Here is a 116017-nt window from a genome sequence, read left to right on the forward strand (position 1 = left end):
TTTGATAAAGTCTTAAAAAACCCGATTCTATAAAATGATGTGAGAACGTATTCATCGTCGCCTATTTATCAACATAATGCAAATTTGGATATGACTTTTATTGGATTCCGGTAAAAAAAACCAGATATTTGTTTCCTACATGTGGCAGGTAAGCGATAGAAGTTATATATATATAGGGAGATGTGTTGTATTTGGCTATGCATCACCTTCTCACAACTGAAAAACGTACAAAACAATACAGAAATGTAGGTCCCCGTGCAGCCTTTCTATCACTAGTTAACCAATTGTGACCTGTAACGCTCATTTAGATCTGACCAATTAATAATTAGGTATCTAGTACTGATCAGACAATTCGCTTGCAGTCAATTACGATCTGTTCAGTTTATGTTCAGACTGTTTAGTAGTAGTTTTACTTTACCTGTATTCATCCACAACATACTAAAATGTCTTAAGAAGCAACTAAACAGTACTTAATTTACTGCAAGCGAATTTCATAAACAGTACCAAATTAACCGCAGTGGCTGGGTCTAATTGACGGAAAAACTGACCATGACTTAATGATAAATTATTCAGGCTTTTAATACTAAAATTCATTTACTGGGTTACCGATATTCTATTACCGATGACAATATTTAACAGCCAATTAATTAATAGCAAAGTAATATAATTCAACAGGGACGACTATCGGCTAATATGAGTAAACAACAGTTACAAAACAGTTACGACAACTAACGAATACCACTAGTTAAGACAGATAATTATATGTGGTAACAATGTGCGTGGAACTGCACATGGTCATGTTTTTCTCTGACTGTTAAGACATCTTTACACTAAATCTATTGGATGTAGACTGATTGATATTTTAGTCTTAGATAAATGATTTTTTTATTAGTTGTTATTGGCTTTGAATTAGCTGTTAGTAACTGCGAGTACTCTCAGATTTGCACTTGTGTCTTTTTTGTTGTGGGGATGTATAAATACCCTGCCATGTCCGGACTGAGTTTTTGCTAGATGTTTTTCAGCTTTGTATCGATCTGATTAGTTAAGCCCTTTTCAACTGATTTTTATAGTTTGTTCTTATGTTGTGCTATAACATTACCAGGTTAGGGGAGGGTTGAGCGCTCACAAACATGTTTAAGTCCGCCACATTCTACACGTGCCTGTCTCAAGTCAGGAGCCTGTAGTTCATTGGTTGTCGTTGGTTCGTGTCTGTCATGTTTGTTTTTCGTAAATTGCTTTGTTATGAATAGGCCGTTTGTTTATTCAGTTGAATTGTTTAATATTTTTCATGACGGGGCCTTTTATAGCCGAACATACGGTATGGCTGTTTCTTACTGTTGAAGGCCGTACGGTTGCATATAATTTCTGACATCCACTTCTTTTGAACTTTGGTGAATAGTTGTCTCATTGGCAATCATACAACATCTCCTTATTTTTATAAACATATGCAAATAACCAAATAAAAAAATTAAACAAAGCACCGATCTAGAATTACTTTCATATACTGAAGAAAATAACTCATCTTACATACAAGCCTCATAATTTTGCACGCCAGATAAATGTTTCGCCATTAAAAGATTCAACAATAATGCTCGGATCTCAATGTTGAGTTCGAAGACCAAATTCGTTGAAGAGCATGGAAAACAAATTTCCAAAGAAAATTGTGCTATTTCAAACAAATATAGGGCTACAAACGTTCGTATTTCGAATGATTTAACAATGTTATGAACATTAAATTTTCCAAAAGACGTATAAATGATATGACATGTCAACACATGAGTGCAGACTTCTTGGTTGGTTATAAACAAGTAGAAGAAACGTCCACTTGTAGTGGTGTCGACCCGGTGATTGTGGAAAAACTCATCATAGATGATGAGGGCTGATAATGTTTACAACGCGCGTTCGTTTACACAAGAATCTTCAACATGCCCGACATGACACAATGTTAAACGAACTAAACGAGAAAAACCCATGGACATATTCGATTAAATTTTTAATGGGGGACAGGGTGGGGTTCTTTTTTTTCAGTTGTATTTGTTGTTTCTGTTGTTGTTGTTGTTGTTTAACATTGAGTAAATAGTGTTTTCGTAACTGTTTTTCTTAACTGGCATCAATAATCATTTGTTGTTCGATTTATCGGGATTACAAACAGTAGAAATGAAAAAGCTAGTTGATCGTATCAACATTAACAATCAGTTAATTAAGTAACCAAGATGAAATCAGGTGTTTTGGAACAAAATTGGGCTGATAGTGATCATGACAAAAGATGTAAATTTACAGATCAGACGACTTTTCTCATGTCTCTGATAGTACAAACATGTCTCTTGATAATTGAGATGGGATGTATGAGATTCAAGAACCAATAAGAACGCTAAAATTCATTATTTGTAGAAAAAAAAAGAATGGTTTAATTAATAGATGTTGTCGATCTTTCAAATGATCACGTAAAAATAGCAGTGTAAAGTGTAGAAAATCAATATTTTTAGATATTACTACAAAACTGTAATGCTTAAGATTAAAGATTTTTGAGCAAAATTACCACTTGATCAAACCAAATACTTTGTTAGAAACAACAACAAATTGCATAACACAAACTCACAACATTTTACATAAAACAAAATCGAATTACCTATAAAAAATTGGGAGTGGATTAATTAATGCCTTCCAGAAGAGTAAGCATTTCCTAGTCCACGAGTAATTAAATCTTTAGAGAAGTGCGCAAAGCAAATTCAATAAGGTAATTGCACAGGTCTGCGTTTTAACTACGTACTAGATATTACTTCAAACCTTAAGATTTCTCTAGCTGGCATAGCAAGAGATTATTAAATGTTTTGTATTTGACGAAACAATGCAATCAACATTATGTAGAATAACTAATATCAACACAAATGCGATGTCCGTCCCCTCCAAAAAAGAAGAAATTCATGACTTTAAAAAACATTTACAATAAAAAATGAATAATAAAATATGCCTAACCGTCAAAATTCTGCTCCATCATCATTAATCGCAATTTTTCTAGACTTGATTCAAATGAGTGTCCCACATAACACTGTATTGGTGCGCTTTCCAATCTAACTAGAAACAGAAAAAGACGTGATTGAGTCAAATCTGAAGTTGTACAATCAACATTTTTTCCTACACTATTCTAAGACAAAACATGTCGTATGAAATACAAATATAAATATAAATAAAATATATTCCATACATGAATAATTATCAGAAACTAACACACATTTCTATTTCTTAACCCGTCTTAAATATAAACACCCTAGATGATAAAGTTTAGTTAGTTTTTGACAGGTTATACGAATAGCACACAATTTACGAATTAACGTATATTTAAAGCACGAAAAGCATAGGGATTGATGACAACATTTTCTTTGATGTTTACCATGTTGTCCGCTGTCAAAGCAGTAGGGCGTATAATTTAAGAAGAGGGGGAATTAAATGACTGAACATCTAGTGGAAGCTATTTTTGAAATATTTATTCTAACACGATAGAAGCAGGTACCCAATAAAAAAAGTCTGGACGGATACCAGTTTCTTTTTTAAATATACCGGGCGTCGGGAAAGTGAAAGAAAATAAGGACATGGTCTCCCTTAAACATTAATTTCTAATACATTGATGATAGAAGTAAACAGTCATCATTTGTCTCGAATCGTATGACCCCGCAGTAAATGGTGCACGTTTAAATATACAAACATGTTCGTTTCCTTTTGCATATAAATGTTGTACTTTCAAATTTATTAAATGGTTTGATGACGCAAGTGCTTTGTGCGCGAATTCTGGTTGCTTATTATTAGCAACGTTGCGAAAACAAATCACTTTATTTGGGTGCATTATTATCAGCACTTGCTACTGTATCGTACACCCTTAATACCTAATTTACGTCACGATATGAATGCATAGTGATTAACGAAAAAGCTACGAAACGAAGAAAAACATGCTCGTGTGACATGCTTGTACATTTATGTTGTATATAAACACACTTGTTTCGGAGTGAAAATCTTTTGGTTGATATAGCCGTAGTTACCCAAGAGAACCACCGATCTTCGTCCGGATATTTGGTACCCTTTTAAATGAAAATTGGAGACAAACGCAACCCGCAATAGTCGACATAAGATTCTAACCCACAACCTCAGTGTTGACAGGCTAGTGATAACTGCGGGTAAACCTCGTAGACAACTCTGTCACCGAGGTTACTTTTTGGTTTGTAAGTTTTTATTTCAATCAATAGTTTTATATTAAAAATGTATTCTTTGTCGTGCCAATTATGCACCACTTGTATTGTAAAGTATTGGAAAACAGGAAGAAGGTGCCCAATAGCTCTCATAATAATAAATATGTGATCACTGTCAAGCTTCTGACCAAGTATGAAGTCATTCTGTTAAGCAGTTTTTTTTAAAAAGGATGACGAAAATATATTGTTTTTATTAAGCAACCTTAAAAGTACAAAGGATAACCCCAAAAGAGATTGATTACCCACAGACCAAAAGAGTATCCACGAGTTACAACTCATTATTATCAAGTTAAATACCAAATACAAAGTCGTTCTATTCTATTGTACTGTAGAAACGTGGGTCTAAATTTTTTAAGTTTATTTAACCTATTGAAATATTGAAAGTATCTACAAACAGGCAGTAGATGTCTGACTGACCCAAATATTTAGCATACTTTTCAACTCATCAATGCTAAGTTGTTGACTAATACAAGGCCGTTCTAATTATTGGTTTCTAAGAATAGTGTGACAAAATTATTTGTTCGATTAACGGATGACAAGGTGATTCCAATGAAGCAACCCTTTTTAGAGTTGGGTATACTACATCTTTCTCTGGTTGCTATTTATAGTTGGATAATGTTGCATCTGGACATATAAGCCAGCTCGAGATTCTTTTAAAACTGAGTTTTACTTGCGAATCGCTATGTGTGTGTTTGTTCTACATTAGCTAGAGGTATAAGGGGAGGGTTGAGATATCACAAAACATGTTTAACCCCGCAGCATTTTTCGCCTGTCCCAAGTCAGAAACATCTGGCCTTTGTTAGCCTTGTATGTTATTTTTTAGATTTTTGTTCGTCTATATGTTTCGGAATTTAGTGTGATGTCCATTTTCTCTGAACAAGTACACATTTTTGTTAAAGGGGCCAGCTGAAGCCCTACTCCGGGTGCGGGAGTTTCTCGCTGTTTTGAAGACCCTTTGGTGGCCTTGGGCTGTTTTCTGCTCTTTAGTCGAGTTGTTTTCTCTTTGACACATTACCCGTTTTAATTTTATTATGGCTGTTGTAGGTGGTTTTAGTAGAAGGGAAATTCACACAATTATTTACCCTCTAGTTTCATGTAAAACATCAATATTTTTTAGAAGTCGTACTCATTCTTATAAGTATACTGTATACCTGACGATGGACAAGTTATATAGTCACTATTTTCAGAAAATTCTTCATCTGTTAATTCTTCTGAAATTTAATAACATAAAAGCATAAGACAAATAGCGAGAGTTATTTAATCTTGATTTAATGCACGTTTATTGTAAATTTAACTACTTCATAAGAAGTGGACATTCATTGACATAGGTGTTTCCCGTTTTATATAGATTAGACGAATTGTTTTACACTAGTCATGTTGGGGCCCTTTATAGCATGCTGTTCGGTGTGAGCCAAGGCTCCGTATTGAAAGCCGTACTTTGACCTACATTTGTTAACATTTTGTACATTGTGACTTAGATGGAGAGTTGTCTCATTGGCACTCATACCACATCTTCTTATTTATATTCAGAAGTGATTACGTTTTCAGAGTGATTTACTTCTTACTCCAATTATTCAATTAACTAAGACTAAGAACAACAGGAACATTTGTTCTTATGCACAAATGTAACCAAAAGTGACTTATACAAACTGGAGGTAGTCGTATTGAATTTGTGTCAAATAAAAGTACTTACCAACCTTATGTTTCAGACTCCGTATAGAATTAGGTTACATAATATGTGTTGACATGAAACTATGTATAGACAGCATTAGTCGTCTTTGACACAAATTTACGGAAATTTTGTTTCCAACCCTTTTCAATTAATATTTTATTTGAAATTTATACTGTTTTTATACGAGCTCCGCTGATGAGTCTTTAACAGACTAAATCATGTAAGAGTTGTCTTTTTGACACTGTTCCTACATCTTATTTAATACGACCTGTAACGTCTATGTTATATAGGCATCTACGTTTTAATATTGTATTTATATTGTATCATAGATCAAACTTATTCGTTCAGTGTATATTTACTTGTTTTTGTTTAATGTCTTTTTGATCGAGTTAAGCCATTTCAATTGATATTTTATAGTGGGTCTTTTTATGTTGTAATGTTACACTACTGTCTCATGTTAGGTTGAAGGTTGGCGCCTGTTAAAACATTGAAACCCGTTGAATTTTTATGCACCTGTCAGGGGCCTGTTGTTCAGTGGTTGTTGTTTGTTGATATGGTTCATAGGTGTTTCTCGTTTCTTATATAGATCAGATAGTTGGTTTTCCTGTTTGTATTGTTTTACACTAGTCATTTTGGGGCCCATTATAGCTTGCTGTTCGGTGTGAGCCATGGCTCCGTGTGGAAGGCCGTATTTGAGCTATGATTGTGATTTTTTTATACATTGTGACTTAGATGGAGAGTTGTCTCATTGGCACTCATACCACATCTTCTTATTTATATAAACGTGCGTCTGTAGTACCAAACTGAATGTCATGTTTCTTTGATAAACTTTAACACATTGTAGGTCATTGTTATATCATTTACAATAGAATCATACAAGCATTTTAAACTTTGACAAAAACTTAATCCAATTCAAACATTGGTGTAAGGTCATAATTATTATTTTGCATATGTTCTATAAGGACTGTAATACACCGTTACTATGTTTTCATCAAGTGCCAGTCTTTGTAAGAATCAGGCAATTTAGAAAAATTTCAAAACATGGCCGAAAAAAACCCACCGACCAATCTATCCTATTTTGAAGTTACCCTCATCCTGAGTTAGAAATGGTAGGTCTTTTGTTTCTGCTGTTCCGGTAATTCGAGAAATCTCTAGATAACTTTTGGTTAGAATGATAGCAAATTACAGAGTTATCTCCCTTTAATTGTGAATTTCTAGTGCATTTCAACCAAATTATATCTTGAATTACCAGAACAGGACAAGGAAACGAATGTTATATTCATGCACCATGATACAATTTGAACATAAATTAATGTCAACTTGAGTGGTTTTTTTTGGTCATGTTTTCACCACTGCCTGATTCTTAGGCAGATTGTCACTTAAAACTAACGGATAATTATTATATATAATAATGATAATGTGTCATACTTCCTCATATAAAGAATTTTCTTATTTCATATATTAATTAATTATATGTTTACTTGTGTAGGTGTATCTACGGGCATTTGTTTTTTGCATCCTCCATACTTTATGAAATAAATAACCCCAATACATCTGGAGTTCATTTTAATTTTTGTCGTCTTCTTGGAGTAAAAGTGTCAAATGAAACGTTTTAAGAATTTTCAAATGTTCAATTTTCGGTTTCATGATCAATATTAGATGATGAACATACTGTATTGCTTTATATACTGGTTGTGACAGCAGTTTATAAGATGGAAAACAACAGGTTTTTTTTTAACTCTGCGAAATTGTAGCATCAGTGGAGAATAGTCGATTGTAAACACACCATTATTCTATAGATATAAATATTTTCATTTTATATCTGAGTATTTACCTATTTCTATACCTGATGAGTAATCAGACGTGTAGTCAATGGCTTCGTCAGCGATTTCTTCCACTGTTCATAATGAAAATAAAAGATTACAACTTGCATAGTTTGTTCAACTTGTTTTGCTTTTGATATTTCATTTCTGTTTGACAGTTAAGAAGTAGTACCAGGCCTTTCTAGCTTAAGAAAGTAGACAGAATAGACCAAACTAGCTAGTTCACATGAAAAAATGTTTTATAAAGCGGGATTGACTAAATATTTCCCTTCTTTTAAGTGAAAGTATATTCTTTGGAATCAATGTTAAGTGAAAACTGGAAGTGATTTTATATATACAGGAAGTACCGCAACTGCTTTTCGCTTCAAAATATGAAACAGCAGCAAGCTTAATACGTTTGAATTCATCGACGACAATCTATCTTCCGACATCGGAAGAACATTCTAAATAAGCTGAATCAGTTTGCTGGTGCCGCATGTGGAGCAGGACATGCTTACCCTGCAACTGCAACTAAGATCACCCCCAGTTGTTTTTTTTTGTGAAGTTTGAGTTTCTCAGTCGTATGTTTTCTATGTTGTGTGTTTCAGACTTCGTCTTCAACTTATGATTTTGATGGTCCCTTTGGTATCTTACGCTGCTCCTTTCCCGCTGTGCAAATGTCATAAATTCGTTTAATCCAAGAATGCTACTTATTACCTTTATTGTCTTACCAACAAATGCAAATGAATTCTTTAAACAGATGGTTTTAAAACTTGTCTTTTGGAGAGAGAGGAAAATTAAACATCCTACTTCATCCAAATAAATAGGATAGCTTGTAATAAAAGGAAACATACAAGTAGCGTTGTAAGACTTTGCTCCCAGCAGAGTTATAGAAAAACAATACAATAACGGGTATTACACAGACACTTTTTATGAAGTTACACGGACAATTTTTATGAATAGAGTCACTCGTGCATACAATGAGTTCATAGGCACTTAATCGTACACTTTGTGACCTAATTACCTTGTTTTATAGATATGATTTATATGAAAAGTGTTCATAAAATATAATTATATTTGTATGTTTACTCTTTCTTATTTCATTTGCATACGTAGTTGAATTTTTAAATGTCTTAAATCTGTTATTCATATTTTTGTTGTTTATTTATTTGCTTTTTTGTCACTTTCAAAATGTGGCAGGGAGGATGATAAACATATTTCTTTGTTCGGCTGTCTTTGTTTTTACGTATGTATGCTTTTTTCCTGTTGTGGAGGGATATATATATATATATAAATGTAGGAGCAGGGAAAGGGTATTACAAAATTGCAGAGGTGATGGGCAAAACAATTAAGATCCCCCTTTGGCAATTTATTTGGTTATAAGAATATGAAGTGGCTACGAAAGAGGACATTAACTTAGTTTTAGACTATTAGACTACTTTGATAGAAATATAGATTAAAGGTCTTTTTTTTCCCTGTCACTTTTCAATCTACTCATACTTCACTGATATGTATCAAAAGAATAAGAAATGATTTACTCGCACCCAGCTGATAGAATTAAGAAGACCTAGTGTTATCGCAAAATTCCTTGTGTATCAAAGACTAAATATCCCCAAACATCGCGGTACATAAACCGATATGCACTTTTTTTTGTGTTCCATCTTTTTGATTATGCAATCATCTTAAATGCAAAATGTATTACTTTCTAATTAAAAACGTCGTACAAGTCAGATACAAAACAAAAGTAACAAAATAAACGGGATGTTAACAACCAGTCGTATAGTTTTTCTGCACTTGTAGTTGGTCTTTGACTTGACCTGACTACTCGTGCAGAAAAACTATACGACAACGGTTGTTACAGCCTGATTGTTTTTGTTACCTTTGTTCTGTATCTTATACTTCATCTTGAACAATTTTGCGTATTCATGTAGACTGATAGCTTCACAAATCGAAGACACATGAATGTAGAATGTATATTAGTAAATGAACAACATTATTACTTTTCACTTCAAAAAGTCCCACATTCCGGGACTGAATTACCACTGACTTTTCACAAGCATTCTTTAATGACACTTAATGATTCTTCAATGAAATATACATACGATCTGGTTGAGACAGAAATCGTTTTATTGTCCATTTATGCTCCTTAATCTTGTTGTTAATCTTCTCTAACTTTCTTATCTGCATGTCCTTCTGATCGCAACTACTACAATCGCCTTTTTCTTCTTTATCATTGTCAGTTGATGTCCCTGTTGTAGCAAAAATACAAACATGTATATTAAGAATCATACACTGGTTTCTGAAGTGATTTGAAAACAGTAGATATACCAATTTTATTGCAATAGATGTGCATCTAGACACTTAACTGATCTTCAGTTATACTCGAGTAAAAAACATAATAAAAACGTTGAAGAGCTTAAAAGGCCCAACTTGATTGATACTGGACTGATTTGGTCATGACTTTTTCTCATGCCTTTCTTTTTATTTCTTTGTACAATATGCAACCCTTTTTAAAAATATATCATTGATCGATTTGTCGCGGTATGGAAATTATTAAAATTAAAAAATTCACACCTTTGCCTACATCACAAGAGATGTTTGAGATTTTTGAAGATTTGAAAAATTAGTTTTTAACGTATATATTCTTTTGTCCTATCTTTGCTAATATTGAAATTTTGTCAGCCCATTGTAAGCTCTTTTTTCATTTGTTTTTCGCTTATATACAACACATATCCATGTTACAACACGTCGAGTTTTATTGTCCATTTATGCTCAATAAATATTGAACGTTCCTGATGAAGGTAAATATTGAGCGTTCCTGATGAAGGTAAATTTAGAATAGCGCTTCAAACACATGAAATGTATAACATGTTGTTTTCAATTTTTTTTTGTATTATCATGCATATGTTTCTTCTGAGATATCGCCACACTTGGCATAGCGTATCATATTTGAAAAACACTGTTCATTACACAAACAGCTGTCCCCAATATTTGAAAGCCAAGGATGTATAAGGACCGAAAACGTTGAAGAGCTATAAACCTAAAAGGACCTAAAAAATAGCAAAATCCATCTAAAGGCTACGTCTCCAATTATGAACATGAGTTATGTGAACTAGGATTGTATTGTTTAGTGAATGGGAAGAAAGGAGGAATATTTGTTTATATTCTATTCAACATGTTCAAGCTCCAAAAAGTTGCTCCCTTCGTTTAATATCTGCCCCTTTATGAATGGTCACTTTTGAATACAAAAATGATGTCATTGATTTAAATGACCTTTAAGAAATATTGAAATAAAACATTAATTTGTACAATATCTAACTATTAACTATTATGTTGATTTGAATAGGAAACATTTCCTTAAAACCTTCTGCCGCCACCGTGGTGTCATAAGCAAAATTCTCATTGACAAAAAATATAGTTTTCCATTTATTTGTTTTATCTTTTTCACACTTAGCTCGTATCAATTAATGAAATAGATAGCTTACCTACCATATGTTTCTTTTCGTCATCAATAACTATATAAAAAACAAGCAAGTATCAATTCATATATACATTTGCTCTAAACTATTCGAATGAGGCCGTATTCTAAATTAAAGTTGTTCCTCTGTCCCAGAAAATAAAAATCAGCACAATAATGTTAAATCTGCGCAAATTTTGTTCTTCCCTCCCCGGTATTCGGACTCATGTGTGATCTTGAGCGCTGGACACAGTGCAGGCGGCGTTGTCTCGATATTCCAATACAATGAGTACGAATACCGGCGAGGGAAGAACAAACATTTGCTTCCGCAGATTTGCAGATTAAACATTGTTGTGCTGAAATTTAGAGTTATTATGAATATAATATGTGTTTTCAGCCGTGTATCACCTTCACTGGTGATCTAATGGACGGATCTCTAGTAGAGTTATCACTTATTGAGACGTATACTTATCAAATAATCATTTCTGTGACAGCATCTAACGATCCTTTACGATAGAATTTGTCAGAGACATAGATAAACTGTCTTTATCTGATAACACGTGATTATACAGGGCTAAGACCATAATAAATATATACAAATCGTATCAAATTAAGCCCAACAATGTTAGATCTGCAAATTTGCATTAGGAGATGTTTGTTCTTCCCTCAGTGTCTGTTACATCGTGGCAACACCGTCTGTACCGTTTCCAGCGCCCTAGCCCACTCGAACTCCTAGGCTACATAAAAATATAGCTTTTCGGTGCTTATGATGTTAGCCCTGTATAACAACGTGCTATCTAATGGAGAAGACTTGTCATAAATTTGTCACATGTTTATACCTGTATATATACGACAGTTTATAACACTTCATGATCCTCTTAAAATTGTCTTATTATAAGACTGCTTATCATAATTTTAGATTCCAGTTATTAAACAAGTTTTCCTGCTACACTTTCCTTTTTATTGTAAGTTTCAATCTTGAAATCTATGGTAATCACTGTGCAAAAAAAACCACATCAACATTGTCCACAATTAAGGTTGTTTGCTCTTGTTTTTGACCTTTTCAAAAAAATAAATCGGAATCCTTTTGTTTTGTCCATGAAGTATCATTACAAATTTTGCCCGCTTACCCCTAATTTTCATTTCATAATCAAATACGTTTACTATTTTTGAAAATCTTATAAAATCCTTTTAATATTTTCAAAATTTGAAAGAAAAAGGTGCCAATGTTAAATATATGAAAAAAAAACAAGAAAGAATCATTTCTTGTCAAACTTTAAATTATTTATATCTCATAAACAAGGACACAGACCTTTCATTAATTCTTTTTAATTCCCGTTATTCATAAACTATTAATATATGACAGTCTTTTAAAAAGCTTGTTATTTTGAAAAAGAGGATCAAACCTCTCTTACATAGCAAAACGTTCCAAATATCTTCAATACTTTTACTACCTGCTTCGAAAAACACCTTCAATTGTTTATCAACATGTGCTCTTGTTGCCGTTCCCTCTCTGGCAATAGCTTCCTTCACTTGAATTTCAGCTTGATCAACTCTATTCTCTGTACCTACATAAAAAGGAAATGTAAATTTGCTGAGGCATTCAAATCACTTTTCTTGAGAAAATTTAATTGACACAATTTACCCTATAATAGTTTAAAGTTTACATAGATTTAATAAGCGTATCAACCTCTTTCTTCTTAGCATCAAGCCAGAAATAAAACTTTTGATTTGTTCACCTTTGTTTTTAGTTTTACTCATTTTAAACTTTTAAAAAGCTTAACAAGATATTGTTATAACAATAAATAAATTTAGAGTGAAATGTTACGATTTTATCTTATAAAATTATCCAAGGTAGATTATATCTTACTGCATTACTGAAATGGACAAAAATTAGTATGCTTTTATGAACTTCTTATTTTCTAAGTAAACAAAGAATACAACGCTGCAATAATTTTGCATGTTCTGACTTACTTTCTAAAAGTTCAGCATGAACTTTTTGTTGATCTGCCATTTTTTGAAGCTTTTCATCAACATGAGCTTTTATTTCAATCGTCACGTCTTGCAGGTTTTTTATTTCTTCCATATTTGTAGCTGCCATCTATAGATTAAAAAAGACACATACAAAATTAATCATATCGACGTTCTGTGTTCCAAATGATTAAAAGCAATGATGCTTTTGTCATTAATGTCATTCTGGTTTCATCTTTTTTTAATTTATTTTCTGTATATTTTTGCGAAATATCAGGAGATAAAGATAGACAAAATGATAAGCATTCAATCTTTTAAATTTGTAAAAAAAATTGAATGCTTATCATTTGAACATCTGGACATATCTATAAGAATTTCAACATATACACAATGCAAAATAATGTTATTGTTAAGACACTTGAAACCTATGCATGTAACAAGTAAATGTAAAAAAAATGATCAAGTAACAATTGTGAAAGTAGCACAACCATTGTTTTTCTTGAAGGCTCCACGCCATGTGGAGCATTTTTCATTTTACATTCATATTAAAAAAGGAAAAATGATCCAAAGTGGATAATTTGTTTTCATTTTAAAATGAAATATAAAAGAATGCTCCATCTGTCCATCTATCTACCTATCTTCCTTTTTTTCTTTAAATTTTCGGATTTAAATCTCCAGGTCTCTAATAAGTTAGTTAAATACATTGTAATAATTACAGAACTTGTAGACGAAAGTGATACCCAACATTATATAAATAAAGGAAAACGCTTGTAATGTGCATTTTCACATGATAAGCAATTTTATAAACTGTTGTAAATACTAGTACTCGCAAATCTATCGGATTTCTTACCTGGTAATACCGTTTTTGAACGAAGTTTTGAAAATTATATAATGTTAAAACATTGAATGGTTTATATACAGTATATTTGAAAGTGTACGTAATATCTTTTTCGCATATATCTAGAAATTGTTTTCTCAGTAAAATTTTAGCACATAAAGTATAAACAATTGATACTTACAATTTTTACTTCTTCCACTTTTTTCATAAGTACTAAAGCCGTTTTCTCATCTATTTCACATGTTTTTATTAGTTCAAGCTGTTCTTTAATCATATCTTTTACACTCGGGTCAAGATGATCAGCAAGTTTTAAGACTTCTGTTTCAACTGTGGTCCACAGATCCATATATCCCTGATGAGTCAAAGATGTTGTCGTAGGAACGTGGCATATTTTATTGCGAACATCACAAAGAGCGGCAACATGAGGATTCGAATTTCCCGTCTCCTGCAGGATTTTATTCAAAAGTCGAAATGTCCAAATTTTGAAGGGTAACATGTGCAAGAACGCGCACATTACAGGAACAATATCGGATTGTTTTTTTCACACCGTGCACCCGTACAGTTTTTGGTCCTCTGTGAGTCTTACAATAAGCTCCTTCCGTAAATTCATATAGTTGAAAAAAAGTAAACTGAAATAACTTTTTTTGCTTCGGAAATGGTTGGATCTCACATGCAGGGAAGCAACAGGGAACTTGATTCTGGTATTTATGATATAAATTATGTATCACGTCATCTAGAAAATCCGCAAACGTTTTGCCATTAGGTATTACCTTTGATGTTATAAAGTTACGAACTGCATATGATGAAGTATTAAATGAAGCTTTTATCAATCGCAAAAACTCTGTATTTTCTTTGCTGCTCATTTTGATCTAAAACACAAAACATTTTCAATTTAAAAAGTAAAATCAATCATATTTCTTGTTATAGGCCATGGTTTTTTATTGTCTTTCTCTATCTAAGCTTTTTCTAAATATTCACCTTTATCTCATGTCCGATTAACTTAATATGATTTAAACGTTAATGCTGTTAAAAGTAACATCAAACCCAGTACAATCCTGAGCTATATCAAGTGCTCCGGGAGGATGAGCAAATTCTTTTTTTTATTGTTACACCCGTAATCGGTTATAGAGAAGATGATAAGCGGTAAATGATAATACTCCGCAACGGTAAAATAAGCTCACATGAACTTCATAACAAATTGCCGGAAGCTCTAATAAGGACGGAATGGCACGTGAACGCGTATACTTAAAAAATTTTACCCTATTTTTTTGAAACAGGGGTTTCATTACCATAACCACATCTTAATAGTAAAAACACTTATCAGTGTACAAATAATATACAGTTAGGATTTTTGGTTGATCAAAATTTGATTTGATTTAAATAAAACAACAATCAATTTCAATAAACTATAATAAATAAAATATGGAGATGTGTGATTGACAACGTTCGAATGAGGTTGGTGTAGGGATATTTAAGTGACCTTGAGCAAAAACATTACATAGGATTAGACATACAGGCTTTAAAATGTGAATCAATTGAAATGATATATGTCAAAACCATGATTAAAAACGAATATGACAATTAGCAACAATAAACAACATTTGAAATACACGGTCTCGACTAGGAACACGCACATGAAGACTTTGTCGGGGTTAAAGATATTTCTGAACACTCAACCTTATTCCTAAGACAAGACAGTGGTGTAAAATAACACAAAATTATTAACTGTTATACCAGTTGAAAATGGCTTGACTAATCAGATTGGCACGAGAAACACAAAAAAAAAAAAAAAACAAAAAAAAAAAAACCCAGCATACAGACAAAAGACATATACATTGTATTCTTAATGAAATGATTTTCGCAATAGCAGAAAGCTACACAACAAATTGCTCAGAATCTGAAATGACCATATTTTGTGCTCGACCAGTAAGGTCGAGCACAGATTTTACTTAATGAGCCTCGACATAATCTCGACAGTACTTAACTGTACTCGACTTTGGTCACGACTTAACTTAATAAACTTAATAAGTCTGATTCAGTACTTGATTATCTTGGTATAGTCTGAAATGGTCTCGACAGATGCTCGACCAGTTTCGACTCAGTCTCGACCTGTCTTGACCAGTCTTGACTCAGTCTCGACCAGTCTCGACTCATTTTCGACTAGTCTCGACCTGTCTCGACTAGACTCGACCTGTCTCGACTAGTCTCGACCAGTCTTGACTTTTAAATATAGTCCTGACTAGTCTGAATCAGCCCATCTAACTCAATTATATGTTGATCTTACAAAATTTCCAGTTATTTGGTAGTTTGGTTCATTGCTGTCAAATTAAAAGATTTAATTAATAGGTAAAAAGCTAGAATTTTCAGTTTTGATTAAATTCAGATAGTCACCTTTAATTATTTCTTCAAATCAACTTGCATTTTCATAAAACTCTACAGCTATCTCAATTATATATTGATCTTACAAAATGCCAGGTTGTTTGGTAGTTTGGTTTATTGCTGTCAAATTAAAGGATTTAATTATTAGGTAAAAAAGCTAAAATTTTCAGTTCGGACTGAATTCAGATAGTCACCTTTAAAATTGTTTATTATTTTTTCAAATTAAATTTGATTTTCATAAAACTATACGGCTATCTCATTTATATATTGATCTAACAGAATTTCCGGTTCTTTGGTAGTTTGGTGTATTGCTGACAAATTTAAGGATTTAATTAATAGGTAAAAAAATCTAGAATTTTCAGTTCGGACAAAATAGAGATAGTCACCTTTAAATTTTTTAATAACTATTCCAAATCAACTTGGATTTTCAGAAAAACTATAGAGCTATCTCAGTTATATATTGATCTTACAGAATGCTAGGTTGTTTGGTATTTTGGTTTATTTCTTTTAAATACTATGATTTAATCATGTTAATTTGGAGGTAAAAAAATCTTGAATTTTCAGTTTGGACTAAATTCAGATCGACACCTTGCAAAATTTCTAGATTTTTTTAAAAACAACTTGGATTTTCATCAAAATCTACAGATTTCTCAATTATATATTGATCTTACAAAATACCAGGTTATTTGGTAATTTGATTTATTGCTGTCAAATTTTAAAAATATTTAGTTTTTTTTTGCCTATTAATTAAATCCTTAAATTTGACAGCAATACACTAAACTACCAAACAACTTGGCATTCTGTAAGATCAATATATAACCGAGATAGCTGTATAGTTTTATGAAAATCCAAGTTGATTTGAAAACGTTATAGAATTAATCAAAGGTGACTATCCGAATTTAATCATAACTGAAAATTCTAGCTTTTTCACCTATTAATTAAATCTTTTAATTTGACAACAATGAACCAATCTACCAAATAAGCTGGAATTTTGTAAGATCAATATAAAGTTGAGTTAGATGGGCTGATTCAGACCAGTAGAGACTAAATTTAAAGGTCAAAACTGAGACTAGACAGGTCGAGAATGGTCAAGACAGGTCGAGGCTGGTCGAAACTGAGCCGAGACTGGTCGAGACTAAGTCAAGACTGGTCGAGACAGGTCAAGATTGGTGGAGACTGAGTCGGGACTGGTTGAGCATTTGTCGAGACCATTTCAGACTATACCAAGGTTATCAAGTACTGAATCAGACTTATAAAGTTAAGTCGAGACCAGAGTCGAGTACAGTTAAGTACAGTTAAGTATGGTCGAGATTATGTCGAGTCTTGTCAAGTAAAATATGGTCTGTTCAGACTCTGAGTAGTTTGTAGTGCTAGTTCAAAGCAATTACAACTAATAGTTTAATCATTTTATCTGAGAGGGATGTTTCAAGAAGTAGACATCCAAGTTATTGTTAAGGCGTGAGCAACAGTCTAAGAAGAGGATGCCAAAGTGCATTGCAGAATATAAGTACATACTAGAGACAGAAATACATGTATCAAAACTGTGTATATAGATGCACATTAAGTTTATTCTAATCTATCTAACAATGTTAATACCAGTAGAAACAATTTTCAATGATCTTTTTACAGTGTTAAACTGATAACTGTAAAGATTAACTTCATTCAAATGATCAGTGGGATAATATGGGTCTTTATCTAAAATGTAGATCCAGTAACACCAATAAATGGCACCGTAAAGATTTTGTTTTTTAAATTAATTGTTTGAGTAAATCTTATTAAGTATGTGTTGCTGAATGTTTTATTTTTGAATATATAATAAGGGTTATAATAATACTTCTTCTTGTTTATCAATATATTTAGAAAAATAAATAGAAAAAATCTGATTTAGTACGTTTTTCTAGAAATGTGTCACCTTTTTTTCCCTATATTGTCATGATTTCATATGTGGCAGTCGCACCACCGGCTCTGCTACTGTCCCATAACACAATAAAGGTTAACAAGTAAAGAATATGATGTAAAAGAAGATATTGGCAATAATAATAGGGGCGGGGACACTGTTAATTTTTCAGAAAACTGTGAATTTTGCCAAATTATGCAATCAATCAGGTTTAAAGGAAACTCAACTACATTTAAGACATCTCAAATACAACTCTTATGACGCAATTGTTAAAATTTTTTTCAAATGAAAGAATTTGACATTTTAACATATGTTTTCATAATATTATTGCAGGTTAAAAATCAGGATTCACAAGTCCAAACATATGACAATGTATGAGTTGATGAACAAACTCCTTGATGGCCTTTGTGGCTCTATGAAAACATTTACGTAAAATTTAGAATGTGATATCCTGTTGATTATAAGAGCACTACAGGTACACCCAAACATCCAAATAAAAGGTTTGCATCAAGAAAGAAGATCATTCAAGCAATTGGTGGTACCGATAATTCTGTTACGGTTTGCCTTTGGATTTCATTGCTTTGTTTTGTGGAATGTTGTTTGTCTTTCCTTTAGTTCCCGTTTTTGCCTCGCCGCTGTGAGCTTGTCTTCAACCTATGATTTTGAATATACTTTTGATATTTTCCATCTATCGCTTTTTTTTTATCAGTATAACACTAATCAATGGTACCAGGTTTATAATTTACTACACCAGAAGAGCTTTTCATCTCAGAAAGATTCATTAGTGCCGCTCGATTCAAAACAGATGGAGTCCAAATCAACTACGATGTTGAACAGCATTAAATACACAAAAATTCCGACAAGCTGTGCCACATACGACTAAAGCTTTCTATGCATATGTAGAACATGTAGAACGAACCTTACTTATGATGTTCATTGGAATCTAAATCGTCGCTACAGCCACGAGCAAGGTGGGAAACAATCACATCATAAGAAGGGACAAAAGGAATATTCCATCTTAAAGAACGAAATAAACCATCGGTAACGAAAATGAAGCAATTTTTATAATTTTCTTAATTAAATTTAAAGGGGCATCAGCTACGAGATATAAAAAAGATAATACGATTTTTTTTTGTTCAGTCATAAATGAAAGTGAAAAAGTGAAATAATTAATCGCTTTTAACAGCTGATTTGGATTAATTTTGTTAAAATAAGGAACACAGCTGATGAATTATTCACTTGCAAGTAAATAACGTTCCACATATATTCAGAATCCATCTATCTTTCTGAAATAGAAAACAACATTTACTCTATGAAAATGTCAAAATTGCACGGCAAGGAAATCAAGTATCTTTATGCATGACATTTAGATAATGACTTGTAGTTGGGATGTTGTCTTTTTGATAATTATTACCATTTTCTTTTTAACGTGCATTATTCAAGTTATGGGCTTCAATGAAAATTAACACTTTACAGTCACTAGTTCAATGTACTGACACACCGCTGACAGAACTTTTGTCCTCAGTGCTGAATGTTAAACAGAAAAAGAAAATCATGATATAATAATATGTAACTTGAGTCACTGGTATTACTGTTGTTTTTCAAAGGTCAAAAATGAGTCCAATACAGAAAGAACATCTATCAAATGTAAAAATCTAATACAACAGATAACATACTTATGTATCAGAATATTGATTTTTAGTATCAGAAGCTAAAATGAATTTCAGTAGTCTCTACAAATTAAGTACACATTGCACAGTTTATATGAATGTAAAATTTCATACTGCAAATATCATAGGTTTGATACTTTTTTTAGATTAGAAAGTTTTTTTTTCTTCTAATTAATCTTAAGTCACTATAAGAATAACCTGAGATGTGTTGCCTAGGATCCGCTAACTTATCTATATATTTTGTGTTATTATATTCCCGATTAGTTTATATCCTTCCGGAGTTAAATCTGGACATCACTGTACTGGATTGGTACTAGTATAAAAGTCAGCACCTGATTCTTTATCTCTTCTTAAACCCAATCACCTGGTTTAAACTGACTGGTCATGCAAGCACAGTAAATAAGATACAACTTGCCTGTTGTGTATCACAGAATACTCCACCTTGCGGCAGTGACAACGCCTACGACTAGACGTCGGCTGTCCATTCCCGACACAGTAAATTGACAATAACTTGTCTACACATATCCTGACCAGGAAAACAACAAAGCATCGTTCGTAGCTGTTACCTTGACACTACGCAAACCAGATTGTGTGTTGGCAACAAACCAACAACGTTGAGTAATCATGGATCCCAGTCACGCGGAACAACAGGACGAAGTTCAGCCTTCAGAGGGAGATGTATCTGAAGAACTACTAGAAAATCCGTCTTAAACCACACATTTGGATAAAAATCCCGAGACTAGGCGAGTGCGTGAGCTCACTGATAAAGTACACGAAGCATTCACAGAGAAACGTGACAAGTTCTGTCAGGAGTTAGATACCCTTTAGTCAGGTTTGGAATTCCAGTTATTGGAAGTGACTACTCCTCCGAACGAGCTCCAGCAACTGCTAACAGCACAGGACAAGCCTGTAATTATTATCACAAGCGCCTAGATGAGTACCTGAACTTTCTGAAGAAGACAAGAACGTTGGAAAGTCTTAAGAACATAGACTCATGTAATTTTACATCAGACATTAGACTGTCTAAAGTGGACCTGACTATGGAATCCCTTCACGAGCATCGCCTCGCTCTGACAAAGGCTAAATCCACCAAAACAAAAACATCTAAGGGTAAGAAAACCTCACACAGCGAAAGCTCTAACGTGTCTGACATGTCAAGCCTAGCACGGAGGAAGCGTGCCAAAGCAGAGGCTGCTAAGTCAAAATAGCCTTTGTCGAACAACATGCACTGATCATTCAACAGGAGGAACAAGCTCTGTTCAAACAAACTGAAATGGAACTGGAGGCGATCTTCTTGTTGAGGCTGAAGATCCTCCTCAACGTGTGCAAGATAAACATCTTGACACAACTGCCGTACAAGAAAATTCCGGGTCAAGATGAAAGCTAAACCATGCCGCAACAGAGTGCTAGCCATCCGTGGCATTGAACTTGCCACCAGAAACACCTGCTATCTTGCCTGACAATGCACCGGAAGTTACTTTATTCCCAGTACTGGGAACAGCATCGAACACACAAAATCAAGGCGTTTCAGAGGAAATCCCTGCTGCACACCAGCAATTTATCAACCCAACATCTGAGATTTCTCTTACGTAAGGACCTGCTCTTCTCCGGTTAACAAGCTTTAACGACCGGGCAGAAACCTTCCATACATGGAAATCGAGCATCATGAACGTCATAAACGAATTACATGTTTCAGACTCAGAACAGATAGACCTACTGATTAAGTGTCGAATGCCAACAACCCAACAACAGCCCTACAGAGATTGTGGGAGACACTGGACGAGAGATATGGTGCTCCAGAAATGTTGGAGGCGTCTGTCGTTAACAAACTTGTCAACTTTCCAACATTGACGAACAAGGACAACTCACATTTTTACGATTTGTCAGATATTATCTCAGAAATAGAATATCACAAAGAAAATCCCAAGCTGGGATGTTTGCTAGCTGATTTCGACTCTTCGTCCCGGAAATTGTGGAAAAACTGCCATACGGACTCCAAGAAAAGTGGATCACAAGGGCTTTAAGATAAATCTAAATACGAAGTTTCCTTTCCGCCTTTCACAGAATTTTCTGCCTTCATCAGGGAAATTAGCAAAATTAAGAACGATCCTGGGTTCATCTTTGGTCAAAAGTCACACCGAATACAAAAGGTACTGCGCCAAGGTTCACACCTCAGACGTTTTCTAAAGTCAACGTCCTTAAGACGTCAGTTGAAAAGCAACTTGGAGACAGCAGTCAACAACAAAGTATTTGCATTTTGCATAATACAAAGCATTCTTTAAACGAATGCCGAGCGTTCCGAGCCAAATCAATCGAGAGACGCAAGGAACTGTTAAGACAGAACAATGTTTGCTACAAATATGGTGAGTCAACCACACACAGAAGTCGTGATTGCAACGCGGTCACCAGTTGTAACGAGTGTGGAAGTCAACGACACACCACCGCACTACAAATAACTAGGGTGCAACCACAAACCATTTCTCAAGATAATTCGCCTAGAACAATCTACGGCGGAGAGCAGACAGAGTCAGCTGAAACAAAGTTAACCTCTGTGAGTTCGACCTGCACAGAGATCTACAAGTATCATAAGAAGGAGAGATCTTGTGCCAAGATATTACCTGTGGATGTGTACCACAAAGACAAGACCGACAAAATTTTCCGGATGTACGCCATCATTGTCTACCAAAGCAACCGGTCTCTTGCCTCGCCTGAATTCTTCAGTCTGTTTGACGTACGAGACAAACCGGAAAACTATTCTCTATCAACATGCTAGCTGCTCCGGCAGAGTAGCTACTTTCGGGAAAAGTGGAAGAGATTTCGTCATAAAATCTGTACATGGTGACGTACAATTTGATTTGCCTACATTAATTGAATGTGATAATATTCCAAATAATATGGACGAAATTCCTACTCCTGAAGTCACAACGCATTATCCTCATTTAAAAGAACTCAGAGGAAGACATTGCACAAATAGAGGAACATTGCCAAATTCTACTCTTAATTGGAAGAGATCTTATAGAGGCACACATCGTCCTTGAACAACGCCCATGAGTATCCAGAACTCCATTTGCCCAAACAGTTGAAACTTGGTTGGGTCATAATTTGAAATACATACATTGACAAGCAAACTGTTCAACTTGACGTCAACACGAAGATAACTAACGTTTCAATCACGGTACCAAAACAACTTCTTGCCTCAAGACCGGAAATACCCTTCGAGGACGCGAACCCAAGGATAATGACCAAAACTTAATTCGAATGTCAAGGTTGCAAAAACGCATTCCATACAATTCCTTGAGTGTACTGGACCTAGTACCAAGTCTTTCAGATTCATGAATTTCTCTAAAGGGACAGCACTTGTGTCACCAAAGGCAAAATCTATGACTTCTATAGAATATTCTATGGATAACGGAAATTTCATTCTGGAATCAGCAAGACCTGAAATTCACGGAGAAGAAATAATTTGCATTCACAAACAAAAACCTATTCTGAAACAAGGACCAATTGCCAATATCAATCTGCCTTTGAAGAGCGGAAGCAAGGACTACTCCAAGTAGGAGGCAGTATCGTCAAGTATTACTCGAATCTTCGTGAAAAGGAACCAGTGATCTTATCTGGCATCATCACATAGTAATGCCTTTTGTCAGACATTACTACGACAAAATCAATTATCGAGATCGTCATATTACAGACAGAGCAACTGGATCCACAGGATTAAACGTTAAGGCGAAACGATTAAATTTGTCCGATACTCCCAAATATGTTACATTCCACAAACTCATAAGTAGACCAAGTATTTACTCTCGTCTGACTTACCAGAGATCTATCTTCAACCGTCATCGAAGTCTATCAGCGTTGAAAAAAATAGTTCCTACCGTCGTAAAAGCAGTAAAGGACAATTCCATGGATCACAGAGATCGCGTCGGAGACATCCTTCTTCTAAAGGACAAGAAACTGTGTCCACACTAGTTACCTGTGGAAAACATTTATCTAAGCAATTTGGAAGTGAAAAGTCGCGTAAATTGTGTACCGACATTTCTCACACGACCAATAGTGGAGATGATTCCTGTACACATTCAATTATTTTAGGATTTATTTATTTATCTTATATTCATATGCGAATTATTTATGGAATAGTGATATCAGACTGATACCAGACGGGGAGTGTGTTGCCTTGGATCCGCTAACTTATCTATATATTTTGTGTAATTATATTCACGATTAGTTTATATTCTTCCGGAGTTAAATCTGTACATCACCGTACAACATTTTATTCTATTGTTACTGTAGCCTTGCATCCGAAACTGTTTACTCGCGTAGTTGTATTAACCATATGTGGATTCTAAAAAATTCTAAAGAACTTCTGGATAATTTTAAATTTCGATCTTTTTCTGAAATTAGTACTATCAAAACTTTTGATTTTTCAACCTTGTATACCACCATTCCCCATGTGAAATTGAAGAATCGTCTAAAAGAAATAATCCACTATGCTTTTCAATATAAAAATAGTAGCATACGCTATAAATTTATTACTTTGGGATACCAAACGGCGTATTTTGTTAATAGTGAACAAAAAGGTAAAACATGCTACACATAGGAACAAGTGATCAGTACACTGGAGTTTCTTATTAACAACATATTTGTTGAATTTAGAGGTAGACTTTTTCAACAAGTTGTCGGTATTCCTATGGGAACGAACTGTGCGTCTCTCCTTGCCGACCTCTTTTTTTTCCATATAAATCGGAGTTCCTTCAGACACTTGTTAAAAACAAGAAGATCATACAAGCCAGGTTATTTAATTTCACATTCAGATATATTGATGATGTTCTTTCCATTAAAAGTCCAAACTTTTCTGATGGGGTTCCATTAATATATCCCCCAGAACTAGAAATTAAAGAAACAACAGACACGGCTTCCTCCGTCTCATTTTTAGACCTATACCTCGAATTTAAATAAGAGGTCATCTCAGTACCAGAATCTATGACAAACGAGAGATTTTAATTTGAAATTATCAATTTCCCCCACCTTAGTAGCAATATACCAACTTCACCTGCATATGGGATATACATTTTCCAACTTATTCGGTATTCAAGAGCATGCAGCAAATCCTCAGACTTTGTTAAGCGAGCAGAAAGTTGATGAACCAAGGGTATGTCAAAGAACGTCTCGTCCTTTTTCTAAAAAAGGTCATCAGAAATTACAAAGACCTTGTTGATAAATATTCCATATCAACTTCACAAATAATACACGATGGTCTTCAAGTATGGATTTTGGGTACTGACGTTGTTTATCATCTTAATAACGTGTTATATTATTATCCCTGTCTTTATGAATATAACTTTTACTGTTAAGTCTGTTTTTTGTGGTATCCATTTGACGTGGCTCTGTACTTATACATCCCGTCATTGTGTTATTGTTCTATGATAATTTTTGTATTCTTGTCTTTCATTATTGCCAATATGCTTTGTATATATGCCTTTTTGTTTTTCTTTGTTACATATGACGTGGCTCTGTACTTATACATCCCGTCATTGTGTTATTGTTCTATGATAATTTCTGTATTCTTGTCTTGAATTTTTGCTAACAGGCTTTGTCAATATGTCTTTTTGTGTTTCTTTCTTACATATGACGAGGCTCTGTACTTATACATCCCGTCATTGTATTATTGTGCCATGGTAAATGTTTGTTAATATATTTGTTTGTTTTTATAGGGATTTAGATGATAACATAATGTTGACTGCTGTGCCCCTATTTTTGACATTTTTACCTATTATGTCTGTTTGTTTTGTTCACACATCGTTGTCAATATAATGGAATTTTATGCGACTGTCATACGAGTGAGAGGTTTAGCTAGCTTTAAAACCAGGTTTAATCCACCATTTTCTACATAAAAAAATGCCTGTACCATTCGTTTGATGTGATTGAACTTTTGATTTTGCCATTTAATTAGGGACTTTCCGTTTTTGAATTGTCCTTAGAGGTCATTTTTTTAGTGATTTTACTTTTTGCTTTTACAAATCAACCTTGCCACGTCATATCACTGTACAAAGGACTGTCGCAGGATTAATTCTTGATCAAAATTTTTGGCTAACTACAGATTATTTACCACTTTTGGATTGGTACTAGAATTAAAGTCAGCACCTTATTCTTTATCTCTTCTTTAACCCAATCACCTGGTTTAAACTGACTGGTCGAGTCAGCACATGAGACATTTTTTTTTCTGACAGTCTTTTAAGAAGAGTTGGTTCTCATAAATCTGAAAATGTTAAAATGTCCAATTGTTTTGGTTCAAACATATTTTAACCAATTGCTTCATAAGTAACATAATTCTGATGTCACAATGAAGGGGAATTTGGTAAAAATTCTTTTTTTGTAGAATTCTGCAAAAATTACCAGTGGAGCCACTTTTCGCCAACAAAATTTTTTGCTGAAATATTCTTTAAATACCATATTCCTCACTTTTCAATTAAATTGTCAACGGGCGAGGGTTGACGCCACATACAAAATCATAAAAAAAGTGGAAAAATTGACAAATTTCTAGAAGAAGGGACGAAAATTAAATCTATTCCTATTTCAGGCTAATATATTTATAAATACAAAGCATATATACAATTTTCGTTTTATGCTTATAAATATCATACAGTAGCAACGCATACCATTAGATTTACATAAATGATTGACGTTACAAAACTCCCTTCCAGAGCCGTTTTTTGGGGTTCTTGGTTCTACTCCTTTAGAAAAAATATACAAATTAATCTATCCTTCACTAAAAATTTGTTTTTTCAATAAAAAACAATCAATAATGTTTCCAAGTTTAATATAACCAATATGCAAACAAATATCAACATGATCAACAATATTGTAATCTGTTAATATTTTTGTGGATTTAAAATTCAGCTGTCTGGCATAGCTCTTTTAAAAATAGTTGACTGAACCAAATTTCGAACTTGTCTGAGACATTGCTGATGTAAAAACCTTCAATATAATTTTCATAATGTTCTGGTAAGAATTGTACATATGCATGCAATGAGAGCGCCTAAATTGCAATTTTCCCTATAATTAATGTTTCAGAGGCGCATAAATATTGAAAAATTATCTGATCGACACTGAATATCGAACTTGTCCGAGACATTGCTGATATAAACAGTGATATGCATTTTATAAATCAGGCAAGACCAAATGACTGACTGACAGACAGACACCGTGTATTTCTATGACCTGAATGAATCTCGCTGTGAACAACACTTGCTCTTAAGTTGTAAACTAAATCAAAGTTCAAACAGTATTTGTTGAATGTCGATAGTTTATCAGTGTATTTTAATTATAACAGAATAAACTGCAATAAAAGTAAACAGCTCCTTTTGTATGCATATTGGTTTTAAGTCCCATAAATAGATAACGACAATCAGAAAATTATCAAAATTAAAAGGGGACTTGCTTTTTTCAATCACTACAACATTGTAAACATTCAAGTAAATAGATACAAACATGCTTGAGTTAAGGTGCAAGATATGAAAACTGTCCTTAGGGCATACGATAGCTTTGATCCCACCGTAATTTGTTGACAAATGGTGCATAAAAGCCAATTTTCACTCGGTATGTTTAGATATTTAATAAAACAAATACCTGCATGTGCTACTTTTAAATATAAATGGGGTTGAAATTTTAGACATATAAACATATTTTAGTTTCTTGGAAATTTTATTTATACGGATCGACATACCAAACTTTTCTGTTTCAAAAAATGATCAAAAGAGGATTGTTGTACAAACATTTAAAACAACTTATTTACAGAAATATGCTATAAATTTGTGCAACGATTCTCTGGAAATAATTAATTTTTAAATACATTTCAATATTTTGGAAAAAAGTCCATAACTTCTTGCTGTATATGTATTGAAAATGTTGAATGTAAATTTATCAGTCATTTGTTCATAAATATTAGAACAAATAATCTTCTTGCATAATCAAGCCAAATGTCATGTTTAAATCTTTTGCCTCTCTTTTCAAAAGAGGGGTACATGCTTTTTCTTTCGAGCTAATGATTAAAATCATTCGATAAAAAGGTATCTGTTTCCGATATGTCGCAGTTAGACATTTATCGTTAGCGACGTCATTACCTCCCCTGTATTTGCATTGTTTGCCCTTAAACATATTGAAAGAGAATTATCCCTAGGACCAGTTTCGGCTTACAAAAAAAAGTATTACAAAGCATGGTGATTTTAGCTTAAAAATGATTGTCAAATATGAGCTATGTTTGAAGTGTAATATCATTGAAATATCAGAGATTTTATAGTCTCAAGATAGCAAAATTCAAATTGTTTACGCAACAGAATAGAATTACGTTTTCACACATATTTATTATAAAGATATATTGAGTGCGTGCAAATGCTACAAAGATATTTATACGAATGATGTTGTTCATATATACAAACAATCATTGTGGCAAATTATTTAGTTGGTATTTGCATTCACTCTATATTACGGGTCCAAAACGGTGCAAACATGACCAAAATTTATACATTTTTCATTCAATCATGTAGAATGACATTTATTGTGGCCTCATGTGTATCATTTCCTGGTTTTTTAATCTACCACATCTCCACTTTAGAACAGACATACATTGAAATATTAAATTAGATATTTCATTTCAGTAAAAATAAGGTCAAAAAGGCCCTTATCACATCCTGTCCTTTAACAATTAAAGTCCATTTATCCTATCCTCTACATACTAGTATATCTGATATATCTGAAATCTTATGTCATGAAAAATTGTCTTGTTTTGCAAGGATAAAAATACGGGGTTGTTCTGCATTTTGCAATGCCTTTATTTTCTTAAAGTTTTGGTAGGTACACAGATTAAGCACCTCGTACATGTGACATCCCTACCTGTATCAAATATAGTTGCACCTATGAGTTATTTTCTAATATGTTAATCTGATATAAATTTAAAAGTTATCAGGTTTACAAAGATATCTTCTTCATTTGAGCTCTTTATAAGTCTAACTTAATTCATTAAAGTTTTTAACATTTTTGAAGTATTTTGTTCAAGTCAAAAGAGCATTAAAAAGTATAAAATGTTGTGTTTTTGTTGTGTCGTTGTTCTCCTCTTATATTTGATGCGTTTCCATCAGTTTTAGTTTGTAACCCGGAGTTGTTTTTATCTCTATCGATTTATGAGTTTCGAACAGCGGTATACTACTGTTGCCTTTATTTACATGTTGTATTCAAACTAAGTTACTCCAATGCTAACTATACTGTACACATTTGCACTTTTCAGAGGAAAGACATGAGAAAATTTGAGAATTTCACAAAAATGCATGATTCAGAAAAGTTGAAAATATGCATTTTTTGGTAAATTTTTGAAAAGAAATCTACAAATTTGGTTGAACTGAAATCTTAACTAAAGTGAAGCTTAAACCAAGTTATATCAATGAAATTTCTGAAAAAAGTTTGTTTCTATTCATAATCAGACTCTGAATTGTAGTGATTTAGCTGATTTTTGAAAGATTTAACCACGCTTAACTACCAAAAATTAGAGTGTCCGTTACCATGGCAACCACTCATATTTTCTCACTTAAATTTTATTTTTAAGCGGTATTCAATTATTGAAAAAATCTGAAACCCTCATATATCGTACTCTGCTGGTTCTTATGAAGAGCTGTACTTAAATAGTAAATAATCATGTGACAATCACAGCTCAGCTTAAGCTCTCCACTGAACAATTGAAAATCCCCATTATTTATTGGTTATCTAAAGTAAATAAAAATAGTAAAATATCGTTTCCTCTCAGCCACTAATGAGTGTTCTACCACTAATCGTTCAGTGCTTTTAACTAGTTCCTCAACTACTATCAACAAACTTATCTTTTGTAAGAAAACATATGAATTCACTATTTTTGAAGTATTTAAATTCTATGGATGTTTTAGATAAATTACTTGCTGTTGATGGTCTTTTGAATCAGTTGACATTTTTTACTCTTCCGCTCTTTATACTACACTTCCACATAATCTTATACAGATCTTTCTTTTCTCTAATAAAAGGTTAATATGCTAGATATACTTACTGTGTGTGTGATTAGGTGATTATAGCTGTAAATTTTCTCCTTGATAACATTTAACTACGGTTTGGCAATAAAGTTTGTCGACATGTTGTAGGTATTCCTATTGGAACCAATTGTGCCCATTACATAGCAGACCTGTTCCTGAACTGTTATGAATCACAGTGTGGTAAACTCAGTAAAAACCGTCTTAATTCTATTTAATCGGTAATCCAACAACACGTACCGTTATCTTAATAATTTTTTATAGTTAAACTATCATGAATCCTCTAAATATACTGCCGAAATTTAGCCAAAGGGCCTTACTTCAAATAAATCAAATAATACTAACAGAAAAACTGTCCTTTCCTAGATTTAGATATTATAATATTAAAGGAGAAAACACTTAACAAACATTTACCACAAAGGGACAATTTTTCTTTTCCTATTGTTAATTTTTACCTGTTTTGGGCTGTGATTTTCATTTGGCCCGTCTTACGATGTTTATGTATCCCAACTCGTTCGCTATGCAAGTGTCTGTAGTGACGTTTTAAATAAATGAGCGTTATCCAAGTAGTACTAATACATTATTAAATCAGGATTTCTTTACCAAAAGTTACTTAAAACCTTTAATTGACATATTGGCAGCTGTTTTCTATTTGTTTGATGTGTTGGAGGTTTTGAATATTCCATTTGATAAGGGATTTTCCGTTTGAATTTGCTTTTAAGTTCGGTATTATTGTTATTTTACTTTTTGCGGTGTAAATTCACTTGACAACGAGGCGTTATTTTATATGTATGTTAACATACTTCTCGAGCGTTGTTAACTTGTCCCTGAACGTCTTCGTGTTTTTTTAACATGTTGACCAGAAATAGGGACTATACAATCGTGTAATTACTTTTATGATAGAGCGTTGTAAAAAGAGTATGACAGTTTATTTGAAATCCGACTTTTCCAGGATAAGTTGATTTGTACAATTTAGAAACATTAAGTTGAATTCATGTTTATTCCGCACACACAATGCATAAATTATCATAAAATCAACATTTACACATTACTATTATTATTTACAATAACAATACGTTAGTTTCACTTGTTTTTCTTTTTATTAAACAAAATTACATTATATTTTAGAGCGACCCCTTCAGTAACAATGGCTCAGAGTGTTCTAAGAAATGTTCATGTATGTATATGTTCTGTTTAAATCTCACGCCAAATGATCTTGTATTTCGTGTTAACATATTTAACCTATATTTAAACAAGGAAGCTTTGATAACAAAGGTCATATTGATAAAGTTGAAGTCGTCCATCATATGATTTTTACAGATAACCAGTAGTTATCTGTTATGTTCAAGAGTTTTTGTTCGATAAAAGTTAAGCCGCACACAAACAATTTAATCAATAAAATGTTAGTCTAAATATTTTGCCAGCTAAGGAAGAGAATGGTGGTTTGGCTACTTTAATAATACTTGTTTATAAGACAAGTTTTTAAATCAAAAATAAGTAAACGGACGTTTGGTTATATATACTATATATCATAAGGTTCAAACACTTCGGTAAAGTTGACCACAGATTAATAATTTGATTATTCTGTTTATGTTCCTTTTGGTAGTACTGCCCCTAACGTGACAGAGTATGTAAATATCCCCCTAACGTGACATAGTATGTAAATATCCTTTCGAAATATTCGATTTATGCGTTCCTTGGTAAGCTAAATCCAGAAAAAGACATCTCAGATATCGACGTTCTGTTAAAAATAAAAATTTGGATCTATACACGAGTTTTTAACTGAGCCTGCCGGTGAAACCTCTGTAGGTGCGATAATTATTTCGAAGACATCAAAAAAGTCGGATACGTCAATAAAACGTTTATTTCATATGTTTCATCACTGGATTGTGCTATACCTGACCCTTCAATGGCCCCTTCCTCTTCCCTCTAGTAAAACAAAAAAATCGTACTTTTTAATCCATATCCAACTGCTTGCATCTAATAGGAAAAAGTAAGATCTAATGCTGCCGGAATCATGAAATTATACGATATATGTAGTACGGTGCGTAGCTAAGAATAATGCATATTTAATACAATTTATTTGTTTGGTATAAATTTGCCCATAATAGCGTTACTATTTTTCAAGGATAAGCGCAATTCCAACTTAGCAAATTGCGGAATAGTAGTACAACACACGAGCTGTTTATGATATGTTAATAGATAACAACAGAAGTTCATGACTGGACTTCTGATATCTACCGTGCCCAATTGACTATTCAATTTCTTTTTTTTTTCGTCACCACCGACTTTATAGGTTTTCACTTGGTCTGTCTGTCCATTCGTCCTCCGTATTACTTCAGTTTCAGTTTGGAAATGCTTTAACCAAATGTTTCTATTTTTGGTTTGTAAGCTTATGATTACAAGTGACATTTCAAGTTTGAGTTTCTTGCTGATGGGATTAAATTTGTGAGAGTTATTTACCTAGGAAATTTAGAATTTTTGCCAAAATTTCTTAATTTATTACAACTGGCCATGGTAAAGGACATTTTAATGCCAGAGCAATACTTTCAATAATTATATGGACCTTGCCTAAAGCTGGAATGGGCTATTGCAATCCCCATGAAGTTCATCATCTGTTAGTAACTTTTCATGAATTGATTATCAGATTGACAACTCTAAACAACACCTGACCAAACGTTGTAGCAATTTTCCTTATAAGGATCTATGAAAGATTTAAAAAAAAAATACCCCCCCTCCTCAATGCCTTATTGTATATGTTCAATTTTGTTGAACCTTCTCAAAAGCACAGACAGGACTGTGAGTGAAACAAAGCAAAGCAGGAAGTTATATTCCCAGTTAAAAATTCAATATCATTTACATATGTATTTTTTTACATAAAATTCCATTTATATATCTTTTGAATGGATGTTGTTATGGGTGATATTTGTTTCCATGGTAATTGTTGTTAACAATACTTAACGATGGTAACTTAGAGTTAGAGTATATATGCTTCTATGCATTTTTTGAAAAGTTTGGAAACAAATAAGGACATTTAAGTCCTTATACTGCAGAATTTTACAAATACAAATACAAGGAAACAATAGGTTGCCATGGTGATAAAATTAAAGAGAATCCCACGCATTTATCTATTTATTTTGGTAAAGTACATGTAGTATTCAAACTAAGTTACTACAATGCTAACTATGGTGTACACATTTCCACAGAAAAAAACATGAGAAAATTTGATAATTTTACAAAAATCCACGATTCAGAAAACTTGAAAATATGCATTTTTTGGTAAATTTAAAAAAAAAATCTACAAATTTGGTTGAACTGAAATCTTAACTCAAGTGAAGCTTAAACCAAGTTTTATCAATATTATATATGAAAATTTCTGAAAAAAGTTTGTTTCTATTCATAATCAGACTCTGAATTGTAGTGGTTTAGCTGATTTTTGAAAGATTTTACCACGCTTAACTACCAAAAATAAGAGTGTCCATTACCATGGCAACCACTCATATTTTCCCACTTAAATTTTATTTTTGAGCGGTATTCAATTACTGCTTCTACCAGGCAATTTATTGAAAAAATCTGAAACCCTCATATATCGTACTCTGCCTGGTTTTTATGAAGAGCTGTACTTAAATAGTTAATAATCATGTCACAACCACAGCTCAGTTTGAGCTCTCCACTGAACTTTTGAAGGTCCCAATTATTTATTGGTTATCTAAAATAAATAAAAAACAGTAAAATATCGTTTTCTCACAGCCACTAATGAGTGTTCTACCACTAATCGTTCAGTGCTTTTAACTAGTTCCTCAACTACTATCAACAAACTTGTCTTTTGCAAGAAAACATATGAAAATAGTGGAATTCACTATTTTTGAAGTATTTTTAAATTCTATGGATGTTTTAGATAAATTACGTGCTTTTGATGGTCTTTTGAATCAGTTGACATTTTTTACTCTTCCGCTCTTTATACTACACTTCCACATAATCTTATATAAAGCTTTTCTTCTCTAATAAAAGGTTAATATGCTAGATATACTTACTGTGTGTGTGATTAGGTGATTATAGCTGTAAATTTTCTCCTTGATAACATTTAACTACGGTTTGGCAATTAAGTTTATCGACATTTGGTAGGTATTCCTATGGGAACCAATTGTGCCCATTACATAGCATACCTGTTCCTGAACTGTTATGAATCACAGTGTGGTAAACTCAGTAAAAACCGTCTTAATTCTATTTAATCGGTAATCCAACAACACGTACCGTTATCTTAATAATTTTTTATCGTTAAACTATCATGAATTCTCTAAATATACTGCCGAAATTTAGCCAAAGGGCCTTACGTCAAATAAATCAAATAATAATAATAACAGAAAAAACTGTCCTTTCCTAGATTTAGATATTATAATATTAAAGGAGAAAACACTTAACAAACATTTATCACAAAGGGACAATTTTTCATTTCCTATTGTTAATTTTTATCTGTTTTGGGCTGTGATTTTCATTTGGCCCGTCTTACGATGTTTATGTATCCAACTCGTTCGCTATGCAAGTGTCTGTAGTGACGTTTTAAATAAATGAGCGTTATCTAAGTATTACTAATACATTATTAAATCAGGATTTCTTTACCAAAAGTTACTTAAGGTGGTACCTAACACTACAGGGAGATAACTCTGTAAAAATCAGCTAAACGTTTTAATTACGTTGTATTGTTAAGGAAATATCAAGCTTCTCAATGTTCAAAATTAGTGTTTGTCAAACTGCTATATAACCAATGAAATTTTTCTGATAAAGTGGTTGAATCAAATTTTTTGAAATTTTTATATTTTTGTCAAAGGGTCAAAGTAAACATTTTGTCAAAATTTTATGAAAATTAAACGAGCCAAATTAATATTAGTCAAGGTGTTGGGTACCACCTTAAAACCTTTAATTGACATATTAAAGGCAATTTTAAAAGTTTGCATTTGCATTAAACTTGTTATGTACATGGAACATTAAGACAACTCATATCGAGAGACTGCTATTTCAACTATATATATATCATTTCCTAACAGAGTGTAATTGCAGATAGTTAACTAATGCTAAAAACAATTGTATATTACAATTATTTTAGACATTCTTCATCAGAGAATACTGAGACTAATTTCATATTGAAATATTCAACCAAGTTGAGAATATTGAGAATATGTCGAGACTAATTCAGACAAATTTGTCAATGTCGAGAATTTGTCGAGACTTATTCAGATAACATAATAATATCGTTAATTTGTTGAGAAATTTTCATGAAGAATTAAATAAATTCAGCATGTCGAGTAATATTTCAATCAAATTCAGACAAAAATTGGTAAATTCAGACCTTTAGCATTTTGTACAGATGTTAGCGTCTTTTATTTTTAGGATGAACACTTGTTCCTATTTTCCATTTTTTATTTCCATATTTTTCGTACAAATAAATATTTATGTCCCATTGCAATTATGTCAGCCATTGCTATTTAGAGACTGCGTGGTTTAGCTAGCTATAAAACCAGGTTAAATCCACCTTTTCAGTTCTACATAAGGAAATGCCTGTACCAAGTCAGAATATGGCAGCTGTTTTCTATTTGTTTGATGTGTTGGAGGTTTTGATTATGCCATTTGATAAGGAATTTTCCGTTTTAATTTGCTTTTAAGTTCGGTATTTTTGTTATTTTACTTTTTGCGGTGTAAATTCACTTGACAACGAGACGTTATTTTATATGTATGTTAACATACTTCTCGAGCATTGTTAACTTGTCCCTTAACGTCTTCGTGTTTTTTTAACATGTTGACCAGAAATAGGGACTATACAATCGTGTAATTACTTTTATGATAGAGCGTTGTGAAAAGAGTATGACAGTTTAATTTGAAATCCGACTTTTCCAGGATAAGTTGATTTGTACAATTTAGAAGCATTTAGTTGAATTCATGTTTATTTCGCACACACAATGCATAATTTATTATAAAATCAACATTTACACATTACTATTATTATTTTCAATAACAATACGTTAGTTTCACTTGTTATTCTTTTTATTAAACAAACTTACATTATATTTCAGAGCGACCCCTTCAGTAACAATGGCTCAGAGTGTTCTAAGAAATGTTCATATATGTATATGTTCTGTTTAAATCTCACGCCAAATGATCTTGTATTTCGTGTTAACATATTTAACCTATATCTAAACAAGGAAGCTTTGATAGAAAAGGTCATATTGATAAAGTTGAAGTCGTCCATCATATGATTTTTGCAGATAACCAGTAGTTATCTGTTATGTTCAAGAGTTTTTGTTCGATAAAAGTTAAGCCGCACACAAACAATTTAATCAATAAAATGTTTGTCTAAATATTTTGCCAGCTAAGGAAGAGAATGGTGGTTGGCTACTTTCCCAACGATTTTATCAACACAAAAACACACAAAAAACCACAAAATACTTGTTTATAAGACAAGTTTTTATATCAAAAATAAGTAAACGGACGTTTGGTAATATATATACTATAGATCAGAAGGTTCAAACACTTCGGTAAAGTTGACCACAGATTAATAATTTGATTATTCTGTTTATGTTCCTTTTGGTAGTACTGCCCCTAACGTGACAGAGTATGTAAATATCCCTTTCGAAATATTCGATTTATGCGTTCCTTGTTAAGCTAAATCCAGAAAAAGACATCTCAGATATCGACGTTCTGTTAAAAATAAAAATTTGGATCTATACACGAGTTTTTATCTGAGTCTGCGGGTGAAACCTCTGTAGGTGCGATAGTTATTTCGAAGACATCAAAAAAGTCGGATACGTCAATGAAACGTTTATTTCATATGTTTCATCACTGGATTGTGCTATACCTGACCCTTCAATGGCCCCTTCCTCTTCCCTCTAGTAAAACAAAAAAATCGTACTTTTTAATCCATATCCAACTGCTTGCATCTTATAGGAAAACGTAAAATCTAATCCTGCCGGAATCATGAAATTATACGATATATGTAGTACGGTGCGTAGCTAAGAATAATGCATATTTAATACAATTTATTTGTTTGGTATAAATTTGCCCATAATAGCGTTACTATTTTTCAAGGATAAGCGCAATTCCAACTTAGCAAATTGCGGAATAGTAGTACAACACACGAGCTGTTTATGATATGTTAATAGATAACAACAGAAGTTCATGACTGGACTTCTGATATCTACCGTGCCCAATTGACTATTCAATTTCTTTTTTTTTTCGTCACCACCGACTTTATAGGTTTTCACTTGGTCTGTCTGTCCATTCGTCCTCCGTATTACTTCAGTTTCAGTTTGGAAATGCTTTAACCAAATGTTTCTATTTTTGGTTTGTAAGCTTATGATTACAAGTGACATTTCAAGTTTGAGTTTCTTGCTGATGGGATTAAATTTGTGAGAGTTATTGACCTAGGAAATTTAGAATTTTTGCCAAAATTTCTTAATTTATTACAACTGGCCATGGTAAAGGACATTTTAATGCCAGAGCAATACTTTCAATAATTATATGGACCTTGCCTAAAGCTGGAATGGGCTATTGCAATCCCCATGAAGTTCATCATCTGTTAGTAACTTTTCATGAATTGATTATCAGATTGACAACTCTGAACAACACCTGACCAAACGTTGTAGCAATTTTCCTTATAAGGATCTATGAAAGATTTAAAAAAAAAAATACCCCCCCTCCTCAATGCCTTATTGTATATGTTCAATTTTGTTGAACCTTCTCAAAAGCACAGACAGGACTGTGAGTGAAACAAAGCAAAGCAGGAAGTTATATTCCCAGTTAAAAATTCAATATCATTTACATATGTATTTTTTTACATCAAATTCCATTTATATATCTTTTGAATGGATGTTGTTATGGGTGATATTTGTTTCCATGGTAATTGTTGTTAACAATACTTAACGATGGTAACTTAGAGTTAGAGTATATTTGCTTCTATGCATTTTTTGAAAAGTTTGGAAACAAATAAGGACATTTAAGTCCTTATACTGCAGAATTTTACAAATACAAATACAAGGAAACAATAGGTTGCCATGGTGATAAAATTAAAGAGAATCCCACGCATTTGTCTATTTATTTTGGTAAAGTACATGTAGTATTCAAACTAAGTTACTACAATGCTAACTATGGTGTACACATTTCCACAGAAAAAAACATGAGAAAATTTGATAATTTTACAAAAATCCACGATTCAGAAAACTTGAAAATATGCATTTTTTGGTAAATTTAAAAAAAAAATCTACAAATTTGGTTGAACTGAAATCTTAACTCAAGTGAAGCTTAAACCAAGTTTTATCTATATTATATATGAAAATTTCTGAAAAAGGTTTGTTTCTATTCATAATCAGACTCTGAATTGTAGTGGTTTAGCTGATTTTTGAAAGATTTTACCACGCTTAACTACCAAAAATAAGAGTGTCCATTACCATGGCAACCACTCATATTTTCCCACTTAAATTTTATTTTTGAGCGGTATTCAATTACTGCTTCTACCAGGCAATTTATTGAAAAAATCTGAAACCCTCATATATCGTACTCTGCCTGGTATTTATGAAGAGCTGTACTTAAATAGTTAATAATCATGTCACAACCACAGCTCAGTTTGAGCTCTCCACTGAACTTTTGAAGGTCCCAATTATTTATTGGTCATCTAAAATAAATAAAAAACAGTAAAATATCGTTTTCTCACAGCCACTAATGAGTGTTCTACCACTAATCGTTCAGTGCTTTTAACTAGTTCCTCAACTACTATCAACAAACTTATCTTTTGCAAGAAAACATATGAAAATAGTGGAATTCACTATTTTTGAAGTATTTTTAAATTCTATGGATGTTTTAGATAAATTACGTGCTTTTGATGGTCTTTTGAATCAGTTGACATTTTTTACTCTTCCGCTCTTTATACTACACTTCCACATAATCTTATATAAAGCTTTTCTTCTCTAATAAAAGGTTAATATGCTAGATATACTTACTGTGTGTGTGATTAGGTGATTATAGCTGTAAATTTCTCCTTGATAACATTTAACTACGGTTTGGCAATAAAGTTTATCGACATTTTGTAGGTATTCCTATGGGAACCAATTGTGCCCATTACATAGCATACCTGTTCCTGAACTGTTATGAATCACAGTGTGGTAAACTCAGTAAAAACCGTCTTAATTCTATTTAATCGGTAATCCAACAACACGTACCGTTATCTTAATAATTTTTTATCGTTAAACTATCATGAATTCTCTAAATATACTGCCGAAATTTAGCCAAAGGGCCTTACGTCAAATAAATCAAATAATAATAATAACAGAAAAAACTGTCCTTTCCTAGATTTAGATATTATAATATTAAAGGAGAAAACACTTAACAAACATTTATCACAAAGGGACAATTTTTCATTTCCTATTGTTACTTTTTATCTGTTTTGGGCTGTGATTTTCATTTGGCCCGTCTTACGATGTTTATGTATCCAACTCGTTTGCTATGCAAGTGTCTGTAGTGACGTTTTAAATAAATGAGCGTTATATAAGTATTACTAATACATTATTAAATCAGGATTTCTTTACCAAAAGTTACTTAAGGTGGTACCTAACACTACAGGGAGATAACTCTGTAAAAATCAGCTAAACGTTTTAATTACGTTGTATTGTTAAGGAAATATCAAGCTTCTCAATAATCAAAATTAGTGTTTGTCAAACTGCTATATAACCAATGAAATTTTTCTGATAAAGTGGTTGGTTCAAATTTTTTGAAATTTTTATATTTTTGTCAAAGGGTCAAAGTAAACATTTTGTCAAAATTTTATGAAAATTAAACGAGCCAAATTAATATTAGTAAAGGTGTTGGGTACCACCTTAAAACCTTTAATTGACATATTAAAGGCAATTTTAAAAGTTTGCATTTGCATTAAACTTGTTATGTACATGGAACATTAAGACAACTCATATCGAGAGACTGCTATTTCAACTATATATATATCATTTCCTAACAGAGTGTAATTGCAGATAGTTAACTAATGCTAAAAACAATTGTATATTACAATTATTTTAGACATTCTTCATCAGAGAATACTGAGACTAATTTCATATTGAAATATTCAACCAAGTTGAGAATATTGAGAATATGTCGAGACTAATTCAGACAAATTTGTCAATGTCGAGAATTTGTCGAGACTTATTCAGATAACATAATAATATCGTTAATTTGTTGAGAAATTTTCATGAAGAATTAAATAAATTCAGCATGTCGAGTAATATTTCAATCAAATTCAGACAAAAATTGGTAAATTCAGACCTTTAGCATTTTGTACAGATGTTAGCGTCTTTTATTTTTAGGATGAACACTTGTTCCTATTTTCCATTTTTTATTTCCATATTTTTCGTACAAATAAATATTTATGTCCCATTGCAATTATGTCAGCCATTGCTATTTAGAGACTGCGTGGTTTAGCTAGCTATAAAACCAGGTTAAATCCACCTTTTCAGTTCTACATAAGGAAATGCCTGTACCAAGTCAGAATATGGCAGCTGTTTTCTATTTGTTTGATGTGTTGGAGGTTTTGATTATGCCATTTGATAAGGAATTTTCCGTTTTAATTTGCTTTTAAGTTCGGTATTTTTGTTATTTTACTTTTTGCGGTGTAAATTCACTTGACAACGAGACGTTATCTTATATGTATGTTAACATACTTCTCGAGCATTGTTAACTTGTCCCTTAACGTCTTCGTGTTTATTTAACATGTTGACCAGAAATAGGGACTATACAATCGTGTAATTACTTTTATGATAGAGCGTTGTGAAAAGAGTATGACAGTTTAATTTGAAATCCGACTTTTCCAGGATAAGTTGATTTGTACAATTTAGAAGCATTTAGTTGAATTCATGTTTATTTCGCACACACAATGCATAATTTATTATAAAATCAACATTTACACATTACTATTATTATTTTCAATAACAATACGTTAGTTTCACTTGTTATTCTTTTTATTAAACAAACTTACATTATATTTCAGAGCGACCCCTTCAGTAACAATGGCTCAGAGTGTTCTAAGAAATGTTCATATATGTATATGTTCTGTTTAAATCTCACGCCAAATGATCTTGTATTTCGTGTTAACATATTTAACCTATATCTAAACAAGGAAGCTTTGATAGAAAAGGTCATATTGATAAATTTGAAGTCGTCCATCATATGATTTTTGCAGATAACCAGTAGTTATCTGTTATGTTCAAGAGTTTTTGTTCGATAAAAGTTAAGCCGCACACAAACAATTTAATCAATAAAATGTTTGTCTAAATATTTTGCCAGCTAAGGAAGAGAATGGTGGTTGGCTACTTTCCCAACGATTTTATCAACACAAAAACACACAAAAAACCACAAAATACTTGTTTATAAGACAAGTTTTTATATCAAAAATAAGTAAACGGACGTTTGGTAATATATATACTATAGATCAGAAGGTTCAAACACTTCGGTAAAGTTGACCACATATTAATAATTTGATTATTCTGTTTATGTTCCTTTTGGTAGTACTGCCCCTAACGTGACATAGTATGTAAATATCCCTTTCGAAATATTCGATTTATGCGTTCCTTGTTAAGCTAAATCCAGAAAAAGACATCTCAGATATCGACGTTCTGTTAAAAATAAAAATTTGGATCTATACACGAGTTTTTATCTGAGTCTGCGGGTGAAACCTCTGTAGGTGCGATAGTTATTTCGAAGACATCAAAAAAGTCGGATACGTCAATGAAACGTTTATTTCATATGTTTCATCACTGGATTGTGCTATACCTGACCCTTCAATGGCCCCTTCCTCTTCCCTCTAGTAAAACAAAAAAATCGTACTTTTTAATCCATATCCAACTGCTTGCATCTTATAGGAAAACGTAAAATCTAATCCTGCCGGAATCATGAAATTATACGATATATGTAGTACGGTGCGTAGCTAAGAATAATGCATATTTAATACAATTTATTTGTTTGGTATAAATTTGCCCATAATAGCGTTACTATTTTTCAAGGATAAGCGCAATTCCAACTTAGCAAATTGCGGAATAGTAGTACAACACACGAGCTGTTTATGATATGTTAATAGATAACAACAGAAGTTCATGACTGGACTTCTGATATCTACCGTGCCCAATTGACTATTCAATTTCTTTTTTTTTTCGTCACCACCGACTTTATAGGTTTTCACTTGGTCTGTCTGTCCATTCGTCCTCCGTATTACTTCAGTTTCAGTTTGGAAATGCTTTAACCAAATGTTTCTATTTTTGGTTTGTAAGCTTATGATTACAAGTGACATTTCAAGTTTGAGTTTCTTGCTGATGGGATTAAATTTGTGAGAGTTATTGACCTAGGAAATTTAGAATTTTTGCCAAAATTTCTTAATTTATTACAACTGGCCATGGTAAAGGACATTTTAATGCCAGAGCAATACTTTCAATAATTATATGGACCTTGCCTAAAGCTGGAATGGGCTATTGCAATCCCCATGAAGTTCATCATCTGTTAGTAACTTTTCATGAATTGATTATCAGATTGACAACTCTGAACAACACCTGACCAAACGTTGTAGCAATTTTCCTTATAAGGATCTATGAAAGATTTAAAAAAAAAAATACCCCCCCCCTCCTCAATGCCTTATTGTATATGTTCAATTTTGTTGAACCTTCTCAAAAGCACAGACAGGACTGTGAGTGAAACAAAGCAAAGCAGGAGGTTATATTCCCAGTTAAAAATTCAATATCATTTACATATGTATTTTTTTACATCAAATTCCATTTATATATCTTTTGAATGGATGTTGTTATGGGTGATATTTGTTTCCATGGTAATTGTTGTTAACAATACTTAACGATGGTAACTTAGAGTTAGAGTATATTTGCTTCTATGCATTTTTTGAAAAGTTTGGAAACAAATAAGGACATTTAAGTCCTTATACTGCAGAATTTTACAAATACAAATACAAGGAAACAATAGGTTGCCATGGTGATAAAATTAAAGAGAATCCCACGCATTTGTCTATTTATTTTGGTAAAGTACATGTAGTATTCAAACTAAGTTACTACAATGCTAACTATGGTGTACACATTTCCACAAAAAAAAAACATGAGAAAATTTGATAATTTTACAAAAATCCACGATTCAGAAAACTTGAAAATATGCATTTTTTGGTAAATTTAAAAAAAAAATCTACAAATTTGGTTGAACTGAAATCTTAACTCAAGTGAAGCTTAAACCAAGTTTTATCTATATTATATATGAAAATTTCTGAAAAAGGTTTGTTTCTATTCATAATCAGACTCTGAATTGTAGTGGTTTAGCTGATTTTTGAAAGATTTTACCACGCTTAACTACCAAAAATAAGAGTGTCCATTACCATGGCAACCACTCATATTTTCCCACTTAAATTTTATTTTTGAGCGGTATTCAATTACTGCTTCTACCAGGCAATTTATTGAAAAAATCTGAAACCCTCATATATCGTACTCTGCCTGGTATTTATGAAGAGCTGTACTTAAATAGTTAATAATCATGTCACAACCACAGCTCAGTTTGAGCTCTCCACTGAACTTTTGAAGGTCCCAATTATTTATTGGTCATCTAAAATAAATAAAAAACAGTAAAATATCGTTTTCTCACAGCCACTAATGAGTGTTCTACCACTAATCGTTCAGTGCTCTTAACTAGTTCCTCAACTAATATCAACAAACTTATCTTTTGCAAGAAAACATATGAAAATAGTGGAATTCACTATTTTTGAAGTATTTTTAAATTCTATGGATGTTTTAGATAAATTACGTGCTTTTGATGGTCTTTTGAATCAGTTGACATTTTTTACTCTTCCGCTCTTTATACTACACTTCCACATAATCTTATATAAAGCTTTTCTTCTCTAATAAAAGGTTAATATGCTAGATATACTTACTGTGTGTGTGATTAGGTGATTATAGCTGTAAATTTTCTCCTTGATAACATTTAACTACGGTTTGGCAATAAAGTTTATCGACATTTTGTAGGTATTCCTATGGGAACCAATTGTGCCCATTACATAGCATACCTGTTCCTGAACTGTTATGAATCACAGTGTGGTAAACTCAGTAAAAACCGTCTTAATTCTATTTAATCGGTAATCCAACAACACGTACCGTTATCTTAATAATTTTTTATCGTTAAACTATCATGAATTCTCTAAATATACTGCCGAAATTTAGCCAAAGGGCCTTACGTCAAATAAATCAAATAATAATAATAACAGAAAAAACTGTCCTTTCCTAGATTTAGATATTATAATATTAAAGGAGAAAACACTTAACAAACATTTATCACAAAGGGACAATTTTTCATTTCCTATTGTTAATTTTTATCTGTTTTGGGCTGTGATTTTCATTTGGCCCGTCTTACGATGTTTATGCATCCAACTCGTTCGCTATGCAAGTGTCTGTAGTGACGTTTTAAATAAATGAGCGTTATATAAGTATTACTAATACATTATTAAATCAGGATTTCTTTACCAAAAGTTACTTAAGGTGGTACCTAACACTACAGGGAGATAACTCTGTAAAAATCAGCTAAACGTTTTAATTACGTTGTATTGTTAAGGAAATATCAAGCTTCTCAATAATCAAAATTAGTGTTTGTCAAACTGCTATATAACCAATGAAATTTTTCTGATAAAGTGGTTGGTTCAAATTTTTTGAAATTTTTATATTTTTGTCAAAGGGTCAAAGTAAACATTTTGTCAAAATTTTATGAAAATTAAACGAGCCAAATTAATATTAGTAAAGGTGTTGGGTACCACCTTAAAACCTTTAATTGACATATTAAAGGCAATTTTAAAAGTTTGCATTTGCATTAAACTTGTTATGTACATGGAACATTAAGACAACTCATATCGAGAGACTGCTATTTCAACTATATATATATCATTTCCTAACAGAGTGTAATTGCAGATAGTTAACTAATGCTAAAAACAATTGTATATTACAATTATTTTAGACATTCTTCATCAGAGAATACTGAGACTAATTTCATATTGAAATATTCAACCAAGTTGAGAATATTGAGAATATGTCGAGACTAATTCAGACAAATTTGTCAATGTCGAGAATTTGTCGAGACTTATTCAGATAACATAATAATATCGTTAATTTGTTGAGAAATTTTCATGAAGAATTAAATAAATTCAGCATGTCGAGTAATATTTCAATCAAATTCAGACAAAAATTGGTAAATTCAGACCTTTAGCATTTTGTACAGATGTTAGCGTCTTTTATTTTTAGGATGAACACTTGTTCCTATTTTCCATTTTTTATTTCCATATTTTTCGTACAAATAAATATTTATGTCCCATTGCAATTATGTCAGCCATTGCTATTTAGAGACTGCGTGGTTTAGCTAGCTATGAAACCAGGTTAAATCCACCTTTTCAGTTCTACATAAGGAAATGCCTGTACCAAGTCAGAATATGGCAGCTGTTTTCTATTTGTTTGATGTGTTGGAGGTTTTGATTATGCCATTTGATAAGGAATTTTCCGTTTTAATTTGCTTTTAAGTTCGGTATTTTTGTTATTTTACTTTTTGCGGTGTAAATTCACTTGACAACGAGACGTTATTTTATATGTATGTTAACATACTTCTCGAGCATTGTTAACTTGTCCCTTAACGTCTTCGTGTTTTTTTAACATGTTGACCAGAAATAGGGACTATACAATCGTGTAATTACTTTTATGATAGAGCGTTGTGAAAAGAGTATGACAGTTTAATTTGAAATCCGACTTTTCCAGGATAAGTTGATTTGTACAATTTAGAAGCATTTAGTTGAATTCATGTTTATTTCGCACACACAATGCATAATATATTATAAAATCAACATTTACACATTACTATTATTATTTTCAATAACAATACGTTAGTTTCACTTGTTATTCTTTTTATTAAACAAACTTACATTATATTTCAGAGCGACCCCTTCAGTAACAATGGCTCAGAGTGTTCTAAGAAATGTTCATATATGTATATGTTCTGTTTAAATCTCACGCCAAATGATCTTGTATTTCGTGTTAACATATTTAACCTATATCTAAACAAGGAAGCTTTAATAGAAAAGGTCATATTGATAAATTTGAAGTCGTCCATCATATGATTTTTGCAGATAACCAGTAGTTATCTGTTATGTTCAAGAGTTTTTGTTCGATAAAAGTTAAGCCGCACACAAACAATTTAATCAATAAAATGTTTGTCTAAATATTTTGCCAGCTAAGGAAGAGAATGGTGGTTGGCTACTTTCCCAACGATTTTATCAACACAAAAACACACAAAAAACCACAAAATACTTGTTTATAAGACAAGTTTTTATATCAAAAATAAGTAAACGGACGTTTGGTAATATATATACTATAGATCAGAAGGTTCAAACACTTCGGTAAAGTTGACCACAGATTAATAATTTGATTATTCTGTTTATGTTCCTTTTGGTAGTACTGCCCCTAACGTGACAGAGTATGTAAATATCCCTTTCGAAATATTCGATTTATGCGTTCCTTGTTAAGCTAAATCCAGAAAAAGACATCTCAGATATCGACGTTCTGTTAAAAATAAAAATTTGGATCTATTCACGAGTTTTTATCTGAGTCTGCGGGTGAAACCTCTGTAGGTGCGATAGTTATTTCGAAGACATCAAAAAAGTCGGATACGTCAATGAAACGTTTATTTCATATGTTTCATCACTGGATTGTGCTATACCTGACCCTTCAATGGCCCCTTCCTCTTCCCTTTAGTAAAACAAAAAATCGTACTTTTTAATCCATATCCAACTGCTTGCATCTAATAAGAAAAAGTAAAATCTGATGCTGCCGGAATCATGAAATTATACGATATATGTAGTACGGTGCGTTGCTAAGAATAATGCATAATTAATACAATTTATTTGTTTGGTATAATTTTGCCCATAATAGCGTTATTATTTTTCAAGGATAAGCGCAATTCCAACTTAGCAAATTGCGGAATAGTAGTACAACACACGAGCTGTTTATGATATGTTAATAGATATCAACAGAAGTCCTTTTGATATCTACCGTGCCAAATTGACTATTCATTTTCTTTTTTTTTTCGTCACCACCGACTTTATAGGTTTTCACTTGGTCTGTCTGTCCATTCGTCCTCCGTATCGCTTCAGTTTCAGTTTGGAAATGCTTTAACCAAATGTTTCTATTTTTAATTTGTAAGCTTATGATTACAAGTGACATTTCAAGTTTGAGTTTCTTGCTGATGGGATTAAATTTGTGAGAGTTATTGACCTAGGAAATTGAGAATTTTTGCCAAAATGTCTTAATTTATTACAACTGGTAAAGGACATTTTAATGCCAGAGCAATACCTTCAATAATTATATGAACCTTGCCTAAAGCTGGAATGGGCTATTGCAATCCCCATGAAGTTCATCATCTGTTAGTAATTTTTGATGAATTGATTATCAGATTGACAACTCTGAACAAAACCTGACCAAACGTTGTAGCAATTTTCCTTATAAGGATCTATTAAAGATTTAAAAAAAACTACCCACCCCTCAATGCCTCATTGTATATGTTCAATTTTGTTGAACCTTCTCAAAAGCACAGACAGGACTGTGAGTGAAACAAAGCATAGCAGGCAGTTATATTCCCAGTAAAAAATTCAATATCATTTACATATGTATTTTTTTACATAAAATTCCATTTATATATCTTTTGAATGGATGTTGTTATGGGTGATATTTATTTCCATGGTAACTGTTGTTAACAATACTTAACGATGGAAACTTAGAGTTAGAGTATATATGCTTCTATGCATTTTTTGAAAAGTTTGGAAACTTATACTGCAGAATTCTACAAATAATAACTCCGTTTCCAAGGAAAAAATAGGTTGCCATGGTGATAAGATTAAAGAGAGTCCCACGTATTTGTCTATTTATTTTGGTAAAGTACATGTAGTATTCAAACTAAGTTACTACAATGCTAACTATACTGTACACATTTGCACAGAAAAAGACATGAGAAAATTTGATAATTTCACAAAAATCCACGATTCAGAAAACTTGAAAATATGCATTTTTTGGTAAATTTAAAAAAAAAATCTACAAATTTGGTTGAACTGAAATCTTAACTTAAGTGAAGCTTAAACCAAGTTTTATCAATATTATATATGAAAATTTCTGAAAAAAGTTTGTTTCTATTCATAATCAGACTCTGAATTGTAGTGGTTTAGCTGATTTTTGAAAGATTTTACCACGCTTAACTACCAAAAATAAGAGTGTCCATTACCATTGCAACCACTCATATTTTCCCACTTAAATTTTTTTTTTGAGCGGTATTCAATTACTGCTTCTACCAGGCAATTTATTGAAAAAATCTGAAACCCTCATATATCGTACTCTGCCTGGTATTTATGAAGAGCTGTACTTAAATAGTTAATAATCATGTCACAACCACAGCTCAGTTTAAGCTCTCCACTGAACATTTGAAGGTCCCCATTATTTATTGGTTATCTAAAATAAATAAAAAACAGTAAAATATCGTTTTCTCACAGCCACTAATGAGTGTTCTACCACTAATCGTTCAGTGCTTTTAACTAGTTCCTCAACTACTATCAACAAACTTATCTTTTGTAAGAAAACATATGAAAATAGTGGAATTCACTATTTTTGAAGTATTTAAATTCTATGGATGTTTTAGATAAATTACGTGCTTTTGATGGTCTTTTGAATCAGTTGACATTTTTTACTCTTCCGCTCTTTATACTACACTTCCACATAATCTTATATAAAGCTTTTTTTCTCTAATAAAAGGTTAATATGCTAGATATACTTACTGTGTGTATGATGAGGTGATTATAGCTGTAAATTTTCTCCTTGATAACATTTAACTACGTTTTAGCAATAAAGTTTATCGACATGGTGTAGGTATTCCTATGGGAACCAATTGTGCCCATTACATAGCAGACCTGTTCCTGAACTGTTATGAATCACAGTGTGGTAAACTCAGTAAAAACCGTCTTAATTCTATTTTATCGGTAATCCAACAACACGTACCGTTATCTTAATAATTTTTTATCGTTAAACTATCATGAATTCTCTAAATATACTGCCAAAATTTAGCCAAAGGGCCTTACTTCAAATAAATCAAATAATAATAACAGAAAAAACTGTCCTTTCCTAGATTTAGATATTATAATATTAAAGGAGAAAACACTTAACAAAGATTTATCACAAAGGGACAATTTTTCTTTTCCTATTGTTAATTTTTATCTGTTTTAGGCTGTGATGTTCATTTGGACGATGTTACGGTGTTTATGTATCCAACTCGTTCGCTATGCAAGTGTATGTAGTGACGTTTCAAGTAAATGAGCGTTATCCAAGTATTACTTATACATTATTAAATCAGGATTTCTTTACCAAAAGTTACTTAAAACCTTTAATTGACATATTAAAGGCAGTTTTAAAAGTTTGCATTTGCATTAAACTTGTTATGTACATGGAACATTATGACTGTACATGGAACATTAAGACTGTACATGGAACATTAAGACAACTCATATCGAGAGACTGCTATTTCAACTATATATATATCATTTCCTAACAGAGTGTAATTGCAGATAGTTAACTAATGCTAAAAACAATTGTATATTACAATTATTTTAGACATTCTTGATCAGAGAATACTGAGACTAATTTCATATTGAAATATTCAACCAGGTTGAGAATATTGAGAATATGTCGAGACTAATTCAGACAAATTTGTCAATGTGGAGAATTTGTCGAGACTTATTCAGACAACATAATAATATCGTTAATTTGTTGAGAAATTTTCATGAAGAATTAAATAAATTCAGCATGTCGAGTAATATTTCAATCAAATTCAGACAAAAATTGGTAAATTCAGACTTTTAGCATTTTGTACAGATGTTAGCGTCTTTTATTTTTATGATGAACACTTGTTCCTATTTTCCATTTTTTATTTCCAAATATTTCCTACAAATTAATATTTATGTCCCATTGCAATTATGTCAACCATTGCTATTTAGAGAGTGCGTGGTTTAGCTAGCTATAAAACCAGGTTTAATCCACCTTTTCAGTTCTACATAAGGAAAGGCCTGTACCAAGTCAGAATATGGCAGTTGTTTTCTATTTGTTTGATGTGTTGGAGGTTTTGATTATGCCATTTGCTAAGGAATTTTCCGTTTGAATATATTAAGTTCGGTATTATTGTTATTTTACTTTTTGCGGTGTAAATTCACTTGACAACGAGACGTTATTTTATATGTATGTTAACATACTTCTCGAGCATTGTTAACTTGTCCCTGAACGTCTTCGTTGTTTTTTAACATGTTGACCAGAAATAGGGACTATAAAATCGTGTAATTACTTTTATGATAGAGCGTTGTAAAAAGAGTACAGTTTATTTGAAATCCGACTTTTCCATGATAAGTTGATTTGTAGAATTTTGAAGCATTTAGTTGAATTCATGTTTATTTCGCACACACAATGCATATTTTATTATAAAATCAACCTTCACGCATTACTATTATTATTTTCAATAACAATACGTTAGTTTCACTTGTTATTCTTTTTATTAAACAAACTTACATTATATTTCAGAGCGACCCCTTCAGTAACAATGGCTCAGAGTGTTCTAAGAAATGTTCATGTATGTATATGTTCTGTTTAAATCTCACGCCAAATGATCTTGTATTTCGTGTTAACATATTTAACCTATATCTAAACAAGGAAGCTTTGATAGAAAAGGTCATATTGATAAAGTTGAAGTCGTCCATCATATGATTTTTGCAGATAACCAGTAGTTATCTGTTTAGTTGAAGAGTTTTTTTTGGATAAAAGTTAAGCCGCACACAAACAATTTAATCAATACAATGTTAGTCTAAATATTTTGCCAGCTAAGGAAGAGAATGGTAGTTGACTACTTTCCCAACGATTTTATCAACACAAAAACACACAAAAAACCACAAAATACTTGTTTATAAGACAAGTTTTTATATCAAAAATAAGTAAACGGACGTTTGGTAATATATATACTATAGATCAGAAGGTTCAAACACTTCGGTAAAGTTGACCACAGATTAATAATTTGATTATTCTGTTTATGTTCCTTTTGGTAGTACTGCCCCTAACGTGACAGAGTATGTAAATATCCCTTTCGAAATAATCGATTTATGCGTTCCTTGTTAAGCTAAATCCAGAAAAAGACATCTCAGATATCGACGTTCTGTTAAAAATAAAAATTTGGATCTATACACGAGTTTTTAACTGAGTCTGCGGGTGAAACCTCTGTAGGTGCGATAGTTATTTCGAAGACATCAAAAAAGTCGGATACGTCAATAAAACGTTTATTTCATATGTTTCATCACTGGATTGTGCTATACTTGACACTTCAATGGCCCCTTCCTCTTCCCTTTAGTAAAACAAAAAAATCGTACTTTTTAATCCATATCCAACCGCTTGCATCTAATAGTAATAGGAAAAAGTAAAATCTCTCCACAAATATCCCTAATTACACATAACATTAATTGTTACAGTGTTTTTGTTAGAAAGTATTTATAATAAAACGTTGGTTGCGAAAGGTTCTATGTAATATGGCACAACTCAAAAACATATAATTTAATGTAGTAAAACTAAATGATTGGATTTAAAGTGGCGAATGAATGTTGTATTTTCATTATATCCGAAAAAACGACAAAACTATCAAACAAAAATCTGCAACCAATGTCACAAAAAGACAAATAGTATATTGTCGTCTTATAAGTTATATTTTATAAAGGAAGTGTAACCTTATTTTTTTTATAATGTTCTCATTTATCAACTAAGAATCGTAAATTAGTCTGCTATAAATCATATCTGTACAGAAGCACGGTCTACCAAGTAGATAATACTCTTGGCGACTAACAGGCCATAAACATCCGTGCTGGTAAATAAAAATATCAGTTCATAACTTTTGTGTTTTCAGAGCACTTTTTGAGATCTACGATAATGAAGATAGCTCTTACCTAAACATTTGAAATCAAGGGAGCATATATATATTTATACGTATAAATACGCAGACATATCATTTACCATATTTCAAAAATTGTAATAAAGAGAAAAATCACGTTTTCTTACTTATTATCTATATATGTTCATTATAACATAAAAAACTCATTCACAAAGTTTGAAATCAATATTCTCTCTAATAATGGAGAAAAAAGAATATTTGTAGCTCTTGTGGCTGACAGACATCATCGGGTTGTGGCGTCTTAGCCCGATATGGAATGCGGGGTATGCAATTTAAAACAGTTTAAGTCTTAATCGCTTATCGAATACTTACGTAATTAAAAGCGCACAGATGACCACTTGAACACACGTGTAACGTTTTGTATTGATTAAATACAAATTACTATGGTAATGCAAGGATTTGCATAGTGATACAAATCCTTGGGTTATGTTATATATTTTCGATTTAATTTTATGAATTGATAGTTGAGAATTTTCCGAAAATATCTTTTTAACAAATAGAAATTGAAATGAAAATATGTTTCACCATTGTTTAGCGTGATAAATCGACAACAATTTCAACGGAAAGTCTGTGTGAATAGAATGTATCTAATATTTTGGAAAGGCATTGTTTATTTCTCGAAAAGATGAGAATTGTGTTAAACAATTCGTTTGAACATTACTTAAAAGCAATTTAATCTCATCGTATACTGTTGCAGGTGTGAATGTTATCATTTTGAATGGATTAACAGAAAATGTATGGCGAGTTAATACTAACAGATTAAGTATAAAATGATAAAAAAAAAACAATGTATAAATTCATTAAAAATAAAATCGATTTTCTTAATTCCTGCAGTGCATAAAACTATATTTTTGTCGACATATACATAATATGCAATTAAAACAAAAAGATTCAAACATGAAAAATAAAAGAACAACACTTTAAATGTTAATATATTTCATAGAGAGATACCATTGCACATGTGTTTAATCTTCTTTACCGGAAAAGACCACTTTCGAGTTATGTCCTTCACCGGAAAAGTTCGTCAATTATGCGCCCCTTTATTGTGTCATTTACCAGATAGAGGGGATCGCCTGTATCCCTACACTATAAAAGTTCATCAAGCGTCGATGGTTGGTCGATGCTTTTAGGAAAACGCTAAATAGTGATGTAGGATGATCGACACTCATTAACAATAAATACACAGAAAATGAGCCATTTGTCTGCATATCAAAGAATGATGAACCGCATAGTATCGGTCCGTATTGAATACACAGAGTCAATAGTAGGAGTAACAAAACAGCACTGACTTTGTTGTAGTTATTAGCACATGTAACATTTGCCTATATACAAAAACAAACGTGATCGTGTTTCTCCTTTTACGTGCAATTGGCTGACAAATGTAGCGCTAAATAAGTGATATAGGAAAGTGGAACGATCTCTTGGTTACATGAAATAGACTGTGTCATTGTGTTTTGACTTGCATATGCATAACACAGAATGACGGAAAGTTAAATACACAGAAAATTAAACAGTTGATACAAGGACGTAAACTAAGTAATATACGTCCTTGGTTTAAGTAAGAAAAAAATCCACTCCTTAGATTTGGGATAATTTTATCTGTGATGGTCACAAAAAAAAATCGCCTGTAATCGAGTTTGTATTTTTCATTTGTAAAAAAAATAGTTTTGCTAAAATAAGTGCTAAGAAAACAAGCGGTAAAATCATTAACAATCATAAACTTCTTTCTTAATACATTCTTTTAAAATATAGACTCTGTGTTAAATAAACTGAATACGCTCAATTTGATATTTAATATATAGTATTTCATTATTCATTTCAGAGATAAATAATACATGTAATTATGTATATGAAAGTTGTACACAGGATGTATATTACTTCTGGCAGCAATTGGTATGGCATGTTTCATAATATTCACCTGTGCACACCTGGTAATCATACATTGATACTCCCATTGGGTAATGTAATGCCCTCCGGAAATTCGCTAGAATACACGAATGTTTAACTTTGACATGACCTCTGACAATAACTTATAAAGCCATACCGAATATCAAATAAGGAAAGATCTCAGAATGAATAGGTTTATTACATATAAAGTTGATTTACCAGAAACACATATACATCATCAAGACACTGAATGAAACCCCGCTGTGCCATGCTTATTTTGGGACTTTGTGATATTAAGATATCACGTGATTATTTTTATCGAGATCATGCCAAGATGGCGAAATGTCGAAAATTGGTAGTCGAATTTAAAAATCAAATTTGATCACATATTTAGGGGAATGAAATTTTCATAATAACACGAATATATATGCATATATATCGTATAAAAATAATACCAAATTTTCTTTTTCTTTGCAAAGTTCCCCTTTTATAAGATTCAATTTTGATTTTCACTATTTTAATTTTACAGTCCTTGGATGGTGTAAACTTCCCACTAACACCATACAACATTACACAATTCACCATACATCATTACATCATACATTACTGTGCCATTACACCCTACACGTTACACCTTTGCACCATACACCTTACACCATACTGCAATTTAATTTCAAAGAAAGCGTGCGACTACAAAATAATTTTTTTATTTAAAAAAAAACGAATTTTGATCACAATATTGTTAATTAATGTATAAAATTAAAAATCAGTTCTTATCAATATTTTGCATACTTTTAAATGTCGTACACCATTCGTTCACACCATTCCCGATCGCACGTTACACCATTATACCATTCCCCTTACACCATATACCATAGCACCATACACCTTTTACCATTGCACCATTACAGCATACACGTTTTTTTGAGAAGTTTACACCAGGGCTGTAAGGACCTGTAATTAATCATGTTTATATTGCTTTTGCATGCGTTAATATTTTCTAAAAAGAGAAAGGTATCAGTGGCCGCGAGGTTTAAATAGTCGAATCACTGTATCAATTGCCAGTCAACACTGAAGTTCAGAGTTCGAATTCGGCACGTGACAGGGGTGTTCGACTCCAATCTTAATTGACTATGATTGTCAATTTTCCTAGCGTAGGTCGGTGGTTATCTCCTTGCATTCCGATTTCCTTCGCCAACAAAAACTGACCGCCACGAAATAGCGCAAAAGTGTTTAAAATTGCGTTTAACACCAATCAATCAATAAATCAATCATTTAAGTATTCATCATCATCATCGTTCCGTTTACTGTTAAAACAGTTTGGTTGATTTCTTAAAATTGAAAGTGAACAATAATATTGATACATATAATTATCTCCTTTTATTTTTAATAACACAAATAGAGAGAAAACTACTACCTGTCTATTTAAATGGTACAAATGTACCTTATTAGTCACAACAATGTACAAACTTGTATATATATTCATTGTCCTGCATATGCATGGTGCAGGATATTACCTAGATAAAATCAATCAAATGTTTAAAGTGTGTCTTCTTTTATCAGCTATGTGCAGCTATAACATACTAGCATGACATACGTTTTAATGACTGATTGCCTTCAAAGCGATAGTTGGAAAAATATTACATTTTTCTGATTTCATGGGGTTCTTTGGTAAGCAACTTGTTTTTATTTTTCGATTCCTGGTAGCATAAAACATTTGTGAAAAGAATTCATAGGGTATCGACGGATTCCCGAAACTCTTGACCCGCCACGGTTTCATAACAAAGAAGCCAACAAAAGCATAAAAAAAAGAAATGGATTTGGATTCAATGAAAATATGAATTTTGTTCAAACAAATAATCACGTCCCTTCAATGGTCGACTCTCACATTCGCTTGGGCATGAACAATTTATATGATAAAAACGTGTCGTGTAGCTATCGTAGAGAAGCGAAATGCAACGAATTCGTAAGAAAAAAAAACTTTCCTCCCGCCCCTCCCCACCCGAATTTCAAAGGTCCATCCCCTTTATCACAGCTATCGCTTGTGTTTAACGTTTTTGTTATTTAAATAAAAAGATTTGAAAACGCATGAATAAAGTTTTTAATTTTTTTTGGAGAAGACGCTATTTTAATAAATTAATATTGCAAATATTTTCTTATGTAAATATTGTGAAAGAACAAGAACTCGCAATTAACTGAATCTTCCCTAAAAGATTTCCATTAATAAAACATTACAAGGACTCGTCCAGTATTCAGGAAGAAAGTCAATTAGATGTGCTGAACCGTACGACCTCCTCATGGATAATTAGTCCTCCCTTCCACCGTAGTTTGATAAAGAAAAGCAAGTCAATCTGTTTTTGAATAAAAAGTTATTCATATACACATGATATAATTAAAGTCTAATTAGTAAGGCAACAAAGTTAAATTATGACATATTAAGTTTAATAAAACACGGAAAGAGGGACGAAAGATACCAGAGGGACAGTCAAACTCATAGATCGAAAACAAACTGACAACGCCATGGCCAAAAAAAAAAAAAAAGACAAATAGACAAATAATAGTACATTTGACACAACATAGAAAACTAAAGACTAAGCAACACGAACCCCACCAAAAACTGGGAGTGTTCTCAGGTGCTCCGGAAGGGTAAGCAGATCCTGCTCCACATGTGGCACCCGTCGTGTTGCTTATGTTATTGCAAATCCGGTAAATATTCTAATTCGGTAGGTCACATTCGTGAAAGGGGAAGGGTATTGAACATTCATAGTATAGAAGAATAATATTAATACATTCTTTATTTTCAGAAGGTTACACAGTTAATACGCTCCGTGGCCTTCTAATCTACTGATATGATTACACAATTTTTAAAAGATAATTATTCATAAACAAAAGGGTAATAAAGCAAAAACATACTACACTGCATACAGGAGCACATATATAGTACAGGTAGACAACTACCATTTACTTAAATAAAAAGTATATTTATAGTAAAATTATAACTTTATTATTGCGAAAAGTTCTCTTCTTGTATTTTCAAGAGATAAGCTTGACATTCTGTTTTAAAAACGTTTACACTTTTACTTTCCTTCAAAGTCAAAGGCAAGACATTCCACAAAACGGTTCCAGAATACATAGATGTTCCTTTACCATAATTAGTTTGATATCGTTGAACAAATATATTATTTTGGGAAGATAATCTTAATGAGTATTTATTAACAAATGAACAACTTGAAAATAGTTCAGATAAATATTCAGGTGCTACATTATTCATACACTTATAAACCATCACTGTCATAAAATATTTAATTCTATTATAGAAGATAAGCCATCCTAACTTTTTAAACATAACTGATGAAGAGATATTAAAACCTGCATTCAAAATGATCCTTGCTGACCTCTTTTGTAACTTGTATACTTTGTCTATATTGGTTTTTGAAGCATTTCCACACACGGTACAGCAGAAGTCCATAATTGAAAGTATATATCCATTATAATAAAGTTTTAGAACACTGAATTTTTATGCTTTTAGAAGGCCAATAAGATGCAGTCAGCTTACAATTACTACACAAAGTTTGTCAATTTGATTTTCCCACGAAGAGAGATTTGTCAATATAGATTCCAATCAGTTTTTGATTATGAACGACGTCTATTATATGCTCATTATGAAATGTGATACTTAATTATGTTTCAAAAACATTTTATCTATTAGAACGAATTAACATGACCTTAGTCTTATCACTATTCAATATCATATCATTATCATTACACCTATTCATAACATTACAAAAAGCTTCATTCATAAATGCATTTAAATCTGTTACTGATGGAGATTACTTATATAATGTTGTTTCATCAGCATAAAGTTCAGAAAAAAACATTTCCAAGCACAAGATATAAATCATTAATAAATATAATAAAAAGCAAAGGTCCTAGTATGGAACCCCTTGGAACTCCTGACTGAACTTCTCTGAAATGAGATTCAATATCATTGCTCATTACCTTTTGAAATCTTCCTGATAAATAAGATTTAAACCAATCAATAGCATGATCCTCACAAATGTGGAGCTAAGAACACGTGTAGTGGAGACAAAGATTAAAACAAAATTATAAATCGACAAGCAAAAGTAATTTTACAGTTTCTTAAATAATGTTCGACTACAGAGCTGCCATCCCTGTCTTTATTTACAATAAATGTTATATAAGAGGCAAAGGTGAAACTTAAGTGTTTGACCGTGAAAAAAAAAAGATAGTCATTGAGGTGATTAAGGTCGATTTACCACCTGCGTTATTTATTTTGAAATAGTGTACATGCTCATTTGTTGTATACTACATGGGCCACGCGCATAATTCCTGAAGGAAAGAACACGATAAAAAAATTGTCTAAATTGCAATCAATAATTTGTTGGATTTCAGATAAGTTTAAGACCATTGCAATTTAACAAATTTATTCTGAACTCTCCGAACCCCGGAGACTGGTCACTCGGTCTTCCTCTGACCGGCAGTAAAACCCCTTTTAAAGTAAAGCGTCAATTTGATTGCGGGGGTTGTATAAATTTGAAGCCACGTTCAATCAGAATGGGGACGTTTTATCTTATGCATCGTGTAGAGAATAATTTCCTGCGTTTTGTGTTATAATTGCTAGTTTTTTTTATCCACTGATAATATCTAGAGAAAATTGGCCGCTGTAGATAGTAGACTAATAATTGAAAGTAAACAAGTAACAGATGATATTTTTGTATACTTGTGAAAGTCTCACACAGAAAAAATAGAAAATAATTGATAACTTATTAGAAAACAAAAAAGAACGTATTTTGGAAAAAGGGAGCTTGCAAAAAATTTCCCTAAATACTTGTGAGAACTGTGAGAAAAAAAATTATACGCAATTAAATTTCTTTAACCCAGGTGACAACAGAATTGTAATTTGGTAACTATAAAACAGAAGAAAGGAAGGTATAAAGAAAACGAATGTAACAGAGACTTTAAATCTTAAGAAGACAATTTATACATCGATTCTGATAAATTAAATCAATTAGTAATACCCTTTAAAATCATTTGATGAATTTCGTAAAATGAACACAACATCACTCTTTACAGAAAAATGTTAAAAGTAGGTGCCATCATTTTACGAAAGTGTGCCAAAAAAGTAAAATACCAAAAATACCGAACTCCGAGGAAAATTCAAAACGGAAAGTCCCAAATCAAATGGCAAAATCTAATGCTCAAACATATCAAACGAATGGATAACAACAGTTACTGTCATATCATATTCCTGACTTGGTACAGGCATTTTCTTATGTAGAAAATGGTGGATTAAACCTGGTTTTATAGCTAGCTAAACCTCTCACTTGTATGACAGTCGCATAAAATTCCAACAAACTGACATAATAGGTAAAAATGTCAAAAATACGGGTAAAGCAGTCAACATTGTAATATAGTCTTAATCACTTTAAAAAAAATATCTCAACAAAGAAAAACAAAAAGGCATATAGACAAAGCTTATTAAAAAAAAAAACGAAAGACAAGAATACAAATATTTACCATAGCACAATAACACAATGACGGGATGTATAAGTACCGAGCCACGTCAAATGGATACTACCAAAAATAGACTAGACAGTAAAAGTAATAATTTACAAAGACAAAAAAAAAAGAACACTATAACACGTAATTAAGATGATAAACAACGTCGGTACCTAGAATCTATATTTCAAGACCATCGTGTATTATTTGTGAAATTGATACGGAATATTTATCAACAAGGTCTTAGTATCTTCCGATGAACTTTTTTAGAAAGAGGACGAGACGTTCTATGACGTAACCCTGGTCATCAACTTTCTACTCAGACACTGGTGACGTCTTACGAAGTCTGAGTAGCAGCTGCAAGCTCTTGAATACCGAATGAGTTTGGAAATGTATATTCCAGGTGAAGTTGGTATATTACTACTAAGTTGGGGGAAATTGATAATTTCAAAAGCAAAATCGTCTCGTTTGTCATAGATTCTGGTACTGAGATGACCGCTTATGTCAAATTCGAGGTATGAGTCTAAAAATGAGACAGAGGAAGCACTGCACGAGCTAAGATTTGCGCGAAATAAAGTGCCTTTTAACACAAGTGATTTGGCTGACAGGGGTCAAATGAGTGTAAAAAAGATTGACAGTGAAGAATAAATAATGAGGCTTTTACGGGGAACGTTATGTCGAAAGAAAATGAAGTTTTAATATCTTTAGAACTGATTAATTTTCCTAGTTTTAAATCGAAACACAATTGATAAATACACGATAAATAACTAAAGTCTCGAAAAGAAATTCATCTAGTTGCATCTTGAACAATTTCGAAGTTTTCTTGTTAAATGTCTTAACAAAGAATATGAAATATGTTACATGAAGTAATCATCCACAAATCTAAAAATATCTTTACAGGTAAGATTATAATTTTATCAATTAGCTACAGATAGTTTACGACCTTCCAGTAGGTAATACACAGGTAATATCACACGAGGTGATAATAAATATCAGACAACTGTCGGACTTCTTATAATAAGTTTCTGTGCATAGATTTTCCTATTTTTTTCCTTTCGAAGCCTAACGACTGATTTAAATGAATAGATAACGGAGATAGAGATAAAAAACGATAAAATAAACAACACCTCATTTCTTTATTTAAATTCTGTAACTTTTAAAATAATTAAAGTTGTTTACTCAGCTTACAAAAACGATGATACACGTAGGTTTTGTTTGAAAGGCCTTTAACCTTCCAAAAAATGTCGAGTTGTGACCGGAATTATGTCTACTCTTATCCACCATGTGCCGTGGGCATTGTGTCAATTTGCCCACGGCTGTCCACGCTAGAGGATGGGTATCGTGCTGGAGGTTGGCAACTGGAGTGGACAAAGCGTGGACAAGAATAGCTTAGCGCTGTTGGGTGCGTGGAAATGACAAAGTCCACCTGGAGTGTAGTGTAATTTATTGCTGCTATTCAAAAATATATTAAAAAGCACACAAGCACTACGTTACTAAACTTGACACGTGTTTCATACAATCTCGCAATTTAGAATTCTTGCAATAAACTAGTCAAAATAAATCATGATTAAACGAATTAAAACATACTTGCCATCAATTTTTCATTTTCAAAGCATTAATTGTATGAGGTATTCATCAGTATACACAATAAATTTAGAAAAAATACCACAAACAACTATTTTTATCCAATCTAGTTTGATTTTGCTTTTTTAGTTTTTTAAATAATGAATCAAACTATGAAAAATTCTACCAGTGTGTTCATCTCATCACCTGCTTTACGAAAAACCTACACCAACACACAAACAAACCAGTCTTACCATTCGGAACGAAAAAGGAACACCAAATATTTTCACCTTGTGATGAAATTTTACTAGACTTGTGTTTAGGTATCGTAGTATCGTTATGTCGATTATCAAAGGTCGAAGCTTTTATAAAAATGATAAAGAAAACAATGTCGATCAACAAAGCGTCTAATTTGATCTAAAAAAAAACTTGACACGATGAAATTTGTCCACTTTTTTTGTCATGTCATCTAATGGCGGACTGAAAACAATGTTCAACTAGGTCGATTGATTAAGGTGTAATTTCGCCTTCTGTTTGACGATAAGGTGTACTACTATAAAAAAAAACTTACCACATTAAAATAAGACAAATTTTCTATTAGCTGTTTTACTACTACTATCTCCTGATATTTTTGCAGGTCCGTGTTTCTTATGTTACAGAAAAACAAAGGATATGGGGTATCCATCCATGACACAAAATCAGTGTATTTTAAGTTTTCGTCTCACAGGCTATAACATGTTTTGGCCATAAATGGATTGAAATTGAGATAAACCAACATTCGGAAATATAATATGACTTTGTTGTTAAACAACTGCCGTTAATGGATCTTAATTAAAGATTAATAATGTATGCTTGACTCTGAATGAAATCGTCTTTTGCATTTGTAAGATTTATTTGAATTATGCAGTTAATGAAACAACTACCCATTTACAAAATAATAAAAAACAAATGCACGGCTTGCTACTTACATAAAAGCACATCAAGTATGCAATTAAAGACTCTGGTTTGATAAAATATGAAATGATTCACGAGAAAAAACTTGCTGCCTGCTTTACCCTAAAACAATTAAAGTCATATGAAACTTCAAATTAAAAAAAAAAAAAAATATGCATAAGTTTTTTTTAAAACTAAATGGCTCGTTTTCATTATAAAACTTATGTACATATACTTTTTTCTGTAGAAAATTCTTTAATTTGTCCAAATTTAGAAGAAATTTACAATTCGTCAACATGTTTTCCGTATGCAGTTACCTCAGCGTGACCTTTCTCGTAAAAATTCGATGATCGCAATTACGCAAGTGCGAAGGGGTAAACCAAATTGGCAAACAAACGTAAACATCGTTCCGTCATCGAAATAATCTATATCTTATTGTACATGTTATACACGTGCTTACCTGAATGTCTATGATTCTTTGTTGACTGTTTACAAAGGTGACAATCGGTAACCTTCGGCTTCAAAACACGACCATTAATTAGCTGCCATATTTTCACAACAACACTAACCGAGTGAAATATTATTTTGACGATTATACGAAATGGATGCGTAAAAAATGATAAAATCGTGCACAGAAGACTAAGTTTATGATATTTGCATGCATTGGTTCAAGCATTGGATTAACATTATTTTTCAACAATCACTATATGACTTTAATGTAAAGCAGTCAGTAAAAACAAAAAATCAACCTCGAAAAAGACGCCAGATTAACGAGTTTAATGTAAAGGAATAACAGCCGATTGGAAATTATATTAAATAATAGAATTTAATCTATATCTCAATTTTCGTCTGGTCTTAAAAACTTCTTTTGTCACATTTTTGTTATTTAGCTTGTTCATGGGGTACCCCTTAATGTATGTGTTTAGTACAATTTTAGGCTCTGTTCGTAAATGTTTATGCTGCACATATCATCAAAATGTCATCGGAATGTTGAAGCTATAAATAAAGTACCATTCCGAATACAATACTAAAACTTGATGACAGGTTTTTAGCTAGAAATTTGGCGCATTTGTATTTAAATACGAGGAAAATGTACGATTCAAAAACAGCATTTTCGTATTTGAGTGAAAAGAATATATAATGGAGATACTGCATGCACATTTCAATGGACAAACTCCGGATAGATTTGCTAAAAATAAAGAAATAAAACGATCACTCATATCTTTTTTTAGTACGTACATTTTATATCCGTCAATCGCCTCCATTATCTGTAGTAACAATTTATCAAGTTCAATTATGAGGACGTTCTTTTCAAGAATACATTTGTTAGTTTCGATATGATTTTGTACATTATCTGTGATTTATTAGATATTTTGTGTTTTGATCACATATTGTTGTTCTTTTCTGTAAATATGTTATATTATTGTTGCTTAAATTTAACTTTTTATAATAGTTAACCGCATATCTTTGATATGATTTTTTGGATAATGGCTAGTGTAGGTAGTCAAGTAAATGTGACTCCGAGGGTCTACTAGTACAAAAAAGAGAACGAATAAGTTTTTGTTAGAAACATGTATTGTGTGTCAATGTTTTTTCAGCAGTGTGGTGAAAAAAAAAACCAATCATTCGAGCGGTTGGGAAACAATATAATGGAAGCATGGATGGTCGCTAAATTTAATGTAAAAATGAGATCAAAATTAAAGTTACTGCTCCCAAACCCCCCTCTCATTAGGAAAGTAGACCAACTGCCTCACGACGAGATGAAGGGCATGTAAAACTTATTATATACCATGTTCACCATGGGCCAGCAACTGGCAAATCCTTTCGATGTAAAGTCTCATCTCAAATGTCTCATCAACATCTCAACTGGAATAAACGCGTCTTAATAAACTTGATCCCCAATGACAAAAGAACTTCATGATTGTATAAAAATTAGGGATGTCAACGAGTACTCGAGTATCGAATACCAAAATGATTTAAACATTTTTATTTAGAGCGCCTCCCGAGAAATTAGATATTGATCAAAATTAGAATACGTTTCGACTGTTTGCGTTTAATTGTCATTTAAAATTCCCTCGCACAGATGCAGGCTACGAACAAGAGCACCTTTTCAAGGCTTACACTTTAAGCTAATCGTCTCTTAGTCATTCCATCATTTCTGTACCGTCAGAGCAAATATTTTCATCAGCAGAACTATTAGTTACGTAACGTAACAAAGTTGAGCAATCGACTTGTCTCAGAAAAAGTTGAAAAGATAATATTTCTAAATAAGAACAAATTCGTTGCAACCTGTGTCGACCCTCAGAGAATGGTTAAATGCATCAGTAAGTTCTGCTAAGTAAGTGATGACTGCTGTACCCATATTCTGACTATTTTATTCATCATGTCTGTTTTGTTCACGCATCGTTGTAAATATAACGGAATTTGATGAGACTGTCGTACAAGTGAGAGGTTTAGCGCTATAAAACCAGGTTCAATCCACCATTTTCTACATTTGAAAATGCCTGTACCACGTCAGGAATATGACAGTTGTTGTCCATTCGTTTGATGTGTTTTGTCATTTGATTTTGCCATTTGATTAGGGACTTTCCGATTGAATTTTCCACCAACCCTTTGTTGATCATTAAATGTGTTTTTTACGATTCACAAATGCTGTTGTTTGAGAAAAACATTTTCTATAGTTGTCTATTAATTAATTGATTAAATAATTGCCAGTCTTCTTTAACAGTACATGTAGTAAATGAGCTATTAATTATGGTATAACATTCCTGTGATTATTATCTAGTCCTAGGTAATAATGTTGAGGGATTTACATCCATATGAAAACGACCTGCAATACGTAAAATTGGTATAACTTTGTGTTTCCCATTTGTAGATATTTTCCCGAGCGAGTACTCGAGTGTCGCTAGGTATATCCAACTAGTACTCGATTAGTAAATCTTCACCGAGCTGACATCCCTAATAAAAATTGTCAAATCGTTTGACAATTGTGCGTTAGCAGAAGGTGACAACTGTTACTTCTACGGCCCAATACCTATATCAAAAATCAAAACCTTCTAAGATTTAACAAACAAATCTAAAATCAAGTGCATGTCAGGAGATACCAAATGTACATAAAAGTCCAGAATAAGTAATTTGTCTTGTCCTAGTTATTGCTTAGTGTAATAAAAACATTACAATAGAGAAATCCTATTACGCTAAATCGGATGTATTTCTACCTCTCTTTTTCACCAGGACGGCACCATGATAAAAATACATAAGGCCGATGTTTGTCATAAAATAAAATCAGAAGCTACTTCTCAGCATCAGTTGGCACCGTATAATCGATCCGCTACCGTTCGTATTAGGGACAAAATGGCCATTATAGTACTATTGCTAAATGTTAAGACATTAAACACTTTCGGGTACTCGGCTCTACATGTCATTAAAACAGAAACCATGCAAACAATGCTGCTACCGTTGTTGATGTCCTTGATAGATATGACATCAACCTTTATATCAAATCTGCTAAAAGACACCAAAATAAATTCTAGTCGGAAGGAAATTTAGGTAAATGATGGCCGATCCATACTAGACTGGAACATTCTGTTGAGCGTCATTGTGCCCAGTCCCTTATGTTGACTTCGCATAACGATAAACTCTTTCAAGCGGGTTATGTTGTAGACCCATTGATGCGAATAATCCTGAATGTCTTGTTTGATGACGAAGAGAATGAAAGGCAAAACAAGAAAGGTCAAATAGTTATTTAAGAGGGGAGAAAGATACCAAAGGGACTTTCAAACTCATATGTATAAAGTCTCTAGATGCAGATGTCCTCATTCTTTGTGTGCACAAACAATAAAAAGCAGCCAGGAACTGTGGTTTCATAGATTGCATTAGCTGTATTTGGTAAAAACTTCAACTTTCAAGTTCGTTCTTTATGTGCCCTTTTTTTTCTTTTTTTCATTCGAGCGTCACTGATGAGTCTCTTGTAGACGAAACACACGTCTGACTTATACATTTCAAATCAGGGTATCTATGGCGAGTTTTTATTTTATCAAACATGGACAATAACCATCAAAGATGGTCGTAGATTCTTCTTGAACATAATATATGCAGTTTGTTATGCCTTGCAATGTGTAAAGTTTTTACTAGTACCTGCTATAAATGCTTTGAAAGGTTGTGACACCACATTGTCAATATTTGGAAAAGAGGAAAAAACGATTTACAAACCTTTAAAAAAAATCTTCAACCTCATAAATTAGACTATGTTTGAAGCGTTGACAATTGCTGTCAAAAGAACATCTGTTGCAAGGATCTATAATCCGGAACGGAAAGGCAAATTTGATCACGGTGATCTGAATAAAATTCGGGTGCAAATACTAAACAGAAAGATGCTAGCTTGATAAAACTTCCCCGATACGAATCAACTTTTGTGCAACATGTCCTAAGAGATTCACTTAAGACCAGTATATGGAACTATTAACCAACCACCACAAAAGTCTCATTTAGATTTTGGCTTGAAAGACCAAAATAGATTAAATGCAATCTATTTCCAGGAGCAAATGTCTTCAGATAACTTGCAAGATTTACTTTGTACCTGTAAATCTCTATTGCACATAATTTTGTCCTTGTAAAGGAGGTGAAACGTTCTAATACGCTTACCGGATTCGCAAACAATGACGAAGAGACGTGTAGCTAAGATTCGTGTTTATAATTACACAGTGTGAAGCATTCTTTTACTGTTTATCTCTATTTAAGTAAGACCAGCGCGAATGATTGTAGCTCTTCAAAGACAAGTTATATAAGGATATTGGCAGCGTGTCAAGTTACAACATTAGCAAATTAACAATATAACCAATCATTTGGCTAAAAATGTAATAATGAGACTACATATTTTTACCAGGATAATCCCACAGAGAGAATGTTCATGGCATATAACTGATTTTATTTAACACTGAAGCAACAGGTTAAACAAAACAAGTTACAGATATGCTTTGTTTTAAACCTCGCATTCGCAAGTACACGATTTTTGTCTACCTATTACAATATACTTTTTTTTTCAAAATACACATCCTTTTGTATGCAAAATGGAAAAAAAAATCCAGTGTTGGGTTTTGTTTTTTCAAATGAACAAAAATATCTATAAATCAAAGGGAAATTGTTGTTTTACAGTTTAGAAAATAGTTCTCCTTAGTGCTGTAGTGAAAAATCATAACCAATGTAAAAATTAAAGTGATGGACGTGAAAAGCTTTTAAGATTAAGGCCACTTCACATTTTCCTTATCATAAAAAGAAAAATCAGAAGATTCATCATTGTAATGACAGGTGTTTATGCAGATAGTGATAAACGATATTCTTATAAACCTGTCATTAAGTCATTAGTTGTGTTGCTCATGATAGTAAAAATCCGATGAGGACTCAGAACAAATACATATAACAAAAACCACAAAGTATCGATTTATGAATTCTCGCAGTTACTGAAAGATTGTTGTTTTTCTGTCCCGCTTGGTGTTATTTCGTGTTCATTGAAATAACACATATGATTCGATCGTTTTATCAATAAGGCGTTTTAGTCAAATACAACAATGAAGGTTCACAACTAGTACTTTGTTTTGTGTTTTTGTCTGTCTTCATTTCATTTCTAAAAAATGTTGTTATTGTACATATATCGACATTTAATATGTTCCATAAAACTCGGTCTTCAGAGTATTTGACAGTAGTTTAAGTTGTATTCTGTTTCATTATAATGTAAACTTGGTTACCATTTTTGTATGATGTGTATCACAATATTTTTAGATTTAAAACTATATTTGAACCTCTGAACTGTAAGAGTTTCCTTTGTATTGTAAAAGTTTCCTTTTTATTGATTTTTCAGGTTTTGTTATTGAACGTTCGATAAAGCCAAAAGTAAAATCACAAAAATACTGACCTCCGAGGAAAATTCAACGCAAAGTCCTAACCAAATGGCAAATTCAAAAGCGCAAACACATCAAATGAATAACAATCGCATATTCCTGACTTAGTACAGGAAAAATATTGCCCCTGTTTTTAGCTTACATTTCTAATAGTTTTGAAAGTGTACATCTCAGTGTTCTATACTTGTTAGGGGGTCACAATTAGCATTAATTCCAAAGTTCCATCAAATCTAATTTAATAAGAAAAACCTATTTTCATTGGTATAAATCACACGCGTTGACAAAGAAGATCCGGTACCAATTTGTTTGTGATATCAAATGACAAATGCGACTTTCAAAGTAAATTTTCCGAAGCCTTTCTGTGTGTTTCCACAACCTAAAGATTGAAATACCGAAGATTTTGTCAAATCATAATAAGCTCTATTTTAGGCCTATTTTGGGATATAAAAGTCACAGTTAATTTAGAAAACCTTGATATAAATCGTTCTATGTTATTTTCTCGCATATTTATTTCCCAAATTGAACCTTTATCTTGAAAAAGCGGCTTTAAATTGGAAACTAAAAAAGTTCCTTACCGTACTAACTTCAATCTTATTTTCATTGACCATATTTTTAAAATAGTGGTTGCATTTGTTAACAATAGCTAATTAAAGAGATTATAACTACGGTTGAAACCAAAGGTTCATAATTATAAATTTGAAGTCGTCAATAAAAAATATTACAGATTACCAGTGGTTATCTGTTCTATTAACAATTCTTTATTCGAGTACCTATATATTTGGAAGCTACGGAAGGGGGTGGTTGTTGGGCTACTTTTACCATGATTTGAGCAGCATAAAATACTCAGACTATTCGTGCTTCAGAACAGTCTTTCAATGAAAACATTGACTGATACACGGACTCCGGGTAAAACCTTTAAACCTGATTCGAGCAGCACAAAATACGCAGACTATTAGTGCATCAGAACAGTCTTTCAACAAAAAACATTGACTGATAAACGGACTCCGGGTAAAACTTTAGATCATGAGATTCCAACTCCCATAGGCAAATCTGACATTAAAAGAAATTTTCGATTAAAGCGTTCCTGATGAAGGTAAATCTAGAAACAACATTTGTATATTATATGTTGTATCATTGCATTTTGTTAAATTTAATTTTCAATAACCGCCTTATAAATCACCAATTTGCTATATTTGCCATTACTTTATCGTTATCTGACACCTTCTTTCCTTACCCACTCCCCTTGCATCAAATACATCAGAAATTGTGGCATGTCTTCTCAAATATCACACATTACCCATCACATTGAACATAAATTGTCACAGATATATGTAAGAGAGTATCTATACCAAAAAGTCACTTGCGTAAGGTTCTATATAGTATGATGATTCATTAATTAATAGAAGTTTGTTTTCATAATGACCATGTTATATATCTAAGGTCTGTTATAACGGTCGCTGTGCCCTGTAATGGATCGAGGTAACGCCTTTGTTTTAGATTGTGATGATAGATTTGGACCGTTAGACGGAAATTCTTTACCTTGTTGGTCTTGACCAATGTCCAGATTACTGTTTGTTAGATAATTATCAATATATACTCAAGTTTCATATGGCGTTCAAGGCGTATTAATTAACTTTTTTAGTCTTAGATACATGATTTCTTGTGTTTTTTATCTATAATATTTAACTCAATACCGTCTTGTATAATCTGTGAAGTAGACACGGAATGTTTATTGGCTTTGAACTAGCTGTCAGTAACTGCGAGTACTCACAGATTTAGTATCTATTTTGTTGTGGGGATGTGTAAGTGCTCTGACGCGCCCGGTCTGTTAAATGTATTTCCGCTGTCCGTTTCTGTTGTGACGTTTTAGATCTCAATGACCGTAATGTACAGATAAGCGCAGTCCTAACCTGTATGAATAAACTCATCATAGATACCAAGATTGAAATTTTGCATTTGCTCCAGACGCGCGTTTCGTCTACAAAAAACTCATCAGTGACGCTCGAATAAAAAAAGTTAAAAGGCCAAATAAAATACAAAGTTGAAGAGCATCGAGAACCAACAATTCCTAAACGTTTTGCCAAATACAGCTAAGGTAATCTATTCCTGAGGTAGAAAGGCCTTAGTATTTAAAAAATGTATAGTTTTGTAAACAGTTAATTTATAATTATAACCATATTAATGATAATTCATGTCAACACATAAGTGCTGACTAAAGTATACTTAGAGCTGTCCTTATGGTATTTCAGCAGACCTGCAAGTTAACTTTATCCTTATCAGACCAGATCAATGACAGGTCTAATGGGGCAGGAAACGTAAGCTTGACCAGTCCAGATATGAGACCTAAGGGAAGGTTTGCCTGACTAGACTAGGCCTGTGAATAGGTAAGCTTTGACCAGACAAGATCTGTGGACAGGTCAGGTGTAAACCATGTCTTGTAGACAGGTCTGCTATTTGACAGACCAGTCATGTCAGTCATTGAGACAGGTAAGCTTTTTAATCGGTCTTATGTTTACACTGATCGGAAGTCGATACTCAAATAATATTCATAAATCATTGCATGTTTTCATTATTGTAGAGAAGACCAAACAAAAGTTAACTTTCAAGTAAAACGGGTCTGTTTCGGACAGATTAGTCTAGATCATAGACTTCTTTTTATAGTAGATCTGGCCACAAGTAAAATTGTGTTTAGGACTGGTTTCGGCAAAATGAACTTCCTCCAGAGTTTAATTCAATATTGGACCTCTCATATAGTTTACTCTTTGGGTAGTCATAAAAATCTTCCTGGGAGAAAGTCTACATTCTAAGTTTACATAAATTCTGTTCTACGAGCGGTCGGAGCAATCATCAATTTTATTGCAAATTATCTTTCACCAGTCATAAAGTCTGGTCATCAAATTAAATATCTGTCATTTAAATACGATCCATGTATACTCATTAATCCTTTAAATAAGCTTATTCGTAAAGGTTAATATTTTCACACTGTGGAAAATCTCTAAACACAAAGTAAATATATTATTATGTATGTACAGTTATGGGTACTCATTATCCTTCATCTTGTCAATGTTGTTTACCTATATTGAGGCATTGCACATTGTCATGCGTTTCTCAGACTGTTTATGACGTTTTACACTAAATTCGTTGCATATGTACTTATTGATGCTTTAGTTTGTGAAAAAAATGATTTATTATTTAGTCACAATTGGCTTTGGAACTATCTGTCAGTATTCTGCGATACTATTATATCGGTGCTTTGGTTTAATTTAAGTTGTTTTTCTGCTTTGTAACGATCTATTAAAATTATAACAAAAATAACGAAATCGAAAGCAAATTCTGAAAAAAAAACAACACTGTAAAAACTCTTAGTGTCGCACATCAGGACCCACCTGCATTAATGCAAAAATTGAAAAAGCCAAAATCCCGATGGCGGGATTTATAAATACGGAGTCACATCAAAAGTCATTCGATGAAAAGAAACACAATAGCATGAAGACAAATAAAGGGGGAACCAAAGTACAATAAAAAGATACCTAACTTCAGCATCTAAAATCTATAACGCAAGACCATCTTGTATTATCTGTGAAGTATACGTAGACACTGAATGTATATCTATTAGGTCTTCATCCTTCATTTTTTCATGTGGTATGGTAGCATAAAAGTTAAAAAAATCGAAGATTTTGACAGAATTTATTTCGGGAAATGACAGTTGCAACTGTTTGTACACTAAGTGTTTATGCTGTTATATCACTGGTTGAACGCACGCAAATATGTTAAACCACGCCACATTCTTTATGTGCCAGTCCTATGTAAGGAGTAGGTAATTCATTTTTAACGTTGGTACATGTCTGTCATGTTTACTTGTCGTAGATTGATTTGTTATAAATTGAAGCGACATTAGTTTTCCTATGTTGAAATCTCGTAAATCGATTTAATTTAAAACAGACCGTTATGTTATCTCCTTTGAGTTGTTTCACATTTTCCATGTCGGTGCCATTTATAGTTTACTATACTTTATACAGTATGGGTTGTTCTGATTGTTGATGGCCATACAATGACCTGTAACACCCACATCGTGTGAACTTTTGTGGATAGTTGTCTCACTGGCAATCATATCAAATCTATTTATTTTTATACATGTATAAGCAACAAGAAAGAGCTATATTAAATGAATGTAATTTAATTTTAAAATAAACATTATTTCATCTTAATATCATCTGAAATGTCCAAGTATACTTGGAAAGCATTGTTATATCCACGAGAGCGGCAAAAGATCCGAAACGGACATTCAAACTCATAAGTCGAAAATAAACTGACAAATCCATGACTTAAAAAGAAAAAAAGACCAACGGAACAACAACAGAACGAACTGTAAATATAAATATATTTATTGTAACATTTTTATACGATTTTAGGGATTATTTCAGATCAATCCCGCATTGTTTATGCTGAATAATAAGACGTGTGCAAACTGCAAGTTGGGGAAACATAGGCCAATGAATTTTGTTAAAGAGCAAAGTTTGTTGGATAAAAGCACATTACAAAAAATGCGCTGAGAATTGTCACAGAATTTAATGGACAGGATATAATCTGCGGACATAGTTAATGCAACGATTTTGCAAGATAGAAACGTGTAAAACAAACAAACGAATGTACAGTGTATTTTATTTCATTTAAGTATAAAGGTGTGTGTAAGTTTGATATTATCGTAAATGTTAAAACATAGAAATTTGAAATTTTGATAGCAGTCAATCCACGATTATTCAATCAAATCTTATACTGTTCCATCTGCATTGCCAGAAAGCGCGAGGTTTGGCTAGCTACAAAACCAGGTTCAACCCACCATTTTTTTCTTAAAATGTCCTGTGCCAAGACATGAATATGGCAGTTGTTATCTAATAGTTCGTTTCTATGTATGTTGCATTGTCGTTTGTTTTTTGTTGCACTTCAGTGTTTCTGTTGTTTCGTTGTTTTCCTCTTATAGTTGATGTGTTTCCCTCGGTTTTAGTTTGTAACCCGGATTTGTTTTCTGTCAATCGATTTAAGACTTTTAAACAGCGGTATACTACTGTTGCCTTTATTTAATTATCTAATACATATCATATTATACAGAATTAAACCCAAAAGTGTCGTAAGAGAACAAATCAACCCGCCTTAGATCATATTTACCTCAATAAGTTGCAACTTATCTGTTTGTATCTGAGACAAAACCTATGAAGAGATGTGTAGAAGATTTTTTTTCAAGATGTAAGTACAATACTACAAACATTACAGTAACGAACTTACTTTGTTATAACAAACATCCCTTATTACTCAGCATACTTACCTTCAAAACGAAATAATTAAATATAACTCAATTTTTCATTAGTTCTTTTCATGTATTAATTAGTTTTCTTAGGCTTTGTTTTTCAAAGGTAAAATAATTGATTATTAATCGTTACATGTAGATTCTAAGTGTACAAACATGCATGGATTATTCTCTCAAACTGTGTCCCTTATTCCAAGTGATGTCTACCACTATATAAGACAATTTGAATATCACAATCTATATTTTGCGTAATTTTGTTTTTAATCCTAAGGGTTGAACCCCTCCTAATTAAATTGGCATCAAAATGTCTTTCCAAACAATGCAAAACCAGGATGATGTTTCGATGTCTCCCAAAACAAAATCCCAATAAGTATAAACCCCTTAGGACTCTGCCTATTGGATAGATTGGAAAAAAAGTTCAAGGTCAAAAGTCAAGGTAACAATTTACCATTGACCCTTTGACATTTTGGTTAGCCATATGAACCCATGGCAATTACTGAAGACCCCATGTGTCTATCAATAACTGTTAAAATCATTTGAAAATGAAGAACATTAAATACCCAAGGGTTCTAAGTAAACCCATCCTTTCTTTTTGGGCCATCAAAGTACCCCTATATCAACCCCATTGCAAAATAAAACCTGATTGCACCCCAAGACATGTTAGTCTAACATATTGCAACATATTGTGGAACCCTAAAAGTAAAATAACAGACATACCGAACTCGGGGGAAAATTCGAAACAAAAAGTCATTTAGCAAATTTATTAAATGGCAAAATTAAAAGCTCAAACACATCAAACGAATGGAAAACAACTGTTATATTCCTGAATTGGTACAGGCATTTCCTTATTTTAAAAATGGTGGATTAAACCTGGTTTTATAGCTAGCTAAACCTCTCACTTGTATGACAGTCGAATACAATTCAATTATATTGAAAACAATGTGTGAACAAAAATTAAAAGGTAAAAATGTCAAAAATAAGGGTACAGCAGTCAACATTGTGTTATTATCTTAATCACTATAAAAACAAACAAAAATGTCAACAAAAAAAAAAATCAAAACGGCATAATAAAGCACATAAACAAAATGAAAAACAAGAATACAATATTACCACAGCACAACAACACGTTGGCGGGATGCATAAGTACCTGTGCGGCATATTTTCAACATTTATATGCCCCGAACTTATTAGAATTTAACCTTATACTAAAATTCTGCACTACCCCTTACTTCATTTTAGGTCTTTCTCAGATATCAATTCATCCGCCTACCATGTGCACTTAGACTGGTAACATTCCCAAGTTATGTCTCTATGAGATGAAACATAGAGATCATATCTGGGAACTAGTTCGTAAACAAAATGAAATATCTATGAATATTATATATCTCCCCAAAAGAGGCGTGGTTTCTGAAACAGCTGTATTTACAAGGTGCAACCTTTATTCGAGCTTGTTTTGAATACCCTGATTTTTCAGTTATATTCATTTCATTGCGTGAGCATTTGTTTGCTTTGTTCAATTGTTTAAAAAAAATATATGTGACAGTTAAATTAGCATAAATTACAACTTAAATGAAATATGTTTTCGGAATTGTATACAAATGTACATAGCTTCAACGGCCGAAAGTGGCTATTGACAAACCTTAAAGCTAGCAATCCCCGCTTTTGGTAAAATTCGAGGTTCTACAATTTTTATACTTTAAAAACTTTATACTCAATTGATTAAATCGGACATGCCAATTAGACTTTGTTATTGTAAATATCAATTTTATATGTAACTATGACATATAGTTTTATGAGATTAAAGTTCATTCAACACATGCAATTTGCAATGTATATTTGTACATGTTTTGATATCAAATATATTCTATTTGACCATGACTATGACTACGGTGGTGTAATAAGCTCTTTACATTTACATCACTGAACGCTGAATTTGACAAATTTCCTATTCCTTCGATGTTATCATTGCAACCATATGACATTCCAGTACCTAGTTCCCTTATCCAGAAATTTTCTCTATCTTTTCCGAAAAGAGTACTTTTGGTGAGTTGAAAATTTTTCTCGATGATGCGTAATTTCATAGATAAAGAAGAATCATGGTCCGGCTGATTAAAAAAGTTATAAAGAAACTTAAATTGCGGATCTTAATTATCAGACCGGTGTTTATTCATTCTCTTACGCAAAGTTTGTCGACCAACATAAAGTAGTCCACACAAAGTATAATCAATTTTGTAAAGAGACAAGAAAATTCATGAATGATTCAATAACCAGAATTGTCAATAACAAAATGTTTCCTTTCAAAACTAAATCTTTTTGATTGATCAATTTCAATAACGTAAAAAAGCTAAACTAAAATGACATTTTTTTTTTTACACAAAAGTGTATAAGTATGATAAATACAGAAAACTTCAACTAAAACTAACCAATATTTCTAAAAAAATCTCTAGCTAAACTGAAATAAATTTCATACATTATATTAAGAAAAGGACAGGAGAAAAAACATGAAATTTTGTAAAGCTTAGTATTTACGGGCGTTTATACATGTTTCGTTCGTCATTTCTTTTTTAGACAACAAAATGTTTAATATTCGTTCCAGTTTAAAAATTACATTCACTTAATTTCAAAAGTTATAAATTATTTTTGATATACATTTATGCAATTATATATTCATCGGGATACCTACTAAAAAATCTGTAAATATCCCAAAGGTATAATATTTATTTTAACGTCATAACATTATAGTGAGTTGTTATGAAATCTGACATAAAAGATAACAAAAAGAATTATTGGTGAAGTCAAGAAATGGTCATTAGCCATCCTTCTTTATGTATACTCCGAAAGATCACGATTTTGGAAACAATAAAATTAGCCTTTCTCATCAAATTCGACTGTAATATCCTCGTCAATAAATGGTGTCCATTTTAACATTTCCTCTATTTCATCTTTATTCAAACTGTGTGGAGTGTTAATGTGCAACACTCCTTTACGAGGTGGGGAACCTACAAAAAGAAATCGCTATCTGAATATAACTATGATACAGGTCCACGAACAAATGTATCCCATCCAACCTAGAGATACTAGTACACAACAAATATATACTAAATATATGAGGTTAAATTATGTAAAATTAAAGTTGTCATGAGGTCATATTTTGTGCATAATGATTTTGATGCATATCTCTATTCAAAATTAACGAATACATGTAAAAACATCTTTTCTTTTCCATTGAATCACTTCTCCGATTTGTTCTGATCAGTATTTGTTTTCCTTCATTGCCGTTGTAAGCTACTTGGTACATGTATATGACATCGAACAGTCACAACGCTATTGAAACCGTTTGACCCCACCCTATCTTTATTAGAGTGATCTCTCCCGTTGTCGTTGCCCATTCGTTTGATGTGTTTGAGCTTTTGATTTTCCATTTGATAAGGGATTTTCCGTTTTGAATTTTCCTCGGAGTTCAGTATTTTTGTGATTTTACTTTTTCCCAACACTGTTTATCTTGTGATCGCAACCGTTTAAGATATCAAAAAAATTATATACCAATATTGCTCTCTATTTTGTCAGTATATCGAAAATGATTTGAACGACACCCTATATGAATTAATTCGTTATATAATTGCCATAAATTAAATATAATTGTAATTCGTGAACTATTAGTGTAAAAACCTTGAGTCTTTGAATTTTAAGGCATGTATCCATCAAAAGAAAAAGAGGATACAGTCAAAGGGCAAGGTCATGTTCTAACTGTACACTTTTCCTCTTAATTACCAATTATCAGATGGTCTAAGTAGTTACTACTGTAATCACTAGCCAGTAAACACTGAGGTTGTGAGTTCGAATCCCGCTCGTGCTGGTGCACGCGACTCCAATCTTAATTGACTAGGATTGTCAATTTTCCTATCGAAGGTCGGTGGTTTTCTCCAAGCACTCCGGCTTCCCCCAACAATAAAAACTGGCCGCCACGAAACAGCCGAACAGCGGTGCTTAAAAGTGGCGTTAAAACACCAAAAATCAAAAAATCAAAAATCCAATTATCAGAAACGTATATACATATCTGTTAAGGATTTTTGTTATTAAATTGTTTGTTGCGACATTTTGGTCAAAACTTTAAAGGGCGTTTAATAGTTTTATCTCTTGGAAAGGCTTCATAAGAAGTATGATGATACAACTCGTAAATCAAGAGGTTCTTGTTTTATGCCCTCAAAATAAGTCTAAGGTAAAAAGTAAATGCGCGGCTTGAAGACTACTTGAAATGTTTATGGTGATACATAGCCTGGGTTCGTGTTTCTCAAACTGTTTTCATGCACTGAATGAAAACAGTCTTTTGTATTCGTTAAAAGACTTGTAACCTTAAAAGGTCAACAAATAGTGATCTTTCAGAATATCCTTATTTTGTTCTTTTTCCTGTAATAGTATCTTGAACCATATATGTTTGAAACCAGTTTGAATTAACCTACATGTATCATATGAAACTGAAAATGCCACTTTCTCTAATTTTTGTGCTATTTTTCACATTTCTTGACCGGTGTGAGAAAAATATTTCTCCTCACTAGTGAAAAATTTGTTCTCGGCAAATGATTGGTCGAAATTTATTTATGACGTCAAATTTTCTTGGTTTCTTCTGAATTTTCCTATTGTGACGTTATGAAAAAAGGCGACCATGCCTGATGACGTAACATATAAAGAGCACAACTTTCCGCAAATCTTTGAAAAGGAAGGATAAAAATCATTAGAGAAACAGATTCCACCACTACAACTCGTGTATTACGATATTTCTCCACTCTCAACAGTTAAATTTAAAGTATTTAAAGAGCTCGGCAAGCCTCGGGCTTTAAATATTAAAATCTAACAGTCTCGAGTGGAGAAATATCGTAACACACTTGTTGCAGTGGTGAAATCTATATTTTTACACCGGTATAAGTAAGTTATGTCTCTTCCTTTACAAAAAGTAAATAGAATAAAACCATATATTTTTAGAATCACTGTATATTTAGCTATATGTCGATACCAAAACTACGTAGACTCTACCGGAGGTGGCTTATTATAGATGTCTCTTTTTTATAGACAATGTATTCATAAATCATCAAATCTGTGTGTGGTAAGTTATCTTCTACCACCAGATCTTATAATTCATTCCAATTTTTAATCGAAGTTAACTTGATTATGTGAAAAAAGCATACAAAAAACAGAGCTTCAAGACCTATGATTATTCTCTAATTAATCCGTTTTAAACAGTCCATGCAGATGACATTCTAGACTGCTATAGTCTAGCATACAGTGAATAGTTGATATGTATGAAGCAACACTCCTGCAGTTGCCATCTTCAACTAATATCTAAAGTCATTTAAGAGTTGGGGCCTCGCTGGCTCAGTGGTCTAAGTAGTCGAACTAATGTATTAGTCCAACTACTGTATTAGTCGAACTACTGTATCACTAGCCAGTCAACATTGAGGTTGTGAGTTCGAGTCCCGCACAGGTAGGTGCACTTGACTCCATTCCTAATTGACTAGGATTGTCAGTTTTCCTACCGAAGGTCGGTGGTTCTCCTCGGGCACAAGAGCCGCACTCCGGCTTCCTTAACCAGTAAAACAGACCACCAGGAAATAACACAATAGTGTGGGAAGCTGCGTTGAACACCAATCAATCAATCAATCAATCATTTAAGAGTTTTTGTTTTCTTTTGTTTACAAAAAAACTTCAAACGGTGAAATTTTAGTTATTTCATCGACAGATTTATCGACAACAACAAGCCCCATCCCCCGCCCGCTGATTGAAAGTTACGATTATAAGTGTTACAAATCATCCATGATGCCCTATTTGCGTCTATTTATTCTTTGGTGTTTTTTAATCTTCATCCAAAAAAATGTTGGTTGTTATTATAGAAATGACAGATGCATCAAAATGAGAGGCGGAATATACCAAATGGATATTCAAATCAGAAATCGACGACGAAGTAACAACGCCAAACAACAAAAACGACAAAAAGACAATCAACAATACACAAAACAGCATCATACAAAGCACAAAATTGATTAACACGAACAGGAATTACACTGGCCATGGTTTACCCGCAAGGTCTAGGAGGCCTACGCCTAATGCCCATGCTGATAAAGCTAAGACAAAATGCTTGTATTTTAAAAGATTTTACGTACAAACCAAAATTCTTATGAGTTACTTATTCATGGATGTTATCAGTTACAAATACTTTGGCACCTTTACAAATATGAAAACGGGTTTCCGGCATTTTAGTTTGTAAGATAGTCTGGACGGGACATATTCAATATATGTATATTAAACACTGATAGCGTGTAAAGAAGATCATACCATCTATCAAAAATTTAACATACACACTGAAGCATTTAATGAACTCAAGGCCATATGAAATATATCAGACAGACACTAGTTACATGAAATATTCTTACTATGTCAGCTACGTTATTCATTGTTATTAGAAAACGAGCATAAACCTGAAGAAATTAATCGTGATTGAACATACTGCTAACCTGTATTAAACTGTTGATTATTCCTTATCCTGAAGATTAAACATAAAGCCTGGATAATATATAGGAATCAAAGTCAAAAATATATTTACAGACACAAAAAACCATCCTCGCGTTTAATGAATAATAAACGCAAAAAATAAAATCATAATTATCAAGTGAATAGAAAAAGAATCAATGCAATAACAATTCATCGGTACCTCTTTGTCTAGAGCGCAAATAGATACAAAGTAGATTGCCATATTACAAAAGAAATATTATTCTTGCAAAAGTATTTAAGTAATTCAAAATAGAGACATGGGCAACTCATAATCAAACACTTAAGTTAGGGAAACCCCATTTGTTTGTTAAGTTATGTACATATGAAACTATATATTTCCATAGAAAAAAATGGTTGGTTGAAGTTACGACCAAATAAATAAGTGGTATCATTTGTATAAAACCCCTTAAACTAAGAAAATGCCTAAGAACCATATGTTTAAGACATCATTAAAAATATAAAATCAGTTGAAAGAATGCGGTTTAGCAGAAAATGGACAGAATAGCTAACATTTAATTAATTTATAGTAATATCAGTAATATTTCGTTTGTGAATTTGCAAAACATAAACGATCATTTTTTTTCTAAAAAAAACGCGAATAATCAACAAAAGATTGAAAAGTAGTTAATTCATTTATGTCTCAATCTCGCTAATGTTTTTTCCGACAAGTGTTCATTATTTTTACAAGTATGTAATTCATGCTATTATCTTTCTTTGATTTTTTTTGTTGATACCTTTAAAAAAAAAATTAAACGCTATACTGGTAAATACATCAACAAAAGTGTATGAACTGATGAGGGAAGCGATGAAAATCTTTAGCCTTCTTAATTCTGTTTTCCCGGTTAGTAGGCATAGGTATATATACTGTTTACATCGTTGACATCGTTAAGATTGCGGTGTATAAAATGTGGTTATTACATCGTGTTTACATCGCGAAGTTGACAATCTGAACGATGTAAACACAAAGGTATTGACCCGGTATACATTATAAACAATATTAACACGCTATTGTCAACATCGCGATGTCTACGATGTGAACGATGTCCACACAAAAGTATAGATTTGGTATTCAATTTAAACACGATACGACTCGCTATTGTCTACAACGCTATGTCTACTATGTAAACAAGGTAATCACAAGGTGAAGACACAATACAATCTAAACACAATAAGGACACGACACAGTAGACATCGCGATGTTGACAATATCGATAAAACATCGTATTCTGGACATACTTTCCCTCCACCCAGCAAAACCTATGAATGGTCAGTGTCTTAAAAATGGGACTTATTTGATTAATTATAATGATGATTTGATTGATTTTCTGAGTTTAGATTTTACTAACATATACCATTATTAAGCCAGTTCCTCCTGTGGTTGAATTCGGGTTGCTATCCAAAATTAGTAGATTTTAATTTCGATTTCTTTGATACTTTACATTTATCACCCTATGCATAATATATTTATCTAGGCAGGGTTTGATTATTTACATAAGTATAAAGACGGGTGTTTCAAAAATGTAAAGTAGTTACAATGACTGTATCAGATTAATGATCAAGGGTCCAATTAGTTCATAAAACATTTAAATGATGTTAAAAATCAGCGTAAAGTTAAAAAAGGTTTGTCTGGTAATGGAAAGGATATCAATGAATCGTATTTTGTGTAGTTTTTTATATAGTATTTCAATCCAAGCTCTTTCCATCTCTCCTGTAGGAACAGTAGGGGAAATTTGGCTATGAAAATATTTCTTTTCTTCCCATGCTTGCCCATCAAAACAATCTTTAGTCATTTGTGCTATTATGGAACTTATTGGAAAGGTTTGTTCGCCATGTAATGCTAAATTCAAGTACCCTCCACCATCAATTTAACCCCTGTTCGTAATAAAAGTATGCATTGTTCAATAAATGAAAAGATAAAATATTTGGATGAGTACATTAGATGAGCTGACATATATCAATCGAAAGTGGTTTCGAGCTATATTTTCTTTTGTTAAATGAGTTGGTGTGGTTCATAAGTGTTTCTCGTTTTTTATATATTTTAGACCTTTGGTTTTCCTGTTTGAAATGTTTTACAATAGTCATTTTGGGGCCCTTATTAGAAAATACATCAAATAACACCATTACAAACTTAATCCCAATTTAATATTCAATTTGTTTTAAAATTTACCTGTGACGTCACTTTTTATGACGTTGATACATTCGTGTGATGCCCTGTTCATAATACTATTTTGTTGTAATTGTGAACTGTCGTAAATTAATTTTAGGTGTTCGTTGTTATTCTGTGGTTTACATGTCGAAATGTACTATATCATTTATTTATGTATTTCTCTGTCCTGAGTGTTCTTGCATTTATTTGTACTGTATTCCTGTCACGTTATGTTGTCATTTTAGTGGTATTTTTAACATTGCCATATAAGCGGGAGGTTTGGCTAGCTATAAAACCAGGTTCAACCCACCATTTTTTCTTAAAATGTTCTGTACCAAGTTAGGAATATGGCAGTTGTGAGCAAATAGTTCGATTCTATGTATGTTGCATTTGCGTTTGTTTTGTTGCACTTCAGTGTTTCTGTTGTTCCGTTGTTTTCCTCTTATAGTTGATATGTTTCCCTCGGTTTTAGTTTGTAACCCGAATTTATTTTCTCTCAATCGATTTATGACTTTTGATCAGGGTATACTTCAGTTGCCTTTATTTATAGCTTGCTGTTCAGTGTATGTCAAGGCTCCGTGTTGGAGGCCGTACTTTGACCTATAATTGTTTACTTTTTACACATTGTTAGTAAAAGTGTGTATAATGTTCTGGTCTCAAAGGATATAAAAGTAAGCAAAGAAATGTATCAATAGTTATTAAAAACTTTGAAATATAGTTACACATTAAAAAAAAAGAAAAAAAAAAGGACATCATCAGAATTTGAAAAGCTTTTTTTTTTAAACCCTCATAATTGAAGTTGAGAAACAAGTAAGTGATATTGTTTAGCAACTTGCGAAAGTTGAAAATTACCAAACGAGTAGGGTTATCGAAGTAAACGCTGACGACAATATATTAAAATCAAACATTTGAAAAAGAAATCACTAACCTTAAACGAGACTTTACGGAGATAGAACAGAGTGTTGCAGATATGCATTTGCCAAATGAATACAGGTAATTCGAGGTGAAAAATAAAAAAAAAAAAAAAAAATTTTGAACTTCAAACCTAGATCATTTAAATAACGGATAAGATAACATTGTTTGAAGAACACAAAAGAAAAAGTAATTGATGGTGTTGGTGACATTTGACAGCATTGCATACGAGGAAATCTATTAATTTACTTCCCAGTTGTTCAGCAAAAATCTAAACATTGACTCAGAAAACCAAATGCCAATTGTTAGTGTTCATAGCGTACTAACAACGGGAAATGGACTCAATCCAATTATTATCAGATTTCTATTTTATGCAGATTAGTAACTGAAAATGTGAAGTGCCAACAATCTGAAAAGAACTTATATTCGCATTTAATTTAATTTTTTTCTTTTCATTATCCTATTTACACACATGCAGAAAACAATTGATACCAAGTTGTATATAAGGGTTAAATTCCAAGATTATTTACTGTTTTTGCAATTTTTTGTATTATTTCAAACTTTCTTCAAAATACCCTTTTTTGGTGTTTCTTGTTTCCCTTTCCGTGGAATATGCATGTAGTTGCATACACATATTAAATAACATAATAATTTCACTCATTATGCATTATCCAACCAACTGTGTTTAATTTTTGCATATATTTGTGCTTTTCTGTTGTTTATATACTTATTTTTAGTTGTTCTTTTGCCAGTTACAGTTATCTATTATTATTTTAACTAATTTAACTTGCATAATGCTATTACTATATGCTTGCTTTGTAGAACTTTTTAAATTTTATAACTGTTTTACTGTTGTCTTGATCTTGAATTCCATATTTTTGTATAATCTTTTTATTGTATTATACAAACTTGTTTCAAGGTGTCACATATCTTGAAAAATCTTTCAGTTTCAATCAAAAGAAGAGCATTCTAAAATACACTTGTTCTCACAAATAACGCGGTGTATTCATATAAGTTCACTCATCATGTAAGAACAATTGGTACAGTTAAATTTATATATATATGAAGGGGGATATACTTTAAAAAGTTTCTTAAAATTTCCTAAACATCTTTTTAAACAATATCGACTCTACTTTTTTCAGATTTCTTATAATATCTTTCATTCTATGGCCGATGTCAAAATTTTTACAGGTCTAATCATTCACTAGTAATTTTTTCCCCAAAATTAATGAATTAATTATGGCAACATGGTAATTTAGGATTACAACATACCTCCAGTATATTTAAGCTCCTTGGAAATACTTTTTTTTTTTATCTTGATACAATGATTTATTTTAACTATAGACCAGTACTACATGATATGGACAACACTTTAAAAAAATATGGTCAAACAGGATCTCACTCCTTTTGAAAAGATAACTATTTTGAAAACTTTGGTCATATTTAAATCAAATCATCCCTTGGTTTCAATTCAAAGTCCAGATGTAAATGTGTTCTGTAAAAGACAGGCAACAAATACCAAAGGGACATTCAACCTCATTAGTATTTTTTTCATACAAAATGAACTTAAACTGTTGTTTGGACAGTGCAGGACGTGTTATAAAAAAGACCTGAACAACCATGTCATGATCGATAACCAAGGAAACCGTATATCATTTTACAACTAAAAACAATTATATCAATTTAGATCAAATGTTTTACATTATTATGGAATGTCACACTTGCTTAAATGTGGTTAAACACGATAAAGCGATAAAACATCTCAAGCAATACTACCTTTCAATATAAACATATTCTTTGAATCAGAGAAAGGTTCAAGGAACATGTACAATGTTTTGAATTGTGAACACTGAACAATTTGAAAATGTATGGTTTTACAACTGTTACTGTAATGTGTATGCAAAAACTAAAACTAGTAGCAAAATAAGATTTCAACTTTTGGACAATGAAGAAGAAAAAATGAAATAGAAATTTTAAAAACGGCAATTAATTTGTTATTAGTTTAGGCAGTTACATCTGTTAATTTAAATTTTGGAAAATGTACAGCTTTTTATGTATAAGAGATAACTCTATTTTTAATTTTTTGTTGAATATAAATTTTACTGTAACTATACAGTAAAGAGGAAATAACTCTAACATTAATTATGAAATAAATATGTTATCGTATCTCCCCTAAAACATCTATTCCTTTGCTAGATTTATTTATAACTAGTACATGCCATACTAAATTAGCTTATACATTCAATGTTGAATGAAGAAAATAATATGCGACATCTTATGTTTGTATGTGTGTATGTTTATTTATGTAAAATTTGTTACAATTCTGTATTTGCACTTATGAACTTGCTTTTATGTTTTATAAATCATCACTTCAGCTATAATCATGGATAATCATGTAACGATATCATCAATGAATGTGAGGGGTCTTTTTCAAATTCCAAAAATAGAGGATGTATTTGATTGGGCTAGGAGTAAGAATACTTCAATAGTGTGTTTCCAGGAAATTCATAGTACTAAAGAAATTGAAAAATACGGCGAGGGGGGGGGGGAATTATGAATGGGTAAATAAATGCATTTTCAGTCATAATGATAGAAAAATTTGAGGTGTCTCTGCTATGTTTAAAAAAAGGTCTGAATTTTGTGGTACATAATTCTATTCTTGGTGATAATGGTCTTTACATTATGTTAGATTTGCTTGTTTGCTTGTTTGTATGGTTACAATACAGATGAACCTTCATTCTCTGACACACTAATGCAGAACATTTTAACCTTTTAAAACAAAAGCGTTTTATTATGTGATAACTGGAATGGTGTATTAGATAAATTTATGGATACATCAAACATTATAGAAACTCTAACTCCCGTAAATAAAAATGATGAACTACTTGATTCTTCTCGATCATGCTATCCAGAGGATAGGAAATATACATGGCATCAGTCCTCACCCATAAAACAAAGTCGTTTTTTTTTCACTTATGAAAAATACTATAATAATGTCAGGTTATAGAACAGGTCATTCTGCAATTCTTCTCATTTTGTTTAGATAAACGGGGCAAAAATACTGGAAATTTAACTCTAAGTTACTTAGATCAGCAGAATATGTACATTGTGTACAAAGGGTTAAATCATACATTAAGGATAATACTTTGAAATGTTATCCATCAGATGATATAGAAAGGTCTTCTTTCTGTAGAGTTGTCATGCAATGATCAAACATTCTTTTAAATATTGAAAATAAAGATTAGATCTTTGTCCATGAATTACAGCATAAATACATGCAAGGAGAAAAAAAAAACGTCACCCTGATATTGTAAATTTAGAAAGTATTTTGAATCATTCTCCGAAGAGAGACGAAAGATACCAGAGAGACTTTCAAACTCATAAGTCGAAAATAAACTAACAACGCCGTGGCTAAAAAAGAAAAGACAAGAAGACAAACAATAGTACACAAAACACAACATAGAAAACTAAAAACTGAGCAACACGAATAAACTCCACCTAAAACTGGGGGTGATTTCAGGTGCTCCGGAAGGGTACGCAGATCCTGCCCCACAAATGATGAGGTTCCGAAATCTTTATTCGAAAATTGTCGACAAGAGAAAGTTGAAGGTTTGATGCTTAGATCATGTGCTTACTGGCATAAGAATGGTGAAAAGTGTTAAAATTATTTTTGTAAATTAGAAAAGAAAAATTTCATAAAGAAAACGATAACAAAACTAATACATGAAAAGGTCAACATATTTCAGAGCAATAAAATATTCTGATGAAACAACATATTTTTTATAGAAATCTGTACTCTTAACCCATTTCTCTGACGTCAGTCTATTGTTCTGACTGTAGATTATTTTTCAAGAATCCACTGACCATAGTATTAACTTAAGAGAACTTATATTATAACTTTAACCTTTTAACTTACGATCTTTTATCCTCTCAAAAACGATTGGCATGTGTAGGATTCGAACCCGCGCGTATTTTCTTCGTAATCAATACAGTCTTCAGTCTATGCATGATACCACTAGACCACGATGGCTGACATCAATCATTATATAAATAGTACTCTTAAAGCGCTTACTTGTCAAAACATGTCATTTAACTGTATTTCTGTCTCATTGTAATCTAATGAAATATATATATCTTGGTTTGTTCATGTTTATTGAATTTGTTTTATTTTGGGTGTTATTTTTTTTTAAGAAATGGGTTAAAACTACTTCTTTGACAATAAAAACAGAAACAAAATCATCGCCATTATATGAAAATGAAATATATGATACTTCTACATGTTCTAGGATTAAAACAATATTTTGGTCCAGAAAAAAAAATTACAATGAAAAAAATTCATTCCGGGTACAAGGTTCGAACTTTGCACTGTTAATATCACCGTTATGACACTCGTTAAAAACGACTAGACGATCACGGCTATGAACAGCTTGATGGTAAGTTTATGAAATCAACATAATTATTCATTGTACATCCGTAGCAAGAGCAATTCTGATGTGGATTCAGAATGCGTACCACAGATAAAACTATTTTACTGACCGGTGAACGATATATGCCAAATGTAATAACGCTAAAATAATCTTAACTTAAATGAAACGGAAACAGTTTAAACAAAATTTAAATATAATTGTTCAATTTAAATCGTAAGCACATAATTTTAATACTTTAAACAGCAATATGAATTATGAAATGGCAGATTTATGGCATATACGCTAATAATATTTAATTGATTAAGAACGACATAATGGTGTTACGATTTCATTATACCAAATCACGTTGCTAAATAATATATATATAAATTTTGAAGATTCTAAATTTTGGTAATTAAAATTTTTTAACTTTTCAAAACAAGATAAATAAATTCTGTATATCAATATATGTCTTTTTGAATAAATTAAATATACCAAAATCTATTTAATTTAAATAATTTGTAATGATTAAAGATTAAATGAAATATGTATATACAAAAATAAAATCTGGTATTAAAAAGGGGAGCTAACACCCCATTTAAGTTATATTAAACTTATGTTAACTTGTCAAATGTCTAAATATAGATGCGAACCGTGTGGATATATTCATTTCCAGCTATTATAGAATAAAAAAGACAAAATACCAAACTTTTTTTATGAAATATTGTTGATTCATTGTCAAAACGTAAAACAGACAGTCGTTTTACTAGAAATGGGTTAAGCTAGAGAATTGATAAGAAGTAGTGGATTCGGAAACGATAATCAACTTGCGACTAAAGTCGCTCGTTGATTATCGTTTACGAATCCACTACTTCTTATCAATTCTCTACTACATAATACTAAGCTCACAGAAGAACAAAGTGACTTTTGTGAAGGAAATTTTACTTTTAAAGAATGTGGTAAAGGTCCAGGTTCTGATGGGTACACTGTAGACTTTTATATAATTTCTTTTGGAGAGATATTGGTCCTTTTGTTTTTCGATCTTTTCACTTTGGATATAAGAGTGGAAATTTTCTTTTCAGTATCAAAGTTGCATTTCTAAAAAGTATTTAAGGATATAATTAACTGTCGATCTATTAGTCGTTTGAATACTGATATGAAAAAAGCTTCTGCTGTTATAGCTAATAGACTGAAACTAGTTTTAGCATTTATCATAAGTGATACACAAGAAAGTTTCATCAAAGATTATCTATTAGTGAGAGCACACGCCCCTCATATGATTTGATGCACTATCTTGAGGAAAATAATAAGGCAGGCCTTTTATTACTTGTTTATTTTGAAAAGGCGTTTGATTCCTTAGAATGGTTATTTTGTTTTAAATCATTAAAAAGCTTTAATCTCGGGACTTCGATATGTAAAAAGTTAAATTACAAAAATACCGAACTCCGAGGAAAATTCAAAACGGAAAGTCCCTTATCAAATGGCAAAATCAAAAGCTCAAACACATCAAACGAGTGGATAACAACTGTCATATTCCTGACTTGGTACAGACATTTTCTGATTTAGAAAATGGTGGCTTAAACCTAGTTTTATAGCTAGCTACACCTCTCACATGTATGTCAGTCGCATAGAATTGCATTATATTGACAAAAATGTGTGAGCAAAACAAACAGACATACAAGGTAAAAACGTTAAAAATTAGGGTTCAACAATCAACATTGTAATATAATCCTAAAACACAAATAACTATCAACGTAGAAACAAAAAATGGCATATATAGACAAAGTACATAAGCAAAAATGAAGACAAGAACACAAAATAGACCATAGCACAATAACACAGTGGCGGGATGTATAAGTACCGATCCACGTCATCAGTATATAATCAAAAATGGGTAAGCAGTAAAGGTTAAAAATATAGAAGGGCAAAAAGGGGAACTTCAACACGTAATTAAGATGCTAAACAACGTCAGTACCTAGAATCTATAATTCAAGACCATCATGTATTATTTGTGAAGTTGTTACGGAATATTTATCAACAAGGTCTTGGTATCTTCCAATGAACTTTTTAATAAACAGGACGAAACGTTTTTTGGCATAACCTTAGCAATACATTTATAACGTATGTTGCCATTTTTATATTAAAAAGCATAGTGGATTATTTCTTTTAGACGATTTTTCAATTTCACATGGGGAATGGTGGTATACAGGGTTGAAAAAACTAAAAGTTTTGATAGAACTCATTTCAGAGAACGATCGAGATTTAAAATTAACAAGAAGTTCTTTTTTAGAATCCACATATGGTTTATACCACTACGCGAGTAAACAGTTTCACAGTATTTCTGAATACCCTCTTTCACTGCGGCCAGACATTTTGTCAATCTAATGGACAATTCCTTTGTAGAACATGCAAATGAGCCGGCAATGTACCGTTGTTTGTACGGAATTTTGTGAAGCTTATGTATCCAATACAAACAAGGTAAGTCCTCAGATTTGCTGTTCAATGTAATGTTTATTGAAGACTTGAAGGACTTATGATTCACCAACATTTCATCCTCGTCAAATGATATGTTTTCGTATTTAAGATTACCTGAGTGTCCATTTATTCATTAATCTTTTAATAGACACTCATAGTAGTACATTTTACACACTCATACAATATTAGTTAAAGCTTTGTCCACAGGAACAACAACATATTGATCGCAAAGAGATGATAGACATTTCACAGCTTATTTGTCTCTGAAAACAGACTTTGTCGATCATTCACACAATTTTTCAACTTATGAACTCGATATTTTATCAGAGAACTGATTGTGTTTACCCATTCTTAAAAAGTGTCCAGTTCAACGTCTTCTCGTTTAACCCATGCTTTGGCATAGTCCTAAATGGAATCCATAATTATTTTGAAGATATGGTTCCAACTGATGTGTTGGGGTTCACATTACTTATGACCATGGGATATCACCTTTCGGAGATGTTCATGTTGAATTATGTTTAGATTCACAGTTATAACATGAACAGAGGGGCTGTGAATATAAGGCGAGTGGGAATAGTCATATGTTGGAGTTTGTTTTTTTTGGAGGGGGGGGGGGGGGGGGGGTATTTTTCTCAATCAAGGTTATGCAATGCTTGCTTATAGTTAAATACTTTAGGTGCAATGGTTTTGGTGTAACTGTAGGATACATTAGGAACAGACTGATTTTGAAAAAAAGTATAATTTTAGATGTTACCTGCTTGTAATGTAGAACGTTGCTGATGTTGATAGCATTAGTTCATTTATTAGTAAACTTAAAAGGAAGGCATTTCCTCTTTTCATCAGCTAAAGGTTCCGATCTTACTGGTTTAAAAAGACGGAAAAGTGCTACATCACAATTTACACTGACCAGTCTGTATATTAGCGAAAATGTATCTATGCATCCCTTGTCAAGTGCATAATTATAATCTCTTAAACATTTACGGGTAGTTAAAAGAGAAAAGATATAAAGTAATGTAACCCTAGCGGATTATGAAGATGTGAAAGAATGTCATCAAAGCTCCAAGAGGACGATCTAGATTTGGAAGACTTGTTAACATTTGGCCGTTGGTAATGTTTTGCCCATGACTATGCTGGGGTTTTAAGGTAGTATTAAATAAACTCATTGCATTTACATCACTGCAGGCTGGACTTGACAAATTTCCTACTCATTTGGAAGTATGTCCAGTACACGATGTTTTGTCGATATTGTCAACGCCGCAATGTCTACTTTATCGTGTCATTATTGTGTTTACATTGTATCCTATCTATATATATGTTCGTCCACATCGTATACATCGCAATGTTAACAATATCGTGGCAACATCGTGTTTATGTTGTATATAGAGTCTATACCTTTCTGTTTACATCGTTCACATCGTAAACATCGCAAAGTTAACAAAATCGTGCCAATATTATGTTTATATTGTATACAAAGTCTATACCTTTGTGTTTACATCGTTCACATCGTAAACATCGCAAAGTTAACAAAATCGTGCCAATATTAGGTTTATGTTGTATATAAAGTCTATACCTTTCTGTTTACATCGTTCACAACGTATAAACCCTAAGCCAGGAATGTCACATAAAATACTCTGTCTGAAACTCGAATTACACATATATTACTGATTATCCCTGCCTATTTGTTTTTACCAATACCAGGTATTTCATAAACATTCACCACGCAGTATGTATATTCAGTACATGTTCATTATTTCCTAATATTTTGTGTAATTCTTTTAAATACAAGTTTTCCATCTTCTCAAATATTTTTTTCTTTATTAATAATTTTCAATAAAGTTTTTAGATTCCATGTATACCGTTTGTATTTTTTATGCATTTTTTTTAACAACAACAAATACTGAAAAAACAACTTGATATTTTCCGCATATGTAAAGGATTTTATAATTTGCTGTGAAAATAATTCAATCATATATGCAATAATTTGTAATAGCACTTTAAAACATTACTTAAGCATTGAATGTGTAGATAGCTCGGTTTTAAATTAAAAACATACTATTGACGGACACACGTCATTATTTTCCCTCTGAGAGCCTCTTACATTCTTTAAGTGTTCTGCATAGCTTAAGTCTACGTCACATAGTAACGTTTGCTATGATGACGTTGTTGATGTTCCAATTGGGGTAAACAATGTATTATATACCCCGGCAGTTTCCTGAATATATACTGACATCTCCGTGTTGTTATCCAGTTACAAAATTTGACACATAAACAATCCATAATATATGGTTTATAAATTGTAATGTATCGATGTAAACGATGAAAATATTTTATTACATTTCAAACATTTTAAATAATGTTGACACCGTATCGTGCACACGATGTAAACACAATATTGATAATACATTGTATACATCGCGATGTTAACGATGTCAACGATGTAAACAATATATAAGAGTTGTTATAATGTAAACGATGTTGACAATATATATCTTGTTAACATTGTTAATATTGCAATGTAAACGATGTAAACTCTACATCGTTATTACATCGTATACATCGCGGTGTATACGATGTAAACGATGTAAACAGTATGAAACAGCTGTAACAATGTAAACGATGTTGAGACAATATAGTGATAACATTTTGATATTGCGATGTAAACGATGAAAACACGATATTTTTACAACATTGTATACATCGCGATGTTAACGATGTCAACGATGTAAACAATATATAAGACTTCATACAATGTAAACTATGTTGACACGATATCATGTTAACATTGTAAATATCGCGATGTCGACAATATTGTTTTAACATTGTGAACTGGACATGGATGCTCCTTTGATGATATTATTACAACCATATGGCATTGCAGTAACTAGTTCCCTTGTCAAAAAAGATTCTCTATCTTTTCGGAAAGGAGTAATTAGTATACAGCTATTGGTATGGTGATAAATCTTCTCGATGATGCGTTCTTTCATAGATGAAGAAGGACCATGATCTAATGATTAAAATAATTAAAAAGAACCCTGAATTGTGGATTTGTATTATGTTTACAAGAAGAAATGATAGGAGTAGATTCACTAGTAGCGGGTGTCATTAAACAATCGATATTTACAGTACATGGTTTTAATTTTTGAAAGTATCTGAGTTTTTGAAGTTACTGTAAAAATAACCTCATGGCTGTAGATGGGTACAAGACAGAGTACAAATCAACTATTTTTCTAATATTATGGCCTGATTTCAAAAAGCCTTACCATTATGAAAATAAAAACCGCCTTAGAGAGAACTGTTTAAATCATGATTTAGATTTAACACTGGTGGTATTTTCTTAAAGAAAATTATGCGTAACGTGAATGCCAAATGTGTATATAAAACTTAGTAGATGTAGTTATTCAACTACCAACATCAAATTTTTGAAATGGAGAGAACTGTTTGTTATTGATACAACTTTATGGTCAGAATATTTCAGGATAACCAAAAAGTCTTGTAGAGATGTTTATTTAAGAACCTTTCAATACAAATATTTGCATAGAATTATAGCAACTAATACCTTTTTGTACAAAATAAAATTAATAGATACCAAGTTATGTACGTTTTCATTGTTTTCCTAAACTTGGTGAAGAAACCATTGAACACCTTTTTGTAGTAGTCAGTGATACAAATTGTATACTGCATTATTTTCTATATTCTAAATTTAATAAGGTAGTTTAAGTATTGCATTTTGAGGATTTCATACGGATATTGCCATTTCACAAGCGTTACTACAAGTTCTAAAAAATTTGGTTATCGTTACGTTGCTTTCAATTTGAGTTCATGTAAATTCGCCTGTGTTCCCCTTGTTTTCTCTGGAAGCTGGGGAAATATTTCCAACTGACAACGATTAACCATCTAAACGTTCATGAAATCACAAGGATATGATTTTTTTGCCAAAAGCAGTTTACCTTTTACTTTATAATGTAAAATATACATACTTTCCATTCCAGTCGTCCTTTCACTTTGAAAGTGTTTGCTGGCTACTGTGTTTAACATTTGCCTTTCTTTCACTAAAATTAAAAGTTATTGATGTTTTAAGTTATACCTTTGTTTCATGACCTGACATTTACACAACTTAAAGTGTATCTTACATATTTTTTCAGCTATTAAAATATTTTGAATTAGTGATGACACACCATTCTTTAATAATAACATTAAGCTCAAAAAAGACCAATGTGACTTTTGTGAAGGAAATTTTACTTTTAAAGAAAAAGCTGATTCGTTAAAATTGATGACAAATGGTACAAGTCAAAGTTCTGATGGGTACACTGTACACTTTTATAAACATTTTGGAAAGATACTGGTCCTTTTGTTTTTTGGTCACTTCACTGTGGATAGTAAGGAGGAAAATATTCTTTTAAGTATCAAAGTGTTATAACTTGCATTCCTGAAGAGGGAAAGATAGACGCTCTTCAACTTCGTACTTTATGTGGCCTTTTTAACTTTTTTGGATTCGAGCGTCACTGATGAGTCTTATGTAGACGAAACGCGCGTCTGGCGTAAAAACAAAATTTAAATCCTGGTATCTATGATGAGTTTATTTATAGACAGTATATAAGTAACTGGCGTCCTAGGGCTAATAGTCTTTTGAATACTGATCTTAAATAGCTTCTGCTGTTATAGCTAATAGACTTTATAGTCTCAATAGAAATGAGACAACTCTACAACAAAGTCAGAATGTGTAAAAAGTAAACAAATGTCCCAAGTCAGGAGCCTGTAATTCAGTGGTTGTCGTTTGTTGCTGTGTAAAATATTTGTTTTTCGTTCATTTTTTTTTTAATAAGGCCGTTAGTTTTTTCGTTTGAATTGTTTTACATTTGTGATTTCGGGGCCTTTTATATCTGACTATACAGTGTGGGCTTTGCTCATTGTTGAAGGCCGTACGGTGACCTACAGCTGTTAATTTCTGTGTCATTTGGACTCTTGCGGCGAGTTGTCTCATTGGCAATCATACCACATCTTCCTTTTTATAATTATAGTCCAAAGTACGGCCTATCACAGGGAGCCTTGACTCACATCGAACAGCAAGTTATAAAGGGTCCTAAAATGACTAGTGTAAAACAATTCAAACAGGCAAAATCAACGGTATAATCTATATAAAAACAGTTTTACTATTTATCATAATTGATACACAAAAAGGTTTCATCAAATATAGATTTATAGAATGAGAACACACATCTTTTCTATGATTTGATGCACTATTTTGAGGAAAATAATAAGGCTAGCTCTTTATTACTTGTTTATTTTGAAAAAGGCGTTTGATTCCTTAGAATGTTTTTTTTTTAAATTCATGTAAAAGCTTTAATTTTGGGCCTTCGGTATGGCAATGGTTTGAAACTTTATTCTCAGTGGCATCAAATTGTGTAATAAATAATGGACAAATGTCTCAGGTTTTTACATTAAGACAGAAGATGAATACAATAAGATCCTCTTTCTCCCTATTTATTTATAATTGGTGTTGAATTATTATGTTTGAAATTGAAAGGTAATCCAGATATAAGAGGTATTACTGTCAATGATAATAAATCACTTTTAGGCCAGGATGCAGATGACGCATTCCTTATATTAGATGAAAGGTAAATATCGTTGAGGGAAACACTTTCATGTTTTGAATCGTTTTATAAAATTTCAGGTTTGAAAAGAAATGCTTCATAGACAAAACACTATAGGTTGGAAGTAAAAAGTATTCAGATCTTATTCTCTGCTCTGGCTTTAAACTTTATCGGTCAATTTTAAATTTTAAAACTTTATGGATTAAATTCTCTTTCAATCTGAACTGTGTCACAGAAATTAATTTTGCCAAGAAGATTAAACAGGTTTCTGCAATTCTGAAGAGCTGACAGCATCGTGAACTCACGTCATTGGGGAAAATTACAGTAATTAAATCACCAGCTCTTTCAAAATTAGTAATTTAATGATTGCATTGGCAAACCAATCACACTTTAGGTTAACTTAACTCACTTCATTATTTTATGTTTTATATGGAATTGAAAACCCGACAGAATTAAGCATAATACACTTATTGGTGATATTTTCACAAGGTGGACTTAATATGGTACATCTTCATTCCTTTTATATGTATATGAAAATCAGTCGGATAAAAAGACTGCTGTCAAACGTAATTAACCCTAGTGGTGGATGGCAGCAGTTGTTACTGGCAAACATGATACAGTATGGGGGTGAAAGGGTTTTACATCTTCAAAAAGAAAAGCAGTTTGAGATTTCTATAAGATGTAAGTGACCTTATTAATCATGAAAATATGACTATTTATAGATGTGAGCAATATCAAGACAGAGTACAAATGAACTATGTGTTTCAAATGTAAAGTTCTGATTTCAACACTATGAAAAAAATGCCTTAAAGAGAACTGTTTTAATAATGATTCGGATAAGTGTAACACTTTTTTTAAAAGATAATTATGCGTAACGTAAAAGCCAAATGTCTATATAAGAACTTATTAAACTACCAACAATCAAATGTTTGAAATGGAAAGGTTATTTTAATAATTTTTAATTGTGGCAGCCTTTTTCAAATATTGTGAAACTTTTTGGGAAATTTTGTTCTCAGCAAAGAGAATGTTTTCTTGGTTGCAAACATGAAAGTTAATCATTGAATCTGTTAGTCATAATTACAAAGAACTATATATATAAATTTAAATCTAATGAAACAAAACCAAATATGGTTTAAATAAATAATAGAATTACAAAATACAAATTTATTGAATATCATATTGCAAAGAAAAATAATAAAGTCCAAGTTTGTGAACAATTTTGGTCTCCTTTACATGTAATATTTGGAGAGAGAGAATGAAATTATATCTGTAACTTTAAATACCCATATTGTAAACATCAATTAGTCAGTGATTCATATTGTATACTGCATAATTTTCTATATTCAAAACGTTTACTGGTAATTTCCTGGCTTTTTTTAATAAGGTAGTGTTTTAGTATTGCATTTTGATGATTTAATACGGACATTGCCATTTCACAAGCTTTTATTTCATAATGTAAATATACATACTTTCCATTTCAGTCGTCCTTTCACTTGGCGAGTGTTTGCTGGCTAGTGTTAACAATTGCCTTTCTTTTGCTAGAAATACAAGTTATTGCTGTTTTAAGTTATACCTTTGTTTCATAACCAGACATATACACAACTAAACGCGTATCTTACATATTTTTTCAGCTATTAAGATATTTTGAATTGTACTTTTATTGATTGATCAGCTTGTCCTAGCTAACATCTATATGATCAACAAAATTTGAAAATATTCACCCTTTACAATTTTCTTGAAAGCAATTCGTCTTAGTATGGAAAATGTCAACATATTGTGAGTTCAATTCCGATATATAACGTCAAACTTCACTTTATCTAGCACCTTGCCACGAAAATCATTTTAAATGAACACAAATCACGGGGAAATACTAATGATCTGATTACCGCTGTGGATACTTTAGACAATCAGCTAATTAATATCCTTCATTGTTAAAGTGATACATATGTAAACTAATTAATATATATGTATTCATCGTATAATTTGATTTTTTTTAATATTTAATTAACATAATTTTACTTCTTATTATATATAAAAAATATATTGAAAGTCATTGTTTCATTAATTATCGTATTTCAACTCATAATGGTCAAATGTTGAAATTGCGTGAACGAAAACGAACTTCATTTACAAAATTTGATTCGATGACTATGAAACAAAAAATGAAAACATTTTTCCCTTTTAAACAAGAACTACTTATATATAGCTTTTCTAATATTAAATTTACAAATATTATCATTGTTTATTAGGGCAGAACAAATCCAAATTAAGTAAAGATATTGTAGTGTTTATCGATAAAACAGGTTTTCATAAACCGAAATGTTGGTTTTGGACGTCCAGAAACTTGGCTATAAAGTGTCAGATGGCAACAATTATAACAGATAATAGGGAATTGATCTGATTATTGATTAACGCATACTCCTCAATCTTAATGATTATGTACTTTAGTGATGTTTCAATTCTAAACATATGGAAATTTAATAGAAAATCTACTGGCTTTCCCTTTGTCCAACTATATTAGACAATTATGTACTTAGATTGGGGATTACTGCGTGCAGTGTTAGCGAAGATTTCTCTAAAGCCAGTTTTTTTCAATAAAGATATTAGTTAAAACGAGTTCAAACATGTGCTATGCAAGTACATCTTCTTGGATGTGGTCGACTTAAATGACTCAGCATGTAGCATTAAGGATTGTAATGGTTCTAAAGGACATTCGACGCTAGCAGTTTATAGCCACACGCGTTAGTAATCTATATTTCGAATTTTATATAAAGAAAATCTATATAATAAAGTATGTGGATTATTTTTAAAAATATTGGTATGAGTTACAATAAAATTTACATTTTCTTTTTAATGCAATAAAACATCAACAAAAATTGCTGTGAAAGACGTTTCCCTTTGGAAAATGAACAAAATAGATCGTTTCTTTTCAATATTTCTTGCTGTTTTGAAGTAATTGCACTTTGAAAATTTCGTAATTCACAGGCCTAACGAATGGGTCATAAACCTAACATTAACATAGTGTTCTGATATTTCATCATGTCATATTTTTTTTCCATCTTATCATTTGTTCATCTTTACAAAATCTGAAAAAATAAAAAAAAAATTAACCCTTGGTATAACACCAAATGCATGTTTCATTAGGCTTTCTTGTAACGACCCATTCCTGTAATCTTATTCCTTGTCCATTATGTAAATTACTCACTTGATACATGTGGTATTAGTGACGACTTATATTTCATTTTTTCATACTGCACTTTTTCAAATTTTTCCATCAGTACTTCTGTCAAAGACTTTTGCTACAAATTGGAATGATCAAAATACAAATTTATTTTAGATTTATGATATAATTGTACTATTTTCATCGAATACAATGGACTTAAAGATTACATAATCAATTGAACGATACTATAACAGTTTTGTTTAACCCTTATTGCATATAACAATGTTTACGCAAACAATGTTAAATATATATATATATTAGTCAAATGCGTTTTGTTAAAATATACTTTTCACTTTTTGGTCTTTTGGAAAATGTTGTTTGGTGCAAGTCGTGTGGTAACAGACGATGACTGACTTGCCAACAAATGCTGAATACTCAAACATTTACTTGCCACTCCACTGGGTATGTGTACACTATATTTTGTAATGTAACTTGCAAAACACAGAATGTTGTATACCTTCTTCAGTGTCAATGTGGCATGCAGTATATTGGCGAGACAGAACAGTCATTCAACAAACGCATGAATGGTCATCGAAGTGACTACACCTGCAAGCCCGACCTCCCCTTAAGTCGTCATTTGAGATCACCTGGGCACGCCCAAGCTGATCTCAAAAACCTCACAATCACTCATAATCATAGACCAGAACTAGGGTTGGTCAAGGGCCGAAAGACTTGCTCGGGAAAGGTTTTGGATAAGAAAGCTAAGGACAGTTTCCCCAGAGGGCATAAATGAAAAAAACATAGAATGAGTCACTCATTTTCCCAACCATCACTCATTTTCCTGACATCATTTGTTTCCAGTTACTCCGGCTTCCTTACTTGACCATTACAGTTTTAAGGATTCTTTTGGAATTTTTTGAATTTTACTAGTTTAAATACCAGGGTTCTTTTCATTTGGTAGGGATGTACAAGTACGCATCCACGTCCAATTTTTTTAACCTTATCCCAAATTTACTATTTTTTTTCATTATAAAACTGCTATTTATTTTGGGTGATAAAAGCCTCTGTTTGACATATTTTACCAGCTTATATCGATCAGTGCTGTTTTATTTGGGAATGTATTTACACGCAGTTGTTGTAACATCTTAACTGACGTCATTTTGGAATTTTAGAGTTTTGCCAGTTCATATCTCTAATTACTATTTTCATTTTAGGCATGTCTTTGAGTCGTTTTTTGGAAATTTTAAAAGTTTATTAGCGTCTCTACATATGATGTTCGGATGAAACTGTTTCACTCTTTTTATTGTATATAATTCAAGATTGCTATAGTTTAATAATCAGAATAGATTGATCTGATTCATTTTACATCGTGCTCATGCTGATGAAGGATATCTGTTATCCGAAATATTTATAGTTACATTTGTTCTTTTATTGTCATTTTTTGGTGATGTTGTACCCTTTTAGACTGGTTATATATTATATTTTGTAGTGTACTGTATCATATTTATATGATCCATCGCCCCGTAAGATTTATCGTTGGCTATTATTTAGTCATTTTTAACCGAACACAAAAACGCTGATACAATTCTATAATTTCAAAAATGACGTAGGTTATATAGGTATTTACAACTGAGACTACAAAGATATGCATCTAATAAAGTTAGTTATGTGCGATATGAAATGGTACATTTCTAAAATTTCAAAGGTGATGACAGTTAACAAAGACTGCGTGGAAATACATTCCCAATGAACAGCACTGACTGATCTAAGTTGGTATAATATTTCAAATCATATATAGTACATATATAACAGTTGTGTTCAACCTGAAACTTTGTGACAAGATTAATAACCGTTAAACAATTTTGGAGAGCAAAAAAAAAGGATACTGTAAATTCAGAAATTATTGCGAGGTTTTTTATTAATGCTACTGAGTGAGTATCGCAATAATTAGAGCTCGCAGTCTGATAACTTTTGTTAAATTCTTCGTTAATAAGTAAGGAATCCTTTAAAATATGACCTTGAAATATGTTATTCTTATGTCATGTCCCTGATTCTCAGGTATTCATATATAATTACACAACCATTGTTTAAACATTTTGGAGTGTGAACATTCCTGGTAAATCGCTTCGGACACACGAAGTGTATAACGCTTATTTTCAGTATCCCATAGCAAACTGGTAAATGTTCTTTCTCTAACTTTATGCCATCTTCATATTTATCATAAACCATTGGAAAATGTGAATTATCAAAACTATGAATTTGGTAACGATACTTGTTGATTCTTTAAGAGCGAAATTAATTCAAGTAATTTAAAGAATTATAACTATACAAAATTAATGTAGTTTCAATATTTAGTACTTATATGATATTTATGTTACCAAATATGGTTTGAGATTTTTATTCAGCTGTTCAATAAGTGACCTTGAATCATTGCGATTTCTAAATTTCAAATTTTATATACGATTCAATACAAGTGAACGCTAAAGATGTTTTATTTTTAAAAAATATTTATATTTATAAAAGAGGTGCTACATTTGTATAGAGACATTCAAACTCATAAATCGAAAATAAAATGACAACACAATGGCTTAAAAAGAAAAAGACAAACAATACTACACAAAACGCAACATAGAAAACTAAAGACTAAGCAAGGGTAAGCAGATCCTGCTCCAAATACGGCACCTGTCGTGTTGTTCATTTTAGTACAAACCCGGTAACAAGTCTAATTCGGTAGGGCACATTCGTGAATAGGAGAGTGGATTGTAGTTACGACATTAGGAACATATATGCTATCATCTGTGAAACGGATATTCCATAACGGTCAACCAACGTGATGGCGTCAATAAAACCTACGAAGGAATGATTTCAACTCCACCATTTGGAACTCTTGTTAAACAACCATTTAACAAGGAAATCATGATAGGAAATACAAGCCCGGGAATGTGGTATCAATTGGGATATATATTCTCCGTATGCAGGCGCTGCTGGAATGTAGCTACATAGAAATGGAAAGTTCACAATTGGGAAGCTGAAATCATCTATTTTGTCTTAAAGTTTTGTTTTCGACCGACCCTCAATGTCAATTTCTAGATGTAAGTCAAGATATGAGGCAGACTTAACTTAACCCTACAAGAAAATATGAGTTTACTCGTCTTTTGGTAGAAGGTGTTTTCTGGGTAAAATTTGAGCACATACACTTGTACTTTGTTCCAAAACTTGTGAAATATAAACGCAGAATGGATCGAATAACCAGTTCTGAGTATATCTTTGTGTTATATAAATGAAAAATACAGCAAATGAAGAAAAAGGGGATGTGTGTCAAAGTTGTGAAAAAAGGTCAATTAGTAACATGTTAATTACCCCATCCTAAACATTTATACTGCTTATTGAGTAGAAATTGGCTATAAAAATAACATGAAATTAAGAATATCTTCACAAAGAGGGTTCTATACAGCATCGAAGTATTTTACAAACATTTGCAGACAACATAGATCTAAAACATGGTTGGAACTAATAGTAGCTATGACGTTTCATTATCTACTGTTAGTTTGAACGCCTACAACCCAGGTCTAGGTCAGAGACAACATGGCAGGTTTGTTTTGTCTTGCATACGACGGAAGTCGCAGAATGCGAGACATAGAAATAATAGTCCGATGGTGGCGTCGGAAAAGGCGTGAACTATGTGTATAACTTTACATTTCAAGCAGTAAAAGACTTGGATGCTTCATATCTTGTATATAAATTCTTTGTGTAACGAAGTTTCTGTTCGTCATTTGACTATTGTCCTTTTCCTCATTTTCAATATTCAGCGACTACTACAAAATTGTATATTTTTTTGTCATATACATGTCTCACTTACTATAAGTTATAGGATAGATATATTTGATTACTAGTATGGTATCCTTGCATGGTCTACATGTCCATTAGAATGATTGAAAGGGATACATGTCTTTGTGGCAGAGTTTATTTGACCTTGACCTCATTTACGTGGATCAATGATAATGGTAATTTTTATGTAATACTTGTTGTATAATCCAAGACTTTAAACTTAAATTTAGTCATGATCAGTAAAGCAAGCTATATATTTCACTCTTGTTTTTTTTTTTTTCTTCTCTTTTTTTATTACCTACATCTAGATAAAAAAAAAACGGTTTGCCCACAATTTCTAAACATATTACATATATATTGTTGGCAATCGAAAAACAATATTAAATATCGTAACGGACTGAAGCTAACTTTCCAATCAATTTAAACCAATAATTCATGAGGAACTTACAAACAAATAAAACCTAACTATACGTCGTCATAGTCATCATCGTCGATATAATAACCAAATGTGACATATATTATCACGGTGTCTGTAGTAAGTCTTCAGTTTTCAATGAACGTAATCTAAGTATACTTGGCAGATAACTCATAAAATCTTTTTACTACATTCTTTCATATTATTACAAGTTAGCAAAGCGTGGATACAGTATCAGTATTTCAATCAGGAGATTGGTTTCATATATACAAATTTTGTTTTGAAGTTTGGCTGTCATGAATTCTTGAAAATTCGACAACATTATGCAAGTGATTTTTCGGCGCTTCTATAGTCTCGATGAGGCTATTTTTGCTCATGCCTCTCAAATTTATTACGATGGTGCCATATTACGTGTCTGAAACGAAACCAAACTATTTGATTCTTATACTACAACTATAACCCCTCCCCCCCCCCCCCCCCCCCCCAAAAAAAAAAAAAACAAAAACAAAAACAAAAACAAAAAAGAAACCCAAATAATTTTATGTTTAAAAAAACCGACACAAACATATTCCTACGAACGAAAGAACCATCTCCAAACCTAACTGACCATTCAAAACAAGTAAATGTACAAAAAACACAAATAAAAAATGTATTGTATGACAACTGTCTTCTTTAATGAACTTATATGATTGGATGGAGAGTTGTCTCATTTGCACTCATATCACATCTTCTAATATCTAATATCTATTATAGTCCGGAAGATCGGAAAAACAATTGTGGGTTTGATGATAAAAGCACTATAGTTGGCATGGTTGTAGTTTTAGGTGTTTCAAGCAATATTAGCAATGAACCCACCTTGACATTTTAATGTGGCGGCTTTTTTTAAGATGGCCGCCATAAAATATAAAAATCAACATATATCACCTTTATAATGTCAAAATAAATGCCAAATTTGGCATGATAGTAGTGTGGTGTGTTTCAAAAAATATAAGCTATTGACCCACTTTTGAAATTTTAATGTGGGGGCTTTTTCCATGATAGCCGTCTCAAAATATCAAAATCGACAAATATCACTGAATAATAATATACAAGTTTAAATTTTGAATGTTTATACGTGCTTGATGCTTCGAAAAATATAACCTATGGACCCCAGTTGAAATTTCAAAATGGCGGCTTTTTTCAAGATGGCCGCATTAAGATATCAAAATCAACAAATATCCATTATATAAGATTACAAAGTGTTTTGTTTTGACGTACCTCAAGAAGTACAAAGTGTCTTTAATAACAAGTGTATGCCACATTTTTATAATAAAGCCAAATATCAAAATATTTGTGAAGAAAGTATAGAAAATCGTAACTACGATACCATTCTTGTAGAAATGTAGTACACAACGAGGGATCACTTAAGGATACTGGCGATATTTCAATATTTAAGCTAGACTTAACTATTACTCATAACAATTGATAATCCCGTTACATGCGTTATGAGACTTGAAAGTGATATTACAATGAAAGAAGAACCTGGACATTTATTTTAAACCTACCGTGTCAGCGAGTTCGTTTGAATCTTGAATCGTCCTTAGATTGCCGATATCGTGTTTTAAGTCTTGTACTTCCTTACCGATATATTGTCTCAAATCTAGTATTTGATGTCCTAAATCAATTCTTAAATCCTGTACTAAGCTTGCTTTCTGCAAAATAAATAAGATTATACATGTATGTTTAAGTTTGATTTGTATTGTATACTTAATACACATGAGATAAGTGTGAATTCACATGACGGGGACTAGGTAGAGACGCTTACCTTATTACTGCACCCGATCTAGTTCCTTTGTGGATCAAACAATTCCATAAGTTTTGTTTTCACCATGATTTGAAAAAATAAAATGTTTACATGTTTAATCGTGGATTAAAGTTACGAATGTTCTTATCAAAGTGAGTGACAAAGATAGTCGAGTAATGTAGATATCACTTATATCACGTTTGATCAAATTTACAATTTTGATATTATACCAACATTTTCAATATATTATATTAAGATAAGAAGTTGCGGAATGATTGCCAAGAGACAAATCACCACCAAAGACCAAATGACGTAGACGTAAGCAGCGTATAGGTTACTGTAAGGCCTTCAACACTGAGCAAAACATATAACAACAACAACATCAATACTGTATTTGAAATGGGTTTCACAGTTAGTTATATAACTAATTTATCGTGCAACTCTATCCTGGAAAAACACAAACTAAAATAAAATGTTGAAAAAAAAACACGTACATTAGTATAAAAGTCAAGTATAACTTGATTTAGTATTTGAAAGAATTACATGTTGAAATATATCTTAATAATGTTGACAAATTGTTCCAAAAGGATGGTTCAGAACACATGAAATGTTTCTTGAACAATTCTATTTTCGATTTAGGAAGTATGACGTTTCCTTGAACAGCATTTCTCAAGGGGTATGATTGTTGTCTGAAATATGAGGAAAAGCCTTTCTAAGATATGTAACATTGCAAGCTATAAAATTGAATAATTAAATAACTTCAAAAGAAATTAACTATCTGATTAATGTACAAAACAATAAACGCAAAACAAATATGATATACGACATTAACTGAATTATCGACTTGCGAGAAGCATAGTCAGAATTGTGGCGGGTTAAGACATTTTTGCGGGTGCCCAACACTATCGGGAACACAATCAGTCGAAGAAATCTTGACTGCTCAGACCGATAGAATAACACAAAACACCAAACAAATATATTGAAGACAAAGAGTACCTACATAAATCTGAGAGTTCTGAAACCTAATTCAAAGCCACTAACGACTAAAAAAATTATGAATCCAAGATTAAAATTTCAATCAGTACATCACAAGTGGATTTAGTATAAAGAGGATATAAACATTCAGGGGGAACACCATCTTGTTCAATGTCAATAATTACGCCAATAAAAAATCGTCGCAAAAATGAAGAATTTGGATTATTCCTTAGTTTTACTACATCAAGTAATTTTGAAATACGCGAAAATAAATCAAAGGCTACAATGGGCTAATCGCTAAATATAGTATCCGCGAAAATGAGTTGGTTTACAGTATATAGCATTGACAGATTGTATGAACGTATATGCTAATGTCTGTAAATCAATACTATTTAGTTATGTTTTAATTTATTGATAACAAAATCAATATTTTTCGTTTACAACAATATTCAGAGATCTTATCACAGTGTTAAACATGTTAAATTGATAACCGTTTCGAAAACGTTTATAAGAAGTATCGATACGTTTACACAGATCGTAATAACTTAATTTACGAGATCAACATGAATATATGAATTATATTGTGATGTTCCCTTTTTTATAAGCAAACCAAATGGATGTGTCGTGAATATTGGTCAAGAGACTTTAGAACTTTATGTTATGTAATTGTTTCCCGTACTTTCGCGCACACTATTGTAATGTAACGTAACGCTATTGTTACGTATCTACGCATCTTAGAATCATAATGGATCTCAACTAGCAAGACGTTATTTTCTTTCACAAGTCTAGCAAAGTTAATAACCCTCAAGATAGGATGTACGAATTTAAGTATTGGAGGTAACAAAATCCTGACATAATAACTTACCAGTGATACAAAGATTATGTTAACTGAAACGCGAACGCGAACGCTAACCATGGGATATATAGGCATAGAAAAAGGGACATAACAAAATGGAGGGAAAAAAAAAACATGGGACATGTAAAATCGTCCTTTATGTCGTAAATTTTTGAAAAAAGTTTTCCATGTGAAACTAAAATATCTTAATCTAAAAAAGGTCAATTATTGCTGTTTATATTTAATTTATTAAAAGTCAATTCCTTTGGGTGAATTTTTGGCAGTATATTTAGCGACCTGGTAATAATAAAATGAAAAAATATCATCAAGGTAACGGAAGGTGTTGTTGAATTGTCCTTTAATGGAATTTAGAGAGGTCTTCACTGAGTTTGATTCCTGGCAATACAAGATCAAGTCTGCTATTGATTGGGACACAATTTATGACAATATGAATGCCTACAATCTGTCGATAAAATGATCGAGGAGGAAATGTACAGCTTTACTTATCGGATTACACTTCCAGTAAGTATATCTAGCAAATATGCATGTAAGTTTAGCATTTTACATATGTTGTTGTCCCCGGAGATAAAGACCAAACAACATCGTTTTGGTGTATAAATCACATTACATAAACTGCTCGATAAATGAGTTAGGTATTGACGATTCACTTGGAAACTCAACATATACCCCACCACACTTACTAAAGAAGAAATCCTGGATAAAAAAAGTTCTGTTCTATGTTCTAAGAAATCTCAACCAAAGATGAAGAACTGGATCTTCCATCACTGTTTTGGATACCTAAACTACATAAGTGTCCTTACAAACAACGGTTTATTGCTAGGTCTTCCGAATGCTCCACGAAACCTCTTTCTAAATTTTTAACATTAATTTTATCAGCAATCAAAGCCGGGCGTCAAAGTTATTGTGAAACTACATATTCTAGAGGTGGCGTGAATCAGATGTGGATACTAAAAAATTCCAAAGATCTTTCAGAATACATACAATCTAAGATTCTTACATCTTGCAATAGTATTAAAACGTTTGACCTTTTTACACTTTACACAAGTATTCCCCATTCCAAAATAAAAGACAAATTGAAAGTGTTGGTACCGCTTTATTTCATAAAAAAATGGTCATCTTAGATACAAGTATCTTGTCTTAGGGAGGGATAAATCTTACTTCGCAAAAAATCAATCTGATTCAAAAATAAATTGGTCTGAAACTGACATTATAAAGATGCTTGATTTCTTGATTGAAAACATATTTGTAACGTTTTGAGGACGCGTTTGTCAACAAACAATCAGCATTCCCATGGGAACAAACTGTCTCCATCTTCTTTCCGACTTATTGTTTTATTCATATGAGGCTGACTTCATACAGGAACTTCTTAGGAAGAAAGAAAATTCAACATCTAGTGACCATGTTGAACGCATCTATCCCATATAATTTGAGATAAAGGATACAACATATACAGTTAAGTCTGCCTCATATCTTGACTTACATCTAGAAATTGGCAATGACATTCGGTTAAAAACCTAAATTTACAACAAAATAGATGATTTCAGCTTCCCAATTGTGAACTTTCCATTTCTATTTAGCGACATTCCAGCAGCGCCTATGTATACGGAATATATATTTCCCACTTGATACGCTTTTCCAGGGATTGTATTTTCTATCATGATTTCCTTGAAAGAGGGTTTGCTGATCACAAGAAAGCGTTTTAAATTAAGAGTTCTCAGTGGTGAAGTTGAAATCCTCCCTTCGTAAATTTTATGGACGCCATCACGAGTTGGTTGACCGTTATGAAATATTCGTTTCAAATATGATAGTGGATAAGTTCCTAATGTCGTAACTACAATCCCGTCCCCTTTTCCCGAATGATACCTACCGAATTAGACTTATTAACCGGATTTGAAATTACATGAACAATACGATAGGTGCCAATTGTGGAGCAGGATCTGCTAACCCTTCCGGAGCACCTAAGATCACCAACAGTTTCTTGTTGCTCAGTCCTTAGTTTTCTATGTTGTGTTTTGTGAACTGTTATTTTTTCTGTTTGTCTTTTTGTTTTCTTAGCCATTGAATCAATTGAATAAATTGAGAGTATCGTCTTCTAAACAACACTTTGTCTTAATGATATTTTTCGTTAAATAATCAAGAATTTTCTAAAAATACTGCCGATGTTTAACCAAAGGAACTAACTTTAGATAAAGAATATATAAACGGTTATAACTGTTCTTGATTGAGATATTTAAGTTTTACACTGGAAACTCAAAGCCAAAATTTCCGACAAAAGGGACGATTTTTCGTTCTCCATAGTGAAAAAAAAAACAAAATATTGAACTCCTAAGAAAATTCAAAACGGAAAGTCCTTTATCAAATGGCAAAATCAACAAACATCAAACGAATGGAATACAAATGTCATATTCCTGACTTGGTACAGAAATTTCTGCGTAGAAAATGGTTTTATAGCTAGCAAAACTTCTCACTTGTATGCCAAATGCATAGAATTCTATTATATTGACAACAATGTGTGAACAAAACAAACAGACACAATAGGTAAAAATGTCAAAAATAGGAGTACAGAAGTCAATATAGTGTTATAAGCTTAATCACTATAAAACAAACAAATATGTCAACAAAGAAAAAGAAAATGACATAGTGACAAAGCAGATAAGTAAAAATGAAAGATAAAAACACAAATCAAAGAGCTGGTAGCTCTTGCATGTCTTAGATGGAAGAAGATACATAAAACATTGTAAAAGGATAACTTGAACTACCATGAAAGCAGACCACAGCAACCCAGCCTGCTTTGTGCCATTAATGCTTTTGACGTTTCGACGTATTGTTTTCCCCAAAATTATTAGATTTTAATTAATGATCATGTCTTTACCTAACCAGACTAAACTACACATCGAAATCTACAAATACTGTTGATTCGAATAAAATTTTTCTGATTCCATCCATTTGTCTCAGCATGGTCAACCTATGGAAGCAATTACACCAGGAAATCATAAGGATTCACTTTAAAGTTTTGTCAAAGGAAGATATTTCACTTTTGGTATTCCAACTTCATTTGTATAAAAAATAACAGAACACAACAATTCGTCATCAATGGCATTTCTTCCACCTCAGTACGCGTGATATCTGGTTTACCCAAAGGAACAGTATGAGGTCTCATATTATTCCTTATTTTTATAAATGATCTTCCGAAATATTTACAACACAACAAGCTCAGACTCTTTGCGGATGACAGCATAATGTACAGGAAAATAAAAATACAAGATGATGTCATAAATTACAACTTGAACCGGACTCAGCAGAAAATTTACATATACACTTGCTTGACTCTTTATTATCACAATAACATACTGAAATATTCTGCTGACTTTCTTTTTAAACGCATGTTTTCAAAAACTGGATGTTGACTTGATAGCGGTAAAGATCAAAAGAAAGATAAAAATTATATCCGTGTATTTTTGTCAAGCATTGTTGAGTTGAATTCCAATCGTCACAATTCGGCCGATTCAGTACCTCCATGTAACTAAATTAACGCATTAGTTTCAACAAATCTACTTTAAAAACCTCCTGTTACCGAGTAAATGAATTACGTTAGATTGAAGGTTAGTAAGATGGAATATATATATTAACCATTAAAATAAGAAAGATATTAAAATATTATAACATGAGAAATTAGAACACAAACGTTGGCGATTGATTTATAAAGCCAAACTGTACATTTGTTTTTATAAAATGATACAGACGCTATTTTATAAACGTGTAATCGATCATGAGTACAAATCGATGTCGAAATGAGACATGGAAGTTATGAAATTGTAAAGCACGGAAAAGCAACACTCCTGGTAACGGTTCAATGATTTCTGATTTGAAACAACTTGAAGTATAGGATTTCAGAAGACTTGAATGTCTTCTTCCATCACAAATTACGATAGCACAATAACACAATGATGTGTATTTATCAAAACTCGTTCGTTATGTCCGCGTGTGTTGTGATGTTTTGGATTTCAATGAACGTAATCTAGGTATTAAGGTAAATTATGAAGTCAGGGATTTCGTTATCACAAATTACTTAGAACCTTTAATAAATTCTTCCATAGATACAAAAATTTTGGTTTGTATGTTTGGCTGTAACTGTAACAATTCTTATTTCAGACGGAATAGCACATCCTAAATTTTACGGTGAAATTGTTTACCGAGCCCAGAAATTTATATACGATTCGGGTAAACTTATCAATCCTTTTAATAAACTTATTCTTAAAGGTTACCAAATTAACACTGTGATTAGCTCTTTGAATATTTTTTTTATTGGCATAAATATTTATTTTGTTATCAACAAATTAAAATCATACTAAATAGTTTTGTTTTACACACATGCAATTTAACGGTACTACAATATGTCGATACCTTTATTTGGCATTGCACACGGTCATGTTTTTTTTTCTCTAACTGTTAATAACGTCTTTCCACGAAATCCATTTGATATTGGATGTGTACTTATTGATATTTTAGTCTTAGATACATGATTGTTTTTATTAGTTGTTATTGGCTTTGAACCAGCTGTCAGTAACTGAGAGTACTCTAGGTTGCACTTTGTAAATACAGCTGTTTCACAAACCACGCCTCTTTTGAAGGAGATATATAATATTCATAGATAAATTGTTTTGTTTACGTACTGGTTCCCAGACATAATTTTGGAATGTTACCAGTATAATTAAAAAAATACAGCGGCAGCCTTGAATTCTGAGGGAGACCAAAAGTGAAGGTAGGGGTAGTACTGAGTTTAAGTACAAGTTTAAACTCTTAGAAGTTCGGGCATATAAATGATGGAAATATGCCGCAAAGCCCTATATTTTGACCTTTTGAAAAAAATAGTAGTTCATATGAGCTTTCCATTCTAGGATATAATTTTTTTTCGAAACTTCATAGTAAAAGTGGTACAGTTTTAGCTGTAAAAGGAGTTCCTATGGGAAATTGCATTGTCTATATTTACAGAAATGCAACCTCTAAGATCTGTACTAAGTGTCCTTTGTGATGACGGATGGATAAATACCCTGCCACGTCCGGTCAGTTTTGATGTGTGATGTTTTTTTCTGCTTTGTATCGATCTGATGAGTTATGCCTTTTTCAACTGATTTTTATAGTTTGTACTTATGTTTTGCTGTTACACCACTGTCCGAGTTCATTCTTTCTTTGTGTGCCTGTCCCAAGTCAGGAGCCTGTTCATGTCTGTCATATATGATTTCTGTTAATTGTTTTAATATAAATTAGACCGTTATTTTCTCGATCGAAATTTTCATTTCAGAGCCATTTATAGCCGACTATACAGTATGAATTTTTCTCATTGTTGAAGGCCGTACGGTTGCCTATAATTACTTACATCACTTTTTTTTTTAACTTTAATTGATAGTTGTCTCATTGGCAATCATTCCTCATCTCCTTATTTTTATATTTTCATATGTTTTTATTTGTTGTTTTTTATTATGATTATTGAATAGTTTGACTCTCAATTTGTTTATGTTAAAGTTAATCTGGAATCAGATATCATTATTTTAATTAATTTGTGTAATCCTTTTATACATATGTTTTATTCATATTTGAGAAGGTTTTTAACCAATAGGGAAGTATTATATATTTTCCCTTGTCCCATTATATTTTCATTTTGACCTATGGTATATGCTGTCTTCAGTACTTTTATCTAAGTCCGTTGGCAAAGTTAACGTGATTTTCAAAGTGTTTCTGTAATTGTCCTTGGTGATTCTCGACTTCTTCGACTATTTAGAATTTTTAAAATTTGAAGTTTTGATTGTGTTTTCCTTAACGTTGATATATCAAACTTTTGACTTTCTGTTTGTTTCCAAACGGTAAATGTTTCTGTGTCCTTCTTAAAAAAACTACTATCACGTTTGTCCTTAATGTTGTTAGGCTTGTCATTTTCTGGCATTACAAGGTAATATTTGTGGATATCCAAGATTCAATTTGTTTAATAATCTGGCGTCAGAGGCATGTTACGAATGCTGAGGTGTGTGTGCGTGGATATATAAAGGCAACAGTAGTATACCGCTGTTCGAAACTCATAAATCGATAGAGATAAAAACAAATCCGGGTTACAAACTAAAACTGAGGGAAACGCATGAAATATAAGAGGAGAACAACGACACAACAAAAACACAACATTAAAATGTAACACATACAGAAACGAACTATAATATAACAATGGCCATTTTCCTATACGTGAAGTTGTGGTTCATTGAGTTTTCTTCCCGTTTGTTTAAATCATGATAACTTTAAGTGTATACAGAAAAAAATTATATGTGTTTGAAATTCTTATCATTGAATAAGGATTAAAAATTACAGAATATATCAACGATAAGTAGAGGAGTCAAATAATCATAACAAAACAACTGCCCGCCAGAAAGACGTATTAAACGAAAAACAAGTATGATATACAGCAACAAGCTGAAACACTGAATAACAGGTTCCTGACTTGGGAAAAGCACATACAGATTGTGGCTGGGTTAAAAATGTTGCTAGCACTCAAACATCCTACTCACCTGGGACATAAACTCATCTTTAATTTTAGTCCATCATGGAACAATACTTTTTTCATATTTAAATTTGGATTTAGGGAGGGTAAGGAGAAGAGAAAGGCTTAATTTGCAATTATCTTAACGGCGCAGCTGAATCTTATTAATTTCTCTAGGTGGTGCTAAAATTATAACATCGTGGTCTACCGTGGGGACCTCTCGCACTGGAAGTTGTCTTTCAAATATGTGTGCTTCCATATCTTTTCTTAATATCTGAATTTCCTGAAACGATAAAATTGCGCATGTATTCATGATATATTTGTTCGTAGACGCAATAAGTGTTTTTAATTGTAACTGTTATCCACAAACTCATAGCTTTTACCAATTCTGAAACAGATACCAAATCTGTTTTTTGTTGCGTTTAGCTAATGGTCTGTCATAATCATCATTTCAATCAATTAGTATTTTAAAGTTGTGGTTCTTTTTTATGAATTGCAGCTCGCAGTAGTTTGGTCATTTGGTAAACCTATTCTGAAGTGAAGGATTGATGACTATCAATATAATGTCAAAGCTCGATTATATACGAATGGGGAACTAGCACAGTTTAAACTTAAAGTCGGCAATATCAGTGAGAAACAATGATATAAGCATGTTCAAAGTACTCGGTACTCATTTTCTACGGCTTTAAATAAGAGGATAATAAACCAACAAATGAAAAATGAACCAAATAAATAAAGAAATGCAGGGGTTTTGGCATGTTTTAATCTAATGCCAAAATGTATCTATTCAGAATCTATCAGTGTCTGAGCAGAAAGTTAATGAACCAGGGTTATGTCAAAGAACGTCTCGTCCTTTTTCTAAAAAAAAGTTCATCGGAAGATACCAAGACCTTGTTGATAAATATTCCGTATCAACATCACAAATAAAGGTCTTGAAGTATAGATTCTAGGTACTGACGTTGTTTGTCATCTTAATTACATGTTATAGTGTTATTTTATTTGTCTGTGTAAATTATTACTTTTACTGTTTAGTCTATTGTTGGTGCTGTCCATTTGACGTGGCTCGGTACTTATACATCCCGTCATTGTGTTATTGTGCTATGGTACATTTTTGTGTTGTTGTCTTTCGTTTTTGCAGGTGTGCTTTGTCTATTGCCTTTTTTGCTTTCTTTGTTTTTATATTTGTTCGTTTGTAGAGTGATTAAGCTTATAAAACAATATTGATTGCTGTACCCCTATATTTTTGACATGTTTACCTATTGCATTGTTTTGTTGTTGTTCACACATTGTTGTCAATATAATGGAATTTTATGCGACTGTCATACAATTGAGAGGTTTAGCTACCTATAAAACTAGGTTTTATGCACCATTTTCTAGATAAGAAAATGCCTGTACCAAGTCAGAAATATGACAGTTGTTGTCCATTTGTTTGATGTGTTTGAGCTTTTGATTTTGCCATTTGATTATGGACCTTACGTTTTGAATTTTCCTCGGAGTATTTTTGATATTTTACTTTATTTCAACTTATATGGCCAACAATTTCCATTATACGACTTTGGAAAATTTTGAAAAAACAGATTTTTACTTGCTCATTAAGGAGATATGAACCTGACAAATTTGAATTAACTGCACAACTCGAACTGTCGGTAAAATACGAAACTCATTATCGTATAAATAAACAATGATTATAACATTTATTCCAAAATTGTATATATTGATTTTTTTTAAATGTTGGTGTATTAGTGTTGATTTATCGAAACAATTTTGCGATCGCACGACATCTAGTTTGATTTTCGGCGCCATTTGTAAACAATAACAGTCGTCTGCAAACGCGAAACGTAACCATCTGGTAAATGCAGTTATAATGTCAAGAATGCATAAGCATGGCTTTAAATCTAAGAGATATCTAAAGGTGTCGGAGAGTCAACATCCCCGATGGACCAAAACATTGACTTACTGCAATGACCACAACTATTTCTCGAGTAAGTAACCTATTTGATCCCCAAAAATACATGAAAACAAGAACATCTACCAGACTGCAGTATACATACGTAAAATTATGTTGACCATGAAGATAATCTTTATATAGTTTTAGTCCGAGATTGCTCTGACGTCCAACGGCTGTTTTGCCAGATAAGCTGGGGCCGCGGGACCCACGACCCCAGCTTGTCTGTCAAAACCGTAATATCGTTAGTTATCAGAAAATAATTTCGAGGTAATATGTGGGTCGTAATAATTCAAATTTAATCGCATATTTTCTTATAATATCTTTAAACATTTTGAAAAACAGCTGGGAATGACAATGATTAGATTTACTTCAGTGTGATGTGGTATTTCAGGATATTTGTTCTTTTTTAAACGATAATTCACTCACCGTTTGGAATTTATTCACCGTTTGGAATTTACTCACCGTTTGGAATTTACTCAAACCATCTGTAATCGATATGTTCATTTCATTCATAAAGTCGAGAACAGATAACTCAAACGGAGATAAATTAGGCCTAAACGACTGGATATCAGTATCAATTGTTTCCTTATACTGCTTACTAATTACATTAGCCATGTATAAAATATCATCACCTAACGATTTCCATATTTTGTAGAAATCAATCATTTCAAGTCTTTGTCCTAGTTTATTCATCTGAACGAGTGTCGACTTCATTCTGTTTAACTGTCTCTCATAGTTGTAAGTTACAGAACTATAACCCAGAAGGTATATGATAACTGGAAACGGAAGATATCTTTCACTAACATCTTGTCTTGCGTTCCAAACACAAATGCAAGCACCCTGCTTTTGTCTATATTTACATGTAATTTCTATTTTCTCAAACATTCTTTCAAACTCATTTCGTCGTAACCTACGGATTTCAGATCCACCTGGGATGACTGCAGAGCACTCGCAGCATGGTTTTCGTTCGTACATATGGAATATCGAATGTCTATGTTTCATAAGTAAAGAAGAAATATTCTTTCCTTTGGTCACATGTTTCTCCAAAAGTAAACGTGTAACTTCCTTTGCTTTCTCTACAAGTCCTTGTAAATATTCTAAATAATCTATCGTTTCATTCTTCTTACTGGAAAAATGAATAAAAACAGATATATAACAAAGCAAATAAAATAGGGATGTAGGTGAAATTAAAAAAATATGGAACTCAAAATTGATACTATAAATCAGATGTGCATTTGTTACGAAACAAAATAAGCGCAAAATATTGATAAGTTTTGGAACTCCTTTTCGAGATATTTGATATTTAAAAAATGGCTGTAAAA

General features: G+C 32.1%; 1 protein-coding gene and 2 long non-coding RNA genes across 3 annotated transcripts in view; all 3 read right to left on the minus strand.

Annotated features, from left to right (window-relative positions):
* Positions 1-9619, minus strand: part of LOC127723872 (uncharacterized) — a 12001-nt gene extending 2382 nt beyond the window's left edge. The window contains exons 1-4 of the mRNA XM_052230590.1: positions 9595-9619; positions 7748-7810; positions 5393-5452; positions 2977-3075 (exon numbers count right to left, since the gene is read on the minus strand). Coding sequence (XP_052086550.1) covers positions 2977-3075; positions 5393-5452; positions 7748-7810; positions 9595-9619 — 247 coding nt within the window. The remainder of the gene's footprint in view (positions 1-2976; positions 3076-5392; positions 5453-7747; positions 7811-9594) is intronic.
* Positions 9620-72195: 62576 nt separating this feature from the next.
* On the minus strand, positions 72196-98573 carry LOC127723218 (uncharacterized). The gene is made up of 4 exons (XR_007991946.1): positions 98410-98573; positions 96674-96742; positions 93591-93662; positions 72196-76130 (listed from the first exon to the last, which is right to left on the minus strand). It is a non-coding gene; the product is annotated as an uncharacterized LOC127723218 (long non-coding RNA).
* Positions 98574-104113: 5540 nt separating this feature from the next.
* Positions 104114-115815, minus strand: LOC127723784 (uncharacterized). The gene is made up of 3 exons (XR_007992249.1): positions 115158-115815; positions 112956-113030; positions 104114-104301 (listed from the first exon to the last, which is right to left on the minus strand). It is a non-coding gene; the product is annotated as an uncharacterized LOC127723784 (long non-coding RNA).
* Between the last annotated feature and the right edge of the window lie 202 nt (positions 115816-116017).

Source organism: Mytilus californianus, unplaced genomic scaffold (assembly GCF_021869535.1).
Source record: "Mytilus californianus isolate M0D057914Y unplaced genomic scaffold, xbMytCali1.0.p SCAF_13, whole genome shotgun sequence".
Classification (NCBI taxonomy): domain Eukaryota; kingdom Metazoa; phylum Mollusca; class Bivalvia; order Mytilida; family Mytilidae; genus Mytilus; species Mytilus californianus.